Raw genomic sequence first — 143160 nt, 5'->3', positions numbered from 1 at the left:
TTCACACGTGTTTGTTGCCTCGAAATATTCGGTTTTTTTTTTTAGAACAATATGGACATGCTTTATGATCTATCAACCCTTTTTTTTATCCATTTCCAATGCACACACGTATTTGATCCCTCGCTGTTTTTGTAAGTTTGCCCGCTGACAAAGACATGAACAGTCTATAATTTTAAGGGTCGGTTAATTTCAACATTGAGAGAATATCCCAAAAAAAATCAAGAAAATCACATTGTATAAATTAGATAAATTTATTTGCATTTTGCAGTGAGAAAAAAGTATTGGATCCCTCTGGCAAATAACACTTAATACTTGGTGGCAAAACCCTTGTTGGCAGCACAGCAGTCAGACGTTGTTTGTAGTTGATGATGAGGGTTGTGCACATGTCAGGAGGAGTTTTGGTCCACTCCTCTTTGTAGATCATCTCTAAATCATTAAGATTTTGATGTTGTCGCTTGGCAACTCGGAGCTTCACCTCCCTCCATAAGTTTTCTATGGGATTAAGGTCTGGAGACTGGCTAGGCCACTCTATGACCTTACCGTGCTTCTTTTTGAGCCACTCTTTTGTTGCCTTTACTGTATGTTTTGGGTCATTGTCTTGCTGGAAGACCCAGCCACGACCCATCTTCAATGCTCTTACTGAGGGAAGGAGGTTGTTGGCCAAAATCTTGCGATACATGACCCCATCCACCCTCCCTTCAATACAGTGCAGTCATCATGTCCCCTTTGCAGAAAAGCAGCCCCAAAGTATGTTTCCCCCACCATGCTTCACGGTTGGGGTGATGTTCTTTGGGTTGTACTCATCCTTCTTCTTCCAAACACGGCGAGCTGAGTTAATGCCAAAGAGCTCAATTTTTGTCTCATCTGACCACAGCACCTTCTCCCAATAACTCACAGAATCATCCAGGTGTTCATTGGCAAACCTCAGACGGGCCTGCACATGTGCCTTCTTGAGCAGGGGGACCTTGCTGGCACTGCAGGATTTTAAACCTTTAAAGCGTAATGTGTTACCAATGGTTTTCTTGGTGACTGTGGTCCCAGCTGCCTTGAGATCATTAACAAGCTCCCCCCGTGTAGTTTTAGGCTGATCTCTCACCTTCCTCATGATCAAGGATACCCCACGAGGTGAGATTTTGCATGGTGCCCCAGATCAATGTCGATTGACAGTCATTTTGTATTTCTTCCATTTTCTTACTATTGCACCAACAGTTGTCTCCTTCTCACCCAGCGTCTTACTTATGGTTTTGTAGCCCATTCCAGCTTTGTGCAGGTCTATGATCTTGTCCCTGACATCCTTAGAAAGCTCTTTGGTCTTGCCCATGTTGTAGAGGTCAGTCTGACTGGTTGAGTCTGTGGACAGGAGTCTTTTATGCAGGTGACTATGTAAGACAGCTGTCTTTAATGCAGGTAATGAGTTGATTAGGAGTGTCTAACCGGTCTGTAGGAACCAGAACTCATAATGGTTTGTAGGGGATCAAATACTTATTTCTCACTGCAAAATGCAAAAAAAATTATCTAATTTATACAATGTGATTTTCTTTAATTTTTTTTTTTGGATATTCTATCTCTCAATGTTAAAATTAACCTGCCCTTAAAATTATAGATAACACAACACAGATCGCCTATAGCCACCAGAGGGCAGCTTTCAGCATTGAAGCTGCGGAGGTAAAGTGAAAGCTGCGCCCTGATTGGCTGCTATGGACGACTAGAACAGTCTGACTGTAAGGCAAGACACATTTTCTGCTATATATCATCCCAACCGTGAAGCATGGTGGGGGAAACATTATACTTTGGGGGTGCTTTTCTGCAAAGGGGACATGACGACTGCACCGTACTGAAGAGAGGATGGATAGGGTCATGTATCGCAAGATTTAGGCCAACAACCTCTTTCCCTCAGAGCATTGAAGATGGGTCATGGCTGGGTCTTCCAGCAAGACAATGACCCAAAACATACAGTAAAGGCAACAAAGGAGTGGCTCAAAAAGAAGCACGGTAAGGTAATGGAGAGGCCTAGCCAGTCTCCAGACCTTAATACCATAGAAAACTTATAGACTGAGGTGAAGCTCCGAGTTGCCAAGCGTCAACATCAAAATCTGAATGATTTAGAGATGATCTGCAAAGAACAGTGGACCAAAACTCCTCCTGACATGTGCACAACCCTCATATTTCACCTATTAGATATGTTATCAGTGTGAGGTGATTACTCAGGGTCATAATACTAAGGACTGTTTATTAAATTGCCACCCAATAAACGACCATGTATTGGGCAAGTTAATCCAAATGCTTAGAAAGCAAACACACGCACACAAGGCCGCCGTCGTGCTGCACTGTGCGCCGCGCGGTCCGAGCGTGCGCCGGAGATCGCTGCCTATAAGGTTCTATAACTTTTTTTAATATTGCGAATCGAGCTAAACTGTTTGCAGATATAGTCTCCACACTAAATACATGAGAAAATCAATTTTTCCTATCCGCTAAACTAGAAGATGCCCTTAATATGAAAGATGGCAGAAATTAATATCACAGCTAGCGCTAAGCAGAGACCTTGGTAGAGAGGGCAGAAGAGGGGGCAGTCGCCGGACCCTTCATGTCTTTCTGAGGTCAGGGTTTTCGGCTCCTGGAGGGTGACACTGGGGATTTCTTTGCTTGCAGGTGCGGAGTCGTGAGGACGGCTGTGTGTATGCAGTGAAGCGCTCGGTTTCGCCTTTCCGCGGCGAGTCTGACCGTCTCCGCAAGCTCCAGGAGGTGAGGAAACATGAACGTGTCGGGAGGCACCCGAACTGCCTGCGCTTTGTCCGGGCCTGGGAGGAAAAGCGGATGCTCTACCTGCAAACGGAGCTGTGTGTCTGCAGCCTGCAGCAGCACTCGGAGGAGCTGGGCGAGCCGCTCCCACCACAGCAGACCTGGGCTATAACCTGTGACCTCCTCCGAGGTCTCAAGCATCTGCATGACCGCAACCTGCTGCACCTGGACATCAAACCAGCCAACGTCTTCATCTCTTACTCTGGAGTCTACAAGCTGGGGGACTTTGGTCTGATGGTGGAGCTGGATGGAGCAGAAGGGAGTGGAGAGGCCCAGGAGGGAGACCCCCGTTATATGGCTCCAGAGCTTCTGGATGGGGTGTTTACAAAGGCAGCCGATGTTTTCAGGTGAGCGCTCCTCTTCTCTCTCTACTGTGCCCTCTGTTGTTTCTTGAGCTCCTAATGTACCTTTCCTTGAATCTCAGCCTGGGGATGACACTTCTAGAAGTGGCTTGTAACATGGAGCTCCCGAAGGGTGGTGACGGCTGGCAGCAGCTGCGGCAGGGGCACCTCCCAACAGAGTTCACATCAGGTGGGTGCTGTCCTCGAGTCTTTCCACTTTCTGCCCCCTGTGGGATGTGGACACTAGGGTCCTATGTTACCTGTTTCCTAACGCCTCTTCATTCTTTTCTAGAGCTGCCCCCGGACTTCCTAAAAGTTCTGTGTGGGATGCTGGACCCAGACTATCGGTGCCGGGCCACTGTGGACTGGCTGCTGTGTCTTCCAGCCATCCATAAGGCCGAGAGGTGGCGGAGGGTGGCCCTGGTGACTCGAGGAGCCTTCACTAAGCTGTGGGCTGTATTCCAGGTGAGAGGTGCTACAGTCCTGTATAGCAGCCGGGTCCGCGGCCTGCTGTATTGACTGGTCAGGACTTGTAATGCCGATCTGTTCTCGATTCTCAGTTCTTATTGTGGCTGCTGACCGTAGCGTTTCAGGCCCTGAGGCGTCCAGTGATGCGGCTTTTACTCCAAGAGTCGGGCACCACCGCTATGGACTCTCCACCGTCTTCTCCATCTCAAAACCGTTGCTTGGAAAGCAGCTTCTCCAGCGACTGGGAGGACGAAAGTCTTGGAGATGACGTCTTTGAAGTGCCGCCAAGTCCTCTAAGCTACCCTAGAAATATCACCTACCACGGACAGGAGTTCCCCCTGAGGTAGGTGTGCTGCAGCATCCAGCCCGGCCCCCTGTATCGCCGCCGTCTTTGCTGTAGATGAGGGTCGGTACAGCGGACCGATCATACAGCACTTCACGCTTCATACGAGACATCTTCTAATGATCTGTTATTTCCCGTTTGGGCAGCAGACATTCTCCGGACTTGTTGTCGCGGCCATCTCTGGGTGGTACCTCCACTCCCCGCAACCTGTCTCCAGATTATAACCTGCGGCAGAGGTAAGTGACTCGTCATCTCTGAAGTGGTGGGGAAGGGGGGATTCATAGACCACCCTGATGACTCACATTGGTTTCATGGGAGTCTACAGTCTTAGAAATGGCAGTGTGCTCCAAAAGAGCAGGAAAATGTCTTACATACAGTAATCTCAGCCCAATCTCCTGGGCAGCAAAGAACGGTGCACCGCATATGTGAAGCTGCCGCCTGGAGGGAGTGCAGCCACACACGGTACTGCGCAGACGTTACATGCAGCTGCCGAAAAACTGCGGCACAGTCAGAAGCTGCCGCCTGGAGGGAGTGCAGCCGCACACGGTACTGCGCAGACATTACAGGCAGCTGCCGAAAAACTGCGGCACAGTCAGAAGCTGCTGCCTGGAGGGAGTGCAGCCGCACACGGTACTGTGCAGACGTTACAGGCTGCTGCCGAAAAACTGCTGCAGAGTCAGAAGCTGCTGCCTGGAGGGAGTGCAGCCGCACACGGTACAGTGCAGACGTTACATGAAGCTGCCGAAAAACTGCGGCAGAGTCAGAAGCTGCTGCCTGGAGGGAGTACGGCCGCACACGGTACTGCGCAGACGTTACAGGCAGCTGCCGAAAAACTGCGGCAGAGTCAGAAGCTGCTGCCTGGAGGGAGTGCAGCCGCACACGGTACTGTGCAGACGTAACAGGCAGCTGCTGAAAAACTGCGGCAGAGTCAGAAGCTGCTGCCTGGAGGGAGTGCGGCCGCACATGGTACTGCGCAGACGTTACAGGCAGCTGCCGAAAAACTGCTGCAGAGTCAGAAGCTGCCGCCTGGAGGGAGTGCAGCCGCACACGGTACAGTGCAGACGTTAAAGGCCGCTGCCGAAAAACTGCGGCACAGTCAGAAGCTGCTGCCTGGAGGGAGTGCAGCCGCACACGGTACTGTGCAGACGTTACAGGCTGCTGCCGAAAAACTGCTGCAGACTCAGAAGCTGCTGCCTGGAGGGAGTGCAGCCGCACACGGTACAGTGCAGACGTTACATGAAGCTGCCGAAAAACTGCGGCAGAGTCAGAAGCTGCTGCCTGGAGGGAGTGCAGCCGCACACGGTACTGTGCAGACGTTACAGGCAGCTGCCGAAAAACTGCGGCAGAGTCAGAAGCTGCTGCCTGGAGGGAGTGCAGCCGCACACGGTACAGTGCAGACGTTACAGGCAGCTGCCGAAAAACTGTGGCACAGTCAGAAGCTGCTGCCTGGAGGGAGTGCAGCCGCACACGGTACTGTGCAGACGTTACAGGCTCTGCCGAAAAACTGCGGCAGAGTCAGAAGCTGCTGCCTGGAGGGAGTGCAGCCGCACACGGAACTACGCAGACGTTACAGGCAGCTGCCGAAAAACTGCTGCAGAGTCAGAAGCTGCTGCCTGGAGGGAGTGCAGCCGCACACGGTACTGCGCAGACGTTATATGCAGCTGCCGAAAAACTGCAGCAGAGTCAGAAGCTGCTGCCTGGAGGGAGTGCAGCCGCACACGGTACTGTGCAGACGTTACAGGCTGCTGCCGAAAAACTGCTGCAAACTCAGAAGCTGCTGCCTGGAGGGAGTGCAGCCGCACACGGTACAGTGCAGACGTTACATGCAGCTGCCGAAAAACTGCGGCAGAGTCAGAAGCTGCTGCCTGGAGGGAGTGCAGCCGCACACGGTACAGTGCAGACGTTACAGGCAGCTGCCGAAAAACTGCTGCAGAGTCAGAAGCTGCTGCCTGGAGGGAGTGCAGCCGCACACGGTACTGCGCAGATGTTACAGGCTGCTACCGAAAAACTGCGGCAGAGTCAGAAGCTGCTGCCTGGAGGGAGTGCAGCCGCACACGGTACTGCGCAGACGTTACAGGCTGCTGCCGAAAAACTGCGGCAGAGTCAGAAGCTGCTGCCTGGAGGGAGTGCAGCCGCACACGGTACAGTGCAGACGTTACATGCAGCTGCCGAAAAACTACGGCAGAGTCAGAAGCTGCTGCCTGGAGGGAGTGCAGCCGCACACGGTACAGTGCAGACGTTACAGGCAGCTGCCGAAAAACTGCTGCAGAGTCAGAAGCTGCTGCCTGGAGGGAGTGCAGCCGCACACGGTACTGCGCAGACGTTACAGGCTGCTACCGAAAAACTGCGGCAAAGTCAGAAGCTGCTGCCTGGAGGGAGTGCAGCCGCACACGGTACTGTGCAGACGTTACAGGCTGCTGCCGAAAAACTGCTGCAGACTCAGAAGCTGCTGCCTGGAGGGAGTGCAGCCGCACACGGTACAGTGCAGACGTTACATGCAGCTGCCGAAAAACTGCGGCAGAGTCAGAAGCTGCTGCCTGGAGGGAGTGCAGCCGCACACGGTACAGTGCAGACGTTACAATCAGCTGCCGAAAAACTGCTGCAGAGTCAGAAGCTGCTGCCTGGAGGGAGTGCAGCCGCACACGGTACTGTGCAGACGTTACAGGCTGCTGCCGAAAAACTGCGGCAGAGTCAGAAGCTGCTGCCTGGAGGGAGTGCAGCCGCACACGGTACTGCGCAGACGTTACAGGCTGCTGCCGAAAAACTGCGGCAGAGTCAGAAGCTGCTGCCTGGAGGGAGTGCAGCCGCACACGGTACTGCGCAGACGTTACAGGCTGCTGCCGAAAAACTGCGGCAGAGTCAGAAGCTGCCGCCTGGAGGGAGTGCAGCCGCACACGGTACTGTGCAGACGTTACATGCAGGTGCCGAAAAACTGCAGCAGAGTCAGAAGCTGCCGCCTGGAGGGAGTGCAGCCGCACACGGTACTGTGCAGACGTTACATGCAGGTGCCGAAAAACTGCTGCAGAGTCAGAAGCTGCTGCCTGGAGGGAGTGCAGCCGCACACGGTACTGTGCAGACGTTACAGGCAGCTGCCGAAAAACTGCGGCAGAGTCAGAAGCTGCCGCCTGGAGGGAGTGCAGCCGCACACGGTACTGTGCAGACGTAACAGGCAGCTGCTGAAAAACTGCGGCAGAGTCAGAAGCTGCTGCCTGGAGGGAGTGCAGCCGCACACGGTACTGTGCAGACGTTACGCTGCCGAAAAACTGCGGCAGAGTCAGAAGCTGCTGCCTGGAGGGAGTGCAGCCGCACACGGTACTGTGCAGACGTTACGCTGCCGAAAAACTGCGGCAGAGTCAGAAGCTGCTGCCTGGAGGGAGTGCAGCCGCACACGGTACTGTGCAGACGTTACAGGCTCTGCCGAAAAACTGCGGCAGAGTCAGAAGCTGCTGCCTGGAGGGAGTGCAGCCGCACGGTACTGCGCAGATGTTACAGGCAGCTGCCGAAAAACTGCGGCAGAGTCAGAAGCTGCTGCCTGGAGGGAGTGCAGCCGCACACTGTACTGTGCAGACGTTACAGGCAGCTGCCGAAAAACTGCTGCAGAGTCAGAAGCTGCTGCCTGGAGGGAGTGCAGCCGCACACGGTACTGTGCAGACGTTACAGGACGCTGCCGAAAAACTGCGGCAGAGTCAGAAGCTGCTGCCTGGAGGGAGTGCAGCCGCACACGGAACTACGCAGACGTTACAGGCAGCTGCCGAAAAACTGCTGCAGAGTCAGAAGCTGCTGCCTGGAGGGAGTGCAGCCGCACACGGTACTGCGCAGACGTTATATGCAGCTGCCGAAAAACTGCAGCAGAGTCAGGAGCTGCTGCCTGGAGGGAGTGCAGCCGCACACGGTACTGCGCAGACGTTACAGGCAGCTGCCGAAAAACTGCGGCAGAGTCAGAAGCTGCCGCCTGGAGGGAGTGCAGCCGCACACGGTACTGTGCAGACGTAACAGGCAGCTGCTGAAAAACTGCGGCAGAGTCCGAAGCTGCTGCCTGGAGGGAGTGCAGCCGCACACGGTACTGTGCAGACGTTATATGCAGCTGCCGAAAAACTGCTGCAGACTCAGAAGCTGCTGCCTGGAGGGAGTGCAGCCGCACACGGTACAGTGCAGACGTTACATGCAGCTGCCGAAAAACTGCGGCAGAGTCAGAAGCTGCTGCCTGGAGGGAGTGCAGCCGCACACGGTACAGTGCAGACGTTACAGGCTGCTGCCGAAAAACTGCGGCAGAGTCAGAAGCTGCTGCCTGGAGGGAGTGCAGCCGCACACGGTACTGCGCAGACGTTACAGGCTGCTGCCGAAAAACTGCGGCAGAGTCAGAAGCTGCTGCCTGGAGGGAGTGCGGCCGCACACGGTACTGTGCAGACGTTACAGGCTGCTGCCGAAAAACTGCGGCAGAGTCAGAAGCTGCTGCCTGGAGGGAGTGCAGCCGCACACGGTACTGCGCAGACGTTACAGGCAGCTGCCGAAAAACTGCGGCAGAGTCAGAAGCTGCTGCCTGGAGGGAGTGCAGCCGCACACGGTACTACGCAGACGTTACAGGCAGCTGCCGAAAAACTGCTGCAGAGTCAGAAGCTGCCGCCTGGAGGGAGTGCAGCCGCACACGGTACTGTGCAGACGTTACAGGCAGGTGCCGAAAAACTGCGGCAGAGTCAGAAGCTGCTGCCTGGAGGGAGTGCAGTCGCACACGGTACTGTGCAGACGTTACAGGCAGCTGCCGAAAAACTGCGGCAGAGTCGGAAGCTGCTGCCTGGAGGGAGTGCAGCCGCACACGGTACTGTGCAGACGTTACAGGCTCTGCCGAAAAACTGCGGCAGAGTCAGAAGCTGCTGCCTGGAGGGAGTGCAGCCGCACACGGTACTGTGCAGACGTTACATGCAGGTGCCGAAAAACTGCTGCAGAGTCAGAAGCTGCTGCCTGGACGGAGTGCAGCCGCACACGGTAGTGTGCAGCCGTTACGCTGCCGAAAAACTGCGGCAGAGTCAGAAGCTGCTGCCTGGAGGGAGTGCAGCCGCACACGGTACAGTGCAGACGTTACAGGCAGCTGCCGAAAAACTGTGGCACAGTCAGAAGCTGCTGCCTGGAGGGAGTGCAGCCGCACACGGTACTGCGCAGACGTTACATGCAGGTGCCGAAAAACTGCTGCAGAGTCAGAAGCTGCTGCCTGGAGGGAGTGCAGCCGCACACGGTACTGTGCAGACGTTACAGGCAGCTGCCGAAAAACTGCGGCAGAGTCAGAAGCTGCCGCCTGGAGGGAGTGCAGCCGCACACGGTACTGTGCAGACGTAACAGGCAGCTGCTGAAAAACTGCGGCAGAGTCAGAAGCTGCTGCCTGGAGGGAGTGCAGCCGCACACGGTACTGTGCAGACGTTACGCTGCCGAAAAACTGCGGCAGAGTCAGAAGCTGCTGCCTGGAGGGAGTGCAGCCGCACACGGTACTGTGCAGACGTTACGCTGCCGAAAAACTGCGGCAGAGTCAGAAGCTGCTGCCTGGAGGGAGTGCAGCCGCACACGGTACTGTGCAGACGTTACAGGCTCTGCCGAAAAACTGCGGCAGAGTCAGAAGCTGCTGCCTGGAGGGAGTGCAGCCGCACGGTACTGCGCAGATGTTACAGGCAGCTGCCGAAAAACTGCGGCAGAGTCAGAAGCTGCTGCCTGGAGGGAGTGCAGCCGCACACTGTACTGTGCAGACGTTACAGGCAGCTGCCGAAAAACTGCTGCAGAGTCAGAAGCTGCTGCCTGGAGGGAGTGCAGCCGCACACGGTACTGTGCAGACGTTACAGGACGCTGCCGAAAAACTGCGGCAGAGTCAGAAGCTGCTGCCTGGAGGGAGTGCAGCCGCACACGGAACTACGCAGACGTTACAGGCAGCTGCCGAAAAACTGCTGCAGAGTCAGAAGCTGCTGCCTGGAGGGAGTGCAGCCGCACACGGTACTGCGCAGACGTTATATGCAGCTGCCGAAAAACTGCAGCAGAGTCAGGAGCTGCTGCCTGGAGGGAGTGCAGCCGCACACGGTACTGCGCAGACGTTACAGGCAGCTGCCGAAAAACTGCGGCAGAGTTAGAAGCTGCCGCCTGGAGGGAGTGCAGCCGCACACGGTACTGTGCAGACGTAACAGGCAGCTGCTGAAAAACTGCGGCAGAGTCCGAAGCTGCTGCCTGGAGGGAGTGCAGCCGCACACGGTACTGTGCAGACGTTACAGGCAGCTGCCGAAAAACTGCGGCAGAGTCAGAAGCTGCTGCCTGGAGGGAGTGCAGCCGCACACGGTACTGTGCAGACGTTATATGCAGCTGCCGAAAAACTGCAGCAGAGTCAGAAGCTGCTGCCTGGAGGGAGTGCAGCCGCACACGGTACTGTGCAGACGTTACAGGCAGCTGCCGAAAAACTGCGGCAGAGTCAGAAGCTGCCGCCTGGAGGGAGTGCAGCCGCACACGGTACTGTGCAGACGTAACAGGCAGCTGCTGAAAAACTGCGGCAGAGTCCGAAGCTGCTGCTTGGAGGGAGTGCAGCCGCACACGGTACTGTGCAGACGTTACAGGCTGCTGCCGAAAAACTGCTGCAGACTCAGAAGCTGCTGCCTGGAGGGAGTGCAGCCGCACACGGTACAGTGCAGACGTTACATGCAGCTGCCGAAAAACTGCGGCAGAGTCAGAAGCTGCTGCCTGGAGGGAGTGCAGCCGCACACGGTACAGTGCAGACGTTACAATCAGCTGCCGAAAAACTGCTGCAGAGTCAGAAGCTGCTGCCTGGAGGGAGTGCAGCCGCACACGGTACTGTGCAGACGTTACAGGCTGCTGCCGAAAAACTGCGGCAGAGTCAGAAGCTGCTGCCTGGAGGGAGTGCAGCCGCACACGGTACTGCGCAGACGTTACAGGCTGCTGCCGAAAAACTGCGGCAGAGTCAGAAGCTGCTGCCTGGAGGGAGTGCGGCCGCACACGGTACTGTGCAGACGTTACAGGCTGCTGCCGAAAAACTGCGGCAGAGTCAGAAGCTGCTGCCTGGAGGGAGTGCAGCCGCACACGGTACTGCGCAGACGTTACAGGCAGCTGCCGAAAAACTGCGGCAGAGTCAGAAGCTGCTGCCTGGAGGGAGTGCAGCCGCACACGGTACTACGCAGACGTTACAGGCAGCTGCCGAAAAACTGCTGCAGAGTCAGAAGCTGCCGCCTGGAGGGAGTGCAGCCGCACACAGTACTGTGCAGACGTTACAGGCAGGTGCCGAAAAACTGCGGCAGAGTCAGAAGCTGCTGCCTGGAGGGAGTGCAGTCGCACACGGTACTGTGCAGACGTTACAGGCAGCTGCCGAAAAACTGCGGCAGAGTCGGAAGCTGCTGCCTGGAGGGAGTGCAGCCGCACACGGTACTGTGCAGACGTTACAGGCTCTGCCGAAAAACTGCGGCAGAGTCAGAAGCTGCTGCCTGGAGGGAGTGCAGCCGCACACGGTACTGTGCAGACGTTACATGCAGGTGCCGAAAAACTGCTGCAGAGTCAGAAGCTGCTGCCTGGACGGAGTGCAGCCGCACACGGTACAGTGCAGACGTTACAGGCAGCTGCCGAAAAACTGTGGCACAGTCAGAAGCTGCTGCCTGGAGGGAGTGCAGCCGCACACGGTACTGTGCAGACGTTACAGACTCTGCCGAAAAACTGCGGCAGAGTCAGAAGCTGCTGCCTGGAGGGAGTGCAGCCGCACGGTACTGCGCAGATGTTACAGGCAGCTGCCGAAAAACTGCGGCAGAGTCAGAAGCTGCTGCCTGGAGGGAGTGCAGCCGCACACGGTACTGTGCAGACGTTACAGGACGCTGCCGAAAAACTGCGGCAGAGTCAGAAGCTGCTGCCTGGAGGGAGTGCAGCCGCACACGGAAGTACGCAGACGTTACAGGCAGCTGCCGAAAAACTGCTGCAGAGTCAGAAGCTGCTGCCTGGAGGGAGTGCAGCCGCACGGTACTGCGCAGATGTTACAGGCAGCTGCCGAAAAACTGCGGCAGAGTCAGAAGCTGCTGCCTGGAGGGAGTGCAGCCGCACACTGTACTGTGCAGACGTTACAGGCAGCTGCCGAAAAACTGCTGCAGAGTCAGAAGCTGCTGCCTGGAGGGAGTGCAGCCGCACACGGTACTGTGCAGACGTTACAGGCAGCTGCCGAAAAACTGCTGCAGAGTCAGAAGCTGCTGCCTGGAGGGAGTGCAGCCGCACACGGTACTGCGCAGACGTTATATGCAGCTGCCGAAAAACTGCAGCAGAGTCAGAAGCTGCTGCCTGGAGGGAGTGCAGCCGCACACGGTACTGTGCAGACGTTATATGCAGCTGCCGAAAAACTGCAGCAGAGTCAGAAGCTGCTGCCTGGAGGGAGTGCAGCCGCACACGGTACTGCGCAGACGTTACAGGCAGCTGCCGAAAAACTGCGGCAGAGTCAGAAGCTGCTGCCTGGAGGGAGTGCAGCCGCACACGGTACTGCGCAGACGTTACAGGCAGCTGCCGAAAAACTGCGGCAGAGTCAGAAGCTGCTGCCTGGAGGGAGTGCAGCCGCACACGGTACTACGCAGACGTTACAGGCAGCTGCCGAAAAACTGCTGCAGAGTCAGAAGCTGCCGCCTGGAGGGAGTGCAGCCGCACACGGTACTGTGCAGACGTTACAGGCAGGTGCCGAAAAACTGCGGCAGAGTCAGAAGCTGCTGCCTGGAGGGAGTGCAGTCGCACACGGTACTGTGCAGACGTTACAGGCAGCTGCCGAAAAACTGCGGCAGAGTCGGAAGCTGCTGCCTGGAGGGAGTGCAGCCGCACACGGTACTGTGCAGACGTTACAGGCTCTGCCGAAAAACTGCGGCAGAGTCAGAAGCTGCTGCCTGGAGGGAGTGCAGCCGCACACGGTACTGTGCAGACGTTACATGCAGGTGCCGAAAAACTGCTGCAGAGTCAGAAGCTGCTGCCTGGACGGAGTGCAGCCGCACACGGTAGTGTGCAGCCGTTACGCTGCCGAAAAACTGCGGCAGAGTCAGAAGCTGCTGCCTGGAGGGAGTGCAGCCGCACACGGTACAGTGCAGACGTTACAGGCAGCTGCCGAAAAACTGTGGCACAGTCAGAAGCTGCTGCCTGGAGGGAGTGCAGCCGCACACGGTACTGCGCAGACGTTACATGCAGGTGCCGAAAAACTGCTGCAGAGTCAGAAGCTGCTGCCTGGAGGGAGTGCAGCCGCACACGGTACTGTGCAGACGTTACAGGCAGCTGCCGAAAAACTGCGGCAGAGTCAGAAGCTGCCGCCTGGAGGGAGTGCAGCCGCACACGGTACTGTGCAGACGTAACAGGCAGCTGCTGAAAAACTGCGGCAGAGTCAGAAGCTGCTGCCTGGAGGGAGTGCAGCCGCACACGGTACTGTGCAGACGTTACAGGCAGCTGCCGAAAAACTGCTGCAGAGTCAGAAGCTGCTGCCTGGAGGGAGTGCAGCCGCACACGGTACTGCGCAGACGTTATATGCAGCTGCCGAAAAACTGCAGCAGAGTCAGAAGCTGCTGCCTGGAGGGAGTGCAGCCGCACACGGTACTGTGCAGACGTTATATGCAGCTGCCGAAAAACTGCAGCAGAGTCAGAAGCTGCTGCCTGGAGGGAGTGCAGCCGCACACGGTACTGCGCAGACGTTACAGGCAGCTGCCGAAAAACTGCGGCAGAGTCAGAAGCTGCTGCCTGGAGGGAGTGCAGCCGCACACGGTACTGCGCAGACGTTACAGGCAGCTGCCGAAAAACTGCGGCAGAGTCAGAAGCTGCTGCCTGGAGGGAGTGCAGCCGCACACGGTACTACGCAGACGTTACAGGCAGCTGCCGAAAAACTGCTGCAGAGTCAGAAGCTGCCGCCTGGAGGGAGTGCAGCCGCACACGGTACTGTGCAGACGTTACAGGCAGGTGCCGAAAAACTGCGGCAGAGTCAGAAGCTGCTGCCTGGAGGGAGTGCAGTCGCACACGGTACTGTGCAGACGTTACAGGCAGCTGCCGAAAAACTGCGGCAGAGTCGGAAGCTGCTGCCTGGAGGGAGTGCAGCCGCACACGGTACTGTGCAGACGTTACAGGCTCTGCCGAAAAACTGCGGCAGAGTCAGAAGCTGCTGCCTGGAGGGAGTGCAGCCGCACACGGTACTGTGCAGACGTTACATGCAGGTGCCGAAAAACTGCTGCAGAGTCAGAAGCTGCTGCCTGGACGGAGTGCAGCCGCACACGGTAGTGTGCAGCCGTTACGCTGCCGAAAAACTGCGGCAGAGTCAGAAGCTGCTGCCTGGAGGGAGTGCAGCCGCACACGGTACAGTGCAGACGTTACAGGCAGCTGCCGAAAAACTGTGGCACAGTCAGAAGCTGCTGCCTGGAGGGAGTGCAGCCGCACACGGTACTGCGCAGACGTTACATGCAGGTGCCGAAAAACTGCTGCAGAGTCAGAAGCTGCTGCCTGGAGGGAGTGCAGCCGCACACGGTACTGTGCAGACGTTACAGGCAGCTGCCGAAAAACTGCGGCAGAGTCAGAAGCTGCCGCCTGGAGGGAGTGCAGCCGCACACGGTACTGTGCAGACGTAACAGGCAGCTGCTGAAAAACTGCGGCAGAGTCAGAAGCTGCTGCCTGGAGGGAGTGCAGCCGCACACGGTACTGTGCAGACGTTACGCTGCCGAAAAACTGCGGCAGAGTCAGAAGCTGCTGCCTGGAGGGAGTGCAGCCGCACACGGTACTGTGCAGACGTTACGCTGCCGAAAAACTGCGGCAGAGTCAGAAGCTGCTGCCTGGAGGGAGTGCAGCCGCACACGGTACTGTGCAGACGTTACAGGCTCTGCCGAAAAACTGCGGCAGAGTCAGAAGCTGCTGCCTGGAGGGAGTGCAGCCGCACGGTACTGCGCAGATGTTACAGGCAGCTGCCGAAAAACTGCGGCAGAGTCAGAAGCTGCTGCCTGGAGGGAGTGCAGCCGCACACTGTACTGTGCAGACGTTACAGGCAGCTGCCGAAAAACTGCTGCAGAGTCAGAAGCTGCTGCCTGGAGGGAGTGCAGCCGCACACGGTACTGTGCAGACGTTACAGGACGCTGCCGAAAAACTGCGGCAGAGTCAGAAGCTGCTGCCTGGAGGGAGTGCAGCCGCACACGGAACTACGCAGACGTTACAGGCAGCTGCCGAAAAACTGCTGCAGAGTCAGAAGCTGCTGCCTGGAGGGAGTGCAGCCGCACACGGTACTGCGCAGACGTTATATGCAGCTGCCGAAAAACTGCAGCAGAGTCAGGAGCTGCTGCCTGGAGGGAGTGCAGCCGCACACGGTACTGCGCAGACGTTACAGGCAGCTGCCGAAAAACTGCGGCAGAGTTAGAAGCTGCCGCCTGGAGGGAGTGCAGCCGCACACGGTACTGTGCAGACGTAACAGGCAGCTGCTGAAAAACTGCGGCAGAGTCCGAAGCTGCTGCCTGGAGGGAGTGCAGCCGCACACGGTACTGTGCAGACGTTACAGGCAGCTGCCGAAAAACTGCGGCAGAGTCAGAAGCTGCTGCCTGGAGGGAGTGCAGCCGCACACGGTACTGTGCAGACGTTATATGCAGCTGCCGAAAAACTGCAGCAGAGTCAGAAGCTGCTGCCTGGAGGGAGTGCAGCCGCACACGGTACTGTGCAGACGTTACAGGCAGCTGCCGAAAAACTGCGGCAGAGTCAGAAGCTGCCGCCTGGAGGGAGTGCAGCCGCACACGGTACTGTGCAGACGTAACAGGCAGCTGCTGAAAAACTGCGGCAGAGTCCGAAGCTGCTGCTTGGAAGGAGTGCAGCCGCACACGGTACTGTGCAGACGTTACAGGCTGCTGCCGAAAAACTGCTGCAGACTCAGAAGCTGCTGCCTGGAGGGAGTGCAGCCGCACACGGTACAGTGCAGACGTTACATGCAGCTGCCGAAAAACTGCGGCAGAGTCAGAAGCTGCTGCCTGGAGGGAGTGCAGCCGCACACGGTACAGTGCAGACGTTACAATCAGCTGCCGAAAAACTGCTGCAGAGTCAGAAGCTGCTGCCTGGAGGGAGTGCAGCCGCACACGGTACTGTGCAGACGTTACAGGCTGCTGCCGAAAAACTGCGGCAGAGTCAGAAGCTGCTGCCTGGAGGGAGTGCAGCCGCACACGGTACTGCGCAGACGTTACAGGCTGCTGCCGAAAAACTGCGGCAGAGTCAGAAGCTGCTGCCTGGAGGGAGTGCGGCCGCACACGGTACTGTGCAGACGTTACAGGCTGCTGCCGAAAAACTGCGGCAGAGTCAGAAGCTGCTGCCTGGAGGGAGTGCAGCCGCACACGGTACTGCGCAGACGTTACAGGCAGCTGCCGAAAAACTGCGGCAGAGTCAGAAGCTGCTGCCTGGAGGGAGTGCAGCCGCACACGGTACTACGCAGACGTTACAGGCAGCTGCCGAAAAACTGCTGCAGAGTCAGAAGCTGCCGCCTGGAGGGAGTGCAGCCGCACACAGTACTGTGCAGACGTTACAGGCAGGTGCCGAAAAACTGCGGCAGAGTCAGAAGCTGCTGCCTGGAGGGAGTGCAGTCGCACACGGTACTGTGCAGACGTTACAGGCAGCTGCCGAAAAACTGCGGCAGAGTCGGAAGCTGCTGCCTGGAGGGAGTGCAGCCGCACACGGTACTGTGCAGACGTTACAGGCTCTGCCGAAAAACTGCGGCAGAGTCAGAAGCTGCTGCCTGGAGGGAGTGCAGCCGCACACGGTACTGTGCAGACGTTACATGCAGGTGCCGAAAAACTGCTGCAGAGTCAGAAGCTGCTGCCTGGACGGAGTGCAGCCGCACACGGTACAGTGCAGACGTTACAGGCAGCTGCCGAAAAACTGTGGCACAGTCAGAAGCTGCTGCCTGGAGGGAGTGCAGCCGCACACGGTACTGTGCAGACGTTACAGACTCTGCCGAAAAACTGCGGCAGAGTCAGAAGCTGCTGCCTGGAGGGAGTGCAGCCGCACGGTACTGCGCAGATGTTACAGGCAGCTGCCGAAAAACTGCGGCAGAGTCAGAAGCTGCTGCCTGGAGGGAGTGCAGCCGCACACGGTACTGTGCAGACGTTACAGGACGCTGCCGAAAAACTGCGGCAGAGTCAGAAGCTGCTGCCTGGAGGGAGTGCAGCCGCACACGGAAGTACGCAGACGTTACAGGCAGCTGCCGAAAAACTGCTGCAGAGTCAGAAGCTGCTGCCTGGAGGGAGTGCAGCCGCACGGTACTGCGCAGATGTTACAGGCAGCTGCCGAAAAACTGCGGCAGAGTCAGAAGCTGCTGCCTGGAGGGAGTGCAGCCGCACACTGTACTGTGCAGACGTTACAGGCAGCTGCCGAAAAACTGCTGCAGAGTCAGAAGCTGCTGCCTGGAGGGAGTGCAGCCGCACACGGTACTGTGCAGACGTTACAGGCAGCTGCCGAAAAACTGCTGCAGAGTCAGAAGCTGCTGCCTGGAGGGAGTGCAGCCGCACACGGTACTGCGCAGACGTTATATGCAGCTGCCGAAAAACTGCAGCAGAGTCAGAAGCTGCTGCCTGGAGGGAGTGCAGCCGCACACGGTACTGTGCAGACGTTATATGCAGCTGCCGAAAAACTGCAGCAGAGTCAGAAGCTGCTGCCTGGAGGGAGTGCAGCCGCACACGGTACTGTGCAGACGTTACAGGCAGCTGCCGAAAAACTGCGGCAGAGTCAGAAGCTGCCGCCTGGAGGGAGTGCAGCCGCACACGGTACTGTGCAGACGTAACAGGCAGCTGCTGAAAAACTGCGGCAGAGTCCGAAGCTGCTGCTTGGAGGGAGTGCAGCCGCACACGGTACTGTGCAGACGTTACAGGCTGCTGCCGAAAAACTGCTGCAGACTCAGAAGCTGCTGCCTGGAGGGAGTGCAGCCGCACACGGTACAGTGCAGACGTTACATGCAGCTGCCGAAAAACTGCGGCAGAGTCAGAAGCTGCTGCCTGGAGGGAGTGCAGCCGCACACGGTACAGTGCAGACGTTACATGCAGCTGCCGAAAAACTGCGGCAGAGTCAGAAGCTGCTGCCTGGAGGGAGTGCAGCCGCACACTGTACTGTGCAGACGTTACAGGCAGCTGCCGAAAAACTGCTGCAGAGTCAGAAGCTGCTGCCTGGAGGGAGTGCAGCCGCACACGGTACAGTGCAGACGTTACAATCAGCTGCCGAAAAACTGCTGCAGAGTCAGAAGCTGCTGCCTGGAGGGAGTGCAGCCGCACACGGTACTGTGCAGACGTTACAGGCTGCTGCCGAAAAACTGCGGCAGAGTCAGAAGCTGCTGCCTGGAGGGAGTGCAGCTGCACACGGTACTGCGCAGACGTTACAGGCTGCTGCCGAAAAACTGCGGCAGAGTCAGAAGCTGCTGCCTGGAGGGAGTGCGGCCGCACACGGTACTGTGCAGACGTTACAGGCTGCTGCCGAAAAACTGCGGCAGAGTCAGAAGCTGCTGCCTGGAGGGAGTGCAGCCGCACACGGTACTGCGCAGACGTTACAGGCAGCTGCCGAAAAACTGCGGCAGAGTCAGAAGCTGCTGCCTGGAGGGAGTGCAGCCGCACACGGTACTACGCAGACGTTAAAGGCAGCTGCCGAAAAACTGCTGCAGAGTCAGAAGCTGCCGCCTGGAGGGAGTGCAGCCGCACACGGTACTGTGCAGACGTTACAGGCAGGTGCCGAAAAACTGCGGCAGAGTCAGAAGCTGCTGCCTGGAGGGAGTGCAGCCGCACACGGTACTACGCAGACGTTACAGGCAGCTGCCGAAAAACTGCAGCAGAGTCAGAAGCTGCCGCTTGGAGGGAGTGCAGCCGCACACGGTACTGTGCAGACGTTACAGGCAGCTGCCGAAAAACTGCTGCAGAGTCAGAAGCTGCCGCCTGGAGGGAGTGCAGCCGCACACGGTGCTGTGCAGACTTTACAGGCAGCTGCCGAAAAACTGAGTCAGAAGCTGCTGCCTGGAGGGAGTGCAGCCGCACACGGTACTGCGCAGACGTTACATGCAGGTGCCGAAAAACTGCTGCAGAGTCAGAAGCTGCTGCCTGGAGGGAGTGCAGCCGCACACGGTACTGTGCAGACGTTACAGGCAGCTGCCGAAAAACTGCGGCAGAGTCAGAAGCTGCTGCCTGGAGGGAGTGCAGCCGCACACGGTACTGTGCAGACGTTACAGGCTCTGCCGAAAAACTGCGGCAGAGTCAGAAGCTGCTGCCTGGAGGGAGTGCAGCCGCACACGGTACTGTGCAGACGTTACAGGCAGCTGCCGAAAAACTGCTGCAGAGTCAGAAGCTGCCGCCTGGAGGGAGTGCAGCCGCACACGGTGCTGTGCAGACGTTACAGGCAGCTGCCGAAAAACTGCGGCAGAGTCAGAAGCTGCTGCCTGGAGGGAGTGCAGCCGCACACGGTACTGCGCAGACGTTACATGCAGGTGCCGAAAAACTGCTGCAGAGTCAGAAGCTGCTGCCTGGAGGGAGTGCAGCCGCACACGGTACTGTGCAGACGTAACAGGCAGCTGCTGAAAAACTGCGGCAGAGTCAGAAGCTGCTGCCTGGAGGGAGTGCAGCCGCACACGGTACTGTGCAGACGTTACAGGCAGCTGCCGAAAAACTGTGGCACAGTCAGAAGCTGCTGCCTGGAGGGAGTGCAGCCGCACACGGTACTGTGCAGACGTTACAGGCTCTGCCGAAAAACTGCGGCAGAGTCAGAAGCTGCTGCCTGGAGGGAGTGCAGCCGCACGGTACTGCGCAGATGTTACAGGCAGCTGCCGAAAAACTGCGGCAGAGTCAGAAGCTGCTGCCTGGAGGGAGTGCAGCCGCACACGGTACTGTGCAGACGTTACAGGACGCTGCCGAAAAACTGCGGCAGAGTCAGAAGCTGCTGCCTGGAGGGAGTGCAGCCGCACACGGAACTACGCAGACGTTACAGGCAGCTGCCGAAAAACTGCTGCAGAGTCAGAAGCTGCTGCCTGGAGGGAGTGCAGCCGCACACGGTACTGCACAGACGTTATATGCAGCTGCCGAAAAACTGCAGCAGAGTCAGAAGCTGCTGCCTGGAGGGAGTGCAGCCGCACACGGTACTGCGCAGACGTTACAGGCAGCTGCCGAAAAACTGCGGCAGAGTCAGAAGCTGCTGCCTGGAGGGAGTGCAGCCGCACACGGTACTGTGCAGACGTTACAGGCAGCTGCCGAAAAACTGCGGCAGAGTCAGAAGCTGCTGCCTGGAGGGAGTGCAGCCGCACACGGTACTGTGCAGACGTTATATGCAGCTGCCGAAAAACTGCAGCAGAGTCAGAAGCTGCTGCCTGGAGGGAGTGCAGCCGCACACGGTTCTGTGCAGACGTTACAGGCAGCTTCCGAAAAACTGCGGCAGAGTCAGAAGCTGCTGCCTGGAGGGAGTGCAGCCGCACACGGTACTGTGCAGACGTAACAGGCAGCTGCTGAAAAACTGCGGCAGAGTCCGAAGCTGCTGCTTGGAGGGAGTGCAGCCGCACACGGTACTGTGCAGACGTTACAGGCAGCTGCCGAAAAACTGCGGCAGAGTCAGAAGCTGCTGCCTGGAGGGAGTGCAGCCGCACACGGTACTGTGCAGACGTTATAGGCAGCTGCCGAAAAACTGCAGCAGAGTCAGAAGCTGCTGCCTGGAGGGAGTGCAGCCGCACACGGTACTGTGCAGACATTACAGGCAGCTGCCGAAAAACTGCGGCAGAGTCAGAAGCTGCCGCCTGGAGGGAGTGCAGCCGCACACAGTACTGTGCAGACGTAACAGGCAGCTGCTGAAAAACTGCGGCAGAGTCAGAAGCTGCTGCCTGGAGGGAGTGCAGCCGCACACGGTACTGTGCAGACGTTACAGGCAGCTGCCGAAAAACTGCGGCAGAGTCAGAAGCTGCTGCCTGGAGGGAGTGCAGCGGCACACTGTACAGTGCAGACGTTACAGACAGCTGCCGAAAAACTGTGGCAGAGTCAGAAGCTGCTGCCTGGAGGGAGTGCAGCCGCACACGGTACTGTGCAGACGTTACAGGACGCTGCCGAAAAACTGCGGCAGAGTCAGAAGCTGCTGCCTGGAGGGAGTGCAGCCGCACACGGAACTACGCAGACGTTACAGGCAGCTGCCGAAAAACTGCTGCAGAGTCAGAAGCTGCTGCCTGGAGGGAGTGCAGCCGCACACGGTACTGCACAGACGTTATATGCAGCTGCCGAAAAACTGCAGCAGAGTCAGAAGCTGCTGCCTGGAGGGAGTGCAGCCGCACACGGTACTGCGCAGACGTTACAGGCAGCTGCCGAAAAACTGCGGCAGAGTCAGAAGCTGCTGCCTGGAGGGAGTGCAGCCGCACACGGTACTGTGCAGACGTTACAGGCAGCTGCCGAAAAACTGCGGCAGAGTCAGAAGCTGCTGCCTGGAGGGAGTGCAGCCGCACACGGTTCTGTGCAGACGTTACAGGCCGCTTCCGAAAAACTGCGGCAGAGTCAGAAGCTGCTGCCTGGAGGGAGTGCAGCCGCACACGGTACTGTGCAGACGTAACAGGCAGCTGCTGAAAAACTGCGGCAGAGTCCGAAGCTGCTGCTTGGAGGGAGTGCAGCCGCACACGGTACTGTGCAGACGTTACAGGCAGCTGCCGAAAAACTGCGGCAGAGTCAGAAGCTGCTGCCTGGAGGGAGTGCAGCCGCACACGGTACTGTGCAGACGTTATATGCAGCTGCCGAAAAACTGCAGCAGAGTCAGAAGCTGCTGCCTGGAGGGAGTGCAGCCGCACACGGTACTGTGCAGACATTACAGGCAGCTGCCGAAAAACTGCGGCAGAGTCAGAAGCTGCCGCCTGGAGGGAGTGCAGCCGCACACAGTACTGTGCAGACGTAACAGGCAGCTGCTGAAAAACTGCGGCAGAGTCAGAAGCTGCTGCCTGAGGGAGTGCAGCCGCACACGGTACTGTGCAGACGTTACAGGCAGCTGCCGAAAAACTGCGGCAGAGTCAGAAGCTGCTGCCTGGAGGGAGTGCAGCGGCACACTGTACAGTGCAGACGTTACAGACAGCTGCCGAAAAACTGTGGCACAGTCAGAAGCTGCTGCCTGGAGGGAGTGCAGCCGCACACGGTACTGTGCAGACGTTACAGGCAGCTGCCGAAAAACTGCTGCAGAGTCAGAAGCTGCTGCCTGGAGGGAGTGCAGCCGCACACGGTACTGCGCAGACGTTACATGTAGCTGCCGAAAAACTGCGGCAGAGTCAGAAGCTGCTGCCTGGAGGGAGTGCAGCCGCACACGGTACTGTGCAGACGTTACAGGCAGCTGCCGAAAAACTGCGGCAGAGTCAGAAGCTGCTGCCTGGAGGGAGTGCAGCCGCACACGGTACTGTGCAGACGTTACAGGCAGCTGCCGAAAAACTGCGGCAGAGTCAGAAGCTGCCGCCTGGAGGGAGTGCAGCCGCACACAGTACTGTGCAGACGTAACAGGCAGCTGCTGAAAAACTGCGGCAGAGTCAGAAGCTGCTGCCTGGAGGGAGTGCAGCCGCACACGGTACTGTGCAGACGTTACAGGACGCTGCCGAAAAACTGCGGCAGAGTCAGAAGCTGCTGCCTGGAGGGAGTGCAGCCGCACACGGAACTACGCAGACGTTACAGGCAGCTGCCGAAAAACTGCTGCAGAGTCAGAAGCTGCTGCCTGGAGGGAGTGCAGCCGCACACGGTACTGCACAGACGTTATATGCAGCTGCCGAAAAACTGCAGCAGAGTCAGAAGCTGCTGCCTGGAGGGAGTGCAGCCGCACACGGTACTGTGCAGACGTTATATGCAGCTGCCGAAAAACTGCAGCAGAGTCAGAAGCTGCTGCCTGGAGGGAGTGCAGCCGCACACGGTTCTGTGCAGACGTTACAGGCAGCTGCCGAAAAACTGCGGCAGAGTCAGAAGCTGCCGCCTGGAGGGAGTGCAGCCGCACACGGTACTGTGCAGACGTAACAGGCAGCTGCTGAAAAACTGCGGCAGAGTCCGAAGCTGCTGCTTGGAGGGAGTGCAGCCGCACACGGTACTGTGCAGACGTTACAGGCAGCTGCCGAAAAACTGCGGCAGAGTCAGAAGCTGCTGCCTGGAGGGATTGCAGCCGCACACGGTACTGTGCAGACGTTATATGCAGCTGCCGAAAAACTGCGGCAGAGTCAGAAGCTGCTGCCTGGAGGGAGTGCAGCCGCACACGGTACTGTGAAGACATTACAGGCAGCTGCCGAAAAACTGCGGCAGAGTCAGAAGCTGCCGCCTGGAGGGAGTGCAGCCGCACACAGTACTGTGCAGACGTAACAGGCAGCTGCTGAAAAACTGCGGCAGAGTCAGAAGCTGCTGCCTGGAGGGAGTGCAGCCGCACACGGTACTGTGCAGACGTTACAGGCAGCTGCCGAAAAACTGCGGCAGAGTCAGAAGCTGCTGCCTGGAGGGAGTGCAGCGGCACACTGTACAGTGCAGACGTTACAGACAGCTGCCGAAAAACTGTGGCACAGTCAGAAGCTGCTGCCTGGAGGGAGTGCAGCCGCACACGGTACTGTGCAGACGTTACAGGCAGCTGCCGAAAAACTGCTGCAGAGTCAGAAGCTGCTGCCTGGAGGGAGTGCAGCCGCACACGGTACTGCGCAGACGTTACATGTAGCTGCCGAAAAACTGCGGCAGAGTCAGAAGCTGCTGCCTGGAGGGAGTGCAGCCGCACACGGTACTGTGCAGACGTTACAGGCAGCTGCCGAAAAACTGCGGCAGAGTCAGAAGCTGCTGCCTGGAGGGAGTGCAGCCGCACACGGTACAGTGCAGACGTTACACGCTCTGCCGAAAAACTGCTGCAGAGTCAGAAGCTGCTGCCTGGAGGGAGTGCAGCCGCACACGGTACTGTGCAGACGTTACAGGCAGCTGCCGAAAAACTGCGGCAGAGTCAGAAGCTGCTGCCTGGAGGGAGTGCAGCCGCACACGGTACTGTGCAGACGTTACAGGCAGCTGCCGAAAAACTGCGGCAGAGTCAGAAGCTGCTGCCTGGAGGGAGTGCAGCCGCACACGGTACTGTGCAGACGTAACAGGCAGCTGCTGAAAAACTGCTGCAGTCAGAAGCTGCTGCCTGGAGGGAGTGCAGCCGCACACGGTACAGTGCAGACGTTACATGTAGGTGCCGAAAAACTGCGGCAGAGTCAGAAGCTGCTGCCTGGAGGGAGTGCAGCCGCACACGGTACTGTGCAGACGTTACAGGCAGCTGCCGAAAAACTGCGGCAGAGTCAGAAGCTGCTGCCTGGAGGGAGTGCAGCCGCACACAGTACTACGCAGACGTTACAGGCCGCTGCCGAAAAACTGCTGCAGAGTCAGAAGCGTCACACACAGAAGGGGCAAGAGATCATTAATTACCAAACTGCAAAGAGTGAAGAAATGAAATGTCAGTTCACTCAGTATCTGGCGACCGCGTGTCGCCGGTATGGAAGCTGGGGGAAGATCAGTTTCAGCTTTCAACATGACTACGACCCTAGGCGACCTCTAAATCGCCAGAAGAAAATGGAAGTTCTGGAACGGCGGAGCCCAGACCTGGACCCGAGGGACAATTGACATGAAGAGGGCGCTGCACACAGGCGATGCCCCCGAAATCTGACAGATGTGGAGCTGCTGCTGGGAGGAGCTGGCAAAGATCGCCGAATCTAGATGTGCTGCGCTGATAGACCCCCGATCCAAAAAGACTGAACGCTGCCAGAAATTCACCAGAGACTGCACCGAAGTATTAAAGGGAACCTGTAACTAGTTTGATAGCTTATGAGCCCTGCCCATTACCTTTAAAATCCTACAAATGGGGTTCCTACAGCCCCTTTATATCCTCATTGGTGCCCCTCCCTACCTCTGAAAAAGGGTTTTAAAAATGTCCCGCACTGCATGTAAATGGTGTGGTGCAGTCCGAAGAGCGAATGTAGATTGTGCTCCGTGCTGCCCAGGTCCCTTCAAAATGCCGCCTCTTCTATCTGGATGGAAGTGGATGACGCCTCTACATCAACCACCCAGCGCTGGAAGTCTCGCCCCTGCGCAGTGTCACCGGAGCTCTGCGCAGGGTCACCGGAGCCCTGCGCGGGCGCCACAAGTGAAGCCTGCCCATTACAGTACTTTGAGCACAGTGTGGATGACATAGACCTCATCCACTTCCATCCAGATAGACGGAGGCGGCATTTTGAAGGGACCAGCACTGATCACAATCTGGATTTGCCCATCGAACCGGACCACACCTGTAGCGTGCGACGTAAATTAAACACTTTTTTTTGGATGTATGCAGGGGTACCAATGAGGGTATAAAGGGGCTGTAGAAACCCCCTTTAGAAGATTTTAAGGGTGATGGGCAGGGTCTATAAGCTAAAAAAACTGGTGACGGGTTACTTTTTAATGTGAGGGTATGGAGATTTATGCAACCACACTATTTTGAAATCTCTAAAGGTGGAAAAAGAAAAATAGTGAGTTTTTCAATAGCGTTGTACACGTTATGGGCCTCGTTTAAAGGTGGAAAAACTTCTGAAAATATTATTGATGTTTTTTTTTTTTTTTTTTTTTTTCCCTTCACCTGACAAAATCTAGCATTTTTACAGGGGTGTGAGACTTTTTAAATCCACACACTCGAGTGGAAAAAGCTGTGCTAAGACTAGAGTTCATGAAAGCAGCATTCTCCTCCACTAGTCCTTTCTTGGGAAATGAATTAATTTGGGGTGGATAAGTACAGGGAGGATGGCTCCAGTTTTGGGGTGGATAAGTACGGGGAGGATGGCTCCAGTTTTGGGGTGGATAAGTACGGGGAGGATGGCTCCAGTTTTGGGGTGGATAAGTACGGGGAGGATGGCTCCAGTTTTGGGGTGGATAAGTACGGGGAGGATGGCTCCAGTTTTGGGGTGGATAAGGACGGGGAGGATGGCTCCAGTTTTGGGGTGGATAAGGACGGGGAGGATGGCTCCAGTTTTGGGGTGGATAAGGACGGGGAGGATGGCTCCAGTTTTGGGCTGGATAAGGACGGGGAGGATGGCTCCAGTTTTGGGCTGGATAAGTACGGGGAGGATGGCTCCAGTTTTGGGCTGGATAAGTACGGGGAGGATGGCTCCAGTTTTGGGCTGGATAAGTACAGGGAGGATGGCTCCAGTTTTGGGCTGGATAAGTACGGGGAGGATGGCTCCAGTTTTGGGCTGGATAAGTACGGGGAGGATGGCTCCAGTTTTGGGCTGGATAAGTACGGGGAGGATGGCTCCAGTTTTGGGCTGGATAAGTACGGGGAGGATGGCTCCAGTTTTGGGCTGGATAAGGACGGGGAGGATGGCTCCAGTTTTGGGGTGGACAAGGACGGGGAGGATGGCTCCAGTTTTGGGGTGGATAAGCACGGGGAGGATGGCTCCAGTTTTGGGGTGGATAAGCACGGGGAGGACGGCTCCAGTTTTGGGGTGGATAAGCACGGGGAGGACGGCTCCAGTTTGGGGCATGTTGTCAGCTGTGTCCTCCCTCTCTGCAGTCATTAATCTTCTGTTCTTCTCAGATCGTCCCTTCCTCTGACGCCCAATGTAAGCCGGATCAGCCAGGACTCTCCGTGTAGTGTGAAGTCTGTGAGCCGTGACAGCAGTGACCGATCTTCGGGATTTGTGGACGCGGAGGCTCCCCGCTCTTCCTTTTTACCCCGGAACCTTTTGAGCATGTTCGATGAGGCGTCTGAGCAGTAGAAATTGTACTTTTCGGCGGCACCTTGATGCAGGAGCCGTACGTTACTATAAAAGCATCTGCCCTTGTGTTCTGGATGTGAGAGGCCGATGATGGCACCATAAACGGCTGTGAAGAGAGCAGAGCGGCTCCCTATGTGAAGGCCAGATGCCAAACGACGTAGGTTTCCTCACCATTGAGCGAGAAGCTGGAGGATCGTAACTTGAGGACATCACTTCTGTCCCGGTGGACATTTCATTAAAAGCAGTTTCAGTGACTTCTATTTGCCGCCGGACCCTTGGGCCGTTTTATTGCCACGTCATTTCTGCAGCGATTAAGTGAATGTAGTGTAGCTGCTTTTTAACGACCGGTCACGAAATCTGTACCTGCAGAAGCCGGGCACGGCTTATGGGAATATTGTAGATTCTTAAAGCACACAATTTTTTTCATAAAAGATTTATTATTGCATTAGTAATACTGGCCTCGTGCAAAGCCCTGTGAGTACTCTCCAACCATCCCAGGAGGAGCAGCTAAAGGCTCCGTAATCTAGAAGGTGTAAGGCAACTATTCCTCCTGGGCAACTGAGGAAAGGGAACTACGGGCTCGTCTTACCCTCTGCCATACTGCGGAAGGGCTAACAAAACTGCTTTTCTGCAAGAATGACCACCTCCAGCCATGATCTGTCTGAACCCAGAGGAGGAGATGCCCGTACATGCGTGCCTGTCTCCAGGGCGTGGGGGACTTCCTTTCTGATCTGTCCTTCAGTTTGGGGGGGCTCTCAAATGACCACTTTCTCCATTTGTGTGGGCTCTCCTCCCCCGAGCGTGCAGCACGATGGCTGCAGCACCTCATTGTTACAGACCTTAGGCCCCTTGCAGTTGCTTCATCTGCTGACTCCCAGCCCCCTGACAGCAGATATTGGCTGTGTCAGGGGGGGGGGATACTTCGTACAGCAGCCTGCATAATACTGATATGGTAGAATCTGGGAACATTTAGTCTTTACAGTAGTTAATAAATACCTCTGCCCTTAAATATATCTACTAAAAATCTCTACTTCAAGTTTGGTTTTGCTGGTTGCACCTGTGTTAGGCTACATCTACGTCTCCGTGTGGCTGCATCTGCTAAACCTCGGTGAGTGTTTACTCCAGCAGACACGGGTAACTGCTGATCCAGGTGAGGTCAGAGGATACACCCCAGTGCAAATATAAGATACTGATCACTACCAGGACGTGCATAATCTGGTGACTGTTGCACCAATAGTCAAATTTTCCAGGCCGTAAACGTTCAGGAAGTCGGGAAACGTTAATTATGCCTCCGAGTAGAGCCAGGCTATCCATAAGGAGGTAGCAGCGTAGTGAAGAAGGATGGCCAGAGCCCAGTCCGGCCCAACGGAGATAGAAGAAGAAGAAGCGGAAGGCAGCTTGCCAGGCGAACGAGCAAAGGCGGCTAATGTTGCTGTGAGCGCTGACCGCACAGAAGATCACGTAACTAGACAAGCCGGTGTATGCCAGGAGGGCGAGGCTCCGTGTGTAGGGGTGGCAGAGCAGAGTGCAGTAGATGATGGGCAGGGCACCTGTGAAGAGAGACATGATAAATAATGATGCATCCCTGGACCACATGTCCACCCAAGATGGAGATTGTCCTAGTGTGGAATATAAAGTTATGTCCTCTAAAACTTATCACAGAAGCAAAACTTACCCAAAGTGTTGACAAGACAGATGCCGCACATGTCAAGCGTGAGCAGTTTGTGGTAGACAGGTGCTCCGCCATGGTGGTTCATGAAGAGATGGTACAGCACGCTGCCCAGCTGGGGGCTAACACAAGCCAGGTAATGGACCACACCCAGCCAGGGAACAGACAGCTGGCGCCAAGGGATTTGCAAAGGGAGCAAGAACAAGAAGCCAAGGAGCGGGATCCCTGAAAGAGAAGAAGGGAGTGAGATCTTAGTATGAGCTGATCTTACATCTATGTCACATCGGCACAAAGGAGCCAGATGAGCAGAGCGGTGGCTCACATCTCACTCCATGTTCAACATGATCCGACCAGGAACGCGTCGTCTCATATCTGTTATCTGATCCACAGTCTTATTTACTGCTCCGAGAGATCACAATACACCGAGCGTGGTGCCAGCAACATGACCCGCGTGAGCCGGGACCCTGGAGCGCTGCGGCTCTCCGACCCCACTCCTATGGGCTTCAGTCTCTTGCAACTCAGCTATTACTACTTCTAACAGATACCATACAGAATTGCTCTTAGTGACCCTCTGTCCTTACAACGGAGCAAGAAATTCAGCTAAATGTCAGTACAGGCGCTAACCAGAAAGACAGATGCCTAACAGTTACGAGGAGCCCACGACAAGAAGTTACATCAGATACCCAATGCGAGGGAGCTTGTCGTTCCCTATGTCTAAATTAACTCAGGACCTGTTTCCCTGCTTGTTTTCTGGACTGGAACGGTCACTTCATCGTGCTTACATGGTGATTACATCCACCTCTAGATACAGGACACGTCTCCTTCCTGAACAGTATGATGGCCGCGTGCTCCATGGTGATTAGTACAATCACCTCTAGATCCAGGACACGTCTCCTTCCTGAACAGTATGATGGCCGCGTGCTCCATGGTGATTAGTACAATCACCTCTAGATACAGGACACATCTCCTTCCTGAACAGTATGATGGCCGCGTGCTCCATGGTGATTAGTACAATCACCTCTAGATACAGGACACGTCTCCTTCCTGAACGGTATGATGGCCGCGTGCTCCATGGTGATTAGTACAATCTCCTCTAGATACAGGACACGTCTCCTTCCTGAACGGTATGATGGCCGCGTGCTCCATGGTGATTAGTACAATCACCTCTAGATACAGGACACGTCTCCTTCCTGAACAGTATGATGGCCGCGTGCTCCATGGTGATTAGTACAATCACCTCTAGATACAGGACACGTCTCCTTCCTGAACGGTATGATGGCCGCGTGCTCCATGGTGATTCGTACAATCACCTCTAGATACAGGACACGTCTCCTTCCTGAACAGTATGATGGCCGCGTGCTCCATGGTGATTCGTACAATCACCTCTAGATACAGGACACATCTCCTTCCTGAACAGTATGATGACCGCGTGCTCCATGGTGATTACTACATCCACCTCTAGATACCGGACACGTCTCCTTCCTGAACGGTATGATGGCCGCGTGCTCCATGGTGATTAGTACATCCACCTCTAGATACAGGACACGTCTCCTTCCTGAACGGTATGATGGCCGCGTGCTCCTTGGTGATTAGTACAATCACCTCTAGATACAGGACACGTCTCCTTCCTGAATAGTATGATGACCGCGTGCTCCATGGTGATTACTACATCCACCTCTAGATACCGGACACGTCTCCTTCCTGAACAGTATGATGGCCGCGTGCTCCATGGTGATTAGTACATCCACCTCTAGATACAGGACACGTCTCCTTCCTGAACAGTATGATGGCCGCGTGCTCCATGGTGATTAGTACATCCACCTCTAGATACAGGACACGTCTCCTTCCTGAACGGTATGATGGCCGCGTGCTCCATGGTGATTAGTACATTCACCTCTAGATACAGGACACGTCTCCTTCCTGAACGGTATGATGGCCGCGTGCTCCATGGTGATTAGTACAATCACCTCTAGATACAGGACACGTCTCCTTCCTGAACAGTATGATGGCCGCGTGCTCCATGGTAATTAGTACAATCACCTCTAGATACAGGACACGTCTCCTTCCTGAACAGTATGATGGCCGCGTGCTCCATGGTGATTCGTACAATCACCTCTAGATACAGGACACGTCTCCTTCCTGAACGGTATGATGGCCGCGTGCTCCATGGTGATTAGTACATCCACCTCTAGATACAGGACACGTCTCCTTCCTGAACAGTATGATGGCCGCGTGCTCCATGGTGATTCGTACAATCACCTCTAGATACAGGACACGTCTCCTTCCTGAACAGTATGATGGCCGCGTGCTCCATGGTGATTCGTACAATCACCTCTAGATACAGGACACGTCTCCTTCCTGAACGGTATGATGGCCGCGTGCTCCATGGTGATTCGTACAATCACCTCTAGATACAGGACACATCTCCTTCCTGAACAGTATGATGACCGCGTGCTCCATGGTGATTACTACATCCACCTCTAGATACCGGACACGTCTCCTTCCTGAACGGTATGATGGCCGCGTGCTCCATGGTGATTAGTACATCCACCTCTAGATACAGGACACGTCTCCTTCCTGAACGGTATGATGGCCGCGTGCTCCTTGGTGATTAGTACAATCACCTCTAGATACAGGACACGTCTCCTTCCTGAATGGTATGATGACCGCGTGCTCCATGGTGATTACTACATCCACCTCTAGATACCGGACACGTCTCCTTCCTGAACAGTATGATGGCCGCGTGCTCCATGGTGATTAGTACATCCACCTCTAGATACAGGACACGTCTCCTTCCTGAACAGTATGATGGCCGCGTGCTCCATGGTGATTAGTACATCCACCTCTAGATACAGGACACGTCTCCTTCCTGAACGGTATGATGGCCGCGTGCTCCATGGTGATTAGTACATTCACCTCTAGATACAGGACACGTCTCCTTCCTGAACGGTATGATGGCCGCGTGCTCCATGGTGATTAGTACAATCACCTCTAGATACAGGACACGTCTCCTTCCTGAACAGTATGATGGCCGCGTGCTCCATGGTAATTAGTACAATCACCTCTAGATACAGGACACGTCTCCTTCCTGAACGGTATGATGGCCGCGTGCTCCATGGTGATTAGTACAATCACCTCTAGATACAGGACACGTCTCCTTCCTGAACAGTATGATGGCCGCGTGCTCCATGGTGATTAGTACAATCACCTCCAGATACAGGACACGTCTCCTTCCTGAACAGTATGATGGCCGCGTGCTCCATGGTGATTAGTACAATCACCTCTAGATACAGGACCCGTCTCCTCCCTGAACAGTATGATGGCCGCGTGCTCCATGGTGACTAGTACAATCACCTCTAGATACAGGACACGTCTCCTTCCTGAACGGTATGATGGCCGCGTGTACATGGTGATTAGTACAATCACCTCTAGATACAGGTCACGTCTCCTTCCTGAACGGTATGATGGACGCGTGCTCCATGGTGATTAGTACAATCACCTCTAGATACAGGACACGTCTCCTTCCTGAACGGTATGATGGCCGCGTGCTCCATGGTGATTAGTACATCCACCTCTAGATACAGGACACGTCTCCTTCCTGAACGGTATGATGGCCGCGTGCTCCATGGTGATTAGTACATCCACCTCTAGATACAGGACACGTCTCCTTCCTGAACGGTATGATGGCCGCGTGCTCCATGGTGATCAGTACATCCACCTCTAGTTACAGGACACGTCTCCTTCCTGAGCAGTATGATGGCCGCGTGCTCCATGGTGATTAGTACAATCACCTCTAGATACAGGACACGTCTCCTTCCTGAACAGTATGATGGCCGCGTGCTCCATGGTGATTCGTACAATCACCTCTAGATACAGGACACGTCTCCTTCCTGAACGGTATGATGGCCGCGTGCTCCATGGTGATTAGTACATCCACCTCTAGATACAGGACACGTCTCCTTCCTGAACAGTATGATGGCCGCGTGCTCCATGGTGATTCGTACAATCACCTCTAGATACAGGACACGTCTCCTTCCTGAACAGTATGATGGCCGCGTGCTCCATGGTGATTCGTACAATCACCTCTAGATACAGGACACGTCTCCTTCCTGAACGGTATGATGGCCGCGTGCTCCATGGTGATTCGTACAATCACCTCTAGATACAGGACACGTCTCCTTCCTGAACAGTATGATGGCCGCGTGCTCCATGGTGATTCGTACAATCACCTCTAGATACAGGACACATCTCCTTCCTGAACAGTATGATGACCGCGTGCTCCATGGTGATTACTACATCCACCTCTAGATACCGGACACGTCTCCTTCCTGAACGGTATGATGGCCGCGTGCTCCATGGTGATTAGTACATCCACCTCTAGATACAGGACACGTCTCCTTCCTGAACGGTATGATGGCCGCGTGCTCCTTGGTGATTAGTACAATCACCTCTAGATACAGGACACGTCTCCTTCCTGAATGGTATGATGACCGCGTGCTCCATGGTGATTACTACATCCACCTCTAGATACCGGACACGTCTCCTTCCTGAACAGTATGATGGCCGCGTGCTCCATGGTGATTAGTACATCCACCTCTAGATACAGGACACGTCTCCTTCCTGAACAGTATGATGGCCGCGTGCTCCATGGTGATTAGTACATCCACCTCTAGATACAGGACACGTCTCCTTCCTGAACGGTATGATGGCCGCGTGCTCCATGGTGATTAGTACATTCACCTCTAGATACAGGACACGTCTCCTTCCTGAACGGTATGATGGCCGCGTGCTCCATGGTGATTAGTACAATCACCTCTAGATACAGGACACGTCTCCTTCCTGAACAGTATGATGGCCGCGTGCTCCATGGTAATTAGTACAATCACCTCTAGATACAGGACACGTCTCCTTCCTGAACGGTATGATGGCCGCGTGCTCCATGGTGATTAGTACAATCACCTCTAGATACAGGACACGTCTCCTTCCTGAACAGTATGATGGCCGCGTGCTCCATGGTGATTAGTACAATCACCTCCAGATACAGGACACGTCTCCTTCCTGAACAGTATGATGGCCGCGTGCTCCATGGTGATTAGTACAATCACCTCTAGATACAGGACCCGTCTCCTCCCTGAACAGTATGATGGCCGCGTGCTCCATGGTGACTAGTACAATCACCTCTAGATACAGGACACGTCTCCTTCCTGAACGGTATGATGGCCGCGTGTACATGGTGATTAGTACAATCACCTCTAGATACAGGTCACGTCTCCTTCCTGAACGGTATGATGGACGCGTGCTCCATGGTGATTAGTACAATCACCTCTAGATACAGGACACGTCTCCTTCCTGAACGGTATGATGGCCGCGTGCTCCATGGTGATTAGTACATCCACCTCTAGATACAGGACACGTCTCCTTCCTGAACGGTATGATGGCCGCGTGCTCCATGGTGATTAGTACATCCACCTCTAGATACAGGACACGTCTCCTTCCTGAACGGTATGATGGCCGCGTGCTCCATGGTGATCAGTACATCCACCTCTAGTTACAGGACACGTCTCCTTCCTGAGCAGTATGATGGCCGCGTGCTCCATGGTGATTAGTACAATCACCTCTAGATACAGGACACGTCTCCTTCCTGAACAGTATGATGGCCGCGTGCTCCATGGTGATTCGTACAATCACCTCTAGATACAGGACACGTCTCCTTCCTGAACAGTATGATGGCCGCGTGCTCCATGGTGATTCGTACAATCACCTCTAGATACAGGACACGTCTCCTTCCTGAACGGTATGATGGCCGCGTGCTCCATGGTGATTAGTACATCCACCTCTAGATACAGGACACGTCTCCTTCCTGAACGGTATGATGGCCGCGTGCTCCATGGTGATTAGTACAATCACCTCTAGATACAGGACACGTCTCCTTCCTGAACAGTATGATGGCCGCGTGCTCCATGGTGATTCGTACAATCACCTCTAGATACAGGACACGTCTCCTTCCTGAACAGTAGGATGGCCGCGTGCTCCATGGTGATTCGTACAATCACCTCTAGATACAGGACACGTCTCCTTCCTGAACGGTATGATGGCCGCGTGCTCCATGGTGATTCGTACAATCACCTCTAGATACAGGACACGTCTCCTTCCTGAACAGTATGATGGCCGCGTGCTCCATGGTGATTCGTACAATCACCTCTAGATACAGGACACATCTCCTTCCTGAACAGTATGATGACCGCGTGCTCCATGGTGATTACTACATCCACCTCTAGATACCGGACACGTCTCCTTCCTGAACGGTATGATGGCCGCGTGCTCCATGGTGATTAGTACATCCACCTCTAGATACAGGACACGTCTCCTTCCTGAACGGTATGATGGCCGCGTGCTCCTTGGTGATTAGTACAATCACCTCTAGATACAGGACACGTCTCCTTCCTGAATAGTATGATGACCGCGTGCTCCATGGTGATTACTACATCCACCTCTAGATACCGGACACGTCTCCTTCCTGAACAGTATGATGGCCGCGTGCTCCATGGTGATTAGTACATCCACCTCTAGATACAGGACACGTCTCCTTCCTGAACAGTATGATGGCCGCGTGCTCCATGGTGATTAGTACATCCACCTCTAGATACAGGACACGTCTCCTTCCTGAACGGTATGATGGCCGCGTGCTCCATGGTGATTAGTACATTCACCTCTAGATACAGGACACGTCTCCTTCCTGAACGGTATGATGGCCGCGTGCTCCATGGTGATTAGTACAATCACCTCTAGATACAGGACACGTCTCCTTCCTGAACGGTATGATGGCCGCGTGCTCCATGGTAATTAGTACAATCACCTCTAGATACAGGACACGTCTCCTTCCTGAACGGTATGATGGCCGCGTGCTCCATGGTGATTAGTACAATCACCTCTAGATACAGGACACGTCTCCTTCCTGAACGGTATGATGACCGCGTGCTCCATGGTGATTAGTACAATCACCTCTAGATACAGGACACGTCTCCTTCCTGAACGGTATGATGGCCGCGTGCTCCATGGTGATTAGTACAATCACCTCCAGATACAGGACACGTCTCCTTCCTGAACAGTATGATGGCCGCGTGCTCCATGGTGATTAGTACAATCACCTCTAGATACAGGACCCGTCTCCTCCCTGAACAGTATGATGGCCGCGTGCTCCATGGTGACTAGTACAATCACCTCTAGATACAGGACACGTCTCCTTCCTGAACGGTATGATGACCGCGTGCTCCATGGTGATTAGTACATCCACCTCTAGATACAGGACACGTCTCCTTCCTGAACGGTATGATGGCCGCGTGTACATGGTGATTAGTACAATCACCTCTAGATACAGGTCACGTCTCCTTCCTGAACGGTATGATGGACGCGTGCTCCATGGTGATTAGTACAATCACCTCTAGATACAGGACACGTCTCCTTCCTGAACGGTATGATGGCCGCGTGCTCCATGGTGATTAGTACATCCACCTCTAGATACAGGACACGTCTCCTTCCTGAACGGTATGATGGCCGCGTGCTCCATGGTGATTAGTACATCCACCTCTAGATACAGGACACGTCTCCTTCCTGAACGGTATGATGGCCGCGTGCTCCATGGTGATCAGTACATCCACCTCTAGTTACAGGACACGTCTCCTTCCTGAGCAGTATGATGGCCGCGTGCTCCATGGTGATTAGTACAATCACCTCTAGATACAGGACACGTCTCCTTCCTGAACAGTATGATGGCCGCGTGCTCCATGGTGATTCGTACAATCACCTCTAGATACAGGACACGTCTCCTTCCTGAACGGTATGATGGCCGCGTGCTCCATGGTGATTAGTACATTCACCTCTAGATACAGGACACGTCTCCTTCCTGAACGGTATGATGACCGCGTGCTCCATGGTGATTAGTACAGTACAGACCAAAAGTTTGGACACACCTTCTCATTTAAAGATTTTTCTGTATTTTCCTGACTATGAAAATTGTACATTCACACTGAAGGCATCAAAACTATGAATTAACACATGTGGAATTATATACTTAACAAAAAAGTGTAAAACAACTGAAAATATGTCTATTCTAGGGTCTTCACAGTAGCCACCTTTTGCTTTGATGACTGCTTTGCACACTCTTGGCATTCTCTTGATGAGCTTCAAGAGGTAGTCATCGGAAATGGTCTTCCAACAATCTTGAAGGAGTTCCCAGAGATGCTTAGCACTTGTTGGCCCTTTCGCCTTCACTCTGCGGTCCAGCTCACCCCAAACCATCTCGATTGGGTTCAGGTCTGGTGACTGTGGAGGCCAGGTCATCTGGCGTAGCACCCCATCACTCTCCTCCTTGGTCAAATAGCCCTTACACATCCTGGAGGTGTTTTGGGGTCATTGTCCTGTTGAAAAATAAATGATGGTCCAACTAAACGCAAACCGGATGGAATAGCATGCCGCTGCAAGATGCTGTGGTAGCCATGCTGGTTCAGTATGCCTTCAATTTTGAATAAATCCCCAACAGTGTCACCAGCAAAGCCCCCCCACACCATCACACCTCCTCCTCCATGCTTCACGGTGGGAACCAGGCATGTAGAGTCCATCCGTTCACCCTTTCTGCTTCGCACAAAGACACGGTAGTTGGAACCAAAGATCTCAAATTTGGACTCATCAGACCAACGCACAGATTTCCACTGGTCTAATGTCCATTCCTTGTGTTCTTTAACCCAAACAAATCTCTTCTGCTTGTTGCCTGTCCTCAGCAGTGGTTTCCTAGCAGCTATTTTACCATGAAGGCCTGCTGCACAAAGTCTCCCCTTAACAGTTGTTGTAGAGATGTGTCTGCTGCTAGAACTCTGTGTGGCATTGACCTGGTCTCTAATCTGAGCTGCTGTTAACCTGCGATTTCTGAGGCTGGTGACTCGGATAAACTTATCCTCAGAAGCAGAGGTGACTCTTGGTCTTCCTTTCCTGGGGCGGTCCTCATGTGAGACAGTTTCTTTGTAGCGCTTGATGGTTTTTGCAAGTGCACTTGGGGACACATTCAAAGTTTGCCCAATTTTTCGGACTGACTGACCTTCATTTCTTAAAGTAATGATGGCCACTCGTTTTTCTTTACTTAGCTGCTTTTTTATTGCCATAATACAAATTCTAACAGTCTATTCAGTAGGACTATCAGCTGTGTATCCACCTGACTTCTGCACAACACAACTGATGGTCCCAACCCCATTTATAAGGCAAGAAATCCCACTTATTAAACCTGACAGGGCACACCTGTGAAGTGAAAACCATTTCCGGTGACTACCTCTTGAAGCTCATCAAGAGAATGCCAAGAGTGTGCAAAGCAGTCATCAAAGCAAAAGGTGGCTACTGTGAAGAACCTAGAATATAAGACATATTTTCAGTTGTTTCACACTTTTTTGTTAAGTATATAATTCCACATGTGGTAATTCATAGTTTTGATGCCTTCAGTGTGAATGTACAATTTTCATAGTCATGAAAATACAGAAAAATCTTTAAATGAGAAGGTGTGTCCAAACTTTTGGTCTGTACTGTACATTCATCCAGTGGATGTATCAGTCTAACGGAGGTGCACAATTTTTTTCCGCCATCTTGGCACGTGTGCTCCTCATTTGATATTAATCAGCCTAGAATCTTCTAAAGCCGCAACATTATTCACCGGAATTTTCCAAGTTATTTCAAGGGTTTACCCAGGACTATTTTTTTTTATTATTATGGGCCTAAGATCTAACAAGCAGGACATTGCTTATTCTACCCAGCGCTGGCTCAGAGCGATCACTCATCGCTCCAGCCGGCGCTTCAGTTGCTTCACAGCAACAGAGCAGTTCTCTCTCATCCGCTCTGCTGTGTGGATAGGGCGTGAGTGCCGACGCCGTGCTGATTGACGACGCCATGCCGATTGCCACTGGGATTCGGAGACAATGAATTATACATGAAGCGCGTGGACATTTGTGGTATCATGGATGAATTAAGATATTGGAAACAACATGGAGTCTGCGGAGGGTAAAACACAAGCGTGAGCAACTTCAGCCATGCAGAGCGCTGAGCGAGTATCACATAGGATGCTGGGATCTATCACTGGGGTCTGTCTTCTGCCTTGTGGCCCCTCAGTGAGGTGAGTAGCAGGGGACGACTGAAAATGTAGTCCTCTCTACACAGACCCTGCTGTCCCTCATTGCTCGGCCTCATCATTTGACATGTACACCCTTGCAGATGCTTAGGTCAGAGGAGCGCTGTCCGGAGCAGTATGTGCACTCTGCACACACCGGTGAGCGCTATTTACACAAGGAGTTTACTGGGCGACGCTCCAAGCCCGGGATCCTATTAACACTCCATGATGCAACGTTCTGTGCATGTCTCTCCTAAGACTGCAGGGGTGACATCCCTCCAGAACGGGCCTCCTGTGGATTTAGGGAAAGGGTTGTAGCAGCTGAGCCTCCGTCCTCCTGGCTCAATGAGTTTTAAAAAAATTCCTTTTATGAGGCGTTGAGTGGTCTCCTCACAGATGGTGGTGGCCGCGACATCAGTAGTGGTCTCCTCACAGACGGAGGTGGCCGCGACATCAGTAGTGGTCTCCTCACAGACGGAGGTGGCCGCGCCATCAACAGGGGTCACCTCACAGATGGAGGTGGCCATAACATCAGTAGTGGTCTCCTCACGGATGGTGGTGGCCATGACATCAGTAGTGGTCTCCTCACGGATGGTGGTGGCCATGACATCAGTAGTGGTCTCCTCACGGATGGTGGTGGCCATGACATCAGTAGTGGTCTCCTCACGGATGGGCGTGGCCATGACATCAGTAGTGGTCTCCTCACGGATGGGCGTGGCCATGACATCAGTAGTGGTCTCCTCACGGATGGGCGTGGCCATGACATCAGTAGTGGTCTCCTCACGGATGGGGGTGGCCATGACATCAGTAGTGGTCTCCTCACGGATGGGGGTGGCCATGACATCAGTAGTGGTCTCCTCACGGACGGAGGTGGCCATGACATCAGTAGTGGTCTCCTCACGGACGGAGGTGGCCGCGCCATCAACAGGGGTCTCCTCACGGACGGAGGTGGCCGTGCCAGCAGCTGTGGTCTCCTCACGGACGGAGGTGGCCCCGCCAGCAGCCGTGGTCTCCTCACGGACGGAGGTGGCCCCGCCAGCAGCCGTGGTCTCCTCACGGACGGAGGTAGCCGCGCCAGCAGCCGTGGTCTCCTCACAGACGGAGGTGGCCCCGCCAGCAGCCGTGGTCTCCTCACAGACGGAGGTGGCCCCGCCAGCAGCCGTGGTCTCCTCACAGACGGAGGTGGCCCCGCCAGCAGCCGTGGTCTCCTCACAGACGGAGGTGGCCCCGCCAGCAGCCGTGGTCTCCTCACAGACGGAGGTTGCCGCGCCAGCAGCCGTGGTCTCCTCACAGACGGAGGTTGACGCGCCAGCAGCCGTGGTCTCCTCACAGACGGAGGTCGCCCCGCCAGCAGCCGTGGTCTCACAGATGGAGGTGGCCCAGACCTTGGACACAATGCGGACAACCACTACTGAATTGGGGTCTGTCCATGTAGTTTTTACCCAGGAAGGCTCCCACGGGCCTGCAGCTTGTGTACGCCTGTGTGGACTCCCTGCTGGCGTATGCATAGCTTCTGGTCCTCTATTATCACCCTAACACCCTGAACCTGTCAGTGCTCAGTCCTGGAATCCAGGTCAGTGGTAAAGAGCTTAGGGCTGGAGCTCCTTACAGGAGGACCTCACTCACCTCAAAGCTCTTAAGGAGTTTATATTCTCAGTTAACCCTCAGCTGGCAGTGCTCTTACTTCTGCAGAGCATTACACCGACTGAAGGCAGAGATCTAAAGGGGTCCTGACAGACTCACTCACACACAAGCCCCTAATAAGGAGACAACCCTGAGGCTCAAGTGCAGCAGGATGGCGCCAGATCTGCTGGGCTCAGGGCTAGTGATGCTCCACATGTACCAGGACGTAGGACGCGCCTCTCCCACATTCCGGCAAACAGGGACAGTCACTGCAGTGTGCGGAGGCATGTGTCACATGCGGTGTGATAAGAGCGGTGCGGGGATACGTGTGCAGTGCGGTGAGATGTGAGCAGTGCGGGGATACGTGTGCAGTGCGGTGAGAGGTGAGTAGTGCGGGGATACGTGTGCAGTGCGGTGAGATGTGAGCAGTGCGGGGATACGTGTGCAGTGCGGTGATACGTGAGCAGTGCGGGGATACGTGTGTAGTGCGGTGAGATATGAGCAGTGGGGGGATACGTGTGTAGTGCGGTGAGATATGAGCAGTGCGGGGATACGTGTGCAGTGCGGTGAGATGTGAGCAGTGCGGGGATACGTGTGCAGTGCGGTGAGAGGTGAGTAGTGCGGGGATACGTGTGCAGTGCGGTGAGATGTGAGCAGTGCGGGGATACGTGTGCAGTGCGGTGATACGTGAGCAGTGCGGGGATACATGTGTAGTGCGGTGAGATATGAGCAGTGGGGGGATACGTGTGTAGTGCGGTGAGATATGAGCAGTGCGGGGATACGTGTGCAGTGCGGTGAGATATGAGCAGTGCGGGGATACATGTGTAGTGCGGGGATACGTGTGCGGTGAGATGAGAGCAGTGCGGGGATACATGTGCAGTGCGGTGAGATATGAGCAGTGCGGGGATACGTGTGCAGTGCGGTGAGATGAGAGCAGTGCGGCGATACATGTGCAGTGCGGTGAGATATGAGCAGTGCAGTGATACGTGAGCAGTGCGGTGATACGTGAGCAGTGCGGGGATACATGTGTAGTGCGGTGAGATGTGAGCAGTGCGGGGATACGTGTGCAGTGCGGGGATACGTGTGCAGTGCGGGGATACGTGTGCAGTGCGGGGATACGTGTGCAGTGCGGGGATACGTGAGCAGTGCGGTGAGATGATGTGAGCAGTGCGGGGATACATGTGTAGTGCGGTGAGATATGAGCAGTGCGGGGATACGTGTGTAGTGCGGTGAGATGTGAGCAGTGCGGGGATACGTGTGCAGTGCGGTGAGACGTGTGCAGTGCGGGGATACGTGTGTAGTGCGGTGAGATGTGAGCAGTGCAGGGATACGTGTTCAATGCGGTGAGATGTGAGCAGTGTGGGGATACATGTGTAGTGCGGGGAGATGTGAGCAGTGCGGGGATACGTGTGCAGTGCGGGGATACGTGTGTAGTGCGGTGAGATGTGAGCAGTGCAGGGATACGTGTTCAATGCGGTGAGATGTGAGCAGTGCGGGGATACATGTGTAGTGCGGGGATACGTGTGCAGTGCGGGGATACGTGTGCAGTGCGGGGAGATGTGAGCAGTGCGGGGATAAGTGTGCAGTGCGGGGATACATGTGTAGTGCGGGGATACGTGTGCAGTGCGGGGATACATGTGTAGTGCGGTGAGATGTGTGCAGAGCGGGGATAAGTGTGCAGTGCGGGGATAAGTGTGCAGTGCGGGGATAAGTGTGCAGTGTGGTGAGATGTGAGCAGTGCGGGGATACGTGTGCAGTGCGGTGAGATGTGAGCAGTGCGGGGATAAGTGTGCAGTGCGGGGATACGTGTGCAGTGCGGGGAGATATGTGCAGTGCGGTGAGATGTGAGCAGTGCAGGGATACTTGTGTAATGCGGTGAGATATGAGCAGTGCAGGGATACGTGTGCAGTGCGGTGAGATATGAGCAGTGCGGGGATACGTGTGCAGTGCGGGGAGATGTGAGCAGTGCGGGGATACGTGTGCAGTGCGGTGAGATGTGAGCAGTGCGGGGATACGTGTGCAGTGCGGGGATACGTGTGCAGTGCGGTGAGATGTGAGCAGTGCGGGGATACGTGTGCAGTGCGGGGATACGTGTGCAGTGCGGGGATACGTGAGCAGTGCGGAGATACGTGTGCAGTGCGGGGATACGCGTGCAGTGCGGGGAGATATGTGCAGTGCGGTGAGAAATGAGCAGTGTGGGGATACGTGTGCAGTACGGTGAGATATGTGCAGTGCGGGGATACGCGTGCAGTGCGGGGAGATATGAGCAGTGCGGGGATACTTGTGTAATGCGGTGAGATATGAGCAGTGCGGGGATAAGTGTGCAGTGCAGGGATACGAGTGCAGTGCGGTGAGATATGTGTAATGCGGTGAGATGTGAGCAGTGGGGGGATACGTGTGCAGTGCGGGGATACGTGTGCAGTGCGGGGATACGTGTGCAGTGCGGTGAGATATGAGCAGTGCGGGGATACGTGTGTAGTGCGGGGATACGCGTGTAGTGCGGTGAGATGTGAGCAGTGGGGGGATACGTGTGCAGTACGGGGATACGTGTGCAGTACGGGGATACGTGTGCAGTGCGGGGATACGTGTGCAGTGTGGTGAGACATACATAGACCCCAGCGTCTGTCACTGGCAGCACTTCCACAGCCGATCACCCACCGTGTGTGTAGATGTTGCCCAGCTCGTTGTGCAGGTAGAAGAGGCTCCGCACACACTCCGCTCCGCTGGCCACAGGCCGGTAGCCCGTCAGTACAAACTTATTAAACTGCAGGTGAGGGGGAGATCCGGCCCAGTCCAGCAGCCGGGGGCCGCTCAGGAACGCCATCAAATCGCAGCACGCCGTCTGCTCATAGACTCAAAGAGGATCAGCTGCAGCAGGACATCTCCGGGCGCGGGGCAGCAATGCCAGGCAGCCGTCTCCCCACACACAGCGTCTCTAGGGCAGGCAGCGGGGGTCTCTCAGTCCCATGCAGAGGGGGTCTCTCTGTCCCATGCAGCGGGGGTCTCTTTGTCCCATGCAGCGGGGCGTCTGCTCGGCCACAGATGCAGGAGGCGGCAGGTGACACCTTCACATGAGGGAGGCTCAGCGTCTAATCCCCCACGTCAGGCTGGAGGCAGCGTCCACGGGGCGACACGTCCTGACATCCGACAGCCGCCTGTCACCTCCCCCGACCACCGAGCAGCAAGCGCACACGTTCTGACATCACAGGAACACACAGCTGCCACCAGGGAGGGCAGCCCCAACGCGGACCCCCTGCCCATGTCAGGGGGCACGCAGCCACATCCTGCTGACAGGGTCGGTCACCAACGCTCCAGAGGGTCTCTCCCTGATGATGTCGGTACGGGCCGGGGGGTCTCTCCCTGATGAGGTCGGTACGGGCCGGGGGGTCTCTCCCGTCTCCCTGATGATGTCGGTGCGGGCCGGGGGTCTCTCTCCCTGATGAGGTCGGTACGGGCCGGGGGGTCTCTCCCCCTGATGATGTCGGTACGGGCCGGGGGGTCTCTCCCTGATGATGTCGGTACGGGCCGGGGGTCTCTCCCTGATGATGTCGGTACGGGCCGGGGGGTCTCTCCCTGATGATGTCGGTACGGGCCGGGGGGTCTCTCCCTGATGATGTCGGTACGGGCCGGGAGGTCTCTCCCTGATGATGTCGGTATGGGCCGGGGGGTCTCTCCCCCTGATGATGTCGGTACGGGCCGGGGGTCTCTCCCTGATGATGTCGGTACGGGCCGGGGGGTCTGTCCCTGATGATGTCGGTACGGGCCGGGGGGTCTGTCCCTGATGATGTCGGTACGGGCCGGGGGGTTTCTCCCTGATGATGTCGGTACAGGCCGGGGGTCTCTCCCTGATGATGTCGGTACGGGCCGGGGGGTCTCTCCCTGATGATGTCGGTATGGGCCGGGGGGTCTGTCCCTGATGATGTCGGTACGGGCCGGGGGTCTCTCCCTGATGATGTCGGTAAGGCCGGGGGTCTCTCCCTGATGATGTCGGTACGGGCCGGGGGTCTGTCCCTGATGATGTCGGTAAGGCCGGGGGTCTCTCCCTGATGATGTCGGTACGGGCCGGGGGTCTGTCCCTGATGATGTCGGTACGGGCCGAGGGGTCTGTCCCTGATGATGTCGGTACGGGCCGGGGGTCTCTCCCTGATGATGTCGGTACGGGCCGGGGGTCTCACTGGCTGCCGGGGGTCTCTCCCTGATGATGTCGGTACGGGCCAGGGGGGTCTCTCCCTGATGATGTCGGAACGGGTCGGTGGTCTCTCCCTGATGATGTCGGAACGGGTCGGGGGTCTCTCCCTGATGATGTCGGAACGGGTCGAGGGTCTCTCCCTGATGATGTCGGAACGGGCCGGGGGTCTCTCCCTGATGATGTCGGAACGGGCCGGGGGGTCTCTCCCTGATGATGTCGGAACGGGCCGGGGGTCTCTCCCTGATGATGTCGGAACGGGCCGGGGGGTCTGTCCCTGATGATGTCGGAACGGGCCGGGGGTCTCTTCCTGATGATGTCGGAACGGGTCGGGGGTCTCTCCCTGATGATGTCGGAACGGGCCGGGGGTCTCTCCCTGATGATGTCGGAACGGGCCGGGGGGTCTCTCCCTGATGATGTCGGAACGGGCCGGGGGTCTCTCCCTGATGATGTTGGAACAGGCCGGGGGTCTCAGTCTTTCAGGGGTTTCACCGTCTGTCGAAGGTCTCTAGGCCGGCTGTCTCACCCTGTGTCGGGGGTCTCTAGGCCGGCGGTCTCCCAATCCCGGCTGTCGGGGGTCTGTAGGCAAGGGGGTCTCCCAGTCTGTCGGGGGTCTCTATGCCGGGGGTCTCGCCGTGTGTCGAGGATCTCTAGGCTGGGGGTCTCCCTGTCCCGTCTGCCGGGGGTCTCGCCGTCTGCCGGGGGTCTCTAGGCCGGGAGTTTCGCCATCTGTCGGGGGTCTCTAGGCTAGGAGTCTCGCCATCTGTCAGGTTGGGGGTCTCTAGGCCGGGGGTCTCGCGGTCTGTCGGGGGTCTCTGTCAGGGTGACGGCCGCAGGATGTGACGGTGATGGTGCCGGTGTCCGGCTTCCTCCCTCCGGCACCGGCTCCCGCTGTCCCCGGCCGCTGCAGGCTCCGCCCCCCTCACCGCATTGGCCGCTTCTTACTGATGCTTTCCCGCCCACTGCGCGCTCCGCACTGACTCCGCCCCTCCATGCCACACTGTTTGAAGGCAGCAGTGTCCAGGCAACCAGAGACCACGCCTCTGAGGTGGAGCCAACACGGGAGAGGAAAGCGCGGGCTGCGGAGCTGGGGGCGGAGCTTATTACTGGCGAGGTCCAGATGAGAGGACGGGTCTGGTGCTCGGTACAGATGAGGAGGACGGGTCTGGGGCTCGGTACAGATGAGGAGGACGGGTCTGGTGCTCGGTACAGATGAGGAGGACGGGTCTGGTGCTCGGTACAGATGAGGAGGACGGGTCTGGGGCTCGGTACAGATGAGGAGGACGGGTCTGGTGCTCGGTACAGATGAGGAGGACGGGACGGGGGCTCGGTACAGATGAGGAGGACGGGACGGGGGCTCGGTACAGATGAGGAGGACGGGTCTGGTGCTCGGTACAGATGAGGAGGACGGGTCTGGTGCTCGGTACAGATGAGGAGGACGGGTCTGGGGCTCGGTACAGATGAGGAGGACGGGTCTGGGGCTCGGTACAGATGAGGAGGACGGGTCTGGGGCTCGGTACAGATGAGGAGGACGGGTCTGGTGCTCGGTACAGATGAGGAGGACGGGTCTGGTGCTCGGTACAGATGAGGAGGACGGGTCTGGGGCTCGGTACAGATGAGGAGGACGGGGCTGGTGCTCGGTACAGATGAGGAGGACGGGTCTGGTGCTCGGTACAGATGAGGAGGATGGGTCTGGTGCTCGGTACAGATGAGGAGGACGGGACGGGGGCTCGGTACAGATGAGGAGGACGGGTCTGGGGCTCGGTACAGATGAGGAGGACGGGTCTGGTGCTCGGTACAGATGAGGAGGACGGGTCTGGTGCTCGGTACAGATGAGAGGACGGGTCTGGTGCTCGGTACAGATGAGGAGGACGGGACGGGGGCTCGGTACAGATGAGGAGGATGGGTCTGGTGCTCGGTACAGACGAGGAGGACGGGTCTGGTGCTCGGTACAGATGAGGGGGACGGGTCTGGTGCTCGGTACAGACGAGGAGGACGGGTCTGGGGCTCGGTACAGACGAGGAGGACGGGTCTGGTGCTCGGTACAGACGAGGAGGACGGGTCTGGTGCTCGGTACAGATGAGGAGGACGGGTCTGGTGCTCGGTACAGATGAGGAGGACGGGTCTGGTGCTCGGTACAGACGAGGAGGACGGGTCTGGTGCTCGGTACAGATGAGGAGGACGGGTCTGGGGCTCGGTACAGACGAGGAGGACGGGTCTGGTGCGCGGTACAGACGAGGAGGACGGGTCTGGTGCTCGGTACAGACGAGGAGGACGGGTCTGGTGCTCGGTACAGACGAGGAGGACGGGTCTGGTGCTCGGTACAGACGAGGAGGACGGGTCTGGTGCTCGGTACAGACGAGGAGGACGGGTCTGGTGCTCGGTACAGACGAGGAGGACGGGTCTGGTGCTCTGTACAGACGAGGAGGACGGGTCTGGTGCTCTGTACAGACGAGGAGGACGGGTCTGGTGCTCGGTACAGACGAGGAGGACGGGTCTGGGGCTCGGTACAGACGAGGAGGACGGGTCTGGGGCTCGGTACAGACGAGGAGGACGGGTCTGGGGCTCGGTACAGACGAGGAGGACGGGTCTGGGGCTCGGTACAGACGAGGAGGACGGGTCTGGGGCTCGGTACAGACGAGGAGGACGGGTCTGGGGCTCGGTACAGACGAGGAGGACGGGTCTGGGGCTCGGTACAGACGAGGAGGACGGGTCTGGTGCTCGGTACAGACGAGGAGGACGGGTCTGGTGCTCGGTACAGACGAGGAGGACGGGTCTGGGGCTCGGTACAGACGAGGAGGACGGGTCTGGGGCTCGGTACAGACGAGGAGGACATGTCTGGGGCTCGGTACAGACGAGGAGGACGGGTCTGTGGCTCGGTACAGACGAGGAGGACGGATCTGGGGCTCGGTACAGATGAGAGGACGGGTCTGGTGCTCGGTACAGATGAGAGGACGGGTCTGGTGCTCGGTACAGATGAGGAGGACGGGTCTGGGGCTCGGTACAGACGAGAGGACGGGTCTGGTGCTCGGTACAGATGAGGAGGACGGGTCTGGGGCTCGGTACAGACGAGAGGACGGGTCTGGTGCTCGGTACAGATGAGGAGGACGGGTCTGGGGCTCGGTACAGACGAGAGGACGGGTCTGGGGCTCGGTACAGACGAGAGGACGGGTCGGGGGCTCGGTACAGACGAGGAGGACGGGTCGGGGGCTCTGTGCAGATGAGGAGGACGGGTCTGGTGCTCGGTACAGATGAGGAGGACGGGTCTGGTGCTCGGTACAGACGAGGAGGACGGGTCGGGGGCTCTGTGCAGATGCTTCTGCCTCCTCTAGGTCCTCTATCTGCGCCCTCAACCTGTGCCTTAATGAGACACGCGTTCTAACAGTGCAGAGTGAATCCCCAGCATCTCCGTACTGTGCAGCGAGGGCTCACCGCTATCAGGCAGTTTTAAAATTAATATGCCTTGGAGATGTGGACATCTATCCAGGCCGAGTCTGAGCAATGGCTGTCTCTGCTGAACCTGGAGCCAGGGAAGGCCATGTGCGATATTGCTCACATACGTGCCTTGCATGGCTCACATCATCAACCTGGTGGTACAGCAATTTCTCCACCACTATCCCAGCGTGGATGCTCTGCAGCATAAAGCACTGTTTCTGTGCTCACTTGCGCTGTTTGCACTTTACAGGTCATCGACTTGCATCGATACAGAGGTCTTTGTCCAGTTAACTGGTTGATATGTGATGTGCCGACACAGTGGAATTCCACTATGCACATGGTGCAGCAACAATGAGCCCTGACGCAGTATCTCTGTCGTATAGCCTGAGCCAATGAAGTACGGACGTGGTGCAAATCACACTTGTGGAGTGGGTACAGATTAAGGACCTCTGCACCCTTCACAGTTTTAAAATGGCTACTAAGATGGTTAGCGTGGACGATGCAGTCATCAGCATCACTATTCCGGTCAGCTACATACTAGAGCACACTTTGAATAGGCTGCCGGAGGAGGTGATGGTCCCAGAGGAGGATGCGTAACGGATAACAATGTCACTAAGTTCCAGACTGTGGTCACACAGGTGGGTGCCAAGGGAGGGTGGATTACAGCGATTGAGGGGGGCTGGTGGTACCAGACAAGCTGTTTAGTAAAGGTGCTGTAGCCAAGGAACAAATGGAGGAGGAAGAGGTGATGGGCGAGCAACAGTCAGGATATTAAGAGAATAATCATCCCGGCTCTGTTGTCCGTGATTGGCGGGGGACAGAGGAAACAAGCATCAGTGTTACCCAGCCACCAACACACCATGGACTTGGACCTCATGGAAGAGCCAGACACATGAGCTCCTTCTTGCTGCTTTATCTGCAACATGAATAGTGCTGACTACTGGGTTGCCACTCTGTTAGATCCACATTACAGGAGTACATTTTGCCAGATGCTTCCTGCCCGGGAAAGAGACCCGCACATGCTGGAGTGTTGAAACATGCTTTTACACAACGTTAAGAGGGTTTTTCCCCAAGACAGCAGTGAGGTACACAGTGTGCATCGCAGCTCTAGACTAACAACCACAGGAACGTCAATGCAGATTAGCAGCAGCGTAAGCACAGAAGCAATTTCTGTGAGTCCTTTCACACATTTTTTAGACCAGCTTGTTCACTAGCACAACAGAGTACAAGGCTGACACCTGAACGACTGGAGAGGATGGTGCAGGAGTATGTAGAGCCCAATATCAATACCATCAGGGAGGGTGTGAAGACCCGGGGTCTTCCGTGGGCTTAGTACTACTCAGACAACACAGGGTGGGGCTAAAACAGCATGGCAATACTTTATTGAACTACCAAACGGACAATAAACACACAACAGTCCCAGCAAATACCCAAGATGGTGCAACATTACACAGTCTCACCCTTCTGCTCTGCCCACTTGGGACAGAACAGCTGTGACTTTGGGGACTAAAAGGGCCAACTACCTCAACCAGTGGCCCCCCCGCTTATGGTGGGCCCCCACAGAGAGAAGGTAGCGGGAAGCTAGCTGTCCATCAAGGTACAAAGCCAGGAGACCTGAGGGTCCCAACCTAGCCTCTCCGAGAGTTTCCATGGACTCTCTGATGGTCATTGGAGCAGATCCGTATCTTTCCAGTCTAGGCCATGTACCCTTAGGCTGAAATCATGTAGAATCCAAATCTGTGTCTTTGGATAAGAGCTACCAAGCTGGTGGTCTGGAGAGAGTCTGATCTTTGATTCTCCTTGTAAAGTCTCTTTCAATGCTCTCTTTTTAACAGGATAGAAAAACCCTTTTTTATATTTACATATGTGGCTAAGGTCATCAGTCAGAGGTAAAGGTGCAGGGCTCACTCAGGTCTCATTGTTTGAGCTAATCAATTTACATAGCTGGTATAGCAGGGGGCTTTTTAACCCCTTTAAATCCTGGGGCGTAATAGTACGCACCAGGCTATCACCCCCCGATTCAATGAGGGCTCTGGTGCTGTGTCCGCACTGAACCGGGCACACGTCAGCTGATTATTACAGCTGACATGTGCCCGCAACAGCCAAGGGTGGAATCGTGATCCACCCGCGGCTGTTAACCAGTTAAATGCCGCTGTCAATCTCTGACCGACATTTAACAGCGCCGCGCCGGAAGCATGTCACTTACTCCGCCCATCGGTGACCCTGTCACGTGATCGCGGGTCACTGATGGGTTGGCATGACAACCCTGGGTCTGCAGCTGATTCCAGTGGTTGTCATATACTGATCGCTATGAGCGCCATCTAGTGGTCGGCTCTCATAGCACAGGAGCATTTCTGCTACATAGTGATCTGCTCATCACCTCTATGTAGCAGAGGCGATCAGACAACTGCTGCTTCTAGTCTCCTATGAAGATTATAGAAGCAAGCAAAAAGTGTAAAAAAAAAAAAAAAGTTTTTAAAAATATTTAAAAAAATATAAAAGCTTAAATCACCCCCCTTTTGCCCCATTCAAAATATAATAAAAAATAAACCCCACATACACATATTTGGTATCGCCGCGTTCAGAATCGCCCGATCTATCAATATAAAAGAATAATTAGAACGGTAAACGGCGTGATTCTAAACGCCAGAATTACGTTTTTTGGTCGCCGCAACACTGCAATAAAATGCAATAACGGGCGATCAACACATCGGATTTACCCCAAAATGGTATCAATAAAAACGTCAGCTGGGCGCGCAAAGAATAAGCCCTCACCCCGCCCCAGATACCGAAAAATGGAGATGCTACTGGTCTCGGAAAATGGGGCTTTTTTTTTTTTTTTTTTTTTTTTTTAGCAAACTTTGGATTTTTTTTCCACCACTTAAATACAAAAGAACCTGTACATGTTTGGTGTCTACGAACTCGTAATGACCTGGAGAATAGTGATGGCAGGGCAGGTTTAGCAATCAGTGAACGTGGTAAAAAAAATCCGTGGTATTGCACTTTTTTTGCAATTTCACTGCACTTGGAATTTTTTTCCCGTACAAGATATGGTAAAACTAGTAATGTCGTTCAAAAGTACAACTCATCCCGCAAAAAATAAGCCCTCACACGGCCATATTGACCAAAAAATAAAAAAGCTATGGCTCTGGGAACAAGGGGAGCAAAAAACGAAAATGTAAAAACGGAAAATCCCAGGGTCCTTAATAGTGTTGAGCCACCCCCGTAGTGTTCGGGTTCGGTTTGTCGAACACCGGGATGTTCGTCGAACACCTTTAAAACCAATGGCAGGCAAACAAAAACACATAGAAAACATTCAAAGGTGTCCAAAAGCTGACAAACTGCTCAGAAGACGCTCTCTTTAAAAAAGCCAACCGGCAATTCAGCAGCGGTACCCAACAATTTAGAACAGAAAGAATAGAGCATCACACATAGATTAGATAGATAGAAACATGTCAGTCACATACAGTTATATGAAAAAGTTTGGGCACCCCTATTAATCTTAAGCTTAATGTTTTATAAAAATTGGTGTTTTTGCAACAGCTATTTCAGTTTGATCTATGTAATAACTGTTGGACACAGTAATGTTTCTGCCTTGAAATGAGGTTTATTGTACTAACAGAAAATGTGCAATCTGCATTCAAACAAAATTTGACAGGTGCATAAGCATGGGCACCCTTATCATTTTCTTGTTTTAAATACTCCTACCTACTTTTTACTGACTTACTAAAGCACTTTTTTTGGTTTTGTAACCTCATTGAGCTTTGAACTTCATAGCCAGGTGTATGCAATCATGAGAAAAGCTACTTAAAGTGGCCACTTGCAAGTTGTTCTCCGGTTTGAATCTCCTCTGAAGAGTGTCATCATGGGCTCCTCAAAACAACTGTCAAATGATCTGAAAACAAAGATTATTCAACATAGTTGTTCAGGGGAAGGATACAAAAAGCTGTCTCAGAGATTTAACCTGTCAGTTTCCACTGTGAGGAACATAGTAAGGAAATGGAAGAACACAGGGACAGTTCTTGTTAAGGCCAGAAGTGGCAGGCCAAGAAAAACATCAGAAAGGCAGAGAGGAAGAATGGTGAGATCAGTCAAGGACAATCCTCAGACCAACTCCAGAGAGCTGCAGCATCAACTTGCTGCAGATGGTGTCACTGTGCATCGGTCAACTATACAACGCACTTTGCACAAGGAGAAGCTGTATGGGAGAGTGATGCGAAAGAAGCCGTTTCTGCAAGCACGCCACAAACAGAGTCGGCTGAGGTATGCAAAAGCACATTTGGAGAAGCCAATTTCTTTTTGGAAGAAGGTCCTGTGGACTGATGAAACCAAGATTGAGTTGTTTTGTCATATGCATGGCGGCAAAAAAACACAGCATTCCAAGAAAAACACTTGCTACCCACAGTAAAATTTGATGGAGGTTCCATCATGCTTTGGGGCTGTGTGGCCAATGCCAGCACCGGGAATCTTGTTAAAGTTGAGGGACGCATGGATTCCACTCAGTATCAGCAGATTCTTGACAATAATGTTCAAGAATCAGTGATAAAGTTGAAGTTACACAGGGGATGGGTCTTTCAGCAAGACAATGATCCAAAACACCGCTCCAAATCTACTCAGGCATTCATGCAGCGGAACAATTATAATGTTCTGGAATGGCCATCCCAGTCCCCAGACCTGAATATCATTGAACATCTGTGGGATCATTTGAAGAGGGCTGTCCATGCTCGGCGACCATCAAACTTAACTGAACTGGAATTGTTTTGTAAAGAGGAATGGTCAAAAATACCTTCATCCAGGATCCAGGAACTCATTAAAAGCTATAGGAAGCGACTAGATGCAAAAGGAGGATCTACTAAATATTAATGTCACTTTTCTGGTGAGGTGCCCATACTTATGCACCTGTCAAATTTTGTTTGAATGCAGATTGCACATTTTCTGTTAGTACAATAAACCTCATTTCAAGGCAGAAACATTACTGTGTCCAACAGTTATTACATATATCAAACTGAAAGAGCTGCTGCAAAAACACCAATTTTTATAAAACATTAAGCTTAAGATTAATAGGGGTGCCCAAACTTTTTCATATAACTGTATATAAGAAGTACAGTGATAGTGTTGGTGACTGTACTTGTCATTTAGTGTTAAAATAAAGTATTTATTAAAAAAAAAAATTGGCGTGGGGTTCCCCGTAATTTTAGTCTCTAGCGGAGGTTAAGCAGACAGCTGGGGCAGATGTTTGAAGCCTGGGAAGGGGGTAATACCCAAGGAGCTTCCCAGGCTACTAATAGCCCCCAGCCGAATACCTAGCCTTTATTAGCTATTAAAATGGGGGACCCCCCCCCCCCCAAAAAAAAAGGCGTGGGGTCCCCCCTATTTTAATAGCTAGCAAAGGCTAGGCAGACAGCTGGGGGCTGATATTAATAGCCCAAGAAGGGTGCCATGAATATTGGCCCCCTCCAAGGCTAGAAACGTCAGCCGCCCCAGAAATGGCGCATCCATAGGATGTGCGAATTCTGGTACTTAGCCTCGCTCTTCCCACTGCCCTGTAGCGGTGGCAGTGGGGTAATAGGGCTGGGGTTGATGTCAGCTTATAATGCCAGCTGACATCAAGCCCAGGTTAGTAATGGAGAGGCGTCTATAAGACACCCCCATTACTAACCCCATAGTCAAAGTTAAAAAAAAAACACAAGCACCTAGAATAAAGTCCTTTAATTGAAATAAACACACAATCCTTTATTGTTCTAAATTAAACCATACTTACCATCACGCCCATTCCAGCTGAAGCCAACGATCTCCTGCAATAAAAGAAAAATAATAAAGCAACATCATCCTTACCTTTCCATGGTTCCCACGATGGCTCCAGCTCTGCTACATTCACATGACAGGCTGGACCGCAGCAGAACGCCGCCATCCAGCCTGTCATCCCGCAGACACTGAGAAGCGCAGGCATGCTTGTGCTCCTCAGTGTCTGGCTGTGACAGCATAAAGATGAGCCGAGTTCATGTCCAATGAACTCAGCTCACCTCATGCACGTCACTGACAGCGTGGGAGAATTCTCCTGCACTTGCGGTGAGCGTGAGAGAATTCTCCTGCGCTCACGGCAATTCTTTCTGTTATAAATTGTCGGGTACCGGTGTATGCCGCTGATGAATTGTCGGCTTTTCATGTTTCACTGTGAGCACTGTTCCCATCGATTTGGGCAATCATTGTAATGACACAACCACCATGGCTGTGGCATTACAGTGAGTGGCAGGCAATCCCTGCATGATGTGAAAAAATCCAGTTATGATTTTGGTGTACGAACAGTTATCGAACATAACCTCGAACAGCCGAATTTTTTGCAAATCGTTCGCGTTCATAGAACGGCTCAAACACCGCCCAAAACAGCTCGAATTTGAGATTGGCGAACAGTTCTAGTCGAACACCGCTCATCTCTAGTCCTTAAGGGGTTAAATCAACATTCAGCTGGCTTTAGTATAATATGTAATTAGCATATTAACAAACATAGTTGTTCACAGATCCAAGAGAAGACAACAATCAGGGTTATACAAATACTGGTCTGTTCACACCCAAGTTCACACAAACACAATAGTTTATTTCTCTTGGCTTAACCCCTTCGCGACTTTAGGATTTTCCGTTTTTGCATTTTCGTTTTTTGCTCCCCTTGTTCCCAGAGCCATAGCGTTTTTATTTTTTTTGGTCAATATGACCGTGTGAGGGCTTATTTTTTGCGGGACGAGTTGTACTTTTAAACGCCATTACTAGTTTTACCATATCACGTACTGGAAAACGGGAAAAAAATTCCAAGTGCGGTGAAATTGCAAAAAAAAAAAATGCAATACCACAGTTTTTTTTTTTATTTTCCACGTTCACTGGATGCTAAAACTGAGCTGCCATTACTATTCTCCAGGTCATTACGAGTTCGTAGACACCAAACATGTACAGGTTCTTTTTTATTTAAGCGGTGAAAAAAAAAATATAAAAAAATGGCGCCATTTTCCGAGACCCTTAGCATCTCCATTTTTCGGTATCTGGGGCAGGGTGAGGGCTTATTTTTTGCGCGCCGGGCTGACGTTTTTATTGATACCATTTTGGGGTAGATCCGATGTTTTGATCGCCCATTATTGCATTTTATTGCAATGTTGTGGCGACCAAAAAAACTTAATTCTGGCGTTTGGAATTTTTTTCTCATTACGCCGTTTACCGATCGGATTAATTCTTTTTTTATATTGATAGATCGGGCGATTCTGAACGCGGCGATACCAAATATGTGTATGTGGGGTTTATTTTTTATTATTTTATTTTGAATGGGGCGAAAGGGGGGTGATTTAAACTTTTATATTTTTTAAAAACATTTTTTTTTACACTTTTTGCATGTTTCTATAGTCTCCATAGGAGACTAGAAGCAGCAGTTGTCTGATCGCCTCTGCTACATAGAGGTGATGAGCAGATCACCTCTATGTAGCAGAAATGCTCCTGTGCTATGAGCGCCGACCACTAGGTGGCGCTTATAGCGACCAGCTCATGACAACCACTGGGGTCTGCTGCAGACCCAGGGTTGTCATGCCCACCCATCAGTGACCCGCGATCACGTGACAGGGTCACCAATGGGCGGAGCTAATGCTGCGCTTCCGGCGCGGCAATGTTAAATGCTGCTGTCAGAGATTGACAGCGGCATTTAACATGTTAACAGCTGCGGGTGGATCGCGATTCTCTCTGAACGTGTCTTCAGCGCTGCTGGTGGTGTCCTGACGGATAAGCGCAGCCGGCTGTCCCCTGAAAGTGAAGACCACCTAACTTTCATCAAGATGAACAAGTCATGGATCTCCAAGGACTTTTGCACCCCAATTGTAGACTGTGCAGACTAGGCGATGGTGTAGTTTTTAGTGTGCTGCATTGATCTCGTGTAATTGCAGTCTGTGATATGTTTCTTGTGGCTTCTGTGCCAGCTGTTGCTGCTGCTGCTGATGTTAATAATTTTTTGAAATGTGGAGACTCCTGATTGAGTTTCCATCTGATGTGTTTTCTGTAGTGGAAGGAGTGTTGGTCTCCACTATACTATTTCTACACTGGTGAAATTGATGCAACTTTGGTGGTGTCTGCCCCTAATTTTTTGAAATGTGGAGACTCCTCATTCTCCATACAGGGTTTGACATGATAAAATCCAAATTTGTTCTGTTACTACCGTGTTACAAAAAGTAGGTCAAATGTGAGCTTGTAATTTTTTTGGACGCATATATTCTACTGTATCCAGGCCTCATCCACAGTAAAAAAAAATCTAATTTCTTCTGTTACTAACTTGATACATACAGCAGGCCACATCTGAATATTTGCTGCTACTACAGTGCTACAAACTAGCCCACATTTGAGCTTTTAATTCTTTGGTGCTGATATTCTTCTCCATACAGGGGTTGACATGATAAAATCTAAATTTTGTTCTGTTACTACCATGCTATAGAAAGTAGGCCTCATCTGAGGTTGTATTTTTTTTTGTGCTGAGATTCTGCTGTATCCAAGGCTCGTCCACCGTAAAAAATCAAAAAAATTCTGTTACTACTGTGCTACATAAAGCAGGCCACATTTTAGCTTTTAATTATTTTGTACTAGATATTGTGCTCCAGCCAGGAGTCCACATTTCACAATATAAATTCTTTGTGCTAATAGCGTGGTCCAGAGACCTGGCCACATTCCAGCCGGTAAATATTTTGTGCTAATATTGTGCACCATCCAGGAGTCCAAATTTCAGAATTTAAATTGGTTGCGCTAATAGCATCCTGAAACCAGTCCACATTTAAGAATGGGACAGGGATTGGAGCCGCATTTCTAGCTTAAACTTTGATAACTAACTGATCGATGAGTGACAGGTGTAGGCCTGGTGCTCTGAGAGCTCTGCCAAATTCAGGCAACACAAATGAAGGAGATCCAACTTGGGAGACCAAACATTTTCAATAATTGTGGACAGATACCACAAAAGTGGCATCAATTTCTAATTATTTATTCTACTCACTTATATAGCACCAATAATTCCACATCGCTTTACAGACATTATCAGCACTGTCCCCATTGGGGCTCACAATCTGAAGTTCCTATCAGTATGTCTTTGGAGTGTGGGAAGAAAAAGGAGTACCCAGAGGAAACCCACGCAAACACGGGGAGAACATAATTCCTTGCAGATGTTGTCCTTGGTGGGGTTGGAACCCAGGACCCCAGCGCTGCAAGGCTGCTGATGTACTTGCGTTGACGACTCAACGTTCCCGGGATTGGAAGTCTATCACTGCTATGCACACTGTGTGCCTCACTGCTGTCTTGGGGAAAAAACACTCTCAAGATTTTCTTCAAACAGGTTTTAATACTGCAGCATGGGCGCGTCCCTTTCCAGGGGCAGAAGCAACTGGCAAAATTTACTTTTGTACTGTGAATCGAACATAGTGGCAACCCAGTAGTCAGCACTATTTCTAATTCTAACAATACGAGCAACAATCGCGTTGGAGATAGTGCTGCAAGAAACCGATCACGGGTCGGTCTCTTTCATGAGGTCCCAGTCCATAATGAGTTGGTGGTGGGATAACACTCAAGCTTGCTTCCTCCATCCTCTCCAGGCAACCACTGACAATAGAGAGGGAATCATTATCTTCTTCATCTCCTAACTGTTGCGCATCCATCACCTCTTCCTCCATTTGTTCCTCCCATGGCAACCGCCTGTGTGAAGACACTCAGAGATATTGTTAACCCTTCCATATCCTCTTCCCCTGGGACCACCACCTCCTTCTGCAGACTATTCAAAGTGTGCTCCAGCATGTAGATGACCGGAATAGTGATGCTGATGATGACATTGTCAGCGCTAACCATCTTAGTAGCCTTTTTAAAACTGTAAAAGGGCTGTGTGGTAAACTAACTCTTTTTTTTGCTGTATGTTGTTTCTCTTTTTCTCTCCCCCTATGAATAATCATTATTTAATATCATTAAGACTCCATGCTTTTTGGTACCAATTGGTTACATCCTAATGGTATATATTTTCTCCATATTTAATTCAGTAATATGCACTTTTGATAACACTTTAGAATTATCCTGCACTTTAGTCAAACGGTGTTATACATTTCTTTGAGGACACAATTGGTCTTGATTACAAAGGATTGATTAATATGATATAACATAGGTGACCTTCCTATTGGTTTTTTACTGTGTCTTCTGGGTCTTCTCATGCAATCAGGGAGGTGAAAAGATTATTTTTGCATATAACATCTGAGATACTGCAATTTTTCCTGTGCTTTTTTTCTTGTTTTTATATATGTGTTATGTATTTTTAATCATGTCTAATAAAGATGAAAACATTTTTAAATCATTTTTCTGGGTACTTCTATCTCCTTCTTTGGCGCTTATGCAACATAAGATACCGCTTCAGGGCTCGTTGCCGCAGCCACAGTCGCTGCAACATGTGCAGAGTTGAATTACACCATGTCGGCACATCGCATATCAACAGGTTAACCAGTAAGCCGAAAGATCTCTGTAGCGACGCAAGTCGATAACCTGCAGGTTTCGAATGGCGGAAGTGAGCGCACAGTGACCGTGGTTTCTGCAGCAGCGCATCCAGGCCAGGATAGTGGTGGAGAAATTGCTGTACTATCAGGTTGAGGATGTGAGCCATGCAAGGCACATTTGTGAGGTTAACCCCGGCATAGGGCCACCACCAGGTTTGCACAGTTATCACATACGGCTTTTCCTGGCTCCAGGTTCAGTGGAGGCAGCCATCACTCAAACTCAGCCTGGAGAGCCGTCCACAACTCCTGATCTGTATGACTGCGATATCCAAGGCATGTTAATTTAAACACTGCCTGATTGCGGTGAGCCATGGCTGCGCAGTAGGGAGGGGGGGGGAGGGGCAGAAACAGTGAAGAAGTGTTTGATACAGAGGTTTGTCCCGCAAGCCTTGGGAATTCCAAGACTTGGTGTCTAGTGGTTTTGTTCTCCATCCCCTGGTGTGTAGTGGCTTAGTTCTCCAATCCTAGGTGTTTAGTAGTTTAGTTCTCCAACTCTTGTTGACTAGTAGTATATTTCTCCATCTTCTGGTGGGTAGTGGTTTAGTTCTTCATCCCCTGGTGGGTAGTGGTTTAGTTCTCCATCCCCTGGTGTCTAGTGGTTTAGTTCTCCATCCCCTGGTGTCTAGTGGTTTAGTTCTCCATCCCCTGGTGTCTAGTGGTTTAGTTCTCCATCTTCTGGTGGGTAGTGGTTTACTTCTCCATCCCCAAGCTCCCTACAAGCCTTGGGGATCATTCTAACACTTGTGGAGCAGCCCATTTCCCGCCTGCACCAACAGCCACCAGAGTCACACAGTCAGTGAGATGCAACGACCCTGGCCATGTTTGCTTGTCTAGGTGTCAGTGGTGAAATGCACACCCTGGCAGACATAGATTTTTTTTCAAGGAAAGGGTGATGTTGTCTGCAACATGCTGGTGTAGCACAGGCACATCTTCCTTAGAGACGTAATGGCAACTGCAATGGCCATCATCTTTCGGAAAACGTTTGTATCCACCAAGCAGAAAGGCAGCTTTTGCGTGGCCAACAGATTGGAGATGGGGAAGTTCAAGTTCTTTGCTTTGGCATGGGTAGTAGGAAACAATCTTTTGTGACTGCGGGACCGAGGGCTGGCTGCTGTGCTGAGAGGTTGGAGTAGGGTGAACACGACAAACTGCTGGACTGTGAGTGAGGTGCAGGTGGAAAAGTTATAGAAAGATGGGGTGTGCTCAGTGTCTGAGATCGGTCAAAGACAGCAGGCATGTGCCACTTCCGTAACATCTGACGGGCTCTCACGCACTCCGACTGTAGCAGGTAAACAAGTGGAGGTTCGGCGGCCGGAGAGCTGTGTTACAACGCTTGCCACTGTGACGGAGGAAGATGCGGTTGATGGGGTGGCCGGTGGTTGGCGAGTCCCGCTAGTCTGCATTTTAGCGCAGTGAGATTCCCAGTCTAACACATGTTGATAGCGCATGTGCCACTTCATGCATGTAGTCGTCAAATTAATGCAATTTTTGCCTCTACTCAGTCGTTTTTAACAAAGTTGGCAGATGACACAACTCACGTTATTGTTTGCGGTCTCCAAAAAGACCCATACTAGGCAACCCTTGCCGCCCCTGCGAACTGCAGACCCGCGACCACTGCTGGCCATAGCCACAGTTGTTGCTGTGGATGCAGTGCTTGTTGTGGTTGCATCACTCAGTGGCTGTGCGGTAAGCCGCAACGTAACCTCCTCATCTTCCTCTTCCACCTCCTCTGCTGAGCTACTCAGCTGTGTGCCTCTGGGTTCACGCCAAGTGGGATCTATAACCTCATCATCATCCTATCCTTTTTCCCACTCCTCACCCTGAGAGTCATCCTTCTTCTCTTCCTGCCCTGACAGCACAGTACAGTCCGCATGCACCTCATGTATCTGAGTCTCATCAGTATCACTGACCTCATCATCTTTCCACCATCTCATTCAACTCCCCAACTGACCTATCCATCAAAGTCAAAGGCTGCCCGCTCTCCCCAGTCCCGCAAGCTTGGCTCTGTTCTCTTCATCAAACCTGAGATCCAAGCCCTTTCCACTTCCTGCTGACTCGAAAATATCTCCCGGAGCCGCACATTCCCCAACCATGAATCTACAGAAACATTAGCGTACACCCTCATCATCTCCCGCCTAGACTACTGCAACCTCCTGCTCTGTGGCCTCCCTACTAACACTCTTGCACCCCTCCAATCCATCCTAAACTCTGCTGGCCGACTAATCCACCTGTCACACCGCTTTTGCCGGGCTGCTGCCCTCTGTCAATCCCTGGACTGGCTCTCTGTTGCCCAGAGACTCCAGTTCAAACCCCTAACTTTGGCATACAAAGCCATCCACAACCTGTCTTCTCCATATATCTCTGACCTAGCCTCCCGGTACATACCTGCACGCAACCTCCGATCCTCACGAGATCTCCTTCTCTACTCCCCTCTTACCTTATCTTCTCACAATCGCATACAAGATTTCTCCCGTGCTTCCCCCCCTACTGTGGAACTCTCTATCCCAACACATCAGACTCTCGCCTACCATGGAAACCTTCAAAAGGAACCTGAAGACCTACCTCTTCTGACAAGCCTACAACCTGCAGTAACCCTCGCTCCACCATACCGCTGCACGACCGGCCCTACCCTCACCCACTGTATCCTCACCCGTCCCCTGTAGACTGTGAGCCCTCGCGGGCAGGGTCCTTTCTCCTCCTGTTCCAGTCGGTGACCGCTTTTCACATGTAAAGTTCCATGGAATAAATGGCACTATAATAATAAATAATAACTACTATACTGTTTGTACTGTGGGTCAAATGATGCCACTTTTCCTGGGGTCTGCCCTAAATTTGAGCTGTTTTGGCAGCTATTGGACCTCTTTAAAGGCGTTGTGTATGCGTTTGGTTTTGCCACCCATTGAATGCAGTGGGATTCGGATATGTTCGACGAACATTGGAAAGTTCGCCGAGCTGAAACAAATCGTACCTTGAGAGGTTCGCTCATCTCTAGTCGGGAGCTCAGTACAGATACAGAGGACGGGTCGGGGGCTCGGTACAGATGAGAGGACGGGTCTGGAGCTCGGTACAGATGAGAGGACGGGTCTGGGGCTCGGTACAGATGCGGAGGACGGGTCTGGTGCTCGGTACAGATGCGGAGGACGGGTCTGGTGCTCGGTACAGATGCAGAGGACGGGTCTGGTGCTCGGTACAGATGCAGAGGACGGGTCTGGGGCTCGGTACAGATGCAGAGGACGGGTCTGGGGCTCGGTACAGATGCAGAGGACGGGTCTGGGGCTCGGTACGGATGAGAGGACGGGTCTGGGGCTCGGTACAGATGAGGGGACGGGTCTGGGGCTCGGTACAGATGAGAGGACGGGTCTGAGGCTCGGTACAAATGAGAGGACGGGTCTGGGGCTCGGTACAGATGAGGAGGACGGGTCTGGGGCTCGGTACAGATGAGGAGGACGGGTCTGGGGCTCGGTACAGATGCGGAGGACGGGTCTGGGGCTCGGTACAGATACGGAGGACGGGTCTAGGGCTAGGTACAGATGCGGAGGACGGGTCGGGGCTCGGTACAGATGAGGAGGACGGGTCGCGGGCTAGGTACAGATGCGGAGGACGGGTCGGGGCTCGGTACAGATGCGGAGGACGGGTCTAGGGCTAGGTACAGATGCGGAGGATGGGTCGCGGGCTAGGTACAGATGCGGAGGACGGGTCGCGGGCTAGGTACAGATGCGGAGGACGGGTCGCGGGCTCGGTACAGATGAGGAGGACGGGTCTGGGGCTCGGTACAGATGAGAGGACGGGTCTGGGGCTCGGTACAGATGCGGAGGACGGGTGTAGGGCTCGGTACAGATGCGGAGGAGGGGTTGGAGCTCGCTGCAGATGAAGTAGGATGCGGATGGGTCAGGGGCTCGGTACATATGGGGGTCTCATTATACGATCATCTCGGCACAGGAACATGTCTTTATCATTCAGTTTTGGACCTTGTTATTATTCCAAGATCTATTGATTAGAATGTTCCTTGTTTGTGGGAAAATCCCTTTAGTCACATCAGTCTGAACAGAGGCCAAGTACTCCGGTCCTTGTTGGTTTTGTTTCCCTTTCTTGTGTTTTGTGCTTTCTGGTATCACACAGATGAGATGTCATGTATCCGAGCAGTGTCGCTAGAGAATTTATTTCAGGAGATATTTTACAGATTGTGCTCTATGTTAAGAGGAATAATAATACTCTGCAAGGCCAACATCGGGGGCCTGGCCGCTCCATCACACAGGGGGCCGCAAACGGCACAAGAAAAATCTATAAAAAGCAGCAACCACCAACAACTGTGGATGGGGTCCGGCATGCCACAAGAACAACGGGCAGTCATTAAAGGACAGAAAAGTGACCCCAGCTCTGGAGGAAAAGACCTGATGTAACAGCAGAATAGTGACTGCAGCTCTGGAGGTGACTGGAGGATAAGACCTGATGTAACAGCAGAATAGTGACTGCAGCTCTGGAGGAAAAGACACGATGTAACAGCAGAATAGTGAGTGTAGCTCTGGAGGTGACTGGAGGATAAGACCTGATGTAACAGCAGAATAGTGAGTGTAGCTCTGGAGGTGACTGCAGTATAAGACATGATGTAACAGCAGAATAGTGACTGCAGCTCTGAAGGTGACTGGAGGATAAGACCTGATGTAACAACAGAATAGTGAGTGCAGCTCTGGAGGTGACTGGAGGATTTGACATGCAGCATTATCACACCAGAGAATGCTTGTGTACAGGGGAGGATTCATCTTCCATCTCTGGTTGTGGCCCCTGCGGTCGATACAGAGGTGGGGCCCGCCTGATGATGGCACTGTGTGTCCTGTCTTCTTCCTCGGGCTGCACAGCAGTGTCCCAGGCTCAGCTTGAAGGATGTTCTTGGCCATCACTCAGTGAGGTTCCTTCATTCACGGTCCACATTTGGGCCATACAGTGACCACAAACTGGATGTTCACCCCGCGGTGATGCCGAGAGCGGCCAACGTCCAGCCTTACAGTAGGGATTTCATGGATGACTGGTTCACACTGGTGAGGTCTCCGCTCTGCGTTGCCTTATGTCGGTAAAGCCAGGAACAACTCTCAGAGCCCCATCCCAAAAGAGGAGTATGGCGACCACAGGCCGGGTACCTGAGCAACAAGTAAACAGAGGTCACAGGCCCGTAGAGTACACAGATAACCTACATGCCGGACCATCCACCCGCCCCGATAACGTATACTCTGGACAGTCCTCCCACAACTGATAAGGTACACATTGGATCACTTACTGACCCCAGAGACCATAAATGTCAGACGGCTCATCTACCAACACACACACAAGATCACTTAGATTCCATCCAACCCGAAACCCGACACGGCCCCGCAGCGCCTCCTCCCGCGCACGGCCCCGCAGCGCCTCCTCCCGCGCACGGCCCCGTAGCGCCTCCTCCCGCGCACGGCCCCGCAGCGCCTCCTCCCGCGCACGGCCCCGCAGCGCCTCCTCCCGCGCACGGCCCCGCAGCACCTCCGCCAGGTGTTCAACCACCTTTAGGACTAAGGCTGGGTTCACACTGTGTTTTACCCTCACGTCAGTGGCTCCAGTCCTGGATAGCTATATTCGTGCTGATGGGACCATGTCGGATGCCATTTTCATCTGTAGCTGCATATTGGAGCCGAACTCCTAGATGCGAGTGACTGCAGATACACCCAAATCATGTTTTCCCAAGGACGTCAGACGTAAGCCCCAGGATGGAGCCTCTGATGGGAGGGTAAAACACAGTGTGAACACCGTCCACAGCAGATCTATGGAGATGTGAAAAAACCTCCTGCAGGTGGTGGGGGAACAATAGTGTTAGTGGGGAAGCTCAGCCGTCATGGCACCAGGAGAACCACTCTATGGTGACGCGGCTGCAGAGTTACCGGCTCAGCTACACCTGGGATCTGTGCTGGTTTTCCACATTTTGCCGCATGGTTTACAGGTGAAACCGGTCATAGAAAGCCGGCCTTATCTACCCCAATACTATACACAAGACACCACACTTGTGACCTTACCTCCATATCACATATCCAACACCAAGGAGCAGAACAGCCACGCCAGCCACCAGGAGCAGCCATGCTGAGGAGGAAGGAGATATGTAGTGAGTACAGGAGGATTGCGAGCAGGAACATGAGTCTTACACAGGAATAAGCATGCACCAGACACCTCCGAAGCCAAATATCTATGGTGAGAACATGACAGGAGAAGATCTAAAACGTAGAACCCTCCGCACCTCAACATCACAAGTTTGTGACCCCATAAATCTCCAATAGCGAGTGAACATTGTCCTGCTGACAGCTGTCTCTCCAGACCCCCCCACTATAGACAAGGAGGCTCAGCCGACAGCTCCCGCTCCAGACCACCCACTATAGACATGGAGGCTCAGCCGACAGCTCTCTCTCCAGACCCCCCACTATAGACATGGAGGCTCAGCCGACAGCCCTCTCTCCAAACACCCCCACTATAGACATGGAGGCTCAGCCGACAGCTATCTCTCCAGACCCCCCACTATAGACATGGAGGCTCAGCCGACAGCCCTCTCTCCAAACCCCCCCACTATAGACATGGAGGCTCAGCCGACAGCCCTCTCTCCAGACCCCCCCACTATAGACATGGAGGCTCAGCCGACAGCCCTCTCTCCAGATCCCCACTGTAGACATGGAGGCTCAGCCGACAGCCCTCTCTCCAGACTCCTCCACTATAGACATGGAGGCTCAGCCGACAGCCCTCTCTCCAGACCCCCCACTATAGACATGGAGGCTCAGCCGACAGCCCTCTCTCCAGACTCCTCCACTATAGACATGGAGGCTCAGCAGACAGCCCTCTCTCCAGACCCCCCACTGTAGACATGGAGGCTCAGTCGACAGCTCTCTCTCCAGACCCCCACACTATAGACATGGAGACTCAGCCGACAGCTCTCTCTCCAGACTCCCCACTGTAGACATGGAGGCTCAGCAGACAGCTCTCTCTCCAGACCCCCCACTATAGACATGGAGGCTCAGCCGACAGCTCTCTCTCCAGACGCCCCCACTATAGACATGGAGGCTCAGCCGACAGCTCTCTCTCCAGACCCCCCCCCTATAGACATGGAGGCTCAGCCGCCAGCTCTCTCCAGACCCCCCAACTATAGACATGGAGGCTCAGCCGACAGCCCTCTCTCCAGACCCCCCCCCCATAGACATGGAGGCTCAGCCGACAGCTCTCTCCAGACCCCCCACTATAGACTTGAGGCTTAGCCGACAGCCCTCTCTCCAGACCCCCCCTTATAGACATGGAGGCTCAGCCGACAGCTCTCTCTCCAGACCCCCCCTTATAGACATGGAGGCTCAGCCGACGGCTCTCTCTCCAAACCCCCCCACTATAGACATGGAGGTTCAGCCGACGGCTCTCTCTCCAGACCACCCACTATAGACATGGAGGCTCAGCCGACAGCTCTCTCTCCAGACCCCCCCACTATAGACATGGAGGCTCAGCCGACAGCCCTCTCTCCAGACCCCCCCACTTTAGACATGGAGGCTCAGCCGACAGCCCTCTCTCCAGACCACCCACTATAGACATGGAGGCTCAGCCGACAGCCCTCTCTCCAGAACACCCACTATAGACATGAAGGCTCAGCCGACAGCCCTCTCTCCAAACACCCCCCACTATAGACATGGAGGCTCAGCTCGGCCGACAGCTTTCTCTCTCCAGACACCCCCACTATAGACATGGAGGCTCAGCCGACAGCCCTCTCTCCAGACCCCCCCACTATAGACATGGAGGCTCAGCCGACAGCTCTCTCTCCTGACCCCCCACTATAGACATGGAGGCTCAGCCGACAGCTCTCTCTCCAGACCCCCCCACTATAGACATGGAGGCTCAGCCGACAGCTCTCTCTCCAGACCCCCCACTATAGACATGGAGGCTCAGCCGACAGCTCTCTCTCCAGAACACCCACTATAGACATGAAGGCTCAGCCGACAGCCCTCTCTCCAAACACCCCCCACTATAGACATGGAGGCTCAGCTCGGCCGACAGCTTTCTCTCTCCAGACACCCCCACTATAGACATGGAGGCTCAGCCGACAGCCCTCTCTCCAGACCCCCCCACTATAGACATGGAGGCTCAGCCGACAGCTCTCTCTCCTGACCCCCCACTATAGACATGGAGGCTCAGCCGACAGCTCTCTCTCCAGACCCCCCCACTATAGACATGGAGGCTCAGCCGACAGCTCTCTCTCCAGACCCCCCACTATAGACATGGAGGCTCAGCCGACAGCTCTCTCTCCAGACCCCCCCACTATAGACATGGAGGCTCAGCCGACAGCCCTCTCTCCAGGCCCCCCACTATAGACATGGAGGCTCAGCCGACAGCTCTCTCTCCAGACTCCCCACTATAGACATGGAGGCTCAGCCGACAGCTCTCTCTCCAGACCCCCCACTATAGACATGGAGGCTCAGTCGACAGCTCTCTCTCCAGACCCCCCACTATAGACATGGAGGCTCAGTCGACAGCTCTCTCTCCAGACTCCTCCACTATAGACATGGAGGCTCAGCCGACAGCCCTCTCTCCAGACCCCCCCCTATAGACATGGAGGCTCAGCCGACAGCTCTCTCTCCAGACTCCCCACTATAGACATGGAGGCTCAGCCGACAGCTCTCTCTCCAGACCCCCCACTATAGACATGGAGGCTCAGCCGACAGCTCTCTCCAGACCCCCCCCCTATAGACATGGAGGCTCAGCTCGGCCGACAGCTTTCTCTCTCCAGACCCCCCCACTATAGACATGTAGGCTCAGCCGACAGCCCTCTCTCCAGACCCCCCCACTATAGACATGGAGGCTCAGCCGACAGCTCTCTCTCCTGACCCCCCACTATAGACATGGAGGCTCAGCCGACAGCTCTCTCTCCAGACCCCCCCACTATAGACATGGAGGCTCAGCCGACAGCTCTCTCTCCAGACCCCCCACTATAGACATGGAGGCTCAGCCGACAGCTCTCTCTCCAGACCCCCCCACTATAGACATGGAGGCTCAGCCGACAGCCCTCTCTCCAGGCCCCCCACTATAGACATGGAGGCTCAGCCGACAGCTCTCTCTCCAGACTCCCCACTATAGACATGGAGGCTCAGCCGACAGCTCTCTCTCCAGACCCCCCACTATAGACATGGAGGCTCAGTCGACAGCTCTCTCTCCAGACCCCCCACTATAGACATGGAGGCTCAGTCGACAGCTCTCTCTCCAGACTCCTCCACTATAGACATGGAGGCTCAGCCGACAGCCCTCTCTCCAGACCCCCCCCTATAGACATGGAGGCTCAGCTGACAGCTCTCTCTCCAGACTCCCCACTATAGACATGGAGGCTCAGCCGACAGCTCTCTCTCCAGACCCCCCACTATAGACATGGAGGCTCAGCCGACAGCTCTCTCCAGACCCCCCCCCATAGACATGGAGGCTCAGCCGACAGCCCTCTCTCCAGACTCCTCCACTATAGACATGGAGGCTCAGCCGACAGCTCTCTCTCCAGACTCCCCACTATAGACATGAAGGATCAGGCGACAGCCCTCTCTCCAGACTCCTCCACTGTAGACATGGAGGCTCAGCCGACAGCTCTCTCTCCAGACCCCCCCCTATAGACATGGAGGCTCAGCCGACAGCCCTCTCTCCAGACTCCTCCACTATAGACATGGAGGCTAAGCCGACAGCTCTCTCTCCAGAACCCCCCACTATAGACATGGAGGCTCAGCCAACAGACCTCTCTCCAGTCCCCCCCACTATAAACATGGAGGCTCAGCCGACAGCTCTCTCCAGAACCCCCCATTATAGAAATGGAGGCTCAGCCGACAGCTCTCTCTCCAGACCCCCCCACTATAGACATGAAGGCTCAGCCAACAGCTCTCTCTCCAGACCCCCCCCATATAGACATGGATACTCAGGCGACACCCCTCTCTCCAAACCCCCCCACTATAGACATGGAGGCTCAGCCGACAGCTCTCTCTCCATACCCCCCCACTATAGACATGGAGGCTCAGCCAACTGCTCTCTCTCCAGACCCCCCCCCTCCATAGACATGGAGGCTCATCCGACAGCCCTCTCTCCAGACCCCCCACTATAGATATGGAGGCTCAGCCGACAGCCCTCTCTCCAGACCCCCCCACTATAGACATGGAGGCTCAGCCGACAGCTCTCTCTCCTGACCCCCCACTATAGACATGGAGGCTCAGCCGACAGCTCTCTCTCCAGACCCCTCCACTATAGACATGGAGGCTCAGCCGACAGCTCTCTCTCCAGACCCCCCACTATAGACATGGAGGCTCAGCCGACAGCTGTCTCTCCAGACCCCCCCACTATAGACATGGAGGCTCAGCCGACAGCTCTCTCTCCAGACCCCCCACTATAGACATGGAGGCTCAGCCAACAGCTTTCTCTCTCCAGACCCCCCCACTATAGACATGTAGGCTCAGCCGACAGCTCTCTCTCCAGACCCCCCACTATAGACATGGAGGCTCAGCCGACAGCTCTCTCTCCGGACCCCCCTCCACTATAGACATGGAGGCTCAGCCGACAGCTCTCTCTCCAGACCCCCCACTATAGACATGGAGGCTCAGCCGAGAGCTCTCTCTCCAGACCCCCCCACTATAGACATGGAGGCTCAGTCGACAGCTCTCTCTCCAGACCCCCATACTATAGACATGGAGGCTCAGCCGACAGCTCTCTCTCCAGACCCCCCCCATATAGACATGGAGGCTCAACCGACAGCTCTCTCTCCAGACCCCCCACTGTAGACATGTAGGCTCAGCCGACAGCTCTCTCCATACCCCCACCTCTTTAGACGTGGAGGCTCAACCGACAGCTCTCTCTCCAGACCCCCCCCACTATAGACATGGAGGCTCAGCCGACAGCTCTCTCTCCAGACCCCCCACTATAGACATGGAGGCTCAGCTCGGCCGACAGCTTTCTCTCTCCAGACCCCCTCTCCCACTATAGACATGGAGGCTAAGCCGACAGTTCTCTCCAGACCCCCACCCACCCAAACTATAGATATGGAGGTTCAGCTCGGCCGACAGCTGTTTCTCTACATGCCTACATACACGTGGACGTTCTGCTGACAGCTACGTTGAGTTTCGCAAAACATTCAAGGGTTTGTAATGGGGAGAGAGGAGTTAGAAGCTTTGAAACAGCTACCCCGAAACAGATCAGAAATTCAACATGTCATCTCCTTTCCCACCCATCATTATTTGGAGACCCCCCATTCACAGAAACAGTCTGTTCTTCCTGCCAATATCGGCAGATGTGTCCGCCTGTGCAGTGTACGGTCCGCTCCACAACCTCTGCAGGACTCTTGTCTGCTCACCATTCCTGGAGGCATGGCGCTCACTGCTCTGCGCTGGATGCCCTTCATCTGCCCTAGGGGAAGACGAGCTCTGCGAGTATGGAGCCTGAGACGATCCAGGGCTTCCCAGACCTGAAACACAAGGAAATGCAGCGAGATCTCTGTAGGTACTGCAGATCGCCACCACTGACCGCTGCGACCAGAGCGCCTACCTCTGTACAGCAGCACATATCCCGGACCGCTGAGCTGACCATCGGACTGGAAGCTTATCTGGAGGTGCTTCGTCTGAAACGCCACAATGTCTGGAGGGTCTTGTCCCCCTCGAATCCTTAAAAGAAGATTTCCACTGTCCCCGTCCTTCAGCTCTAGAATGTCATTAGGGTCTGGAACTTGAAAGGACTGAAAGCGAATCTGTATAGACGCGCTGCCAGGGAGGATGAGATCCCAGAGACACGACAGCTCCGCACTGTACTCGTCCGGGAAATCTGGGGAGTATAGGACCCCGGCCACAGCGGAAAAGTTTCCATGACAGGTCCCCACCCACACTGCAGAGAAGACAACATGTGAGGACACCCAACGAGCACCATAGCTCCTGGAGCCCACCCGCCCAGCAGCCCACCCAGCGCAGTAGCTTCCTAAGCCCACCGCTGCAGCTCCCGGAGCCCACCAGCCCAGCACCCTGAGCCCAGCAGATCCTGGAGCCCACCCCGCCCAGAGCTGCAGCGCCCTGAGCTCACCTGGCCAGTGCTGCAGCTCCCGGAGCCCACCCACCCAGCACCCTGAGCCCAGCAGATCCTGGAGCCCACCCACCCAGCACCCTGAGCCCAGCAGATCCTGGAGCCCACCCACCCAGTGCTGCAGCTCCCGGAGCCCACTCGCCCAGCGCTGCAGCTCCCTGAGCCCAGCAGCTCCCGGAGCCCACCCGCCTAGCGCTGCAGCTCCCCGAGTCCACCCGCCCAGCGCTGCTGCTCCCGGAGTCCACTGGCCCAGCGCTGCAGCTTCCGGAGTCCACCGGCCCAGCGGTGCAGCTCCCGGAGCCCACCTGCCCAGAGCTGCAGCTCCCGGAGCTCACCGGCCCAGCGCTGCAGCTCACGGAGCCCACCGGCCCAGCGCTGCAGCGCCCTGAGCCCATCCACCCAGTGCTGCAGCTCCCGAAGCCCACTCGCCCTGGGTTGCAGCTCCCGAAGCCCACTCGCCCAGGGTTGCAGCTCCCGAAGCCCACTCGCCCAGGGTTGCAGCTCCCGAAGCCCAACCGCCAAAGCGCCCTGAGCCCAGCAGATCCTGGAGCCCACCCAGCCCAGAGCTGCAGCGCCCTGAGCTCACCTGGCCAGTGCTGCAGCTCCCGTAGCCCAACCACCCAGCACCCTGAGCCCAGCAGATCCTGGAGCCCACCCACCCAGCACCCTTAGCCCAGCAGATCCTGGAGCCCACCCACCCAGTGCTGCAGCTCCCGGAGCCCACCCACCCAGCACCCTGAGCCCAGCAGATCCTGGAGCCCACCCACCCAGTGCTGCAGCTCCCGGAGCCCACTCGCCCAGCGCTGCAGCTCCATGAGCCCAGCAGCTCCCGGAGCCCACCCGCCTAGCGCTGCAGCTCCCGGAGTCCACCCGCCCAGTGCTGCAGCTCCCGGAGTCCACCCGCCCAGTGCTGCAGCTCCCGAAGCCCACTCGCCCAGGGTTGCAGCTCCCGAAGCCCACTCGCCTAGGGTTGCAGCTCCCGAAGCCCACTTGCCCAGGGTTGCAGCTCCCGAAGCCCAACCGCCAAAGCGCCCTGATCCCAGCAGATCCTGGAGCCCACCCGTCCAGCGCTCTGAGGCCAGCAGATCCTGGAGCCCACCCGTCCAGCGCCCTGAGCCCAGCAGATCCTGGAGCCCACCCGTCCAGCGCCCTGAACCCAGCAGATCCTGAAGCCCACCGTCCAGCGCCCTGAGCCCAGCAGATCCTGGAGCCCACCCGTCCAGCGCCCTGAGCCCAGCAGATCCTGGAGCCCACCCGTCCAGCGCCCTGAGCCCAGCAGATCCTGGAGCCCACCCGTCCAGCACCCTGAGCCCAGCAGATCCTGGAGCCCACCCGTCCAACGCCCTGAGCCCAGAAGATCCTGGAGCCCACCCGTCCAGCGCCCTGAGCCCAGCAGATCCCGGAGCCCACCCGTCCAGCGCCCTGAGCCCAGCAGATCCCGGAGCCCACCCGTCCAGCGCCTTGAGCCCAGCAGATCCCGGAGCCCACCCGTCCAGCGCCCTGAGCCCAGCAGATTCCGGAGCCCACCTGTCCAGCGCCCTGAGCCCAGCAGATCCTGGAGCCCACCCGTCCAGTGCCCTGAGCCCAGCAGATCCTGGAGCCCACCCGTCCAGCGCCTTGAGCCCAGCAGATCCTGGAGCCCACCCGTCCAGCGCCCTGAGCCCAGCAGATCCCGGAGCCCACCCGTCCAGCGCCCTGAGCCCAGCAGATCCCGGAGCCCACCCGTCCAGCGCCCTGAGCCCAGAAGATCCCCGAGCCCACGCGTCCAGCGACCTGAGCCCAGCAGATCCTGGTGCCCACCCGTCCAGCGCCCTGAGCCCAGAAGATCCCCGAGCCCACGCGTCCAGCGACCTGAGCCCAGCAGATCCTGGTGCCCACCCGTCCAGCGCCCTGAGCCCAGCAGATCCTGGAGCCCACCCGTCCAGCGCCCTGAGCCCAGCAGATCCTGAAGCCCACCCGCCAGTGCCACAGCTTCACGAGCCCACCCGCCCAGCGCTGCAGCTCCTTGCACCGTACACACTCACCGCTGTATACGCTGAGCTTCCCGTCACCACCGCAGAGTTCACTAGTTCTTCCAAAACAGACCTGGTCGCACTGAGAACTACCAACCATTTCCAGAGCGGCCACCTCAGACGAACTGCCACAAAGGCACGCATAGCCGGCCTCCACCCCCGCGTACTGCCGGGAAAAAGGAGGTAGACGGGGAGTTATGGGAAAGATGAGAAGCGAGGGAAATGAGGGACGTGGCGCAGGGGGAAAATGTGGGGCGCAGGGGGCAACGTGGGGCGCAGGGGGCAACGTGGGGCGCAGGGGGCAACTTTTTTCTTTGCCTCGTGTCCTTTCCTCCGGCAGAATTGGATGCAGGTCTGTATGGTGAGCCTCTTAGACGTTCCGCTCGCCCCGCTGAGCGCAGGAGGAGATCCCCGGTCCATAAAGCAGCCGACGTATCCGGGCACTGGAGAAAGAAAATGGCAATAAATCCCACCGACGCCCCAATCTGCAGAGGTGCAGCTACATATGAGCCGGGCACGGGAGCGGAACTGTAAGCATGGATTATGGGGCACGTACTGTGGCATGATGGGATGTCACAATACTTCCAGTATACGCCGTCCTCTGTCTCAGACACATAGCACCATGGCTGGACGTCAGAGTCAGGGTTCCTGCAGAAATAGAAATAATCACCCAGCGTCCAGGAGGCGGCACGCCCGGAGCATGTCCTGTCACTGGCAGCTGTGATGTCACTGCACTGATGTCACTGGCAGGTGTGATGTCACTGCATTGATGTCACAGTCACGTGTGATGTCACTGCACTGATATCACCGTCACTGGCAGGTGTGATGTCACTGCACTGAAGTCACAGTCACTGGCACGTGTGATGTCACTGCACTGAAGTCACAGTCACTGGCACGTGTGATGTCACTGCACTGAAGTCACAGTCACTGGCACGTGTGATGTCACTGCACTGATGTCACAGTCACTGGCAGGTGTGATGTCACTGCACTGATATCACCGTCACTGGCAGGTGTGATGTCACTGCACTGATATCACAGTCACTGGCAGGTGTGATGTCACTGCACTGATGTCACAGTCACTGTCAGGTGTGATGTCACTGCACTGATGTCACAGTCACTGTCAGGTGTGATGTCACTGCACTGATGTCACAGTCAGGTGTGATGTCACTGCACTGAAGTCACAGTCACTGGCAGGAGTGATGTCACTGCACTGATGTCACAGTCACTGGCAGGTGTGATGTCACTGCACTGATGTCACAGTCACTGTCAGGTGTGATGTCACTGCACTGATGTTACAGTCACTGGCAGGTGTGATGTCACTGCACTGATGTCACAGTCAGGTGTGATGTCACTGCAATGAAGTCACAGTCACTGGCAGGTGTGATGTCACTGCACTGATGTCACCGTCACTGGCAGGTGTGATGTCACTGCACTGCAGTCACAGTCACTGGCAGGTGTGATGTCACTGCACTGATGTCACCGTCACTGGCAGGTGTGATGTCACTGCACTGAAGTCACAGTCACTGGCAGGTGTGATGTCACTGCACTGATGTCACCGTCACTGGCAGGTGTGATGTCACTGCACTGAAGTCACAGTCACTGGCAGGTGTGATGTCACTGCACTGATGTCACCGTCACTGGCAGGTGTGATGTCACTGCACTGATGTCACTGTCACTGGCAGGTGTGATGTCACAGCACTGATGTCACTGGCAGGTGTGATGTCACTGCAGTGATGTCACATGGATTTCTATGACTATACTCCCGATCACAGAACGTCATTCCTTTTTGTTGTTTGTCTTCCCATTAACAGATAGAAACATAGGACTGAATTTACTGTTGTGACTGGTAGTGCTGTCGGGGGCGGCACGCGTCCTTGTACCTGCAGTAGTTGTGGTCTCCCAGCCCGGTCTCCCCGGACGAATCGGACTGAGTGTTGTAGCGGTGATGGACGGTCTGATTCCAGTACAGACAGGTAATCCTCTCGGCTCCGGCGCGACTCATCGACCCCCGGTAATCTCTACCATTTACTGTAAAACACTCAGACAGCTCTGAAAAGTAAAAGGGGTCACACTATAGAGCTGTGTACTGTAAGAGCGGTCACACTATAGAGCTGTGTACTGTAAGAGCGGTCACACTATAGAGCTGTGTACTGTAAGAGCGGTCACACTATAGAGCTGTGTACTGTAAGAGCGGTCACACTATAGAGCTGTGTACTGTAAGAGCGGTCACACTATAGAGCTCTGTACTGTAAGAGCGGTCACACTATAGAGCTCTGTACTGTAAGAGCGGTCACACTATAGAGCTCTGTACTGTAAGAGCGGTCACACTATAGAGCTCTGTACTGTAAGAGCGTTCACACTATAGAGCTCTGTACTGTAAGAGCGGTCACACTATAGAGCTCTGTACTGTAAGAGCGGTCACACTATAGAGCTGTGTACTGTAAGAGCGGTCACACTATAGAGCCGTGTACTGTAAGAGCGGTCACACTATAGAGCCGTGTACTGTAAGAGCGGTCACACTATAGAGCCGTGTACTGTAAGAGCGGTCACACTATAGAGCCGTGTACTGTAAGAGCGGTCACACTATAGAGCTCTGTACTGTAAGAGCGGTCACACTATAGAGCTCTGTACTGTAAGAGCGGTCACACTATAGAGCTCTGTACTGTAAGAGCGGTCACACTATAGAGCTCTGTACTGTAAGAGCGGTCACACTATAGAGCTGTGTACTGTAAGAGCGGTCACACTATAGAGCTCTGTACTGTAAGAGCGGTCACACTATAGAGCTCTTACTGTAAGAGGGGTCACACTATAGAGCTCTGTACTGTAAGAGCGGTCACACTATAGAGCTGTGTACTGTAAGAGCGGTCACACTATAGAGCTGTGTACTGTAAGAGCGGTCACACTATAGAGCTCTGTACTGTAAGAGCTGTCACACTATAGAGCTCTGTACTGTAAGAGCTGTCACACTATAGAGCTCTGTACTGTAAGAGCTGTCACACTATAGAGCTCTGTACTGTAAGAGCGGTCACACTATAGAGCTCTGTACTGTAAGAGCGGTCACACTATAGAGCTGTGTACTGTAAGAGCGGTCACACTATAGAGCTGTGTACTGTAAGAGCGGTCACACTATAGAGCTGTGTACTGTAAGAGCGGTCACACTATAGAGCTGTGTACTGTAAGAGCGGTCACACTATAGAGCTGTGTACTGTAAGAGCGGTCACACTATAGAGCTCTGTACTGTAAGAGCGGTCACACTATGGAGCTGTGTACTGTAAGAGCGGTCACACTATAGAGCTGTGTACTGTAAGAGCGGTCACACTATAGAGCTGTGTACTGTAAGAGCGGTCACACTATAGAGCTGTGTACTGTAAGAGCGGTCACACTATAGAGCTGTGTACTGTAAGAGCGGTCACACTATAGAGCTGTGTACTGTAAGAGCGGTCACACTATAGAGCTGTGTACTGTAAGAGCGGTCACACTATAGAGCTGTGTACTGTAAGAGCGGTCACACTATAGAGCTGTGTACTGTAAGAGCGGTCACACTATAGAGCTGTGTACTGTAAGAGCGGTCACACTATAGAGCTGTGTACTGTAAGAGCGGTCACACTATAGAGCTGTGTACTGTAAGAGCGGTCACACTATAGAGCTCTGTACTGTAAGAGAGGTCACACTATGGAGCTCTGTACTGTAAGAGCGGTCACACTATAGAGCTGTGTACTGTAAGAGCGGTCACACTATAGAGCTGTGTACTGTAAGAGCGGTCACACTATAGAGCTGTGTACTGTAAGAGCGGTCACACTATAGAGCTGTGTACTGTAAGAGCGGTCACACTATAGAGCTGTGTACGGTAAGAGCGGTCACACTATAGAGCTGTGTACTGTAAGAGCGGTCAGACTATAGAGCTCTGTACTGTAAGAGCGATCACACTATGGAGCTGTGTACTGTAAGAGCGGTCACACTATAGAGCTGTGTACTGTAAGAGCGGTCACACTATAGAGCTGTGTACTGTAAGAGCGGTCACACTATAGAGCTGTGTACAGTAAGAGCGGTCAGACTATAGAGCTGTGTACTGTAAGAGCGGTCACACTATAGAGCTGTGTACTGTAAGAGCGGTCACACTATAGAGCTGTGAACTGTAAGAGCGGTCACACTATAGAGCTGTGTACTGTAAGAGCGGTCACACTATAGAGCTCTGTACTGTAAGAGCGGTCACACTATAGAGCTCTGTACTGTAAGAGCGGTCACACTATAGAGCTGTGTACTGTAAGAGCGGTCACACTATAGAGCTCTGTACTGTAAGAGCGGTCACACTATAGAGCTGTGTACTGTAAGAGCGGTCACACTATAGAGCTCTGTACTGTAAGAGCGGTCACACTATAGAGCTGTGTACTGTAAGAGCGGTCACACTATAGAGCTCTGTACTGTAAGAGCGGTCACACTATAGAGCTGTGAACTGTAAGAGCGGTCACACTATAGAGCTGTGTACTGTAAGAGCGGTCACACTATAGAGCTGTGTACTGTAAGAGCGGTCACACTATAGAGCTGTGAACTGTAAGAGCGGTCACACTATAGAGCTGTGTACAGTAAGAGCGGTCAGACTATAGAGCTCTGTACTGTAAGAGCGGTCACACTATAGAGCTGTGTACTGTAAGAGCGGTCACACTATAGAGCTGTGAACTGTAAGAGCGGTCACACTATAGAGCTCTGTACTGTAAGAGCGGTCACACTATAGAGCTCTGTACTGTAAGAGCGGTCACACTATAGAGCTGTGTACTGTAAGAGCGGTCACACTATAGAGCTGTGTACTGTAAGAGCGGTCACACTATAGAGCTGTGTACTGTAAGAGCGGTCAGACTATAGAGCTCTGTACTGTAAGAGCGGTCACACTATAGAGCTGTGTACTGTAAGAGCGGTCACACTATAGAGCTCTGTACTGTAAGAGCGGTCACACTATAGAGCTGTGTACTGTAAGAGCGGTCACACTATAGAGCTGTGTACAGTAAGAGCGGTCAGACTATAGAGCTCTGTACTGTAAGAGCGGTCACACTATAGAGCTGTGTACTGTAAGAGCGGTCACACTATAGAGCTGTGTACTGTAAGAGCGGTCACACTATAGAGCTCTGTACTTTAAGAGCGGTCACACTATAGAGCTGTGTACTGTAAGAGCGGTCACACTATAGAGCTGTGTACTGTAAGAGCGGTCACACTATAGAGCTCTGTACTGTAAGAGCGGTCACACTATAGAGCTGTGTACTGTAAGAGCGGTCACACTATAGAGCTGTGTACTGTAAGAGCGGTCACACTATAGAGCTGTGTACTGTAAGAACGGTCACACTATAGAGCTGTGTACTGTAAGAGCGGTCACACTATGGAGCTGTGTACTGTAAGAGCGGTCACACTATAGAGCTGTGTACTGTAAGAGCGGTCACACTATAGAGCTGTGTACTGTAAGAGCGGTCACACTATAGAGCTGTGTACTGTAAGAGCGGTCACACTATAGAGCTGTGTACTGTAAGAACGGTCACACTATAGAGCTCTGTACTGTAAGAGCGGTCACACCATGGAGCTCTGTACTGTAAGAGCGGTCACACTATAGAGCTGTGTACTGTAAGAGCGGTCACACTATAGAGCTGTGTACTGTAAGAGCGGTCACACTATAGAGCTGTGTACTGTAAGAGCGGTCACACTATAGAGCTCTGTAGTGTAAGAGCGGTCACACTAAAGAGCTCTGTAGTGTAAGAGCTGTCACACTGTGGAGCTCTGTACTGTAAGAGCGGTCACACTATAGAGCTCTGTACTGTAAGAGCGGTCACACTATGGAGCTCTGTACTGTAAGAGCGGTCACACTATGGAGCTCTGTACTGTAAGAGCGGTCACACTATAGAGCTCTGTACTGTAAGAGCGGTCACACTATAGAGCTGTGTACTGTAAGAGCGGTCACACTATAGAGCTCTGTACTGTAAGAGCGGTCACACTATAGAGCTGTGTACTGTAAGAGCGGTCACACTATAGAGCTCTGTACTGTAAGAGCGGTCACACTATAGAGCTCTGCACTGTAAGAGCGGTCACACTATAGAGCTATGTACTGTAAGTGCGGTCACACTATAGAGCTGTGTACTGTAAGAGCGGTCACACTATAGAGCCGTGTACTGTAAGAGCGGTCACACTATAGACCTCTGTACTGTAAGAGCGGTCACACTATAGAGCTTTGTACTGTAAAAGCGGTCACACTATAGAGCTATGTACTGTAAGAGCGGTCACACTATAGAGCTGTGTACTCTAAGAGCGGTCACACTATAGAGCTCTGTACTGTAAGAGCGGTCACACTATAGAGCTCTGCACTGTAAGAGCGGTCACACTATAGAGCTCTGCACTGTAAGAGCGGTCACACTATAGAGCTCTGTACTGTAAGAGCGGTCACACTATAGAGCTGTGTACTGTAAGAGCGGTCACACTATAGAGCTGTGTACTGTAAGAGCGGTCACACTATAGAGCTGTGTACTGTAAGAGCGGTCACACTATAGAGCTGTGTACTGTAAGAGCGGTCACACTATAGAGCTCTGTACTGTAAGAGCGGTCACACTATAGAGCTCTGTACTGTAAGAGCGGTCACACTATGGAGCTGTGTACTGTAAGAGCGGTCACACTATAGAGCTGTGTACTGTAAGAGCGGTCACACTATAGAGCTGTGTACTGTAAGAGCGGTCACACTATAGAGCTGTGTACTGTAAGAGCGGTCACACTATAGAGCTGTGTACTGTAAGAGCGGTCACACTATAGAGCTGTGCACTGTAAGAGCGGTCACACTATAGAGCTGTGTACTGTAAGAGCGGTCACACTATAGAGCTCTGTACTGTAAGAGAGGTCACACTATGGAGCTCTGTACTGTAAGAGCGGTCACACTATAGAGCTGTGTACTGTAAGAGCGGTCACACTATAGAGCTGTGTACTGTAAGAGCGGTCACACTATAGAGCTGTGTACTGTAAGAGCGGTCACACTATAGAGCTGTGTACTGTAAGAGCGGTCACACTATAGAGCTGTGTACTGTAAGAGCGGTCACACTATAGAGCTGTGTACTGTAAGAGCGGTCACACTATAGAGATGTGTACTGTAAGAGCGGTCACACTATAGAGCTGTGTACTGTAAGAGCGGTCACACTATAGAGCTGTGTACTGTTAGAGCGTTCACACTATAGAGCTGTGTACTGTAAGAGCGGTCACACTATAGAGCTGTGTACTGTAAGAGCGGTCACACTATAGAGCTGTGTACTGTAAGAGCGGTCACACTATAGAGCTGTGTACTGTAAGAGCGGTCACACTATAGAGCTGTGTACTGTAAGAGCGGTCACACTATAGAGCTGTGTACTGTAAGAGCGGTCACACTATAGAGCTGTGTACTGTAAGAGCTGTCACACTATAGAGCTCTGTACTGTAAGAGCGGTCACACTATAGAGCTCTGTACTGTAAGAGCGGTCACACTATAGAGCTGTGTACTGTAAGAGCGGTCACACTATAGAGCTGTGTACTGTAAGAGCGGTCACACTATAGAGCTGTGTACTGTAAGAGCGGTCACACTATAGAGCTGTGTACTGTAAGAGCGGTCACACTATAGAGCTCTGTACTGTAAGAGCGGTCACACTATAGAGCTCTGTACTGTAAGAGCGGTCACACTATGGAGCTGTGTACTGTAAGAGCGGTCACACTATAGAGCTGTGTACTGTAAGAGCGTTCACACTATAGAGCTGTGTACTGTAACAGCGGTCACACTATAGAGCTGTGTACTGTAAGAGCGGTCACACTATAGAGCTGTGTACTGTAAGAACGGTCACACTATAGAGCTCTGTACTGTAAGAGCGGTCACACTATGGAGCTCTGTACTGTAAGAGCGGTCACACTATAGAGCTGTGTACTGTAAGAGCGGTCACACTATAGAGCTGTGTACTGTAAGAGCGGTCACACTATAGAGCTGTGTACTGTAAGAGCGGTCACACTATAGAGCTGTGTACTGTAAGAGAGGTCACACTATAGGGCTGTGTACTGTAAGAGCGGTCACACTATAGAGCTGTGTACTGTAAGAGCGGTCACACTATAGAGCTGTGTACTGTAAGAGCGGTCACACTATAGAGCTCTGTACTGTAAGAGCGGTCAGACTATAGAGCTCTGTACTGTAAGAGCGGTCAGACTATAGAGCTCTGTACTGTAAGAGCGATCACACTATAGAGCTCTGTACTGTAAGAGCGGTCACACTATAGAGCTGTGTACTGTAAGAGCGGTCACACTATAGAGCTGTGTACTGTAAGAACGGTCACACTATAGAGCTCTGTACTGTAAGAGCGGTCACACTATGGAGCTCTGTACTGTAAGAGCGGTCACACTATAGAGCTGTGTACTTTAAGAGCCGTCACACTATAGAGCTCTGTAGTGTAAGAGCGGTCACACTAAAGAGCTCTGTAGTGTAAGAGCGGTCACACTGTGGAGCTCTGTACTGTAAGAGCGGTCAAACTATAGAGCTCTGTACTGTAAGAGCGGTCACACTATGGAGCTCTGTACTGTAAGAGCGGTCACACTATGGAGCTCTGTACTGTAAGAGCGGTCACACTATAGAGCTGTGTACTGTAAGAGCGGTCACACTATAGAGCTCTGTACTGTAAGAGCGGTCACACTATAGAGCTCTGTACTGTAAGAGCGGTCACACTATAGAGCTCTGTACTGTAAGAGCGGTCACACTATAGAGCTCTGTACTGTAAGAGCGGTCACACTATAGAGCTCTGTACTGTAAGAGCGGTCACACTATAGAGCTCTGTACTGTAAGAGCGGTCACACTATGGAGCTGTGTACTGTAAGAGCGGTCACACTATAGAGCTCTGTACTGTAAGAGCGGTCACACTATAGAGCTCTGTACTGTAAGAGCGGTCACACTATAGAGCTATGTACTGTAAGAGCGGTCACACTATAGAGCTGTGTACTGTAAGAGCGGTCACACTATAGAGTTGTGTACTGTAAGAGCGGTCACACTATAGAGCCGTGTACTGTAAGAGCGGTCACACTATAGAGCTATGTACTGTAAGAGCGGTCACACTATGGAGCTGTGTACTGTAAGAGCGGTCACACTATAGAGGCGTGTACTGTAAGAGCGGTCACACTATAGACCTCTGTACTGTAAGAGCGGTCACACTATAGAGCTTTGTACTGTAAAAGCGGTCACACTATAGAGCTCTGTAGTGTAAGAGCGGTCACACTAAAGAGCTCTGTAGTGTAAGAGCGGTCACACTGTGGAGCTCTGTACTGTAAGAGCGGTCAAACTATAGAGCTCTGTACTGTAAGAGCGGTCACACTATGGAGCTCTGTACTGTAAGAGCGGTCACACTATGGAGCTCTGTACTGTAAGAGCGGTCACACTATAGAGCTCTGTACTGTAAGAGCGGTCACACTATAGAGCTGTGTACTGTAAGAGCGGTCACACTATAGAGCTCTGTACTGTAAGAGCGGTCACACTATAGAGCTCTGTACTGTAAGAGCGGTCACACTATAGAGCTCTGCACTGTAAGAGCGGTCACACTATAGAGCTATGTACTGTAAGAGCGGTCACACTATAGAGCTGTGTACTGTAAGAGCGGTCACACTATAGAGCCGTTTACTGTAAGAGCGGTCACACTATAGACCTCTGTACTGTAAGAGCGGTCACACTATAGAGCTGTGTACTCTAAGAGCGGTCACACTATAGAGCTCTGTACTGTAAGAGCGGTCACAATATAGAGCTCTGCACTGTAAGAGCGGTCACACTATAGAGCTCTGCACTGTAAGAGCGGTCACACTATAGAGCTCTGTACTGTAAGAGCGGTCACACTATAGAGCTGTGTACTGTAAGAGCGGTCACACTATAGAGCTCTGTACTGTAAGAGCGGTCACACTATAGAGCTGTGTACTGTAAGAGCGGTCACACTATAGAGCTCTGTACTGTAAGAGCGGTCACACTATAGAGCTCTGCACTGTAAGAGCGGTCACACTATAGAGCTATGTACTGTAAGAGCGGTCACACTATAGAGCTGTGTACTGTAAGAGCGGTCACACTATAGAGCTCTGTACTGTAAGAGCGGTCACACTATAGAGCTCTGTACTGTAAGAGCGGTCACACTATAGAGCTATGTACTGTAAGAGCGGTCACACTATAGAGCTGTGTACTGTAAGAGCGGTCACACTATAGAGCTGTGTACTGTAAGAGCGGTCACACTATAGAGCTCTGTACTGTAAGACCGGTCACACTATAGAGCTCTGTACTGTAAGACCGGTCACACTATAGAGCTCTGCACTGTAAGAGCGGTCACACTATAGAGCTATGTACTGTAAGAGCGGTCACACTATAGAGCTCTGTACTGTAAGAGCGGTCACACTATGGAGCTCTGTACTGTAAGAGCGGTCACACTATGGAGCTCTGTACTGTAAGAGCGGTCACACTATAGAGCTCTGTACTGTAAGAGCGGTCACACTATAGAGCTGTGTACTGTAAGAGCGGTCACACTATAGAGCTCTGTACTGTAAGAGCGGTCACACTATAGAGCTGTGTACTGTAAGAGCGGTCACACTATAGAGCTCTGTACTGTAAGAGCGGTCACACTATAGAGCTCTGCACTGTAAGAGCGGTCACACTATAGAGCTATGTACTGTAAGTGCGGTCACACTATAGAGCTGTGTACTGTAAGAGCGGTCACACTATAGAGCCGTGTACTGTAAGAGCGGTCACACTATAGACCTCTGTACTGTAAGAGCGGTCACACTATAGAGCTTTGTACTGTAAAAGCGGTCACACTATAGAGCTATGTACTGTAAGAGCGGTCACACTATAGAGCTCTGTACTCTAAGAGCGGTCACACTATAGAGCTCTGTACTTTAAGAGCGGTCATACTATAGAGCTCTGCACTGTAAGAGCGGTCACACTATAGAGCTCTGCACTGTAAGAGCGGTCACACTATAGAGCTCTGTACTGTAAGAGCGGTCACACTATAGAGCTGTGTACTGTAAGAGCGGTCACACTATAGAGCTCTGTACTGTAAGAGCGGTCACACTATAGAGCTGTGTACTGTAAGAGCGGTCACACTATAGACCTCTGTACTGTAAGAGCGGTCACACTATAGAGCTTTGTACTGTAAAAGCGGTCACACTATAGAGCTCTGTAGTGTAAGAGCGGTCACACTATAGAGCTCTGTACTGTAAGAGCGGTCACACTATAGAGCTTTGTACTGTAAAAGCGGTCACACTATAGAGCTCTGTAGTGTAAGAGCGGTCACACTATAGAGCTCTGTACTGTAAGAGCGGTCACACTATAGAGCTGTGTACTGTAAGAGCGGTCACACTATAGAGCTCTGTACGGTAAGACCGGTCACACTATAGAGCTTTGTACTGTAAGACCGGTCACACTATAGAGCTCTGCACTGTAAGAGCGGTCACACTATAGAGCTATGTACTGTAAGAGCGGTCACACTATAGAGCTGTGTACTGTATGAGCGGTCACACTATAGAGCTGTGTACTGTAAGAGCGGTCACACTATAGAGCTGTGTACTGTAAGAACGGTCACACTATAGAGCTCTGTACTGTAAGAGCGGTCACACTATGGAGCTCTGTACTGTAAGAGCGGTCACACTATAGAGCTGTGTACTTTAAGAGCCGTCACACTATAGAGCTATGTACTGTAAGAGCGGTCAGACTATAGAGCTCTGTACTGTAAGAGCGGTCAGACTATAGAGCTCTGTACTGTAAGAGCGGTCACACTATAGAGCTGTGTACTGTAAGAGCGGTCACACTATAGAGCTGTGTACTGTAAGAGCGGTCACACTATAGAGCTGTGTACTGTAAGAGCGGTCACACTATAGAGCTCTGTACTGTAAGAGCGGTCACACTATAGAGCTGTGTACTGTAAGAGCGGTCACACTATAGAGCTATGTACTCTAAGACCGGTCACAATATAGAGCTGTGTACTGTAAGAGCGGTCACACTATAGAGCTGTGTACTGTAAGAGCGGTCACACTATAGAGCTGTGTACTGTAAGAGCGGTCACACTATAGAGCTCTGTACTGTAAGAGCGGTCACACTATAGAGCTCTGTACTGTAAGAGCGGTCACACTATAGAGCTCTGTACTGTAAGAGCGGTCACACTATGGAGCTGTGTACTGTAAGAGCGGTCACACTATAGAGCTCTGTACTGTAAGAGCGGTCACACTATAGAGCTCTGTACTGTAAGAGCGGTCACACTATAGAGCTATGTACTGTAAGAGCGGTCACACTATAGAGCTGTGTACTGTAAGAGCGGTCACACTATAGAGTTGTGTACTGTAAGAGCGGTCACACTATAGAGCCGTGTACTGTAAGAGCGGTCACACTATAGAGCTATGTACTGTAAGAGCGGTCACACTATGGAGCTGTGTACTGTAAGAGCGGTCACACTATAGAGGCGTGTACTGTAAGAGCGGTCACACTATAGACCTCTGTACTGTAAGAGCGGTCACACTATAGAGCTTTGTACTGTAAAAGCGGTCACACTATAGAGCTCTGTAGTGTAAGAGCGGTCACACTAAAGAGCTCTGTAGTGTAAGAGCGGTCACACTGTGGAGCTCTGTACTGTAAGAGCGGTCACACTATAGAGCTCTGTACTGTAAGAGCGGTCACACTATGGAGCTCTGTACTGTAAGAGCGGTCACACTATGGAGCTCTGTACTGTAAGAGCGGTCACACTATAGAGCTCTGTACTGTAAGAGCGGTCACACTATAGAGCTGTGTACTGTAAGAGCGGTCACACTATAGAGCTCTGTACTGTAAGAGCGGTCACACTATAGAGCTCTGTACTGTAAGAGCGGTCACACTATAGAGCTGTGTACTGTAAGAGCGGTCACACTATAGAGCTCTGTACTGTAAGAGCGGTCACACTATAGAGCTCTGTACTGTAAGAGCGGTCACACTATAGAGCTCTGTACTGTAACAGCGGTCACACTATAGAGCTGTGTACTGTAAGAGCGGTCACACTATAGAGCTCTGTACTGTAAGAGCGGTCACACTATAGAGCTCTGCACTGTAAGAGCGGTCACACTATAGAGCTGTGTACTGTAAGAGCGGTCACACTATAGAGCCGTTTACTGTAAGAGCGGTCACACTATAGACCTCTGTACTGTAAGAGCGGTCACACTATAGAGCTTTGTACTGTAAAAGCGGTCACACTATAGAGCTATGTACTGTAAGAGCGGTCACACTATAGAGCTGTGTACTCTAAGAGCGGTCACACTATAGAGCTCTGTACTGTAAGAGCGGTCACAATATAGAGCTCTGCACTGTAAGAGCGGTCACACTATAGAGCTCTGCACTGTAAGAGCGGTCACACTATAGAGCTCTGTACTGTAAGAGCGGTCACACTATAGAGCTGTGTACTGTAAGAGCGGTCACACTATAGAGCTCTGTACTGTAAGAGCGGTCACACTATAGAGCTGTGTACTGTAAGAGCGGTCACACTATAGAGCTCTGTACTGTAAGAGCGGTCACACTATAGAGCTCTGCACTGTAAGAGCGGTCACACTATAGAGCTATGTACTGTAAGAGCGGTCACACTATAGAGCTGTGTACTGTAAGAGCGGTCACACTATAGAGCTCTGTACTGTAAGAGCGGTCACACTATAGAGCTCTGTACTGTAAGAGCGGTCACACTATAGAGCTATGTACTGTAAGAGCGGTCACACTATAGAGCTGTGTACTGTAAGAGCGGTCACACTATAGAGCTGTGTACTGTAAGAGCGGTCACACTATAGAGCTCTGTACTGTAAGACCGGTCACACTATAGAGCTCTGTACTGTAAGACCGGTCACACTATAGAGCTCTGCACTGTAAGTGCGGTCACACTATAGAGCTATGTACTGTAAGAGCGGTCACACTATAGAGCTCTGTACTGTAAGAGCGGTCACACTATGGAGCTCTGTACTGTAAGAGCGGTCACACTATGGAGCTCTGTACTGTAAGAGCGGTCACACTATAGAGCTCTGTACTGTAAGAGCGGTCACACTATAGAGCTGTGTACTGTAAGAGCGGTCACACTATAGAGCTGTGTACTGTAAGAGCGGTCACACTATAGAGCTCTGTACTGTAAGAGCGGTCACACTATAGAGCTGTGTACTGTAAGAGCGGTCACACTATAGAGCTCTGTACTGTAAGAGCGGTCACACTATAGAGCTCTGCACTGTAAGAGCGGTCACACTATAGAGCTATGTACTGTAAGTGCGGTCACACTATAGAGCTGTGTACTGTAAGAGCGGTCACACTATAGAGCCGTGTACTGTAAGAGCGGTCACACTATAGACCTCTGTACTGTAAGAGCGGTCACACTATAGAGCTTTGTACTGTAAGAGCGGTCACACTATAGAGCTATGTACTGTAAGAGCGGTCACACTATAGAGCTGTGTACTGTAAGAGTGGTCACACTATAGAGCCGTGTACTGTAAGAGCGGTCACACTATAGAGCCGTGTTCTGTAAGAGCGGTCACACTATAGAGCTGTGTACTGTAAGAGCGGTCACAATATAGAGCTTTGTAATGTAAAAGCGGTCACACTATAGAGCTCTGTAGTGTAAGAGCGGTCACACTAAAGAGCTCTGTACTGTAAGAGCGGTCACACTATAGAGCTCTGTACTGTAAGAGCGGTCACACTATGGAGCTCTGTACTGTAAGAGCGGTCACACTATAGAGCTCTGTACTGTAAGAGCGGTCACACTATAGAGCTGTGTACTGTAACAGCGGTCACACTATAGAGCTCTGTACTGTAAGAGCGGTCACACTATAGAGCTCTGCACTGTAAGAGCGGTCACACTATAGAGCTATGTACTGTAAGTGCGGTCACACTATAGAGCTGTGTACTGTAAGAGCGGTCACACTATAGAGCCGTGTACTGTAAGAGCGGTCACACTATAGACCTCTGTTCTGTAAGAGCGGTCACACTATAGAGCTTTGTACTGTAAGAGCGGTCATACTATAGAGCTCTGCACTGTAAGAGCGGTCACACTATAGAGCTTTGCACTGTAAGAGCGGTCACACTATAGAGCTCTGTACTGTAAGAGCGGTCACACTATAGAGCTGTGTACTGTAAGAGCGGTCACACTATAGAGCTCTGTACTGTAAGAGCGGTCACACTATAGAGCTGTGTACTGTAAGAGCGGTCACACTATAGAGCTCTGTACTGTAAGAGCGGTCACACTATAGAGCTCTGCACTGTAAGAGCGGTCACACTATAGAGCTATGTACTGTAAGAGCGGTCACACTATAGAGCTGTGTACTGTAAGAGCGGTCACACTATAGAGCTCTGTACTGTAAGAGCGGTCACACTATAGAGCTCTGTACTGTAAGAGCGGTCACACTATAGAGCTCTGCACTGTAAGAGCGGTCACACTATAGAGCTGTGTACTGTAAGAGCGGTCACACTATAGAGCTGTGTACTGTAAGAGCGGTCACACTATAGAGCTCTGTACTGTAAGACCGGTCACACTATAGAGCTCTGTACTGTAAGACCGGTCACACTATAGAGCTCTGCACTGTAAGAGCGGTCACACTATAGAGCTATGTACTGTAAGAGCGGTCACACTATAGAGCTGTGTACTGTAAGAGTGGTCACACTATAGAGCTGTGTACTGTAAGAGCGGTCACACTATAGAGCCGTGTTCTGTAAGAGCGGTCACACTATAGACCTCTGTACTGTAAGAGCGGTCACAATATAGAGCTTTGTAATGTAAAAGCGGTCACACTATAGAGCTCTGTAGTGTAAGAGCGGTCACACTAAAGACCTCTGTACTGTAAGAGCGGTCACAATATAGAGCTTTGTAATGTAAAAGCGGTCACACTATAGAGCTCTGTAGTGTAAGAGCGGTCACACTAAAGAGCTCTGTAGTGTAAGAGCGGTCACACTGTGGAGCTCTGTACTGTAAGAGCGGTCACACTATAGAGCTCTGTACTGTAAGAGCGGTCACACTATGCAGCTCTGTACTGTAAGAGCGGTCACACTATAGAGCTCTGTACTGTAAGAGCGGTCACACTATAGAGCTGTGTACTGTAAGAGCGGTCACACTATAGAGCTCTGTACTGTAAGAGCGGTCACACTATAGAGCTGTGTACTGTAAGAGCGGTCACACTATAGAGCTCTGTACTGTAAGAGCGGTCACACTATAGAGCTCTGCACTGTAAGAGCGGTCACACTATAGAGCTCTGTACTGTAAGAGCGGTCACACTATAGAGCTTTGTACTGTAAAAGCGGTCACACTATAGAGCTATGTACTGTAAGAGCGGTCACACTATAGAGCTGTGTACTCTAAGAGCGGTCACACTATAGAGCTCTGTACTGTAAGAGCGGTCACACTATAGAGCTCTGTACTGTAAGACCGGTCACACTATAGAGCTCTGTACTGTAAGACCGGTCACACTATAGAGCTCTGCACTGTAAGAGCGGTCACACTATAGAGCTATGTACTGTAAGAGCGGTCACACTATAGAGCTGTGTACTGTAAGAGTGGTCACACTATAGAGCTGTGTACTGTAAGAGCGGTCACACTATAGAGCCGTGTTCTGTAAGAGCGGTCACACTATAGACCTCTGTACTGTAAGAGCGGTCACAATATAGAGCTTTGTAATGTAAAAGCGGTCACACTATAGAGCTCTGTAGTGTAAGAGCGGTCACACTAAAGACCTCTGTACTGTAAGAGCGGTCACAATATAGAGCTTTGTAATGTAAAAGCGGTCACACTATAGAGCTCTGTAGTGTAAGAGCGGTCACACTAAAGAGCTCTGTAGTGTAAGAGCGGTCACACTGTGGAGCTCTGTACTGTAAGAGCGGTCACACTATAGAGCTCTGTACTGTAAGAGCGGTCACACTATGCAGCTCTGTACTGTAAGAGCGGTCACACTATAGAGCTCTGTACTGTAAGAGCGGTCACACTATAGAGCTGTGTACTGTAAGAGCGGTCACACTATAGAGCTCTGTACTGTAAGAGCGGTCACACTATAGAGCTGTGTACTGTAAGAGCGGTCACACTATAGAGCTCTGTACTGTAAGAGCGGTCACACTATAGAGCTCTGCACTGTAAGAGCGGTCACACTATAGAGCTCTGTACTGTAAGAGCGGTCACACTATAGAGCTTTGTACTGTAAAAGCGGTCACACTATAGAGCTATGTACTGTAAGAGCGGTCACACTATAGAGCTGTGTACTCTAAGAGCGGTCACACTATAGAGCTCTGTACTGTAAGAGCGGTCATACTATAGAGCTCTGCACTGTAAGAGCGGTCACACTATAGAGCTTTGCACTGTAAGAGCGGTCACACTATAGAGCTCTGTACTGTAAGAGCGGTCACACTATAGAGCTGTGTACTGTAAGAGCGGTCACACTATAGAGCTCTGTACTGTAAGAGCGGTCACACTATAGAGCTCTGTACTGTAAGAGCGGTCACACTATAGAGCTCTGTACTGTAAGAGCGGTCACACTATAGAGCTCTGCACTGTAAGAGCGGTCACACTATAGAGCTATGTACTGTAAGAGCGGTCACACTATAGAGCTGTGTACTGTAAGAGCGGTCACACTATAGAGCTCTGTACTGTAAGAGCGGTCACACTATAGAGCTCTGCACTGTAAGAGCGGTCACACTATAGAGCTATGTACTGTAAGAGCGGTCACACTATAGAGCTGTGTACTGTAAGAGCGGTCACACTATAGAGACGTGTACTGTAAGAGCGGTCACACTATAGAGCTGTGTACTGTAAGAGCGGTCACACTATAGAGCTCTGTACTGTAAGAGCGGTCACACTATAGAGCTCTGTACTGTAAGAGCGGTCACACTATAGAGCTATGTACTGTAAGAGCGGTCACACTATAGAGCTGTGTACTGTAAGAGCGGTCACACTATAGAGCTCTGTACTGTAAGAGCGGTCACACTATAGAGCTCTGCACTGTAAGAGCGGTCACACTATAGAGCTATGTACTGTAAGAGCGGTCACACTATAGAGCTGTGTACTGTAAGAGCGGTCACACTATAGAGACGTGTACTGTAAGAGCGGTCACACTATAGAGCTGTGTACTGTAAGAGCGGTCACACTATAGAGCTCTGTACTGTAAGAGCGGTCACACTATAGAGCTCTGTACTGTAAGAGCGGTCACACTATAGAGCTCTGTACTGTAAGAGCGGTCACACTATAGAGCTCTGCACTGTAAGAGCGGTCACACTATAGAGCTGTGTACTGTAAGAGCGGTCACACTATAGAGCTGTGTACTGTAAGAGCGGTCACACTATAGAGACGTGTACTGTAAGAGCGGTCACACTATAGACCTCTGTACTGAAAGAGCGGTCACACTATAGAGCTTTGTACTGTAAAAGCGGTCACACTATAGAGCTCTGTAGTGTAAGAGCGGTCACACTAAAGAGCTCTGTAGTGTAAGAGCGGTCACACTAAAGAGCTCTGTACTGTAAGAGCGGTCACACTATAGAGCTCTGTACTGTAAGAGCGGTCACACTATAGAGCTCTGTACTGTAAGAGCGTTCACACTATGGAGCTCTGTACTGTAAGAGCGGTCACACTATAGAGCTGTGTACTGTAAGAGCGGTCACACTATAGAGCTCTGTACTGTAAGAGCGGTCACACTATAGAGCCCTGTACTGTAAGAGCGGTCACACTATAGAGCTGTGTACTGTAAGAGCGGTCACACTATAGAGCTGTGTACTGTAAGAGCGGTCACACTATAGAGCCCTGTACTGTAAGAGCGGTCAAACTATAGAGCCCTGTACCGTAAGAGCGGTCACACTATAGAGCTGTGTACTGTAAGAGCGGTCACACTATAGAGCTGTGTACTGTAAGAGCGGTCACACTATAGAGCCCTGTACTGTAAGAGCGGTCAAACTATAGAGCCTTGTACTGTAAGAGCGGTCACACTATAGAGCCCTGTACTGTAAGAACGGTCACACTATAGAGCTGTGTACTGTAAGAGCGGTCACACTATAGACCTGTGTACTGTAAAAGCGGTCACACTATAGAGCTCTGTACTGTAAGAGCGGTCACACTAAAGAGCTCTGTAGTGTAAGAGCGGTCACACTGTGGAGCTCTGTACTGTAAGAGCGGTCACACTATAGAGCTCTGTACTGTAAGAGCGGTCACACTATAGAGCTCTGTACTGTAAGAGCGGTCACACTATAGAGCTGTGTACTGTAAGAGCGGTCACACTATAGAGCTGTGTACTGTAAGAGCGGTCACACTATAGAGCCGTGTACTGTAAGAGCGGTCACACTATAGAGCTCTGTACTGTAAGAGCCGTCACACTATAGACCTCTGTACTGTAAGAGCGGTCACACTATAGAGCTTTGTACTGTAAAAGCGGTCACACTAAAGAGCTCTGTAGTGTAAGAGCGGTCACACTATAGAGCTCTGTACTGTAAGAGCGGTCACACTATAGAGCTCTGTACTGTAAGAGCGGTCACACTATGGAGCTCTGTACTGTAAGAGCGGTCACACTATGGAGCTGTGTACTGTAACAGCGGTCACACTATAGAGCTGTGTACTGTAAGAGCGGTCACACTATAGAGCCCTGTACTGTAAGAGCGGTCACACTATAGAGCTGTGTACTGTAAGAGCAGTCACACTATAGAGCTGTGTACTGTAAGAGCGGTCACACTATAGAGCCCTGAACTGTAAGAGCGGTCAAACTATAGAGCCCTGTACTGTAAGAGCGGTCACACTATAGAGCCCTGTACTGTAAGAAAGGTCACACTATAGAGCTGTGTACTGTAAGAGCGGTCACACTATAGAGCTTTGTACTGTAAAAGCGGTCACACTATAGAGCTCTGTAGTGTAAGAGCGGTCACACTAAAGAGCTCTGTAGTGGAAGAGCGGTCACACTGTGGAGCTCTGTACTGTAAGACCGGTCACACTATAGAGCTCTGTACTGTAAGAGCGGTCACACTATAGAGCTATGTACTGTAAGAGCGGTCACACTATAGAGCTATGTACTGTAAGAGCGGTCACACTATAGAGCTGTGTACTGTAAGAGCGGTCACACTATAGAGCCGTGTACTGTAAGAGCGGTCACACTATAGACCTCTGTACTGTAAGAGCGGTCACACTATAGAGCTTTGTACTGTAAAAGCGGTCACACTAAAGAGCTCTGTAGTGTAAGAGCGGTCACATTGTGGAGCTCTGTACTGTAAGAGCGGTCACACTATAGAGTTCTGTACTGTAAGAGCGGTCACACTATAGAGCTCTGTACTGTAAGAGCGGTCACACTATGGAGCTCTGTACTGTAAGAGCGTTCACACTATAGAGCTCTGTACTGTAAGAGCGGTCACACTATAGAGCTGTGTACTGTAAGAGCGGTCACACTATAGAGCTCTGTACTGTAAGAGCGGTCACACTATAGAGCTCTGTACTGTAAGAGCGGTCACACTATAGAGCTCTGTACTGTAAGAGCGGTCAAACTATAGAGCCCTGTACTGTAAGAGCGGTCACACTATAGAGCTGTGTACTGTAAGAGCGGTCACACTATAGAGCTGTGTACTGTAAGAGCGGTCACACTATAGAGCCCTGTACTGTAAGAGCGGTCAAACTATAGAGCCCTGTACCGTAAGAGCGGTCACACTATAGAGCTGTGTACTGTAAGAGCGGTCACACTATAGAGCTGTGTACTGTAAGAGCGGTCACACTATAGAGCCCTGTACTGTAAGAGCGGTCAAACTATAGAGCCTTGTACTGTAAGAGCGGTCACACTATAGAGCCCTGTACTGTAAGAACGGTCACACTATAGAGCTGTGTACTGTAAGAGCGGTCACACTATAGAGCTGTGTACTGTAAAAGCGGTCACACTATAGAGCTCTGTACTGTAAGAGCGGTCACACTAAAGAGCTCTGTAGTGTAAGAGCGGTCACACTGTGGAGCTCTGTACTGTAAGAGCGGTCACACTATAGAGCTCTGTACTGTAAGAGCGGTCACACTATAGAGCTCTGTACTGTAAGAGCGGTCACACTATAGAGCTGTGTACTGTAAGAGCGGTCACACTATAGAGCTGTGTACTGTAAGAGCGGTCACACTATAGAGCCGTGTACTGTAAGAGCGGTCACACTATAGAGCTCTGTACTGTAAGAGCCGTCACACTATAGACCTCTGTACTGTAAGAGCGGTCACACTATAGAGCTTTGTACTGTAAAAGCGGTCACACTAAAGAGCTCTGTAGTGTAAGAGCGGTCACACTATAGAGCTCTGTACTGTAAGAGCGGTCACACTATAGAGCTCTGTACTGTAAGAGCGGTCACACTATGGAGCTCTGTACTGTAAGAGCGGTCACACTATGGAGCTGTGTACTGTAACAGCGGTCACACTATAGAGCTGTGTACTGTAAGAGCGGTCACACTATAGAGCCCTGTACTGTAAGAGCGGTCACACTATAGAGCTGTGTACTGTAAGAGCAGTCACACTATAGAGCTGTGTACTGTAAGAGCGGTCACACTATAGAGCCCTGAACTGTAAGAGCGGTCAAACTATAGAGCCCTGTACTGTAAGAGCGGTCACACTATAGAGCCCTGTACTGTAAGAAAGGTCACACTATAGAGCTGTGTACTGTAAGAGCGGTCACACTATAGAGCTTTGTACTGTAAAAGCGGTCACACTATAGAGCTCTGTAGTGTAAGAGCGGTCACACTAAAGAGCTCTGTAGTGGAAGAGCGGTCACACTGTGGAGCTCTGTACTGTAAGACCGGTCACACTATAGAGCTCTGTACTGTAAGAGCGGTCACACTATAGAGCTATGTACTGTAAGAGCGGTCACACTATAGAGCTATGTACTGTAAGAGCGGTCACACTATAGAGCTGTGTACTGTAAGAGCGGTCACACTATAGAGCCGTGTACTGTAAGAGCGGTCACACTATAGACCTCTGTACTGTAAGAGCGGTCACACTATAGAGCTTTGTACTGTAAAAGCGGTCACACTAAAGAGCTCTGTAGTGTAAGAGCGGTCACATTGTGGAGCTCTGTACTGTAAGAGCGGTCACACTATAGAGTTCTGTACTGTAAGAGCGGTCACACTATAGAGCTCTGTACTGTAAGAGCGGTCACACTATGGAGCTCTGTACTGTAAGAGCGTTCACACTATAGAGCTCTGTACTGTAAGAGCGGTCACACTATAGAGCTGTGTACTGTAAGAGCGGTCACACTATAGAGCTCTGTACTGTAAGAGCGGTCACACTATAGAGCTCTGTACTGTAAGAGCGGTCACACTATAGAGCTCTGTACTGTAAGAGCGGTCAAACTATAGAGCCCTGTACTGTAAGAGCGGTCACACTATAGAGCCCTGTACTGTAAGAGCGGTCACACTATAGAGCTGTGTACTGTAAGAGCGGTCACACTATAGAGCTGTGTACTGTAAGAGCGGTCACACTATAGAGCTGTGTACTGTAAGAGCGGTCACACTATAGAGCTGTGTACTGTAAGAGCGTTCACACTATAGAGCTGTGTACTGTAAGAGCGGTCACACTATAGAGCTGTGTACTGTAAGAGCGGTCACACTATAGAGCTGTGTACTGTAAGAGCGGTCACACTATAGAGCTGTGTACTGTAAGAGCGGTCACACTATAGAGCTCTGTACTGTAAGAGCGGTCAGACTATAGAGCTCTGTACTGTAAGAGCGGTCACACTATAGAGCTCTGTACTGTAAGAGCGGTCACACTATAGAGCTCTTTACTGTAAGAGCGGTCACACTATAGAGCTGTGTACTGTAAGAGCGGTCACACTATAGAGCTGTGTACTGTAAGAACGGTCACACTATAGAGCTCTGTACTGTAAGAGCGGTCACACTATAGAGCTCTGTACTGTAAGAGCGGTCACACTATGGAGCTCTGTACTGTAAGAGCGGTCACACTATAGAGCTGTGTACTGTAAGAGCGGTCACACTATAGAGCTGTGTACTGTAAGAGCGGTCACACTGAGGACCTCTGTACTGTAAGAGCGGTCACACTGCAGAGGTCTCTACTGTAAGAGCGGTCACAATATGGAGCTCTGTACTGTAAGAGCGGTCACACTATAGAGCTATGTACTGTAAGAGCGGTCACACTATAGAGCTGTGTACTGTAAGAACGGTCACACTATAGAGCTCTGTACTGTAAGAGCGGTCACACTATGGAGCTCTGTACTGTAAGAGCGGTCACACTATAGAGCTGTGTACTGTAAGAGCGGTCACACTATAGAGCTGTGTACTGTAAGAGAGGTCACACTATAGAGCTGTGTACTGTAAGAGCGGTCACACTATAGAGCTGTGTACTGTAAGAGCGGTCACACTATAGAGCTGTGTACTGTAAGAGCGGTCACACTATAGAGCTCTGTACTGTAAGAGCGGTCAGACTATAGAGCTCTGTACTGTAAGAGCGGTCACACTATAGAGCTGTGTACTGTAAGAGCGGTCACACTATAGAGCTGTGTACTATAAGAGCGGTCACAGTATAGAGCTCTGTACTGTAAGAGCGGTCACACTATAGAGCTGTGTACTGTAAGAGCGGTCACACTATAGAGCTGTGTACTGTAAGAGCGGTCACACTATAGAGCTGTGTACTGTAAGAACGGTCACACTATAGAGCTGTGTACTGTAAGAGCGGTCACACTATAGAGCTCTGTACTGTAAGAGCGGTCACACTATAGAGCTCTGTACTGTAAGACCGGTCACACTATAGAAGTCTGTACTGTAAGACCGGTCACACTATAGAGCTGTGTACTGTAAGAGCGGTCACACTATAGAGCTCTGTACTGTAAGAGCGGTCACACTATAGAGCTGTGTACTGTAAGAGCGGTCACACTATAGAGCTCTGTACTGTAAGAGAGGTCACACTATAGAGCTGTGTACTGTAAGAGCGGTCACACTATAGAGCTCTGTACTGTAAGAGCGGTCACAATACAGAGCTGTGTACTGTAAGAGCGGTCACACTATAGAGCTCTGTACTGTAAGAGCGGTCACACTATAGAGCTCTGTACTGTAAGAGCGGTCACACTATAGGGCTCTGTACTGTAAGAGCGGTCACACTATAGAGCTCTGTACTGTAAGAGCGGTCACACTATAGAGCTATGTACTGTAAGAGCGGTCACACTATAGAGCTCTGTACTGTAAGAGCGGTCACACTATAGAGCTTAGTACTGTAAAAGCGGTCACACTATAGAGCTATGTACTGTAAGAGCGGTCACACTATAGAGCTGTGTACTCTAAGAGCGGTCACACTATAGAGCTCTGTACTGTAAGAGCGGTCACACTATAGAGCTCTGCACTGTAAGAGCGGTCACACTATAGAGCTCTGCACTGTAAGAGCGGTCACACTATAGAGCTCTGTACTGTAAGAGCGGTCACACTATAGAGCTCTGTACTGTAAGAGCGGTCACACTATAGAGCTGTGTACTGTAAGAGCGGTCACACTATAGAGCTCTGTACTGTAAGAGCGGTCACACTATAGAGCTGTGTACTGTAAGAGCGGTCACACTATAGAGCTCTGTACTGTAAGAGCGGTCACACTATAGAGCTCTGCACTGTAAGAGCGGTCACACTATAGAGCTATGTACTGTAAGAGCGGTCACACTATAGAGCTTTGTACTGTAAGAGCGATCACACTATAGAGCCGTGTACTGTAAGAGCGGTCACACTATAGACCTCTGTACTGTAAGAGCGGTCACACTATAGAGCTTTGTACTGTAAAAGCGGTCACACTATAGAGCTCTGTAGTGTAAGAGCGGTCACACTAAAGAGCTCTGTAGTGTAAGAGCGGTCACACTGTGGAGCTCTGTACTGTAAGAGCGGTCACACTATAGAGCTCTGTACTGTAAGAGCGGTCACACTATGGAGCTCTGTTCTGTAAGAGCGGTCACACTATGGAGCTCTGTACTGTAAGAGCGGTCACACTATAGAGCTGTGTACTGTAAGAGCGGTCACACTATAGAGCTCTGTACTGTAAGAGCGGTCACACTATAGAGCTCTGTACTGTAAGAGCGGTCACACTATAGAGCTCTGTACTGTAAGAGCGGTCAAACTATAGAGCCCTGTACTGTAAGAGCGGTCACACTATAGAGCTGTGTACTGTAAGAGCGGTCACACTATAGAGCCCTGTACTGTAAGAGCGGTCAAACTATAGAGCCCTGTACTGTAAGAGCGGTCACACTATAGAGCTGTGTACTGTAAGAGCAGTCACACTATAGAGCTGTGTACTGTAAGAGCGGTCACACTATAGAGCCCTGTACTGTAAGAGCGGTCAAACTATAGAGCCCTGTACTGTAAGAGCGGTCACACTATAGAGCCCTGTACTGTAAGAACGGTCACACTATAGAGCTGTGTACTGTAAGAGCGGTCACACTATAGAGCTGTGTACTGTAAAAGCGGTCACACTATAGAGCTCTGTAGTGTATGAGCGGTCACACTATAGAGCCCTGTACTGTAAGAGCGGTCAAACTATAGAGCCCTGTATTGTAAGAACGGTCACACTATAGAGCTGTGTACTGTAAGAGCGGTCACACTATAGAGCTATGTACTGTAAGAGCGGTCACACTATAGAGCTGTGTACTGTAAGAGCGGTCACACTATAGAGCCGTGTACTGTAAGAGCGGTCACACTATAGACCTCTGTACTGTAAGAGCGGTCACACTATAGAGCTTTGTACTGTAAAAGCGGTCACACTATAGAGCTCTGTAGTGTAAGAGCGGTCACACTAAAGAGCTCTGTAGTGTAAGAGCGGTCACACTGTCGAGCTCTGTACTGTAAGAGCGGTCACACTATAGAGCTCTGTACTGTAAGAGCGGTCACACTATGGAGCTCTGTACTGTAAGAGCGGTCACACTATAGAGCTCTGTACTGTAAGAGCGGTCACACTATAGAGCTGTGTACTGTAAGAGCGGTCACACTATAGAGCTCTGTACTGTAAGAGCGGTCACACTATAGAGCTGTGCACTGTAAGAGCGGTCACAGTATAGAGCTCTGTACTGTAAGAGCGGTCACACTATAGAGCTCTGCACTGTAAGAGCGGTCACACTATAGAGCTATGTACTGTAAGAGCGGTCACACTATAGAGCTGTGTACTGTAAGAGCGGTCACACTATAGAGCCGTGTACTGTAAGAGCGGTCACACTATAGACCTCTGTACTGTAAGAGCGGTCACACTATAGAGCTTTGTACTGTAAAAGCGGTCACACTATAGAGCTATGTACTGTAAGAGCGGTCACACTATAGAGCTGTGTACTGTAAGAGCGGTCACACTATAGAGCTCTGTACTGTAAGAGCGGTCACACTATAGAGCTCTGCACTGTAAGAGTGGTCACACTATAGAGCTCTGCACTGTAAGAGCGATCACACTATAGAGCTCTGTACGGTAAGACCGGTCACACTATAGAGCTCTGTACTGTAAGACCGGTCACACTATAGAGCTCTGCACTGTAAGAGCGGTCACACTATAGAGCTATGTACTGTAAGAGCGGTCACACTATAGAGCTGTGTACTGTAAGAGTGGTCACACTATAGAGCTGTGTACTGTAAGAGCGGTCACACTATAGAGCCGTGTTCTGTAAGAGCGGTCACACTATGGACCTCTGTACTGTAAGAGCGGTCACAATATAGAGCTTTGTAATGTAAAAGCGGTCACACTATAGAGCTCTGTAGTGTAAGAGCGGTCACACTAAAGAGCTCTGTAGTGTAAGAGCGGTCACACTGTGGAGCTCTGTACTGTAAGAGCGGTCACACTATAGAGCTCTGTACTGTAAGAGCGGTCACACTATGGAGCTCTGTACTGTAAGAGCGGTCACACTATGGAGCTCTGTACTGTAAGAGCGGTCACACTATAGAGCTCTGTACTGTAACAGCGGTCACACTATAGAGCTGTGTACTGTAACAGCGGTCACACTATAGAGCTCTGTACTGTAAGAGCGGTCACACTATAGAGCTGTGTACTGTAAGAGCGGTCACACTATAGAGCTCTGTACTGTAAGAGCGGTCACACTATAGAGCTCTGCACTGTAAGAGCGGTCACACTATAGAGCTCTGTACTGTAAGAGCGGTCACACTATAGAGCTGTGTACTGTAACAGCGGTCACACTATAGAGCTCTGTACTGTAAGAGCGGTCACACTATAGAGCTCTGTACTGTAAGAGCGGTCACACTATAGAGCTCTGCACTGTAAGAGCGGTCACACTATAGAGCTGTGTACTGTAAGAGCGGTCACACTATAGAGCTGTGTACTGTAAGACCGGTCACACTATAGAGCTCTGCACTGTAAGAGCGGTCACACTATAGAGCTATGTACTGTAAGAGCGGTCACACTATAGAGCTGTGTACTGTAAGAGCGGTCACACTATAGAGCTGTGTACTGTAAGAGCGGTCACACTATAGAGCCGTGTTCTGTAAGAGCGGTCACACTATAGACCTCTGTACTGTAAGAGCGGTCACAATATAGAGCTTTGTAATGTAAAAGCGGTCACACTATAGAGCTCTGTAGTGTAAGAGCGGTCACACTAAAGAGCTCTGTAGTGTAAGAGCGGTCACACTGTGGAGCTCTGTACTGTAAGAGCGGTCACACTATAGAGCTCTGTACTGTAAGAGCGGTCACACTATAGAGCTGTGTACTGTAACAGCGGTCACACTATAGAGCTCTGTACTGTAAGAGCGGTCACACTATAGAGCTCTGTACTGTAAGAGCGGTCACACTATAGAGCTCTGCACTGTAAGAGCGGTCACACTATAGAGCTGTGTACTGTAAGAGCGGTCACACTATAGAGCTGTGTACTGTAAGAGCGGTCACACTATAGAGCTCTGTACTGTAAGAGCCGTCACACTATAGACCTCTGTACTGTAAGAGCGGTCACACTATAGAGCTCTGTACTGTAAGAGCGGTCACACTATGCAGCTCTGTACTGTAAGAGCGGTCACACTATAGAGCTCTGTACTGTAAGAGCGGTCACACTATAGAGCTGTGTACTGTAAGAGCGGTCACACTATAGAGCTCTGTACTGTAAGAGCGGTCACACTATAGAGCTGTGTACTGTAAGAGCGGTCACACTATAGAGCTCTGTACTGTAAGAGCGGTCACACTATAGAGCTCTGCACTGTAAGAGCGGTCACACTATAGAGCTATGTACTGTAAGTGCGGTCACACTATAGAGCTGTGTACTGTAACAGCGGTCACACTATAGAGCTCTGTACTGTAAGAGCGGTCACACTATAGACCTCTGTACTGTAAGAGCGGTCACACTATAGACCTCTGTACTGTAAGAGCGGTCACACTATAGACCTCTGTTCTGTAAGAGCGGTCACACTATAGACCTCTGTTCTGTAAGAGCGGTCACACTATAGAGCTGTGTACTGTAAGAGCGGTCACACTATAGAGCTCTGTACTGTAAGAGCGGTCACACTATAGACCTCTGTTCTGTAAGAGCGGTCACACTATAGAGCTTTGTACTGTAAAAGCGGTCACACTATAGAGCTATGTACTGTAAGAGCGGTCACACTATAGAGCTCTGTACTGTAAGAGCGGTCATACTATAGAGCTCTGCACTGTAAGAGCGGTCACACTATAGAGCTTTGCACTGTAAGAGCGGTCACACTATAGAGCTCTGTACTGTAAGAGCGGTCACACTATAGAGCTGTGTACTGTAAGAGCGGTCACACTATAGAGCTCTGTACTGTTAGAGCGGTCACACTATAGAGCTGTGTACTGTAAGAGCGGTCACACTATAGAGCTCTGTACTGTAAGAGCGGTCACACTATAGAGCTCTGCACTGTAAGAGCGGTCACACTATAGAGCTATGTACTGTAAGAGCGGTCACACTATAGAGCTGTGTACTGTAAGAGCGGTCACACTATAGAGCTCTGTACTGTAAGAGCGGTCACACTATAGAGCTCTGCACTGTAAGAGCGGTCACACTATAGAGCTATGTACTGTAAGAGCGGTCACACTATAGAGCAGTGTACTGTAAGAGCGGTCACACTATAGAGACGTGTACTGTAAGAGCGGTCACACTATAGAGCTGTGTACTGTAAGAGCGGTCACACTATAGAGCTCTGTACTGTAAGAGCGGTCACACTATAGAGCTCTGTACTGTAAGAGCGGTCACACTATAGAGCTCTGCACTGTAAGAGCGGTCACACTATAGAGCTATGTACTGTAAGAGCGGTCACACTATAGAGCTGTGTACTGTAAGAGCGGTCACACTATAGAGACGTGTACTGTAAGAGCGGTCACACTCTAGACCTCTGTACTGTAAGAGCGGTCACACTATAGAGCTTTGTACTGTAAAAGCGGTCACACTATAGAGCTCTGTAGTGTAAGAGCGGTCACACTAAAGAGCTCTGTAGTGTAAGAGCGGTCACACTGTGGAGCTCTGTACTGTAAGAGCGGTCACACTATAGAGCTCTGTACTGTAAGAGCGGTCACACTATAGAGCTCTGTACTGTAAGAGCGGTCACACTATGGAGCTCTGTACTGTAAGAGCGGTCACACTATAGAGCTGTGTACTGTAAGAGCGGTCACACTATAGAGCTCTGTACTGTAAGAGCGGTCACACTATAGAGCCCTGTACTGTAAGAGCGGTCACACTATAGAGCTGTGTACTGTAAGAGCGGTCACACTATAGAGCTGTGTACTGTAAGAGCGGTCACACTATAGAGCCCTGTACTGTAAGAGCGGTCAAACTATAGAGCCCTGTACTGTAAGAGCGGTCACACTATAGAGCTGTGTACTGTAAGAGCGGTCACACTATAGAGCTGTGTACTGTAAGAGCGGTCACACTATAGAGCCCTGTACTGTAAGAGCGGTCAAACTATAGAGCCTTGTACTGTAAGAGCGGTCACACTATAGAGCCCTGTACTGTAAGAACGGTCACACTATAGAGCTGTGTACTGTAAGAGCGGTCACACTATAGAGCTGTGTACTGTAAAAGCGGTCACACTATAGAGCTCTGTACTGTAAGAGCGGTCACACTAAAGAGCTCTGTAGTGTAAGAGCGGTCACACTGTGGAGCTCTGTACTGTAAGAGCGGTCACACTATAGAGCTCTGTACTGTAAGAGCGGTCACACTATAGAGCTCTGTACTGTAAGAGCGGTCACACTATAGAGCTGTGTACTGTAAGAGCGGTCACACTATAGAGCTGTGTACTGTAAGAGCGGTCACACTATAGAGCCGTGTACTGTAAGAGCGGTCACACTATAGAGCTCTGTACTGTAAGAGCCGTCACACTATAGACCTCTGTACTGTAAGAGCGGTCACACTATAGAGCTTTGTACTGTAAAAGCGGTCACACTAAAGAGCTCTGTACTGTAAGAGCGGTCACACTATGGAGCTCTGTACTGTAAGAGCGGTCACACTATGGAGCTGTGTACTGTAACAGCGGTCACACTATAGAGCTGTGTACTGTAAGAGCGGTCACACTATAGAGCCCTGTACTGTAAGAGCGGTCACACTATAGAGCTGTGTACTGTAAGAGCAGTCACACTATAGAGCTGTGTACTGTAAGAGCGGTCACACTATAGAGCCCTGTACTGTAAGAAAGGTCACACTATAGAGCTGTGTACTGTAAGAGCGGTCACACTATAGACCTTTGTACTGTAAAAGCGGTCACACTATAGAGCTCTGTAGTGTAAGAGCGGTCACACTAAAGAGCTCTGTAGTGGAAGAGCGGTCACACTGTGGAGCTCTGTACTGTAAGACCGGTCACACTATAGAGCTCTGTACTGTAAGAGCGGTCACACTATAGAGCTATGTACTGTAAGAGCGGTCACACTATAGAGCTATGTACTGTAAGAGCGGTCACACTATAGAGCTGTGTACTGTAAGAGCGGTCACACTATAGAGCCGTGTACTGTAAGAGCGGTCACACTATAGACCTCTGTACTGTAAGAGCGGTCACACTATAGAGCTTTGTACTGTAAAAGCGGTCACACTAAAGAGCTCTGTAGTGTAAGAGCGGTCACACTGTGGAGCTCTGTACTGTAAGAGCGGTCACACTATAGAGCTCTGTACTGTAAGAGCGGTCACACTATAGAGCTCTGTACTGTAAGAGCGGTCACACTATGGAGCTCTGTACTGTAAGAGCGTTCACACTATAGAGCTCTGTACTGTAAGAGCGGTCACACTATAGAGCTGTGTACTGTAAGAGCGGTCACACTATAGAGCTCTGTACTGTAAGAGCGGTCACACTATAGAGCTCTGTACTGTAAGAGCGGTCACACTATAGAGCTCTGTACTGTAAGAGCGGTCAAACTATAGAGCCCTGTACTGTAAGAGCGGTCACACTATAGAGCTGTGTACTGTAAGAGCGGTCACACTATAGAGCTGTGTACTGTAAGAGCAGTCACACTATAGAGCTGTGTACTGTAAGAGCGGTCACACTATAGAGCTGTGTACTGTAAGAGCGGTCACACTATAGAGCTGTGTACTGTAAGAGCGTTCACACTATAGAGCTGTGTACTGTAAGAGCGGTCACAGTATAGAGCTCTGTACTGTAAGAGCGGTCACACTATAGAGCTGTGTACTGTAAGAGCGGTCACACTATAGAGCTGTGTACTGTAAGAGCGGTCACACTATAGAGCTCTGTACTGTAAGAGCGGTCAGACTATAGAGCTCTGTACTGTAAGAGCGGTCACACTATAGAGCTCTGTACTGTAAGAGCGGTCACACTATAGAGCTCTGTACTGTAAGAGCGGTCACACTATAGAGCTGTGTACTGTAAGAGCGGTCACACTATAGAGCTGTGTACTGTAAGAGCGGTCACACTATAGAGCTGTGTACTGTAAGAACGGTCACACTATAGAGCTCTGTACTGTAAAAGCGGTCACACTATAGAGCTCTGTACTGTAAGAGCGGTCACACTATGGAGCTCTGTACTGTAAGAGCGGTCACACTATAGAGCTGTGTACTGTAAGAGCGGTCACACTATAGAGCTGTGTACTGTAAGAGCGGTCACACTATAGAGCTATGTACTGTAAGAGCGGTCACACTATAGAGCTGTGTACTGTAAGAACGGTCACACTATAGAGCTCTGTACTGTAAGAGCGGTCACACTATGGAGCTCTGTACTGTAAGAGCGGTCACACTATAGAGCTGTGTACTGTAAGAGCGGTCACACTATAGAGCTGTGTACTGTAAGAGCGGTCACACTATAGAGCTGTGTACTGTAAGAGCGGTCACACTATAGAGCTGTGTACTGTAAGAGCGGTCACACTATAGAGCTGTGTACTGTAAGAGCGGTCACACTATAGAGCTCTGTACTGTAAGAGCGGTCAGACTATAGAGCTCTGTACTGTAAGAGCGGTCACACTATAGAGCTGTGTACTGTAAGAGCGGTCACACTATAGAGCTGTGTACTGTAAGAGCGGTCACAGTATAGAGCTCTGTACTGTAAGAGCGGTCACACTATAGAGCTGTGTACTGTAAGAGCGGTCACACTATAGAGCTGTGTACTGTAAGAGCGGTCACACTATAGAGCTGTGTACTGTAAGAACGGTCACACTATAGAGCTGTGTACTGTAAGAGCGGTCACACTATAGAGCTCTGTACTGTAAGAGCGGTCACACTATAGAGCTCTGTACTGTAAGAGCGGTCACACTATAGAGCTCTGTACTGTAAGAGCGGTCACACTATAGAGCTCTGTACTGTAAGACCGGTCACACTATAGAAGTCTGTACTGTAAGACCGGTCACACTATAGAGCTCTGTACTGTAAGAGCGGTCACACTATAGAGCTCTGTACTGTAAGAGAGGTCACACTATAGAGCTGTGTACTGTAAGAGCGGTCACACTATAGAGCTCTGTACTGTAAGAGCGGTCACAATATAGAGCTGTGTACTGTAAGAGCGGTCACACTATAGAGCTCTGTACTGTAAGAGCGGTCACACTATAGAGCTCTGTACTGTAAGAGCGGTCACACTATAGGGCTCTGTACTGTAAGAGCGGTCACACTATAGAGCTCTGTACTGTAAGAGCGGTCACACTATAGAGCTCTGTACTGTAAGAGCGGTCACACTATAGAGCTATGTACTGTAAGAGCGGTCACACTATAGAGCTCTGTACTGTAAGAGCGGTCACACTATAGAGCTTAGTACTGTAAAAGCGGTCACACTATAGAGCTATGTACTGTAAGAGCGGTCACACTATAGAGCTGTGTACTCTAAGAGCGGTCACACTATAGAGCTCTGTACTGTAAGAGCGGTCACACTATAGAGCTCTGCACTGTAAGAGCGGTCACACTATAGAGCTCTGCACTGTAAGAGCGGTCACACTATAGAGCTCTGTACTGTAAGAGCGGTCACACTATAGAGCTCTGTACTGTAAGAGCGGTCACACTATAGAGCTCTGTACTGTAAGAGCGGTCACACTATAGAGCTGTGTACTGTAAGAGCGGTCACACTATAGAGCTCTGTACTGTAAGAGCGGTCACACTATAGAGCTCTGCACTGTAAGAGCGGTCACACTATAGAGCTATGTACTGTAAGAGCGGTCACACTATAGAGCTTTGTACTGTAAGAGCGATCACACTATAGAGCCGTGTACTGTAAGAGCGGTCACACTATAGACCTCTGTACTGTAAGAGCGGTCACACTATAGAGCTTTGTACTGTAAAAGCGGTCACACTATAGAGCTCTGTAGTGTAAGAGCGGTCACACTAAAGAGCTCTGTAGTGTAAGAGCGGTCACACTGTGGAGCTCTGTACTGTAAGAGCGGTCACACTATAGAGCTCTGTACTGTAAGAGCGGTCACACTATGGAGCTCTGTTCTGTAAGAGCGGTCACACTATGGAGCTCTGTACTGTAAGAGCGGTCACACTATAGAGCTGTGTACTGTAAGAGCGGTCACACTATAGAGCTCTGTACTGTAAGAGCGGTCACACTATAGAGCTCTGTACTGTAAGAGCGGTCACACTATAGAGCTCTGTACTGTAAGAGCGGTCACACTATAGAGCTCTGTACTGTAAGAGCGGTCAAACTATAGAGCCCTGTACTGTAAGAGCGGTCACACTATAGAGCTGTGTACTGTAAGAGCGGTCACACTATAGAGCCCTGTACTGTAAGAGCAGTCAAACTATAGAGCCCTGTACTGTAAGAGCAGTCACACTATAGAGCTGTGTACTGTAAGAGCAGTCACACTATAGAGCTGTGTACTGTAAGAGCGGTCACACTATAGAGCTCTGTACTGTAAGAGCGGTCACACTATAGAGCTCTGTACTGTAAGAACGGTCACACTATAGAGCTGTGTACTGTAAGAGCGGTCACACTATAGAGCTGTGTACTGTAAAAGCGGTCACACTATAGAGCTCTGTAGTGTATGAGCGGTCACACTATAGAGCCCTGTACTGTAAGAGCGGTCAAACTATAGAGCCCTGTACTGTAAGAGCGGTCAAACTATAGAGCCCTGTACTGTAAGAGCGGTCACACTATAGAGCCCTGTACTGTAAGAACGGTCACACTATAGAGCTGTGTACTGTAAGAGCGGTCACACTATAGAGCTGTGTACTGTAAAAGCGGTCACACTATAGAGCTCTGTAGTGTATGAGCGGTCACACTATAGAGCCCTGTACTGTAAGAGCGGTCAAACTATAGAGCCCTGTACTGTAAGAGCGGTCACACTATAGAGCTGTGTACTGTAAGAGCGGTCACACTATAGAGCTATGTACTGTAAGAGCGGTCACACTATAGAGCTGTGTACTGTAAGAGCGGTCACACTATAGAGCCGTGTACTGTAAGAGCGGTCACACTATAGACCTCTGTACTGTAAGAGCGGTCACACTATAGAGCTTTGTACTGTAAAAGCGGTCACACTATAGAGCTCTGTAGTGTAAGAGCGGTCACACTAAAGAGCTCTGTAGTGTAAGAGCGGTCACACTGTGGAGCTCTGTACTGTAAGAGCGGTCACACTATAGAGCTCTGTACTGTAAGAGCGGTCACACTATGGAGCTCTGTACTGTAAGAGCGGTCACACTATGGAGCTCTGTACTGTAAGAGCGGTCACACTATAGAGCTCTGTACTGTAAGAGCGGTCACACTATAGAGCTGTGCACTGTAAGAGCGCTCACACTATAGAGCTCTGTACTGTAAGAGCGGTCACACTATAGAGCTCTGCACTGTAAGAGCGGTCACACTATAGAGCTATGTACTGTAAGAGCGGTCACACTATAGAGCCGTGTACTGTAAGAGCGGTCACACTATAGACCTCTGTACTGTAAGAGCGGTCACACTATAGAGCTTTGTACTGTAAAAGCGGTCACACTATAGAGCTATGTACTGTAAGAGCGGTCACACTATAGAGCTGTGTACTGTAAGAGCGGTCACACTATAGAGCTCTGTACTGTAAGAGCGGTCACACTATAGAGCTCTGCACTGTAAGAGCGGTCACACTATAGAGCTCTGCACTGTAAGAGCGATCACACTATAGAGCTCTGTACTGTAAGAGCGTTCACACTATAGAGCTCTGTACTGTAAGAGCGGTCACACTATAGAGCTGTGTACTGTAAGAGCGGTCACACTATAGAGCTCTGTACTGTAAGGGCGGTCACACTATAGAGCTCTGTACTGTAAGAGCGGTCACACTATAGAGCTCTGCACTGTAAGAGCGGTCACACTGTAGAGCTATGTACTGTAAGAGCGGTCACACTATAGAGCTGTGTACTGTAAGAGCGGTCACACTATAGAGCTTTGTACTGTAAAAGCGGTCACACTATAGAGCTCTGTAGTGTAAGAGCGGTCACACTAAAGAGCTCTCTAGTGTAAGAGCGGTCACACTGTGGAGCTCTGTACTGTAAGAGCGGTCACACTATAGAGCTCTGTACTGTAATAGCGGTCACACTATGGAGCTCTGTACTGTAAGAGCGGTCACACTATGGAGCTCTGTACTGTAAGAGCGGTCACACTATAGAGCTGTGTACTGTAAGAGCGGTCACACTATAGAGCTCTGTACTGTAAGAGCGGTCACACTATAGAGCTGTGTACTGTAAGAGCGGTCACACTATAGAGCTCTGTACTGTAAGAGCGGTCAAACTATAGAGCCCTGTACTGTAAGAGCGGTCACACTATAGAGCCGTGTACTGTAAGAGCGGTCACACTATCGAGCTGTGTACTGTAAGAGCGGTCACACTATAGAGCCCTGTACTGTAAGAGCGGTCACACTATAGAGCTCTGTACTGTAAGAGCGGTCAAACTATAGAGCCCTGTACTGTAAGAGCGGTCACACTATAGAGCTGTGTACTGTAAGAGCGGTCACACTATAGAGCCCTGTACTGTAAGAGCGGTCAAACTATAGAGCCCTGTACTGTAAGAGCGGTCACACTATAGAGCCCTGTACTGTAAGAACGGTCACACTATAGAGCTGTGTACTGTAAGAGCGGTCACACTATAGAGCTGTGTACTGTAAAAGCGGTCACACTATAGAGCTCTGTAGTGTAAGAGCGGTCACACTAAAGAGCTCTGTAGTGTAAGAGCGGTCACACTATAGAGCTGTGTACTGTAAAAGCGGTCACACTATAGAGCTCTGTACTGTAAGACCGGTCACACTATAGAGCTCTGTACTGTAAGAGCGGTCACACTATAGAGCTATGTACTGTAAGAGCGGTCACACTATAGAGCTATGTACTGTAAGAGCGGTCACACTATAGAGCTATGTACTGTAAGAGCGGTCACACTATAGAGCTGTGTACTGTAAGAGCGGTCACACTATAGATCTCTGTACTGTAAGAGCGGTCACACTATAGAGCTTTGTACTGTAAAAGCGGTCACACTAAAGAGCTCTGTAGTGTAAGAGCGGTCACACTGTGGAGCTCTGTACTGTAAGAGCGGTCACACTATAGAGCTCTGTACTGTAAGAGCGGTCACACTATGGAGCTCTGTACTGTAAGAGCGGTCACACTATGGAGCTCTGTACTGTAAGAGCGGTCACACTATGGAGCTCTGTACTGTAAGAGCGGTCACACTATAGAGCTCTGTACTGTAAGAGCGGTCACACTATAGAGCTGTGTACTGTAAGAGCGGTCACACTATAGAGCTCTGTACTGTAAGAGCGGTCACACTATAGAGCTCTGTACTGTAAGAGCGGTCACACTATAGAGCTCTGTACTGTAAGAGCGTTCAAACTATAGAGCCCTGTACTGTAAGAGCGGTCACACTATAGAGCTGTGTACTGTAAGAACGGTCACACTATAGAGCTGTGTACTGTAAGAGCGGTCACACTATAGAGCTGTGTACTGTAAGAGCGGTCACACTATAGAGCCCTGTACTGTAAGAGCGGTCAAACTATAGAGCCCTGTACTGTAAGAGCGGTCACACTATAGAGCTGTGTACTGTAAGAGCGGTCACACTATAGAGCTGTGTGCTGTAAGAGCGGTCACACTATAGAGCCCTGTACTGTAAGAGCGGTCAAACTATAGAGCCCTGTACTGTAAGAGCGGTCACACTATAGAGCTGTGTACTGTAAGAGCGGTCACACTATAGAGCTGTGTACTGTAAGAGCGGTCACACTATAGAGCTGTGTACTGTAATAGCGGTCACACTATAGAGCTGTGTACTGTAAGAGCAGTCACACTATAGAGCTGTGTACTGTAAGAGCAGTCACACTATAGAGCTCTGTACTGTAAGAGCGGTCACACTATAGAGCTCTGTACTGTTAGAGCGGTCACACTATAGACCTCTGTACTGTAAGAGCGGTCACACTATAGACCTCTGTACTGTAAGAGCGGTCACACTATAGACCTCTGTACTGTAAGAGCGGTTACACTATAGAGCTCTGTACTGTAAGAGCGGTCACACTATAGAGCTCTGTACTGTAAGAGCGGTCACAATATAGAGCTCTGTACTGTAAGAGCGGTCACACTATAGAGCTCTGTACTGTAAGAGCAGTCACACTATAGAGCTCTGTACTGTAAGAGCGGTCACACTATAGAGCTGTGTACTGTAAGAGCGGTCACACTATAAAGGTCTGTACTGTAAGAGCTGTCACACTATAGAGCTGTGTACTGTAAGAGCGGTCACACTATAGAGCTGTGTACTGTAAGAGCGGTCACACTATAGAGCTGTGTACTGTAAGAGCGGTCACACTATAGAGCTGTGTACTGTAAGAGCGGTCACACTATAGAGCTCTATACTGTAAGAGCGGTCACACTATAGAGCTCTGTACTGTAAGAGCAGTCACACTATAGAGCTCTGTACTATAAGAGCGGTCACACTGTGGAGGTCTGTAGTGTAAGAGCGGTCACACTGTGGAGGTCTGTAGTGTAAGAGCGGTCACACTGTGGAGTGCACATATTTCTGCCGCTCGGCCGGTGACCATATTTCCAGGTGAGATCAATTCTCCAATTTTTCATACAGCGAGCATTAAAATGGTCTATAATTGCAGTCCGACCTAAAGAGACCCCAACGTCCCAGCACAAATCCCACATCAAAAGGGTCACAGGCAGAAGGAGTATCTGCTCAAACATGTCGAGACCCCAAGGCAGAAACCAGATGTAGGCAGAGGAACAAGGAGAGATTAGATACATGAGTAACCCATTCATGACCGATACCGCAAATCACACACCTGGCGTAGAAAGCTCCGACATAACACGAACCACAATTCCCAGAACCAACGCCAGCATCTTCTTCAATGTAAAGAGATCGCAGAGATGAGGTCAGCAAGGAGGAATGTCCAGAAAAAGATTGACCTGGGGTGTAAACCCCCTTAGTGGAGAAACCCTGGGTATGGAGAGTGCTAACGAGAGACTCCTGGTGCGGAGACTCACTGGTGAGAGACCCCTGGTGCAGAGACTGCTCGCTTCTTTGTGAGTCAGTGGCTCATGCAGGATCTCTTATACCATGAGCAGCAGCTGCAGGCGACTCATGTCTGTACCCGTCCTCTGCACCTGTAGGAAGTTGTCTCACCTCTACCTGCAGGCGGGGGTCTCTGTGTGTCAGCTGCTGTCTCTAAAACTGACTAGATTATTCCTATTGTACTGCAAATATACATTAATACAGAGAAATGTATGTGCCCCTGACATCCACCTCCAGAGACTTCTCTGTCCTCCATCTTTAGACATCAATATTGTGTTCAGAATCAGCCAATCACATTTCTACTTACATAGTAGTCAGCGCTCGGCCGCCGTCATTTACAGTGATTCTGAATAGCCCCAGAGAAAGGGTCGTTGCTCTAGGAGGATTTTCATTATATTTTCTGGTTGTAAACAGTTGACAACACAGCAAAGGATCTCACGGTTTAAAGTTATCAGTCAGGAGAAGGTACAGAAACATTTCCCAGGTATCAGATCTACCATGCACACTGTGAAGACGTCACAAGAAGGGGCTGACAACCGGCACAACAATGACATTACCTAGAGTTGGACGTACCTTAGAAATTGATGAAAAGACAAGAAGAAAATTGGAGGCTCCAAGAGGCCGACAGCAACATTAAACAGCTGCAGGAATTTCTGGTCAGTCCTGGCTGTGTCCTGCACGTGACCACAATCTACCATATTCTTCAAATGTCCGGCCTGTGGGGGAAGAGAGACATGACAGAAGAAGTATCTTACTAAGAAAAACATCCAGGTCCAGCTTTGTTCTGCCAAAGCCTCCAGCAATTTTGACAAAACATGTGGGGAACGTGTTCTGTCTGATGAGACTGAGGGAGAACTTTGTGGGCATAATTCTAAAAGGTGCAAAGCTGACACCGCACATTATCAGATCACCATCCCCACAGTGAGGCATGGTGAAGGCAGCATTGTGCTCTGGGGCTTTAGTCAAGGGGATGGGGATTATGAACACTTCCAAATATCAGGAAATTTTACATCACAACCTTCAGGCCTCTGCTAAAAAGGAGGAGGATGGATTTCACCTTTCAGCAGAAAATGACCCTAACCAACCTCCAAATCATCAAATAATGGCTTCTCTAGAAGAAGATGGAAGTTCTGGAAACGCTGAGATCATACCGGATCCCAAGTAACTGTTACGTCTGTCAGAGGCTACCGGCTCAGAAAGGCCTGACCTCGGACAGACTTGGCACAAGCCCATCTGTCTGGCAGATTCCAGAGAATCTTGTTTAATTGTGTCTGTTAACTATGGTCAGTGTGTCCAATTTCCAATAGCGCACACCATTTATTTTTAAAGATTCCAGAGAAACCCAACCACTCTTTCACCCCTGTACAGGGATCTGGTCTTACAACTGGATCCAGTGTATTACTTCCATGTAAGGGCTGCCATACAGAAGTGTGAACCAGAAGAAGGAATGGTTGTCAAGCAAGGTCTAAGCCGAAAAGACACGTCAAGAACAAAATCAGGAGACAAGCGGGTGGCCAAAATACAAGCTGGAGTCAAAACACGGGAAATAGAACAGGACCGCAGGAGCCAAGACAGAAAGCCTAGTAGTTACTGATGAGCGAGCATACTCACAAGATGCTCGGAGCTCGCCGACTACTTCCGGGTTGCTCGGGCGGAAGTTCGGGTCCCCTCCCTGCATGTTTGGCACTCTTTACAGAGCCAATGAACATGCAGGGATTGCCTGCCACTCACTGTAATGCTGCAGCCATGTTGGTTGTGGCATTACAGTGATTGGCTGGCCGCACAGCGTCATCAGGTGTATATCAGACCTGGCACCGCCATGCTCATCACAGTCACTCCGGATCAGACAGTGTAGGGAGAGCTGCTGCTGAGATAGGGAGAGATTCGCTTGTTTCTAGTTAGTGCAGGTGTACAGACTATATTAGAGACACATATCCATCTCAACTAACAGTCCTTCTGAGGACTAATCCATCTCAACAAACAGTCCTTCTGAGGACTAATCCATCTGCAGAGATATCAGTTAGGTAGTGTATATAGGCAGGTAGTGTATATAGGCAGGCAGGGTATATAGCAGACTGCAGTGCATATAGGACAAGAGGCTCCATTCCAGTTCTGCCTTCTGCTGCTGTTAGATATTTCTAGACAAAGGCCCAGGTCTCAGGGGTCAGGAATAATTTTTTTGGGATCTTAATCCTTATTATTTGCTTAAAAAGCAATCCAGAGAACACCGTTTTTCTGCGCCATTTGCTTGTTGGCACTGCAGAATACAGCCAGGTCCTTTCCATATGACAGCGATAAAAATCCAGCTATTTAAAACTGTGGTTTGTCCGTCACATGGATCACATATAATTGCGCTGAAAATACTGCCATTTCTGGCCTTCATTCAAATTTTTTTTCAGTGTGTCAGCAAAGTTTTTGACACCGGTTTGCTGTTCAAAATAGTTACTTACAGGCCAGGTATTTAATACTGTGGTTTGTCCGTCACACGGATCACATATACTTCACTCCAAATCCAGCCATTTGTAATGAGCGTGGAAGATATTGTCCTCCATTTAAAATGGGCAAGGCACGTGGGCAAGGGACGGGTGACTGGACGTGATGGTGATGGTGCATGCAGAGGCCGAGGCCGTGGGCAAGCTGAAATTGTGCCACAACAAACACCCACATCTTGTCCCTCGCCCTTCCTGTCCCAATTCCTAGGGGACCGCAGCACACCACAATTGAACCCAGAGCAGTGTCAAAAGGTTGGTTGGATAGCGGATAATGCTTCCAGTCACTTAGCCACCACCTTGTCTTCCACACGGTCAAGTCTCAGTAGCCGTGAATCTGGACCGCATATTCCTCACCCTGATCCTCCTTCCTCCCACCATGCCAAGTACCCAGAGACAACTGATCCGACACTTGAACACTCTGAAGAGCTGTTCACTTTTCCATTTATAGATTCGGGCCTCTCGCCGGGTCCACTTGAAGCGGGGCAAGAGGAGATCGCATGTAGCGATGCCCAAATATTTGAGCAGCCACGGTCACACGAAGGCAACGGTGGGAAAGTGTTACAAGAGGTGGACGATGATGAGACACAATTGCCAGAAAGTCAGGAGGAGGACCAGGGTGCGGAAGTGCAAGACGAGGTGGTGGATGATATAGTAACTGACCCAACCTGGCAGGAGGACATGCAGAGCGAAGAGAGCAGCACACAGGGGAAGGGAGGCAGAGTACCCCAACAGGCAGGAAGAAGCAGTGTGGTGGCCACAGACAGAAGGCAGGCAACCGTTCCCCGTAACATCAACACGAAGGAAGTTGCCAGTACAACTGTTAGGTCTTCCAGAGTCTGGTTGTTTTTTAAAGACTCAGCCTATAACCACAAAAAGGCCATTTGCACCACCTGCCAGGCCAGCATCAGCAGGGGTGACAAAACTACCAGCCTGACCACCACCAGCATGATCAGGCACATGGCAGCAAAGCACCCGACTTTGTGGGCCGAACCCCAGGGTCCAGGAACAGTGTCTGCAGGTGGCACCACTGCTTCTTCCGCTGTTGTGCATGCAAGCCAATCCCCTGTCCATGGTGCATGCGAAGATGCCTCCTGCCCTGCACCTGTCATTGCACACTCTCAAGTAGCAGCATCAGGAAGCACGTCCATGTCCTTGTCCCAGCGCAGCGTTCAGTTGTCCATACCCCAATCCTTGGAAACCAAAGTGCAAATATGCAGCCAATGCCGCACAGGCCCCACTACTAAATTCCCACATTTCACGACTGCTTGCGCTTAACATGTTGCCTTTTAGGCTCGTGGAGACAGAAGCATTCCGCAACCTGATGGCGGAGGCCGTCCCTCGGTACTCGGTCCCCAGCCGCCACTATTTTCCCCGGTGTGCCGTCCCCGCATTACACAAGCACTTGTCCCAAAACATTAGCCGTGCTCTCAACAACGCAGTAACCAGTAAAGTCCACCTAACCACGGACACGTGGACAAGTGCTTGTGGGCAGGGACGGTACAACTCGCTGACGGCACACTGGGTTAACATAGTGGAAGCCGGGACCCAGTCGGACCTTGGGACGGACCATGTCCTCCCGACGCCAAGGACTAGGGCCCTAGTTCAATCAATCTACAGCTCCTGCATCTCATCTTCCTCAGCCTCCTCCTCCTCTTCAGTCTCCATGTCCGAAATGACCACATCAGTCACAAGCTATAAGTACTGCAGCACTGCCTCGGCCAAGCGGCAACAGGCTGTGCTGAAGCTAATATGCTTAGGTGACAAACCGCACAATGCTGAAGAGTTGTGGACAGCTCTGAAAGAGCAGGCAGATCTGTGGCTCACATCGCTGAACCTACAGCCAGGCATGGTCGTGTGTGACAATGGCCGGAACCTGGTGGCGGCTCTGAGGAGAGGCGAGCTCACACATGTACCATGCCTGGCCCATGTGCTTAACCTCGTGGTTCAGAGGTTTCTCAAAACCTACCCAGAGCTGCCGGATCTGCTTGTTAAAGTACGCCGCCTGTGTGCCCATTTTAGAAAGTCGGCTACAGCTTCCGCCGCCCTTGCAGTGTTTCAGCAGCGTTTGCAGCTTCCGGCTCACAGACTGGTGTGTGATGTCCCCACGTGTTGGAACTCTACACTGCAGATGTTGGGAAGGATTTGTGAGCAGAAGAGGGCAGTTGTTGACTACCAGCATCAACAAGGCCGTCGGTATTCAGTTTAGACTCCACACATAAGACCTCAGGAGTGGACATGGATGTCAGACATATGTACCATCCTCCAAAACTTTGAGGATTCCACCAAGATGGTGAGCGGCGATGACGCCATAATTAGCGTCACCATCCCGCTTCTCTGTCTTCTGAAACGCTCTCTGCTCTCAATCAAAGAGGATGCATTGCAGGCAGAGCACGATGAGCAAGGAACCATACAGGGTGATTACTCACAGCCGAGCTTCATCTCATCCCAACGTGGACTGGGTGACAATGAGGAGGAGGAGGAGGAAGGACCGGAGTTAGTTTCATGCGCTATAGACGGTACTACCTGCACAACTGTCGTACAGTCTGTTCAGTGTGGATGGCCTGAGGACAGAGAGGAGGAGGAGAGCATGGTCAGTCGTCCTCTTGGTGAGGACACGGAAGTCTTGCCTGTTAGTAGTCTGGCACGCATGGCTGAGTTTATATTACGCTGCCTTTCCCATGACCCTCGCGTTCTCAAAATTTTGGGTGTAAGTCATTACTGGTTGGTGACACTTCTAGACCCACGCTACAAGGAGATGCTGAGGGAGTACATTGCCGACCGTACCAACGTCCTCCATGCCTTATAATTATTGGGTATCCAAGCTGGATACGTGGAATGAACAGGCTCTCTACACCTTGGATGTCCTGGCCTGCCGACAGCGTTTTATCAGAGTGGGTATATATATATATATATATATATATATATATATATATATATATATATATATATATATATATATATATATATATATATATATATATACACACACACACATATATACGTATATATATATATATATACACACACACATATATACATACATACATACACACACACACACACACACACACAAACACAGTACAGACCAAAAGTTTGGACACACCTTCTCATTTAAAGATTTTTCTGTATTTTCATGTCTTTGAAAATTGTCCATTCACACTGAAGGCATCAAAACTATGAATTACCACATGTGGAATTATATACTTAACAAAAAAGTGTGAAACAACTGAAAATATGTCTTATATTCTAGGTTCTTCACAGTAGCCACCTTTTGCTTTGATGACTGCTTTGCGCACTCTTGGCATTCTCTTGATGAGCTTCAAGAGGTAGTCACCAGAAATGGTTTTCACTTCACAGGTGTGCCCTGTCAGGTTTAATAAGTGGGATTTCTTGCCTTATAAATGGGGTTGGGACCATCAGTTGTGTTGTGCAGAAGTCTGGTGGATACACAGCTGATAGTCCTACTGAATAGACTGTTAGAATTTGTATTATGGCAAGAAAAAAGCAGCCAAGTAAAGAAAAACGAGTGGCCATCATTACTTTAAGAAATGAAGGTCAGTCAGTGCGAAAAATTGGGAAATCTTTGAAAGTGTCCCCAAGGGCAGTTGCAAAAACCATCAAGCGCTACATAGAAACTGGCTCACATGAGGACCGCCCCAGGAAAGGAAGACCAAGAGTCACCTCTGCTTCTGAGGATAAGTTTATCCGAGTCACCAGCCTCAGAAATCGCAGGTTAACAGCAGCTCAGATTAGAGACCAGGTCAATGCCACACAGAGTTCTAGCAGCAGACACATCTCTACAACAACTGTTAAGGGGAGACTTTGTGCAGCAGGCCTTCATGGTAAAATAGCTGCTAGGAAACCACTGCTAAGGACAGGCAACAAGCAGAAGAGACTTGTTTGGGCTAAAGAACACAAGGAATGGACATTAGACCAGTGGAAATCTGTGCTTTGGTCTGAAGAGTCCAAATTTGAGATCTTTGGTACCAACCACCGTGTCTTTGTGTGACGCAGAAAAGGTGAATGGATGGACTCTACATGCCTGGTTCCCACCGTGAAGCATGGAGGAGGAGGTGTGATGGTGTGGGGGTGCTTTGCTGGTGACACTGTTGGGGATTTATTCAAAATTGAAGGCATACTGAACCAGCATGGCTACCACAGCATCTTGCAGCGGCATGCTATTCCATCCGGTTTGCGTTTAGTTGGACCATCATTTATTTTCAACAGGACAATGACCCCAAACACACCTCCAGGCTGTGTAAGGGCTATTTGACCAAGAAGGAGAGTGATGGGGGGCTACGCCAGATGACCTGGCCTCCACAGTCACCAGACCTGAACCCAATCGAGATGGTTTGGGGTGAGCTGGACCGCAGAGTGAAGGCAAAAGGCTAAGCATCTCTGGGAACTCCTTCAAGATTGTTGGAAAACCATTTCCGGTGACTACCTCTTGAAGCTCATCAAGAGAATGCCAAGAGTGTGCAAAGCAGTCATCAAAGCAAAAGGGGGCTACTGTGAAGACCCTAGAATATAAGACATATTTTCAGTTGTTTCACACTTTTTTGGTAAGTATATAATTCCACATGTGGTAATTCATAGTTTTGATGCCTTCAGTGTGAATGTACAATTTTCATAGTCATGAAAATACAGAAAAATCTTTAAATGAGAAGGTGTGTCCAAACTTTTGGTCTGTACTAATATATATATAAATAATATTGATTGTGACAGAGTCACTGGTAGGATCTATGAGGGGAGGAATGTGTCACGCAGGTTCTAGCCTGTGTGAACTGAAACTAATAAACTTTCTGCCAGCATGTTATGTGCTGGGGGTTACTTCTTTTAAAGGGTGTTGTTTTATGGGAATGACAGAGATGGGAGGGAAGTCATTCCCCATACCTCTCCCAAGGAACCCCATTCATGAGCAAGGTGATGAAGGAGCTGTGTAAAGTGATTCAAATTACCCAGCTCCGAACCTCCGTTTACCATCCGCAGACCGATGGCCTGGTGGATCGCTTTAATAAGACCCTGAAAGCGATGCTCAAAAAGGTCATCAAGAAGGATGGTCGAGACTGGGACTACCTGCTACCTTTTTCCGTCAGGGAAGTTCCCCAAACCTCCACTGGCTTCTCTCAGTTTGAGCTTCTGTATGGACGACATCCGCGAGGCCTCCTGGATATCGCTAAAGAAACCTGGGAAGCCGAGATTACACCACACCGGAGCATCGTTGAACATGTCGCCCAGATGCAGGAAAGAATAGCGAAAGTAATGCCAATCGTGAAAGCGCATCTCCTCCAGACACAGAAAGCCCAGGCATGGGTCTATAACCGATCAGCGAGGCTGAGGCAGTTCCAGCCCGGGGACTGTATTTTGGTGCTTATCCCTAGAGTCGAGAGCAAGTTCCTGGCCAAATGGCAAGATCCGTATGAGGTGGTGGAGAAAGTCAGCGAGGTTAATTATAAAGTCCACCAGCCTGGCCGAAGAAAGCTGCACCAAATATACCATGTGTACTTGCTCAAGCCCTGGCGGGACCGGGAAGCGGTGGTAACTCCTTGTGTGGTAGCCACTCCCGAAGGCAAGGTGGAGGAGGTCACTATAGCAGAAACTCTATCGCCGGCCCAGAAGCAACAGTGTCGAGAACTACTACAGTGAAATCAGGAGTTCTCAGAGTTGCCGGGGCATACTCAGGTGGCAGAGCATGACGTGCTGACAGAGCCACATATAAGAGTGAATCTGAAGCCGTACCGGACTCCAGAAGCCCGCTGGGAGATGATCTCCGACGAGGTGAAGAGGATGCAAGACCTCGGAGTGATAGAGGAGTCAAAGAGTGGGTGATCGAGCCCAATCGTCATTGTGCCAAAACCCAACAGAGTGGAGGTTTTGTAATGACTACTGCCGGCTGAATGAGGTGTCCAAGTGTGACGCGTACCCGATGCCCCACGTCGACAAACTCATCGAGAGGCTTGGACCGGCGAGGTACATCACCACTCTTGACCTGACGAAGGGCTACTGGCAGATTCCTATGTCCCAGACGGCCAAGGAGAAGACGGCTTTCACGACACCTGATGGGTGCTTTCAATACACTTGGATGCCGTTCGGACTACAGGGGGCCCCAGCCACCTTCCAGAGGGCTATGGATCGAATCCTAACCCCACATAAGAAGTATGCCACAGCCTACCTTGACGACATTGTAGTCTTTAGCCCAGACTGGGCTAGTCATCTACCTAAACTACAGGCCGTTCTGGATGCTCTAAGGAAGACGGGATTTACAATAAATCCGAAAAATTGCACCGTTGGAAAAGAGGAGGTCAAGTACTTGCTCTATGTCATCGGGAGAGGTGAAATAAAACCACAAGTCAATAAAGTGGAGGCAATTCAGACCTGGCCGAAACCGCTCTCCAAGAAGCAGGTAAGAGCATTCCTGGAAATGGTCGGATATTACCGGCGGTTTATCCCAAATTTTGCCATGACGGCCGCGCCATTGACGGATCTCCTAAAAGGCACCAGGTCAACCATGGTGAAGTGGATGTAGGAAACTGAGACCGCGTTTCAACTGTTGAAGTCAGCACTGTGTAAACAGCCGGTCCTGGTCGCATCAGACTTTGAGAAAGAGTTTGTGGTCCAGACAGACGCTTCAGAGGTTGGTGTAGGAGCCGTACTCTCTCAAGAGATAAATGGGGAAGAACATCCCATTCTCTATCTGAGCCGGAAGCTTTCGTCCTGCGAGAAAAACTACACAGTAGTAGAAAAGGAGTGTCTAGCCATAAAGTGGGCCGTAGCTACACTAAGATACTACCTACTAGGCCGGAAGTTTAAGTTGATGTCAGACCATGCCCCGTTGAGATGGTTGAGGGAAAAGAGGTGTAAAAATGCCAGGGTAACTAGATGGTTCCTAGCTCTTCAGGACTTCAACTTTCACGTAGAGCATAGGCCTGGGAAGTTACACGGGAACGCTGATGCCCTTTCTAGAGTTCCCTGTCTGGTATCGGAAGGTGCTCAAACCCCCGGCTTTGGGCAGAGGGGGGGGATATGTGACAGAGTCACTGATATGGTATATGAGGCGAGGAATGTGTCATGCAGATTCTAGCCTGTGTGAACTGAAACCAATGGACTTTCTGCCAGCATGTTATGTGCTGGGGGTTACCTCTTTTAAAGGGTGTGGTTTTATGGGAATGACATAGAGATGGGAAGGAAGTCATTCCCCATACCTCTCCCTCAGGGTGGGGCTGAGCAACATTTAATTGTTCAGTCCTGTTTTTTTTTTCTCTATGGTGGTTTGGAGAGGCAAGGTCTCCAGACTGGGAGAGCTTCAGCTCAGGACAGAGCTGAAGGCTGGGACTACAACCTGTGTGGGCGAATCCCATATAGTCCGCAGATGGACTCTCCTATCGTTTATTCTTTTGCTTTGTTATTTTGCCAGTAAGGCCTGCAGAGAAAACACCTGGGTTCCTGAGTCTACTTCCGGAATATTATATATATATATATATATATATATATATATATATATATATATATATATATATATATATATATATATATATATATATATATATATATATATATATATATATATATATATATATATATATATATATATATATATATATATATATATATATATATATATATATATATATATATATATATATATATATATATATATTATATATCTCCGGTGGCATCTGTGACACAGTGGTAACAGTGGTGGGATCTGCATGACCCCCTGGTTGTGTATCAGTGACAACAGATTTATTGGCATCGGAGGTGTCGAATTCAGAGGCTTAAAAAGGACCTAAAGCGAGAGATACACCCAAGATTATAGAAAAATGGGGAGGTCCTAAGAGATTCTTGATGCTGATTGTTTATACAGATAGAGGGGAATATTCCACCCAGTCAGGTAGGTAATGAAGTCTATGGAGAGGGCTTCCAGGAGTCGGTAAGGACTCGAAAAGTCCAGCATGATGAGTCCTGGGTTCTTTAGCTCAGCCACAGATTTAACAAGCAATGACATATTCCTCACCATCTGGAACAATGGTTGGCCACCAAAAATTCCTGGATTACCAGATGGATTGTATTGTCAATCCCAGAGTGACCTTCGATCACCGGACCATGGGAGTGGTGGTGGGGGGGGGACGACGACAAGATTTTTGTGTGGGACCATTGTCTGGAGCTATCCCTTGAGATCTACACATCTCCTCAATAAGATCCAGGGAAAGCAAGGACACATCTGAACACTCGGCTAAACCAGGGACTTGTCCAGAGTCCTCAAGATTGAGATGGACTGAAGCTTTGGGAAAAGTGCATCAGCTTTAACATCCTTAGTACCAGGTCTAAACCATGAATATGTCATTAACAAGATTCTGAAAAACAACCAACGCATTGCTGTGCCCAAAAGACATCACAAGACCCTCACAGTGCCCCTCACCTGCCATCTCACTCATCTCCGCCCCCCCTGAGATCACTGGGCTCCCCGCAGCTGGTTGCGGAGATCAGGGATGAGCGGCAGAGGACACTGATTCTTTATAGTAATTGAGGTAAACTTGTGGTGCTCGGTACAAGGTCTGAGACCATCATTTTTTTTTATCAACGAAAAATAAACCGGCGCCTACTGTTGATGTGGACGTCTGAAGAAACTCGCTGCAGACTGTCTACTATTCAATCTTTCATGACCGGGCGCTCTTGACTAGAAAGAGACATAAAAAGAGACTACGGTCCATTAAATTCCACCTTTCTCCACTTATTATACATTCTCAGTCACCAATAACACACAATCTTAAGTGTATTGAGGAAATCATCCGGCCCCTGTATAAAGCTGTTATAATGTTGGCCCCTGTATAAAGCCGTTATAGTGTCGGCCCCTGTATAAAGCTGTTATAGTGTCGGCCCTGTATAAAGCCGTTATAGTGTCGGCCCCTGTATAAAGCTGTTATAGTGTCGGCCCCTGTATAAAGCTGTTATAGTGTCGGCCCCTGTATAAAGCTGTTATAGTGTCGGCCCCTGTATAAAGCTGTTATAGTGTCGGCCCCTGTATAAAGCCGTTATAGTGTCGGCCCCTGTATAAAGCTGTTATAGTGTCGGCCCCTGTATAAAGCCGTTATAGTGTCGGCTGTTGTATAAAGCCGTTATAGTGTCGGCCCCTGTATAAAGCTGTTATAGTGTCGGCCCTTGTATAAAGCCGTTATAGTGTCGGCTCCTGTATAAAGCTGTTATAGTGTCGGCCCCTGTATAAAGCTGTTATAGTGTCGGCCCTTGTATAAAGCCGTTATAGTGTCGGCCCCTGTATACAGCTGTTATAGTGTCGGCTCCTGTATAAAGCTGTTATAGTGTCGGCCCCTGTATAAAGCCGTTATAGTGTCGGCTCCTGTATAAAGCTGTTATAGTGTCGGCCCCTGTATAAAGCCGTTATAGTGTCGGCCCCTGTATAAAGCCGTTATAGTGTCGGCTCCTGTATAAAGCCGTTATAGTGTCGGCCCCTGTATAAAGCCGTTATAGTGTCGGCCCCTGTATAAAGCCGTTATAGTGTCGGCTCCTGTATAAAGCCGTTATAGTGTCGGCTCCTGTATAAAGCTGTTATAGTGTCGGCCCCTGTATAAAGCCGTTATAGTGTCGGCCCCTGTATAAAGCCGTTATAGTGTCGGCCCCTGTATAAAGCCGTTATAGTGTCGGCTCCTGTATAAAGCCGTTATAGTGTCGGCCCCTGTATAAAGCCGTTATAGTGTCGGCCCCTGTATAAAGCTGTTATAGTGTCGGCTGCTGTATAAAGCTGTTATAGTGTCGGCCCTGTATAAAGCTGTTATAGTGTCGGCCCCTGTATAAAGCTGTTATAGTGTCGGCCCCTGTATAAAGCCGTTATAGTGTCGGCCCCTGTATAAAGCTGTTATAGTGTCGGCTGCTGTATAAAGCTGTTATAGTGTCAATGTCACGCTGTCTCTGTATACTGGAGGTAGGGGGCCTAAGCTGACCCTAAGCTGGGGCCCTGACTAATCCCTCAACCTGGAGGTACTGTTAAAGGTACAGAGGTCCAGGCCGCCAGCGTAACCCCTACCTCCTGAAGATCCCTGCACCTCAGTAATCTAGTCCTGAGAAGGACCCCGATCACAACCAAAGGGAACAAGAAATAATATGCCCACACACAGTATTTAGACGAACGAGACAGTACAAGGGAAAAACCAAAACCACCTTGCATGCAAACAACTTCTCAACTACAACAGAGGGAAAACCAACGGGAAAGGAGATAAATGATAAAGCGAGGAAAGGGAAAAAACACTTCCAAATACACTTATCTCAGCAACTCCAAACACCACGATCCGCTCTGTCAGTCTGAATGAAATGCTTTCACCGACACCTCCCAAACAGACCAGCAGGTATATGAAGGAGTCTAACTACAGAAGTATTGATTGCAGCTGGGCGAGGCTGGACCTCATCTAGCCCAGAGAGAGAGAGAGAATTAACTCCCTCACTGCCGAGAAACACAAAGCACCAACAAGTCAGCTGCGAGAAGTCAGGCTGTGTACTCGTGACGATCTTCGTGGCAACACACCCGTGACAGTACCCCCCCTTCTACGAGGGGCCTCTGGACCCTCAGGGCCAGGTTTATCCGGGTGAGTCGTGTGGAAGGCCCGAACTAATCGGTCTGCGTTAATATCAGACGCAGGAACCCACATCCTCTCCTCAGGACCATACCCCTTCCAATGAACCAGGTACTGAAGGGACCGGCGATTAAAGCGTGAATCAATGACCCTCGATACCTGGAACTCCAAGTTACCATTGACAACCACTGGAGGGGGAGGTAAAAGTGACGGTACCACCGGCGCCACATACCTCTTAAGTAATGATCTGTGGAACACGTTGTGAATTTTAAACGTAGGGGGGAGGTCAAGACGGAATGCCACCGGATTAATAATAGAACTGATTCTGTACGGCCCGATGAACCTGGGACCCAGTTTCCAGGAGGGAACCTTAAGTTTTATATTCCTGGTAGACAACCATACCCGATCGTTCACACTTAGGTCCGGACCAGACACTCTCCTCCTATCAGCCATACGTTTGTATCGGTTCCCCATAGTATTCAGATTCTTCAGCACCCCTCTCCATACTGAAGCGAGTGATGAGGAAAATCGTTCCTCCTCAGGAACCCCCGAAGAGCCCCCCCTACTGAAAGTACAAAACTGGGGGTGAAAACCATATGCCCCAAAAAAACGGGGACTTACCAGTGGACTCGCTCCGCCTATTATTAAGAGCAAACTCTGCCAGAGGTAAGAAAGAAGCCCAGTCCTCCTGGTTCTCTGACACAAAACACCGGAGATATGTCTCCAAGCTCTGGTTCATACGTTCCGTCTGACCATTGGTCTGAGGATGAAAAGCCGATGAGAATGACAACTGCATCCCCCGCCGTGCACAAAACGCCTTCCAGAACTTAGACACAAACTGAGACCCCCGATCAGACACCACCTCGGAGGGTACCCCGTGAAGCCTCACAATCTCCCCAATGAACACCTGCGCAAGAGTTTTAGCATTAGGGAGAGCCGGAAGAGCGATAAAATGTGCCATCTTGCTGAACCTGTCCACTACAACGAGTATGACCGTTTTACCCGAAGACGGAGGGAGGTCCGTAATAAAGTCCATAGACAGATGAGTCCAAGGACGCCCCGGGATCTTCAAAGGTAAGAGGGCCCCAGACGGACGGGTATGTGAGGTCTTAGAGCGCGCACAAACCCCACAGGACGCGACAAAAGTTACCACCTCCTTATGTAAGTTAGGCCACCAAAACCGACGCGAGAGGAGATCCACCGTTGCTTTACTCCCCGGGTGTCCTGCAAAAACTGAGTTATGGTGTGCCTCGATCACCTTCTGTCGCAACTGATCTGGAACAAACAGTCTCCCTGGAGGTCCAACAGGGGCGTCCCCCTGAGCCTCCAATACCTCCTCCTCCAGCTCAGAGCATACTGCCGAGACCACCACCCCCTCCTGAAGGATAGGAATCGGGTCGTCCGTATTCCCGGCCCCAGGGAAACTACGAGATAAGGCATCCGCCTTTACATTTTTTGACCCAGGACGATATGTAACGACAAAATTAAACCTGGTAAAAAACAATGACCACCTAGCTTGTCTGGGATTCAGACGTTTCGCGGACTCCAGATATAGCAGGTTCTTGTGATCGGTGATGACGGTGACCGGATGAACTGCCCCCTCCAAAAAATGGCGCCACTCCTCAAAAGCTAACTTAATGGCCAAGAGTTCCCTATTGCCGACATCGTAATTCCTCTCAGCGGACGACAATTTTTTAGAGAAAAAGGCGCACGGATGCCACTTACCAGGGGACGAACCCTGTGACAATACTGCTCCCACCCCTACCTCGGAAGCGTCTACCTCTACAATGAATGGCTGAGACGCATCAGGTTGAATGAGTATGGGCGCCGAGGCAAAACATTTTTTCAAAGAGGAGAATGCTTGACAAGCCTTGTCAGACCACCTAGAAAAATCCGTCCCCTTTTTAGTCATGTCAGTGAGAGGCTTAACCATGGACGAGAAATTACGAATGAACTTTCGGTAATAATTAGCAAACCCCAGGAAACGTTGTAGTGCCTTAAGATTCTCTGGCCGATCCCACTCAAGAACTGCCCGCACTTTCCCAGGGTCCATACGAAAACCGGACGCTGAAACCAGGAAGCCTAAAAACTGGAGTTCCTGTACGGCGAACACACACTTTTCCCACTTGGCATACAGTTTATTATCCCGCAAAATCTGTAACACCTGCCTAACATGCTCCTGATGAGACACCAGATCTGGCGAGTAAATTAGGATATCATCCAGATATATGACAACAAACTGTCCCACCAAGCGGCGAAAAATGTCATTAACAAAGTGTTGGAACACCGCCGGGGCATTAGTCAGACCGAATGGCATGACAAGGTTCTCATAATGCCCCTCCGGAGTGTTAAACGCCGTCTTCCACTCATCCCCCTCCTTCATCCTAATCAGATTGTACGCCCCCCTGAGATCCAACTTAGAGAACCATTTGGCGCCCACGATCTGATTAAAGAGATCGGGAATAAGTGGGAGCGGATACGGATCTCGGACCGTAATCCGATTAAGTTCACGGAAATCCAGGCAAGGGCGTAGGCCTCCATCTTTCTTCTTAACAAAGAAGAACCCCGCAGCCACCGGTGAAGATGAAGGTCTAATATGCCCCTTAGCCAGACTTTCTGAGATATAATCCTTCATGGCCTGCCTCTCAGGACCAGAAAGGTTATACAACCTAGCTTTAGGTAACTTGGCCTCAGGGAGCAGTTTTACAGAACAGTCATACACGCGATGAGGAGGTAGTTCCTGACACCCATTCTCCGAGAATACATCCTCAAAGTCCGCCAGAAATGGAGGTAAAACCCAAGGAGTAACCGCACCGATGACCGTGTTCATGCAGTTTTTATTACAGAATTTACTCCATTGGCTTATCTCCCTGGTTTGCCAATTAATAACCGGGTTATGCTTAGCTAACCAAGGAAGGCCCAACACAATAGGAGTGGGAAGACCCTCCAATACGTAGCAAGACAACAGTTCTTTATGTATTGCCCCCACTTGAAGTTTTACGTCATGCACAGCTTGCAAAAAACTTCCCTGCCCGAGAGGCCTGGCATCGATCGAGAATATGGGAATGGGTTTAGCCAACTCACTCAACCGCATACCTTGAACCCGGGCAAACCGAGCATCAACCAGATTAGCCCCGGCCCCACTATCCAGAAGAACAGATATCCTCTCAGTTCTCGTACCCACCACCACCTCCGCCGGTACGAGAAACTGAGACGAACCTAGGGACGAAATACCTACTCCCAGATTGCCGTCCACCACACAACCTGGGATCAACAGTTTTCCGACGACTCTTCACTCTGCAAGGGACGGGATGGACACCCCCCAATAAAATGTCCCTTTCTCCCGCAGAAGAAACACCTTCCTGCCTTATGGCGCACCACCGGTCCCCTCCCCCGAAATGATGTCCCTCCTAATTGCATAGGCTCCTCAGGACTGACCAGGGGAACCACCATATGAGGGGACCTTGTAGGAGGTGGAGTCATCACAGGGGGTAGAGTTATCCCGCACCTCTCCCGAAGCCGTCTGTCCACGCGAATAGCAAGGGCCATAGCGGCTTCCAGAGACACGGGAGAGTCATACTGTGCCAACACATCCTGCAATTTGTCGGATAAACCATGACAAAACTGGCTCCTAAGAGCCGGGTCATTCCACTGGGTGTCCGTGGCCCACCTACGGAACTCCGAACAGAATTCCTCCGCCGGACGATCTCCCTGCTGGATCCTACGTAACTTAGACTCAGCAAGGGAGATCCGATCTGGGTCATCATATACGAGTCCCAGGGCAGCGAAAAACCTATCCACTGACTGGAGAGCCGGGGAACCCGGGGGAAGAGAGAACGCCCAAGATTGTGGGTCCCCTTGTAGGAGCGAGATGACAATTCCCACCCTTTGTTCTTCACTCCCCGATGACCGAGGCCGCAGCCGAAAGTACAATTTACATGCCTCCCGGAAAACAAAAAACTTGTCCCGCCCCCCAGTGAACCTATCAGGGAGAGCTACTTTAGGTTCTGGTCCGGCTTGCTCCTGAGGATGCCAAACCTTGGACCTAACGTCCGCCAGCTCCATGGACAAACTCTGCAATTGCCGAGCTAGACCGGCTACTGGATCCATGGTAGCTGGAGAAAAACTAAGCTGGTCGGTGAAAATGTCACGCTGTCTCTGTATACTGGAGGTAGGAGGCCTAAGCTGACCCTAAGCTGGGGCCCTGACTAATCCCTCAACCTGGAGGTACTGTTAAAGGTACAGAGGTCCAGGCCGCCAGCGTAACCCCTACCTCCTGAAGATCCCTGCACCTCAGTAATCTAGTCCTGAGAAGGACCCCGATCACAACCAAAGGGAACAAGAAATAATATGCCCAAACACAGTATTTAGACGAACGAGACAGTACAAGGGAAAAACCAAAACCACCTTGCATACAAACAACTTCTCAACTAAAACAGAGGGAACACCAACGGGAAAGGAGATAAATGATAAAGAGAGGAAGGGAAAAAACACTTCCAAATACACTTATCTCAGCAACTCCAAACACCACGATCCGCTCTGTCAGTCTGAATGAAATGCTTTCACCGACACCTCCCAAACAGACCAGCAGGTATATGAAGGAGTCTCACTACAGAAGTATTGATTGCAGCTGGGCAAGGCTGGACCTCATCTAGCCCAGAGAGAGAGAGAATTAACTCCCTCACTGCCGAGAAACACAAAGCACCAACAAGTCAGCTGCGAGAAGTCAGGCTGTGTACTCGTGACGATCTTCGTGGCAACACACCCGTGACAGTCGGCCCCTGTATAAAGCTGTTATAGTGTCGGCCCCTGTATAAAGCTGTTATAGTGTCGGCCCCTGTATAAAGCTGTTATAGTGTTGGCTCCTGTATAAAGCTGTTATAGTGTCGGCCCCTGTATAAAGCTGTTATAGTGTCGGCTGCTGTATAAAGCCGTTATAGTGTCGGCTCCTGTATAAAGCTGTTATAGTGTCGGCTGCTGTATAAAGCTGTTATAGTGTCGGCCCCTGTATAAAGCTGTTATAGTGTCGGCCCCTGTATAAAGCCGTTATATTGTCGGCTCCTGTATAAAGCCGTTATAGTGTCGTCTCCTGTATAAAGCCGTTATAGTGTCGGCTCCTGTATAAAGCTGTTATAGTGTCGGCCCCTGTATAAAGCTGTTATAGTGTCGGCCCCTGTATGAAGCCGTTATAGTGTCGGCTCCTGTATAAAGCTGTTATAGTGTCGGCTCCTGTATAAAGCTGTTATAGTGTCGGCTGCTGTATAAAGCCGTTATAGTGTCGGCTCCTGTATAAAGCTGTTATAGTGTCGGCCCCTGTATAAAGCTGTTATAGTGTCGGCTCCTGTATAAAGCTGTTATAGTATCGGCTCCTGTATAAAGCTGTTATAGTGTCGGCCCCTGTATAAAGCTGTTATAGTGTCGGCTGCTGTATAAAGCCGTTATAGTGTCGGCTCCTGTATAAAGCTGTTATAGTGTCGGCTGCTGTATAAAGCTGTTATAGTGTCGGCCCCTGTATAAAGCTGTTATAGCGTCGGCTCCTGTATAAAGCTGTTATAGCGTCGGCCCCTGTATAAAGCTGTTATAGTGTCGGCCCCTGTATAAAGCCGTTATAGTGTCGGCTCCTGTATAAAGCTGTTATAGTGTCGGCTCCTGTATAAAGCTGTTATAGCGTCGGCTCCTGTATAAACCTGTTATAGTGTCGGCCCCTGTATAAAGCCATTATAGTGTCGGCCCCTGTATAAAGCTGTTATAGTGTCGGCCCTGTATAAAGCCGTTATAGTGTCGGCCCCTGTATAAAGCTGTTATAGTGTCGGCCCCTGTATACAGCTGTTATAGTGTCGGCTCCTGTATAAAGCTGTTATAGTGTCGGCTCCTGTATAAAGCCGTTATAGTGTCGGCCCCTGTATAAAGCCGTTATAGTGTCGGCTCCTGTATAAAGCCGTTATAGTGTCGGCCCCTGTATAAAGCCGTTATAGTGTCGGCCCCTGTATAAAGCTGTTATAGTGTCGGCCCCTGTATAAAGCTGTTATAGTGTCGGCTCCTGTATAAAGCCGTTATAGTGTCGGCTCCTGTATAAAGCCGTTATAGTGTCGGCTCCTGTATAAAGCTGTTATAGTGTCGGCTCCTGTATAAAGCGGTTATAGTGTCGGCCCCTGTATAAAGCTGTTATAGTGTCGGCTCCTGTATAAAGCGGTTATAGTGTCGGCTCCTGTATAAAGCCGTTATAGTGTCGGCCCCTGTATAAAGCTGTTATAGTGTCGGCTCCTGTATAAAGCGGTTATAGTGTCGGCTCCTGTATAAAGCTGTTATAGTGTCGGCTCCTGTATAAAGCGGTTATAGTGTCGGCTCCTGTATAAAGCCGTTATAGTGTCGGCTCCTGTATAAAGCTGTTATAGTGTCGGCCCCTGTATAAAGCTGTTATAGTGTCGGCTCCTGTATAAAGCTGTTATAGTGTCGGCCCCTGTATAAAGCTGTTATAGTGTCGGCTCCTGTATAAAGCCGTTATAGTGTCGGCCCCTGTATAAAGCCGTTATAGTGTCGGCTCCTGTATAAAGCCGTTATAGTGTCGGCCCCTGTATAAAGCTGTTATAGTGTCGGCCCCTGTATAAAGCCGTTATAGTGTCGGCCCCTGTATAAAGCCGTTATAGTGTCGGCTCCTGTATAAAGCTGTTATAGTGTCGGCTCCTGTATAAAGCTGTTATAGTGTCGACCCCTGTATAAAGCCGTTATAGTGTCGGCCCCTGTATAAAGCTGTTATAGTGTCGGCCCCTGTATAAAGCTGTTATAGTGTCGGCTCCTGTATAAAGCTGTTATAGTGTCGGCCCCTGTATAAAGCCGTTATAGTATCGGCCCCTGTATAAAGCTGTTATAGTGTCGGCCCCTGTATAAAGCTGTTATAGTGTCGGCCCCTGTATAAAGCTGTTATAGTGTCGGCTCCTGTATAAAGCTGTTATAGTGTCGGCCCCTGTATAAAGCCGTTATAGTGTCGGCCCCTGTATAAAGCCGTTATAGTATCGGCCCCTGTATAAAGCTGTTATAGTGTCGGCCCCTGTATAAAGCTGTTATAGTGTCGGCCCCTGTATAAAGCTGTTATAGTGTCGGCTCCTGTATAAAGCTGTTATAGTGTCGGCTCCTGTATAAAGCCGTTATAGTGTCGCCCCTGTATAAAGCTGTTATAGTGTCGGCTCCTGTATAAAGCTGTTATAGTGTCGGCCCCTGTATAAAGCCGTTATAGTGTCGCCCCTGTATAAAGCTGTTATAGTGTCGGCTCCTGTATAAAGCTGTTATAGTGTCGGCTCCTGTATAAAGCCGTTATAGTATCGGCCCCTGTATAAAGCTGTTATAGTGTCGGCCCCTGTATAAAGCTGTTATAGTGTCGGCCCCTGTATAAAGCTGTTATAGTGTCGGCTCCTGTATAAAGCCGTTATAGTGTCGGCCCCTGTATAAAGCTGTTATAGTGTCGGCCCCTGTATAAAGCTGTTATAGTGTCGGCCCCTGTATAAAGCTGTTATAGTGTCGGCTCCTGTATAAAGCTGTTATAGTGTCGGCCCCTGTATAAAGCTGTTATAGTGTCGGCTCCTGTATAAAGCTGTTATAGTGTCGGCCCCTGTATAAAGCCGTTATAGTGTCGGCCCCTGTATAAAGCTGTTATAGTGTCGGCTCCTGTATAAAGCTGTTATAGTGTCGGCTCCTGTATAAAGCTGTTATAGTGTCGGCCCCTGTATAAAGCTGTTATAGTGTCGGCTCCTGTATAAAGCTGTTATAGTGTCGGCTGCTGTATAAAGCCGTTATAGTGTCGGCTCCTGTATAAAACTGTTATAGTGTCGGCCCCTGTATAAAGCTGTTATAGTGTCGGCTCCTGTATAAAGCTGTTATAGTGTCGGCCCCTGTATAAAGCCGTTATAGTGTCGGCCCCTGTATAAAGCTGTTATAGTGTCGGCCCCTGTATAAAGTTGTTATAGTGTCGGCCCCTGTATAAAGCTGTTATAGTGTCGGCTCCTGTATAAAGCCGTTATAGTGTCGGCCCCTGTATAAAGCTGTTATAGTGTCGGCCCCTGTATAAAGCTGTTATAGTGTCGGCTCCTGTATAAAGCTGTTATAGTGTCGGCCCCTGTATAAAGCCGTTATAGTGTCGGCCCCTGTATAAAGCTGTTATAGTGTCGGCTCCTGTATAAAGCTGTTATAGTGTCGGCCCCTGTATAAAGCCGTTATAGTGTCGGCCCCTGTATAAAGCTGTTATAGTGTCGGCTCCTGTATAAAGCTGTTATAGTGTCGGCCCCTGTATAAAGCTGTTATAGTGTCGGCTCCTGTATAAAGCGGTTATAGTGTCGGCCCCTGTATAAAGCTGTTATAGTGTCGGCTCCTGTATAAAGCTGTTATAGTGTCGGCCCCTGTATAAAGCCGTTATAGTGTCGCCCCTGTATAAAGCTGTTATAGTGTCGGCCCCTGTATAAAGCCGTTATAGTGTCGGCCCCTGTATAAAGCTGTTATAGTGTCGGCTCCTGTATAAAGCCGTTATAGTATCGGCCCTGTATAAAGCCGTTATAGTGTCGGCCCCTGTATAAAGCTGTTATAGTGTCGGCCCCTGTATAAAGCCGTTATAGTGTCGGCCCCTGTATAAAGCTGTTATAGTGTCGGCCCCTGTATAAAGCCGTTATAGTGTCGGCTCCTGTATAAAGCTGTTATAGTGTCGGCTCCTGTATAAAGCCGTTATAGTGTCGCCCCCTGTATAAAGCCGTTATAGTGTCGGCTCCTGTATAAAGCCGTTATAGTGTCGGTCCTGTATAAAGCCGTTATAGTGTCGGCCCCTGTATAAAGCCGTTATAGTGTCGGCTCCTGTATAAAGCTGTTATAGTGTCGGCTCCTGTATAAAGCTGTTATAGTGTCGGCTCCTGTATAAAGCCGTTATAGTGTCGGTCCTGTATAAAGCTGTTATAGTGTCGGCTCCTGTATAAAGCTGTTATAGTGTCGGCTCCTGTATAAAGCCGTTATAGTGTCGGCTCCTGTATAAAGCTGTTATAGTGTCGGCCCCTGTATAAAGCCGTTATAGTGTCGGTCCTGTATAAAGCTGTTATAGTGTCGGCTCCTGTATAAAGCCGTTATAGTGTCGGCTCCTGTATAAAGCTGTTATAGTGTCGGCTCCTGTATAAAGCTGTTATAGTGTCGGCTCCTGTATAAAGCCGTTATAGTGTCGGCTCCTGTATAAAGCTGTTATAGTGTCGGCTCCTGTATAAAGCCGTTATAGTGTCGGTCCTGTATAAAGCTGTTATAGTGTCGGCTCCTGTATAAAGCCGTTATAGTGTCGGCTCCTGTATAAAGCTGTTATAGTGTTGGCTCCTGTATAAAGCCGTTATAGTGTCGGCCCCTGTATAAAGCTGTTATAGTGTCGGCTCCTGTATAAAGCCGTTATAGTGTCGGTCCTGTATAAAGCTGTTATAGTGTCGGCTCCTGTATAAAGCCGTTATAGTGTCGGCCCCTGTATAAAGCCGTTATAGTGTCGGCTCCTGTATAAAGCCGTTATAGTGTCGGCTCCTGTATAAAGCCGTTATAGTGTCGGCCCCTGTATAAAGCGGTTATAGTGTCGGCCCCTGTATAAAGCTGTTATAGTGTCGGCCCCTGTATAAAGCTGTTATAGTGTCGGCTCCTGTATAAAGCTGTTATAGTGTCGGCCCCTGTATAAAGCTGTTATAGTGTCGGCTCCTGTATAAAGCTGTTATAGTGTCGGCTCCTGTATAAAGCTGTTATAGTGTCGGCCCCTGTATAAAGCTGTTATAGTGTCGGCTCCTGTATAAAGCTGTTATAGTGTCGGCCCCTGTATAAAGCTGTTATAGTGTCGGCTCCTGTATAAAGCTGTTATAGTGTCGGCTCCTGTATAAAGCTGTTATAGTGTCGGCCCCTGTATAAAGCTGTTATAGTGTCGGCTCCTGTATAAAGCTGTTATAGTGTCGGCCCCTGTATAAAGCCGTTATAGTGTCGGCCCCTGTATAAAGCTGTTATAGTGTCGGCCCCTGTATAAAGCCGTTATAGTGTCGGCTCCTGTATAAAGCCGTTATAGTGTCGGCTCCTGTATAAAGCCGTTATAGTGTCGCCCCCTGTATAAAGCCGTTATAGTGTCGGCTCCTGTATAAAGCCGTTATAGTGTCGGCCCCTGTATAAAGCTGTTATAGTGTCGGTCCTGTATAAAGCCGTTATAGTGTCGGCCCCTGTATAAAGCTGTTATAGTGTCGGTCCTGTATAAAGCTGTTATAGTGTCGGTCCTGTATAAAGCTGTTATAGTGTCGGCCCCTGTATAAAGCTGTTATAGTGTCGGTCCTGTATAAAGCCGTTATAGTGTCGGCTCCTGTATAAAGCTGTTATAGTGTCGGCTCCTGTATAAAGCCGTTATAGTGTCGCCCCCTGTATAAAGCCGTTATAGTGTCGGCTCCTGTATAAAGCCGTTATAGTGTCGGCCCCTGTATAAAGCTGTTATAGTGTCGGTCCTGTATAAAGCCGTTATAGTGTCGGCCCCTGTATAAAGCTGTTATAGTGTCGGTCCTGTATAAAGCTGTTATAGTGTCGGTCCTGTATAAAGCTGTTATAGTGTCGGCCCCTGTATAAAGCTGTTATAGTGTCGGTCCTGTATAAAGCCGTTATAGTGTCGGCCCCTGTATAAAGCCGTTATAGTGTCGGCTCCTGTATAAAGCCGTTATAGTGTCGGCCCCTGTATAAAGCCGTTATAGTGTCGGCTCCTGTATAAAGCCGTTATAGTGTCGGCTCCTGTATAAAGCCGTTATAGTGTCGGCTCCTGTATAAAGCCGTTATAGTGTCGGCTCCTGTATAAAGCCGTTATAGTGTCGGTCCTGTATAAAGCTGTTATAGTGTTGGCTCCTGTATAAAGCCGTTATAGTGTCGGCCCCTGTATAAAGCCGTTATAGTGTCGGCCCCTGTATAAAGCCGTTATAGTGTCGGCTCCTGTATAAAGCCGTTATAGTGTCGGCCCCTGTATAAAGCCGTTATAGTGTCGGCCCCTGTATAAAGCCGTTATAGTGTCGGCTCCTGTATAAAGCTGTTATAGTGTCGGCTCCTGTATAAAGCCGTTATAGTGTCGCCCCCTGTATAAAGCCGTTATAGTGTCGGCTCCTGTATAAAGCTGTTATAGTGTCGGCTCCTGTATAAAGCCGTTATAGTGTCGGTCCTGTATAAAGCTGTTATAGTGTTGGCTCCTGTATAAAGCCGTTATAGTGTCGGCCCCTGTATAAAGCCGTTATAGTGTCGGCTCCTGTATAAAGCCGTTATAGTGTCGGCTCCTGTATAAAGCCGTTATAGTGTCGGCCCCTGTATAAAGCCGTTATAGTGTCGGCTCCTGTATAAAGCCGTTATAGTGTCGGCTCCTGTATAAAGCGGTTATAGTGTCGGCCCCTGTATAAAGCCGTTATAGTGTCGGCTCCTGTATAAAGCTGTTATAGTGTCGGCCCCTGTATAAAGCCGTTATAGTGTCGGCCCCTGTATAAAGCCGTTATAGTGTCGGCCTCTGTATAAAGCTGTTATAGTGTCGGCTCCTGTATAAAGCGGTTATAGTGTCGGCTCCTGTATAAAGCGGTTATAGTGTCGGCCCCTGTATAAAGCTGTTATAGTGTCGGCTCCTGTATAAAGCTGTTATAGTGTCGGCCCCTGTATAAAGCTGTTATAGTGTCGGCTCCTGTATAAAGCTGTTATAGTGTCGGCCCCTGTATAAAGCTGTTATAGTGTCGGCTCCTGTATAAAGCTGTTATAGTGTCGGCTCCTGTATAAAGCTGTTATAGTGTCGGCCCCTGTATAAAGCTGTTATAGTGTCGGCCCTGTATAAAGCCGTTATAGTGTCGGCCTCTGTATAAAGCTGTTATAGTGTCGGCCCCTGTATAAAGCCGTTATAGTGTCGGCCTCTGTATAAAGCTGTTATAGTGTCGGCTCCTGTATAAAGCCGTTATAGTGTCGGCTCCTGTATAAAGCTGTTATAGTGTCGGCCCCTGTATAAAGCTGTTATAGTGTCGGCCCCTGTATAAAGCTGTTATAGTGTCGGCCCCTGTATAAAGCTGTTATAGTGTCGGCTCCTGTATAAAGCTGTTATAGTGTCGGCTCCTGTATAAAGCTGTTATAGTGTCGGCCCCTGTATAAAGCTGTTATAGTGTCGGCCCTGTATAAAGCCGTTATAGTGTCGGCCTCTGTATAAAGCTGTTATAGTGTCGGCCCCTGTATAAAGCGGTTATAGTGTCGGCCCCTGTATAAAGCTGTTATAGTGTCGGCTCCTGTATAAAGCTGTTATAGTGTCGGCTCCTGTATAAAGCTGTTATAGTGTCGGCCCCTGTATAAAGCTGTTATAGTGTCGGCCCCTGTATAAAGCGGTTATAGTGTCGGCCCCTGTATAAAGCTGTTATAGTGTCGGCTCCTGTATAAAGCTGTTATAGTGTCGGCTCCTGTATAAAGCGGTTATAGTGTCGGCCCCTGTATAAAGCTGTTATAGTGTCGGCCCCTGTATAAAGCCGTTATAGTGTCGGCTCCTGTATAAAGCTGTTATAGTGTCGGCCCCTGTATAAAGCTGTTATAGTGTCGGCTCCTGTATAAAGCCGTTATAGTGTCGGCTCCTGTATAAAGCTGTTATAGTGTCGGCTCCTGTATAAAGCCGTTATAGTGTCGGCTCCTGTATAAAGCTGTTATAGTGTCGGCTCCTGTATAAAGCTGTTATAGTGTCGGCTCCTGTATAAAGCTGTTATAGTGTCGGCCCCTGTATAAAGCTGTTATAGTGTCGGCTGCTGTATAAAGCCGTTATAGTGTCGGCCCCTGTATAAAGCCGTTATAGTGTCGGCCCCTGTATAAAGCCGTTATAGTGTCGGCCCCTGTATAAAGCTGTTATAGTGTCGGCCCCTGTATAAAGCCGTTATAGTGTCGGCCCCTGTATAAAGCTGTTATAGTGTCGGCTCCTGTATAAAGCCGTTATAGTGTCGGCTCCTGTATAAAGCTGTTATAGTGTCGGCCCCTGTATAAAGCCGTTATAGTGTCGGCCCCTGTATAAAGCTGTTATAGTGTCGGCTCCTGTATAAAGCTGTTATAGTGTCGGCCCCTGTATAAAGCCGTTATAGTGTCGGCCCCTGTATAAAGCCGTTATAGTGTCGGCCCCTGTATAAAACCGTTATAGTGTCGGCCCCTGTATAAAGCTGTTATAGTGTCGGCTCCTGTATAAAGCTGTTATAGTGTCGGCTCCTGTATAAAGCCGTTATAGTGTCGGCCCCTGTATAAAGCTGTTATAGTGTCGGCTCCTGTATAAAGCTGTTATAGTGTCGGCCCCTGTATAAAGCTGTTATAGTGTCGGCCCCTGTATAAAGCCGTTATAGTGTCGGCCCCTGTATAAAGCCGTTATAGTGTCGGCTCCTGTATAAAGCGGTTATAGTGTCGGCCCCTGTATAAAGCTGTTATAGTGTCGGCCCCTGTATAAAGCTGTTATAGTGTCGGCTCCTGTATAAAGCTGTTATAGTGTCGGCCCTGTATAAAGCTGTTATAGTGTCGGCTCCTGTATAAAGCTGTTATAGTGTCGGCTCCTGTATAAAGCCGTTATAGTGTCGGCCCCTGTATAAAGCCGTTATAGTGTCGGCTCCTGTATAAAGCTGTTATAGTGTCGGTCCCTGTATAAAGCTGTTATAGTGTCGGCCCCTGTATAAAGCTGTTATAGTGTCGGCCCCTGTATAAAGCTGTTATAGTGTCGGCTCCTGTATAAAGCTGTTATAGTGTCGGCCCTGTATAAAGCTGTTATAGTGTCGGCTCCTGTATAAAGCTGTTATAGTGTCGGCCCTGTATAAAGCTGTTATAGTGTCGGCTCCTGTATAAAGCCGTTATAGTGTCGGCTCCTGTATAAAGCTGTTATAGTGTCGGCCCCTGTATAAAGCTGTTATAGTGTCGGCCCTGTATAAAGCTGTTATAGTGTCGGCTCCTGTATAAAGCCGTTATAGTGTCGGCTCCTGTATAAAGCCGTTATAGTGTCGGCTCCTGTATAAAGCTGTTATAGTGTCGGCTCCTGTATAAAGCCGTTATAGTGTCGGCTCCTGTATAAAGCCGTTATAGTGTCGGCCCCTGTATAAAGCTGTTATAGTGTCGGCCCCTGTATAAAGCCGTTATAGTGTCGGCTCCTGTATAAAGCTGTTATAGTGTCGGCTCCTGTATAAAGCCGTTATAGTGTCGGCCCCTGTATAAAGCTGTTATAGTGTCGGCCCCTGTATAAAGCCGTTATAGTGTCGGCTCCTGTATAAAGCCGTCATAGTGTCGGCCCCTGTATAAAGCTGTTATAGTGTCGGCCCCTGTATAAAGCCGTTATAGTGTCGGCTCCTGTATAAAGCTGTTATAGTGTCGGCTCCTGTATAAAGCTGTTATAGTGTCGGCTCCTGTATAAAGCTGTTATAGTGTCGGCCCCTGTATAAAGCTGTTATAGTGTCGGCCCCTGTATAAAGCCGTTATAGTGTCGGCTCCTGTATAAAGCTGTTATAGTGTCGGCTCCTGTATAAAGCCGTTATAGTGTCGGCCCCTGTATAAAGCTGTTATAGTGTCGGCCCCTGTATAAAGCTGTTATAGTGTCGGCCCCTGTATAAAGCTGTTATAGTGTCGGCTCCTGTATAAAGCTGTTATAGTGTCGGCTCCTGTATAAAGCTGTTATAGTGTCGGCCCCTGTATAAAGCCGTTATAGTGTCGGCTCCTGTATAAAGCTGTTATAGTGTCGGCTCCTGTATAAAGCTGTTATAGTGTCGGCCCCTGTATAAAGCTGTTATAGTGTCGGCTCCTGTATAAAGCTGTTATAGTGTCGGCTCCTGTATAAAGCTGTTATAGTGTCGGCCCCTGTATAAATCTGTTATAGTGTCGGCCCCTGTATAAAGCCGTTATAGTGTCGGCCCCTGTATAAATCTGTTATAGTGTCGGCCCCTGTATAAATCTGTTATAGTGTCGGCCCCTGTATAAAGCCGTTATAGTGTCGGCCCTTGTATAAAGCTGTTATAGTGTCGGCCCTGTATAAAGCTGTTATAGTATCGACCCCTGTATAAAGCCGTTATAGTGTCGGCTCCTGTATAAAGCCGTTATAGTGTCGGCCCCTGTATAAAGCGGTTATAGTGTCGGCCCCTGTATAAAGCTGTTATAGTGTCGGCCCCTGTATAAAGCTGTTATAGTGTCGGCTCCTGTATAAAGCTGTTATAGTGTCGGCCCCTGTATAAAGCTGTTATAGTGTCGGCCCCTGTATAAAGCTGTTATAGTGTCGGCTCCTGTATGAAGCTGTTATAGTGTCGGCCCCTGTATAAAGCCGTTATAGTGTCGGCTCCTTTATAAAGCTGTTATAGTGTCGGCCCCTGTATAAAGCCGTTATAGTGTCGGCTCCTTTATAAAGCTGTTATAGTGTCGGCCCCTGTATAAAGCCGTTATAGTGTCGGCTCCTTTATAAAGCTGTTATAGTGTCGGCCCCTGTATAAAGCCGTTATAGTGTCGGCTCCTTTATAAAGCTGTTATAGTGTCGGCTCCTGTATAAAGCTGTTATAGTGTCGGCTCCTGTATGAAGCTGTTATAGTGTCGGCCCCTGTATAAAGCCGTTATAGTGTCGGCTCCTTTATAAAGCTGTTATAGTGTCGGCTCCTGTATAAAGCTGTTATAGTGTCGGCTCCTGTATGAAGCTGTTATAGTGTCGGCCCCTGTATAAAGCTGTTATAGTGTCGGCTCCTGTATAAAGCTGTTATAGTATCGTCTCCTGTATAAAGCCGTTATAGTGTCGGCTCCTGTATAAAGCCGTTATAGTGTCGGCCCCTGTATAAAGCTGTTATAGTGTCGGCTCCTGTATAAAGCTGTTATAGTGTCGGCCCCTGTATAAAGCCGTTATAGTGTCGGCTCCTGTATAAAGCCGTTATAGTGTCGGCCCCTGTATAAAGCGGTTATAGTGTCGGCCCCTGTATAAAGCTGTTATAGTGTCGGCTCCTGTATAAAGCGGTTATAGTGTCGGCCCCTGTATAAAGCTGTTATAGTATCGTCTCCTGTATAAAGCTGTTATAGTGTCGGCTCCTGTATAAAGCTGTTATAGTGTCGGCCCCTGTATAAAGCTGTTATAGTGTCGGCTCCTGTATAAAGCTGTTATAGTGTCGGCCCCTGTATAAAGCTGTTATAGTGTCGGCTCCTGTATAAAGCGGTTATAGTGTCGGCCCTGTATAAAGCTGTTATAGTATCGTCTCCTGTATAAAGCTGTTATAGTGTCGGCTCCTGTATAAAGCTGTTATAGTGTCGGCCCCTGTATAAAGCTGTTATAGTGTCGGCCCCTGTATAAAGCCGTTATAGTGTCGGCTCCTGTATAAAGCTGTTATAGTGTCGGCTCCTGTATAAAGCGGTTATAGTGTCGGCCCCTGTATAAAGCTGTTATAGTGTCGGCTCCTGTATGAAGCTGTTATAGTGTCGGCCCCTGTATAAAGCCGTTATAGTGTCGGCTCCTTTATAAAGCTGTTATAGTGTCGGCCCCTGTATAAAGCCGTTATAGTGTCGGCTCCTTTATAAAGCTGTTATAGTGTCGGCCCCTGTATAAAGCCGTTATAGTGTCGGCTCCTTTATAAAGCTGTTATAGTGTCGGCCCCTGTATAAAGCCGTTATAGTGTCGGCTCCTTTATAAAGCTGTTATAGTGTCGGCTCCTGTATAAAGCTGTTATAGTGTCGGCTCCTGTATGAAGCTGTTATAGTGTCGGCCCCTGTATAAAGCCGTTATAGTGTCGGCTCCTTTATAAAGCTGTTATAGTGTCGGCTCCTGTATAAAGCTGTTATAGTGTCGGCTCCTGTATGAAGCTGTTATAGTGTCGGCCCCTGTATAAAGCTGTTATAGTGTCGGCTCCTGTATAAAGCTGTTATAGTATCGTCTCCTGTATAAAGCCGTTATAGTGTCGGCTCCTGTATAAAGCCGTTATAGTGTCGGCCCCTGTATAAAGCTGTTATAGTGTCGGCTCCTGTATAAAGCTGTTATAGTGTCGGCCCCTGTATAAAGCCGTTATAGTGTCGGCTCCTGTATAAAGCCGTTATAGTGTCGGCCCCTGTATAAAGCGGTTATAGTGTCGGCCCCTGTATAAAGCTGTTATAGTGTCGGCTCCTGTATAAAGCGGTTATAGTGTCGGCCCCTGTATAAAGCTGTTATAGTATCGTCTCCTGTATAAAGCTGTTATAGTGTCGGCTCCTGTATAAAGCTGTTATAGTGTCGGCCCCTGTATAAAGCTGTTATAGTGTCGGCCCCTGTATAAAGCCGTTATAGTGTCGGCTCCTGTATAAAGCTGTTATAGTGTCGGCTCCTGTATAAAGCCGTTATAGTGTCGGCCCCTGTATAAAGCGGTTATAGTGTCGGCCCCTGTATAAAGCTGTTATAGTGTCGGCCCCTGTATAAAGCCGTTATAGTGTCGGCTCCTGTATAAAGCCGTTATAGTGTCGGCTCCTGTATAAAGCCGTTATAGTGTCGGCCCCTGTATAAAGCTGTTATAGCGTCGGCTCCTGTATAAAGCTGTTATAGTGTCGGCTCCTGTATAAAGCGGTTATAGTGTCGGCCCCTGTATAAAGCTGTTATAGTGTCGGCTCCTGTATAAAGCGGTTATAGTGTCGGCCCCTGTATAAAGCTGTTATAGTGTCGGCTCCTGTATAAAGCGGTTATAGTGTCGGCTCCTGTATAAAGCTGTTATAGTGTCGGCTCCTGTATAAAGCGGTTATAGTGTCGGCCCCTGTATAAAGCTGTTATAGTGTCGGCTCCTGTATAAAGCGGTTATAGTGTCGGCCCCTGTATAAAGCTGTTATAGTGTCGGCTCCTGTATAAAGCGGTTATAGTGTCGGCTCCTGTATAAAGCTGTTATAGTGTCGCCTCCTGTATAAAGCGGTTATAGTGTCGGCCCCTGTATAAAGCTGTTATAGTGTCGGCTCCTGTATAAAGCTGTTATAGTGTCGGCTCCTGTATAAAGCTGTTATAGTGTCGGCCCCTGTATAAAGCTGTTATAGTGTCGGCCCCTGTATAAAGCGGTTATAGTGTCGGCCCCTGTATAAAGCTGTTATAGTGTCGGCCCCTGTATAAAGCCGTTATAGTGTCGGCTCCTGTATAAAGCCGTTATAGTGTCGGCTCCTGTATAAAGCCGTTATAGTGTCGGCCCCTGTATAAAGCCGTTATAGTGTCGGCTCCTGTATAAAGCTGTTATAGTGTCGGCTCCTGTATAAAGCGGTTATAGTGTCGGCCCCTGTATAAAGCTGTTATAGTGTCGGCTCCTGTATAAAGCTGTTATAGTGTCGGCTCCTGTATAAAGCTGTTATAGTGTCGGCCCCTGTATAAAGCTGTTATAGTGTCGGCCCCTGTATAAAGCGGTTATAGTGTCGGCCCCTGTATAAAGCCGTTATAGTGTCGGCCCCTGTATAAAGCCGTTATAGTGTCGGCCCCTGTATAAAGCCGTTATAGTGTCGGCTCCTGTATAAAGCTGTTATAGTGTCGGCCCCTGTATAAAGCTTTTATAGTGTCGGCCCCTGTATAAAGCCGTTATAGTGTCGGCTCCTGTATAAAGCTGTTATAGTGTCGGCCCCTGTATAAAGCTGTTACAGTGTCGGCTGCTGTATAAAGCCGTTATAGTGTCGGCCCCTGTATAAAGCTGTTATAGTGTCGGCCCCTGTATAAAGCTGTTACAGTGTCGGCTGCTGTATAAAGCCGTTATAGTGTCGGCCCCTGTATAAAGCTGTTATAGTGTCGGCCCCTGTATAAAGCTGTTATAGTGTCGGCCCCTGTATAAAGCCGTTATAGTGTCGGCTCCTGTATAAAGCTGTTATAGTGTCGGCTCCTGTATAAATCTGTTATAGTGTCGGCCCCTGTATAAAGCCGTTATAGTGTCGGCTCCTGTATAAAGCTGTTATAGTGTCGGCCCCTGTATAAAGCCGTTATAGTGTCGGCCCCTGTATAAAGCTGTTATAGTGTCGGCCCCTGTATAAAGCTGTTACAGTGTCGGCTGCTGTATAAA

General features: G+C 51.0%; 4 protein-coding genes across 5 annotated transcripts in view; 1 reads left to right on the top strand and 3 right to left on the bottom strand.

The window, feature by feature from the left end:
* PKMYT1 (protein kinase, membrane associated tyrosine/threonine 1) overlaps window positions 1-27099 on the top strand; it is a 42193-nt gene extending 15094 nt beyond the window's left edge. Inside the window, exons 3-8 of one of the 2 annotated variants that reach the window (XM_073649037.1) lie at window positions 2650-3146; window positions 3224-3330; window positions 3433-3605; window positions 3701-3951; window positions 4101-4187; window positions 26467-27099. In XM_073649037.1, the coding sequence (XP_073505138.1) occupies window positions 2650-3146; window positions 3224-3330; window positions 3433-3605; window positions 3701-3951; window positions 4101-4187; window positions 26467-26647 (1296 nt within the window). In that variant the 3' untranslated portion in view covers window positions 26648-27099. Of the gene's footprint in view, window positions 1-2649; window positions 3147-3223; window positions 3331-3432; window positions 3606-3700; window positions 3952-4097; window positions 4188-26466 lie in introns of both variants that reach the window. The other variant, XM_073649036.1, reaches the window with a different exon arrangement.
* PAQR4 (progestin and adipoQ receptor family member 4) lies at window positions 27090-42907 on the bottom strand. Its single transcript, XM_073649038.1, has 3 exons — window positions 42742-42907; window positions 28323-28541; window positions 27090-28197 (listed from the first exon to the last, which is right to left on the bottom strand). Exons 1-3 carry the CDS (start codon window positions 42905-42907, stop codon window positions 27764-27766), a joined length of 819 nt encoding a protein of 272 aa, XP_073505139.1. The 3' UTR covers window positions 27090-27763.
* Window positions 42908-56678: 13771 nt separating this feature from the next.
* Window positions 56679-111132, bottom strand: KREMEN2 (kringle containing transmembrane protein 2). Its single transcript, XM_073649034.1, has 9 exons — window positions 110870-111132; window positions 74201-74369; window positions 72877-72968; window positions 72639-72763; window positions 72333-72486; window positions 69784-70116; window positions 69593-69703; window positions 64278-64341; window positions 56679-63377 (listed from the first exon to the last, which is right to left on the bottom strand). Exons 1-9 carry the CDS (start codon window positions 110925-110927, stop codon window positions 63242-63244), a joined length of 1242 nt encoding a protein of 413 aa, XP_073505135.1. The 5' UTR covers window positions 110928-111132; the 3' UTR covers window positions 56679-63241.
* An 11108-nt stretch (window positions 111133-122240) lies between these two features.
* PELO (pelota mRNA surveillance and ribosome rescue factor) overlaps window positions 122241-143160 on the bottom strand; it is a 150608-nt gene continuing 129688 nt past the window's right edge. Inside the window, exon 8 of the mRNA XM_073646281.1 lies at window positions 122241-122268. Within this exon, the coding sequence (XP_073502382.1) occupies window positions 122241-122268 (28 nt within the window). The remainder of the gene's footprint in view (window positions 122269-143160) is intronic.

Source organism: Phyllobates terribilis, unplaced genomic scaffold (assembly GCF_046119375.1).
Source record: "Phyllobates terribilis strain yellow unplaced genomic scaffold, ASM4611937v1 Scaffold_9__5_contigs__length_417890890, whole genome shotgun sequence".
NCBI lineage: Eukaryota > Metazoa > Chordata > Amphibia > Anura > Dendrobatidae > Phyllobates > Phyllobates terribilis.
The sequence above is the reverse complement of the archived record's forward strand: the minus strand, read 5'-3'. Positions and strand labels throughout refer to the sequence as shown.

Excerpts from the sequence above, each read along its gene's own strand:
- PAQR4 (XM_073649038.1), bottom strand. The coding sequence starts at position 42,907 with ATGGCGTTCCTGAGCGGCCCCCGGCTGCTGGACTGGGCCGGATCTCCC. Across the intron at positions 28,542-42,741 it reads GGGCAACATCTACACACACG|GGATCCCGCTCCTTGGCTTC; the intron begins GTGGGTGATCGG and ends CTTCTCTTTCAG. Across the intron at positions 28,198-28,322 it reads CTGTCTTGTCAACACTTTGG|GTGCCCTGCCCATCATCTAC; the intron begins GTAAGTTTTGCT and ends CTCTCTTCACAG.
- KREMEN2 (XM_073649034.1), bottom strand. The coding sequence starts at position 110,927 with ATGCTGGCGTTGGTTCTGGGAATTGTGGTTCGTGTTATGTCGGAGCTT. Across the intron at positions 72,487-72,638 it reads GCCGGAGGAAAGGACACGAG|TACGCGGGGGTGGAGGCCGG; the intron begins GCAAAGAAAAAA and ends TTTTCCCGGCAG. Across the intron at positions 64,342-69,592 it reads GCGCCATGCCTCCAGGAATG|CATGGCTGCTCCTGGTGGCT; the intron begins GTGAGCAGACAA and ends CTTCCTCCTCAG.